Here is a 144,179-nt window from a genome sequence, read left to right as displayed (position 1 = left end):
CAGGCAATACAAGACTATTTTCCCTGGAGTATCAGAGACCAAGGGATGACCTTATAGAGGTTTATAAAATCATGAGATGCATGGATAGGGTAAATAGACAAGGTCTTTTCCTTGGGGATCCAGAACTAGAGAACAGGTTTAAGGTGAGGTGGGAAAGAATTAAACGGAACATTTTTCATGCAATGGGTGTACATGTATGGAATGAACTGCCAGAGAAAGTGGTGGAGGCTGGTACCATTACTACACGTAAAAGGCATCTGGATGGGTATATGAATAGGAAGAGTTTAGAGAGATATGGGCCAAGTGCTGGCAAATGGGTCTAGATTAATTTAGGATATCTGGTCAGCATGGACAAGTTGGACTGAAGGGTCTGTTTCTGTGCTGTACATTTCTATGACTCTATGACATCATGTTTAAAAAGTCATGTGGTATGAAAGCAATGGCCCTCTGGATCACAGCAATCATGCTATGATTGAATTTTACATTCACTTTAAAGGAGGAAGGAGTGGATCTAAATTAATATTTTAAACTTAAATAAGTTCAATTAAGAATAAATGAGAGCAGAGCTAGCTGAAGTGAACTGGCAAATCAGGTTAGGAAATGAGCCAACAGAGATGTAGTGGTAGACATTTTTAGCATAAATTTCAGAGTACTGAATACCATCCATGGTAAACTAAGAAAATTAAATAAAAACATTTTCTCTGAGTTTGATACTAATTACTACAAAGATGGATAACATCTTTTTTAAAAATCACAACAGAAGTATTAAAAAGGTAAACTTAGAATATGAGAGAAAACTGGGTAGAAATATAAAAACCAGATGCTAAAGGTCTGGATACCTAATTAAAAGGAAAAGAGTAACAAAGTGAACATTAAAGAAGTGAATATACTGAATTAATAATGAAAAATAAAGAATTGGTACATGAATTAAACAAGTATTTGGCATTGGTCTTCACTGTAGAGGATATAATATACAATACTCTTGTGAAGCAAGAATACTTGAGACATCACATTGTATTAAAGATACTATTGTAAGTTATTGTTGTAACTGGTCACAGGACTTGGCTGTGTGAAAACTGGCTGTTACATTTTCTTCATTGCAATAGTAACTACAAATTGGATAAAATATTTTGTGATGCCTGGGCATCCTCAAAGGTGTTACTTATATCCAAGTCTTTATTTTCTATTGAATGTGTCAGGATGTAAATGGATATAAAATGAACAACTATGTCTCCACCTTTTATATAAATTTGCCCAGAACCCTGAACATCTTGATATGCTTCAAAAGTGTGGTATTCAGAACTGGGCTTAATCTCCAACTGAAGCATCATCCATAACTTATAAACGTTCAGCGCAAAAAAAAAGAGCAAAATCTTCAGTAAGAATGAACAAAACAATTTCCTGGTGCAGTTATCTGATGTTAACTCAAAGTGTGGCTGACTCCTTTAGGAAACATTGCAAAATAAATTTGACAACTAGTCCGACCCAGGTCTTCAAAAGTGCAATACCTAAGCATAGAAAGGAACAGCCTAGAACACAAAGTACCAACATTTTAGGAAGTCTTTGTCATGGAAGTTGTGTAATATACTAGCATTTTTAGAATTTTGATCATTTTTAAAAAGCCACATGCTTGCGTGTTAGTGCTGCAAAGGTTTCTTGTAAAGGTCAGAAAGTCATTCTGGAAGAGTGGCGTAAAATGCATCAGACCCAAGAGGATATATAACTTCACTCAAGTGTCTGGTCTCTGTAATGTTAACTGAATGAAATATTTATACTTTTAGGTTTATGGCAGACAATGGAAAAACTTTAAACCACTAATTTTGTTGTGACTTCACAGCAAATTGTTAAGGATATTATTAAGCTCAAAAGGGTTCAGGAAAGATTTACCAGGATGTTACCGGGAATGGAGGGTTTGAGTTATAAAGAGAGGCTGGATAGACTGGGACCTTTTTCACCAGAGAGTAGGAGGTTGAGGGCTGATCTTATAGAGGTTTAAAAAATAATATCGATAAGGTGAATGGCAGGTGTCTTTTTCCTAGTGTGCGGGATTTCAAGACTAGGGGGCATACTTTTAAGGTGAGAGGAGAAAAATTTTGAAAAGACTTGAGGGCAATATTTTAATACAGAGAGTGGTTCATGTGTGTAATTAACTTCCAAGGAAGTTGCGGATGCAGGTACAGTTAAGTATATGAATAAGAACTGTTTGGAGGGATACGGGTGAAGGGCAGGCAGGTGGGATTAGTTTAGTTTGGGATTATGGTCAGCATGGACTGGTTGGACTGAAGGGTCTGTTTTCATGCTGTATGACTCTATGACTCTAAGAACTCAGCGTTCATGTGAAAAGTAAACCATTTCCATCCCAGTAGCAGTTTATATCAATGCAGTTTAGTTCAAGGGAACTAGTCTCTTTACCAAATGTGATTCCAGTTTGTGAAACACCCAAGCCAGAGTTTGGGATAGAAACATTCATGTTATTGGAATTCAAAAAGTTTAGGCCATCAAAATTGTGAAAGTCTCATGCCATCTGACTCAGTAAGGAATCATAAACCTGCTTCCACAGTTCAAGAAAAAAAAGTCTGGAAAGATTGATTAAGTAGAAGCTTAAAGAATTGGGACGGAAGTATCATTTCTCTGGGCTTAAATCTAAATAACAGAAGTGTTGGGAAGTAGGTTGAAACTTAGTTTTACTGTTTGTGTTAGGATCTCTCTAAGCTGATGTCTACATCACCTACTTTGTTTTTTTAAAGTAATAAACAAATGTTCTGTTATTAATGATATATTTATCCAGGTGTCATTCGGGAACCTTGCTTATTCAATATTACCATCAGCTGGGATTTATAATACCTTATCCATGGTACAGACTATAAAACACTTATTCATTCCAGCTTATTTTTAAAAACTTATTCATAGGATATGAGCATCATTTTCAAGATCAAATGTTATTGCATGTCCCTAACCGACCTTCAAAAGGTGAGCCACCTTTTTGAATTGCTGAGTGGAGGTACATGCACATAGGAAGTGCCAACATTTTGATCCAACAACAATGAAGGAACAATGAAGGTTAAATATTTCTATTCGGAGAGTGGGGAGGAGAGTCTGAGGTGATAGCTTCCCCATTTGCTTGCTACTTTTCTCCTAGATGGTTGACTTCACAAGTTTGGAAGATGCTATTGAAAAAGCCTTGGTATCCACCTTGTAGGTTGCTTCCACTGCAGGTGTGTGGGGGGGTGGAGTGTATGGTTAAGGTGGTTTTTGGGGTAATAATAAAGAACATTACTTTGTCTTGGATGGTATCAATCTTCTTCGATGTTATTGGAGCATGACTTATTCATCCCAGTCTCCGCCTTACTCTTGTAGGATGTGTGTTTAAATATATATTTTAATTCACTTCTGACTGGCCAGCATTCATTGCCTAGGCAAAAGTGAGGACTGCAGATGCTGGAAATCAGAGTTTAGATCAGAGTGGTGCTGGAAAAGCACAGCAGGTCAAGCAGCATCCGAGGAGCAAGAAAATCAACGTTTTGGGCAAAAGCCCTTCATCAGGAATAGAAGCAGGGTGCCTGCAGGGTGGAGAGATAAATGTTGGGGGTGGGGGAGGGGAGAGGGGGGCTGGGGAGAAGGTAGCAAAGAGTACAATAGGTGAATAGGTGTGGGAATGGAGGTGATAGGTCAGAGAGGAGGATGGGGGAAGGTATGGGGGTGGGAATGGAGTTGATAGGTAAGAGAGGAGGGTGGGGAAAGATATTAAAGAGTACAATAGGTGAATGGGGTGGGAATGGAGGTTTTAGATAAGAGACGAGAGTGGGGGAAAGTAGCAAAGAGTACAATAGGTGAATGGGGTGGGAATGGAGGTGATAGGTCAGAGAGGAGGATGGGGGAAGGTAGCAAAGAGTACAATAGGTGAATGGGGGTGGGAATGGAGGTGATAGGTCAGAGGCGAGGGTGGATTGAATAGGTGGGAAGGGAGATTGGCAGGTAGGACAGGTCATGAGGACAGTGCAGAGCTGGAGGGTTGGAACTGGGGTAAGGTGGGGAAGGGATGTCCCTTATTGCCTTTAAACTCAGTGGGTTGCCAGGCCATTCAGAGGGAAGTTGAGAGTCAACTAAATTGCTGTGGATCTGGAGTCACATGTAGGCCAGACCAGGTGAGGATGGCAGATTTCCTTTCCTGAAGAGAACCAGATGGGTATACGACAACCGACAATGGTTTCACGGTCATCAGTAGATTCTTAATTCCAGGTTATTATTGAATTCAAATTCCATCATCTGCCATGACAATACTTGAACCGAGGCCCCCAGAACATTAGTTAGTTTCTGGATTAATAGGCTTGCGATAATACTATACAATAATACTACTAGGCCATCACCTCCCCTCAGGCAGATCCAATTAAATTTCTGAACAACAGTAGCTCCCAGAATGTTGATGCCAGGGGATTCAACAATGACAAAGTCATTAAATGTTCGGTGCAAATGGTTTAATTCTCTCTTGTCTTCCTGCCTGCAGTCCTGGTCATTTGTCTATATTTAGTTTAAAATGCTGTACATGATCAAGTTCTGTAGAACAGCACATTTAAAAGTCCTCCACTATATACTGGGATATGGACTTAATTTTGGGACAGAAGTGCAAAGTGTCACTGGAGGAAGGGTCATTGTTCTGCCAGAGTACACGGAGAGACTGGAACTGCGTTAAAAATTCCACAGAATGCATGTTAACTATAGATACAACCTGCATTGTAAGGAGCGAGGCACCGTGAGTGCCATTTACCCTATTGATCTAAATTGATTTATAGTTTATTACGTGAACTGCTAAAGTTGAATTGTATTGTCATGCAACATTACAAATTTTATTAATAAACTACATTTCAGGGAAAAAAATTGTTGTTGAGCAGCTCTTTTTTTTGAAAATAAACACAGATGGGCAATTAAATGGCAGCAGAACAATTTGAATTAGGATGTTAGTCAGCACCATTGGGATGAACAGCGAGGGATCACCGTGCAGATGTCCAAGATATAAACCATCAGCACGTTAAAGATTCAGTTTATTCCTATGTGAACTCCAAAGATCAAATTCATACAACCTTCTGTCTTTTATTCTCTACCTTTTAATAAAGGCTATGAGTCACAAACATTGAACGTTTAATTTGATTTGCTTCGAAACAACTTCCAACATCCTCTCATAGTTCTACAAAAATGGATTTCAATCAGTGGAATTAACGATGCAGCCCAGAAGGAGCCGTACTAATGAGAGCCTTTTTCTCACCACGAGTTTGATACTTTAATTTTAAAGTCTCACATGGCTTCATTTCTCAAATGGTTAAATGTTCCTCATTTTAAGAAACTAAAACATTGTGAAAAGTAGCTGCCTGTTCTTTTTCCTGGGCAAACTTTCTATTCAACATCCAATACTGACCAGGGGGCACTCTTCAAAGAAAGTCACATCAGAAATCCCACAGATGAAGCCTCTTTATGAGCAAATGTACACTCTGAGCTATTTTCCAATAAAGGGATAGTTGCATAATTAGCTGGTACTGTAACTGGAATTTCATTTCAGTCAGACCATTAACCAAAGTGTCTCATTAATATCTCTTTCCTGCTTTATGCGCTTTAGACCACTCACTGTTGAAACAACCTGATGATCTGTTTCTTGACCGCTCCCTGGGCCAGTTTGAAACCACTTTCCCAGATGTGGCATATAACCCCTGTGTATGTTAGAATGCCACCGTGCTCAATTGAGGTATTAAAAGAGGCATTCAATAATTATTTGGATAAATGTAACATGCATGTGTAGGGGAAAGAAGCAGGAGATTGGCACTAGGTAATGTTGATCATTTGCTCATTGCTGGTGAGTAGCTTATGTTGCTCCTCTGTTCAAGGAGGGAAATAGGGATAATCCAGGGAACTATAGACAGGTGAATCTCACTTCGGGGGTTAGGAAGCTTTTGGAGAGAATTCTTAGGGATAGGATTGACCCAAATAGTGAAAAGCATGGATTAATTAGGAGCAGTCAGCATGGCTTTGGGCAGAGCAAGTCATTCTTAGTAACTTGATTGAATTTTTCAAGGAGCTGATGAAGAAGATCGATGAGGGTAGAGCCACGGATGTGTCTACATGGATTTTAGTAAGGCTTTTGACAAGATCCATCATGGTTGACTCATCCAGATGATCAAGATGCATGGGATCCACATTATTTGGCTGTGTGAATTCAGAACTGGCTTGCTCATAGGGGCTAAGGGTAATGGTAGAAGGGTGTTTTTCTGGCTGGACGTCTGTAATGATGGGGAGTTCCACAGGGATCCGTACTGGGATCTCTGCTGTTTGTGATATATCTCTAAATGACTTGGATGAAAATGTAGATGGATGGGTTAGTAGGTTTGCAGATGATACAAAGATCAGTAGAGTTGTTGATAGTATAGAAGGTTCTCAAAAGATACAGCGGGATATAGATCAACTGCAGAAGGTGCCAGGAGGAAAGGGTGGGTTGTTAATGGGCATGGACCTGACCAGGTACTCACGGAGGGAATGGTCTTTGCAGAAAGCAGAAAGGGGTGGGGAGGCAAATATATCCCAGGTGGTGGGATCCGTTTAGAGGTGGTGGAAATGTCGGCAGATAACACGGTTTAAGCAAAGGTTGGTAGGGTGGAAAGTAAGGACCAGGGGGGTACTGTCCTTGTTATGGTTGGAGGGATGGAGTTTGAGGGTGGAGGTGCGGGAAGTGGATGAGATGCATTGGAGGGCATCTTCAACCAAGTGGAAAGGGAAATTGCGGTCTTTAAAGAAGGAGGCCATCTGGTGTTTTCTGTGGTGGAACTGGTCCTCCTGGGACAGATACGGCGGAGGTAAAGGAACTGGGAATACGGGATAGTACTTTTGCAGGAGGTAGGTCCATGCCCCCAACAACCCACCCTCCCTTCCTGGCACCTTCCCCTACCATCACCAGAATTGCAAAACCTGCGCCCACACCTTCCCCCCTCACCTCCATCCAAGGCCTCAAAGGAGCCTTCCATATCCATCAAAGTTTCACCTGCACATCCACCAATATCATTTATTGTATCCATTGCTCCTGATGTGGTCTCCTCTGCATTGGGGAGACTGGATGTCTTCTCGCAGAGCGCTTTAGGGAACATCTCCGGGACATCCACATCAATTAACCCCACTACCACGTGGCCGAACATTTCAACTCCCCCTCCCACTCTGCTGAGGACATGCAGGTCCTGGGCCTCCTTCACCACCATTCCCTCACCACCCGACGCCTGGAGGGATAACGTCTCATCTTCCGCCTCAGAACACTTCAATCCCAGGGTATCAGTATGGACTTCACCAGTTTCCTCATTTCCCACTGCCCCACCTTACCCCAGTTCCAACCTTTCAGCTCAACACTGGTCCTACCTGCCAATCTCCCTTCCCACCTATCCGCTCCACCCTCCTTTCTGGCCTATTACCTTCATCCCCACTCCCATTCATCTACTGTACTCTTTGCTACCTTCACCCCAGTCCCACCCCCTCCTATTTATCTCTCCACCCTGGAGGCTCCCTCCCTTCAGTCCTGATGAAGGACTTTTGCCCGAAACATCGATTTCCCTGTTCCTGTGCTGTACTGGTCTGTGTTCTATGTTCTCTGTTCTATTTTGAAGAGCCAATGTAGGAATAATGGATTGAACAGCCTACTTCTGCATCAGCTCCTGTGGCGATCAAATGTATTCACTGAGCTGACAACAAACATTTATGTTGTTTATTCCATGAATATTTTACATGGTAAATGACACGGCTGCATTAATACCATAACAGAATATTCATGACACAGAAATTACAACATGAAACAGGTGGTTCAGCCAAACAAAGTTCATGCTGGTATTTATTCACACCTTCAGAAATATTGCCAACAGCTTTGATTTCCATTATTTATTAAGCCACAATTATTTAATCCCCAATGCAAAAGCAATAGGATGATAAATTATGCATATCCGATATCAATATGTAAATATGTTTTCTTAAAAGCATTAGTAAAATGCACTTCAAATATTACCATTTTATATTATGGTTACCCTGTGTAATTATAATTTACATGAGAGCAGCTCTGATTACCGATTTCAAGTGAGTTCTCCAACCAAGAAACACAAGGACCACTCAACTCGGAACAGGAAAAAAAAGCATATTGAGCATGTGAATGGTGACATAAAGGCAGGTCGAGGAAAAGGTGTGTTATGGAAGCGGCAAAGCTGCAGAAGAACTTGGGTAGGCTTGGAGAGTGGAAAAAGAAGAAACAGATGGAATACAATATGTGAAAGTGTAAGCTTATGCATTTTCTTAGGAAGAATTGAGGCAGAGGCTATTTTCTAAGTAGGGAAAGGCTTTGGAAATCTGTAACCCATGGGCATTTAGGAGTCCTAGTTCAGGGTTCCCTCAGGCTAAAGTACAGGTTCCATTGACAGTTAGGAATGTAAATGCAATGTTAGCATTCATTTCAAGAGGACCAGAATATAAGAACAGGGATGTACTGCTGATGCTGTATAAAGCTCTGGTCAGACTGCATTTGGAATATTGTGAGCAGTTTTGGGCCCTGAATCTAAGGAAGGATGTCCTGTCATTGGAGGGGTCCAGAGAACGTTTACAAGAATGATCCCAGGGATGAAGGGCCTGTCATATGAAGAACAGTTGAGGATTCTACATCTGTACTTTTTGAGTTCAGAAGGATAAAAGGGGAATCTCATTGAAACTTACAGAATTAGATTAATCAAAAAGCCCAATCAAACCCAAACTAAAATATTGGAACAAACTAATCTAAGCAACCAAAAACAGACCCTGAAGGTCTAATATTCCACAAAGAATGGACTTCTAATATTCTGCCAATATGGATGGAAATGCCTGGGTTTAACTTACAAAAAAAACTTGGTTGCGTCCAAAGAGTACCATCTGAATCTACATTTGGGATATATAAAAATGCTGAAATCTAAATATTAAAGAATTCAAGTACAATTCAGACACACAAACTCAAAACAGAAAATTATTTTTTTCTGCATGGTTTAACGCAAAGAGAGTTCTTCTATAAAATTGTTCCAAGGCCAAATAATTTAACGAATACAACTACAAAACTGATCAATTACATTCAAGTAGAAGAATTCAACACTAGGCAATTTGTAATTCTGCTTGAAAAATCTGAACCCCACCTTACAAGTGGTCTTCCAATGCAATTTGGCTTAGTTTGAGTAAAGCATTAGTAAGTGTGAGTATTAAGGATGGCGACTGGTGTTTTTAAAAATGAAAGATAATGATTCAGATTTTCCACATTTGATCAAAATGGATTGGCTTTCTCATTTTAAATTTACTATTGATATTGTGGGCAGCTGAATTTAAAACTGGTGTTTTGCTTATAATTTGTATTTCATTAATTTATCACCAAACTTAATCCTTTTCTGTTGTGAAATAAAAATCAAGCCCTTCAGTCAACTTCCTATTTTACAATGGATTGCACTTTGCAATAAAAAATAGTGAAAATGTTTGTTATCACAAGTTGACTTGCAAACTGACTCTTCTGGTCAATTTGAGGATTTTAGAATTATAGAATTAGAATTTTCTGTGATATGCTCATTATTCACATTTAATGTTGGCTGTACTCAGTGCGACCCCTAACTGAAGTTCATTACTTAAGGAATAAGAGCAGGAAAACAAGATTCAGCTCCTCAACAATGCCCCCACATTCTGTGGCTAATCTGCCCTCAGCTTCAGCTCTTCTTTCATGCCAGCTCCTCATAGCCCTCAGCTTGATATTTCACAAATTTAGCAACCTACCCTTTAAATACTTATAGTAATCTTGATTTGGAGGTACTAGTGTTGGACTTGCTCTGCTCCTTCATCAGGTTGTTGTGGAGTATAAGACAGTAGGACACAGAATTTATAGCAAATGTTTACAATGTAAGGTAACTGAAATTATATTAGATCTGGATTGCTAAGTCTCTCATCTTTTAGAAAGGGCATGGTGGTTTCAGTTCTTTCATATGTAAATGCTAGAACTTTCTTAAAGTTACATTCTCAAGTGAACTTTAACAATAGGTGCCATGTTGACCCAGTTAATGCACTGAAGGTGTGAGGTGCCCTGTGTGAGGCTGACTGTGCCACAATGATCAGACTGATTTTCAACTTAAAACAGATTTACAGAATCTTACATGGATTCATGCTGTTTTTAAGCAAAATAAAATGTAACTCTGCAAGCACAAATTCATCCCACAAACATACATGTGTGTGTATGCATGTGGGTGTGTGTGTGAGAGAGTGTGTATATGTGTATGTGTGTGAGTGTGAGTGTAAAGGGGTATAAGTCTGTGAGAGGTTGCTTGTGTGAGTGTGGGATTGTATGTGCGAGTGTATGAGAGAGAGTTTGTGTATGTGTGAGGGTGTGCATGTGTTTATGTGTGTGTTTAGTGCAGTGGAATCACCTGTAGAGTGACATGAACCCAAGGGCCCAGTTGTAGCTATTCACAGGGGTACTGCACTTGGCTATCAGCCACTCTGCTCAGCCACTCTGCACTGTTGCCTATCCCGAAGTCTGCCTTGGAGGATGGTCACCTGAAGGTCCGAGGCCGAATGTGCTGGACCGCTGAAGTGTTCCTGCACTGGCAGGGAACACTCTTGTCTATTGATATTGTCCATTCATCCGTTGCCATAACCTCTGTTTGGTCTCACCAATGCACCATGCCTCAGGGCATCCTTGCTTGCTGCATATGAGATAGATAACATTGGCTGAATCACACGAGTACCTGCCACATACATAGTGGGAGGAGTCCCCACGTGTAATGATGCTATAACACCATTCCACCTGGGGACACCTCCCACCATGTTCATGGCAGGTACTCATGTGATTCAGCCAACATTGTCATTCTTATACACTGCAGGCAAGGATCCCCTGAGGCATGGTCCATTGGTGAGACCAAAAAGAAGCTACATTAATAGATGAACGGACATCGCACAAGAACCAACAGACAGGAGTGTTCCATTCCAGTCAGAGAACACTTCAGCAGTCTGGAACATTCGACCTCCGACCTTCAGGTGACCATCCTCCAAGGCAGACTTCTGGACAGGCAAAAATGCAGAATGGCTGAGCAGAGGCTGATAGCCAAGTTCGGTACCCATGGGGTTGGCTTCAACCGGGACCTTGGGTTCATGTCACATTACAGGTGACCCCACTGCACTATACACACACACACATACACAGACACATTCACAGACATACACACACTCACACAGGCCCCCTCTCATACACAAGCTCTCTCTCATTTGCTCATACATATACTCACACTCGCACTCTCTCACAGGCTTATACCCCCCTACACTCGCACTCACACACATACACATACTCTCTCACAGACACTTATACCCACCCCTGCCCCCTGCACACACACCCATCCACATGCAAACCCACACATATAAGTTTGTGGGGTGAATTTGGACTTATAGAATTACATTTTATTTTGCTCAAAAACTGCATGAATTCATATAAGACTCTGCAAATCTCTATTTTAGATTAGAATAGTCAGAACATTGGGGCACAAACAGCCTCACACAGGCACCTCATACCTTCAATGCATTATCTGAGCTGACTTGGCACCTACTGTTAAATGCCATCCCGTATTCCCAATTCCTCCACCTCCGCCCAGGAGGACCAGTTCCACCACAGAACACACCAGATGGCCTCCTTCTTTAGAGACCGCAATTTCCCTTCCCACATGGTTAAAGATGCCCTCCAACGCATCTCATCCATATCCCGCACCTCCGTCCTCAGACCCCACCCCTCCAACCGTAACAAGGACAGAACGCCCCTGGTGCTCACCTTCCACCCTACCAACCTTCGCATAAACCAAATCATCCGTGGACATTTCCACCACTTCCAAAAAGACCCCACCACCAGGGATATATTTCCCTCCCCACCCCTTTCCACCTTCCGCAAAGACCGTTCCCTCCGTGACTACCTGGTCAGGTCCACGCCCCCCTACAACCTACCCTCCCATCCCGGCACCTTCCCCTGCCACCGCAGGAACTGCAAAACCTCCTCTCACACCTCCTCTCTCACCTCCATCCAAGGCCCTAAAGGAGATTTCCACACCCATCGAAGTTTTACCTGCACATCCACTAATATCATTTATTGTATCCATTGCTCCCGATGTGGTCTCCTCTACATTGGGGAGTCTGGACGCCTCCTAGCAGAGCGCTTTAGGTAACATCTCTGGGACACCCGCACCAACCACACCGCCCTGTGGCCCAACATTTCAACTCTCCCTCCCACTCTGCCGAGGACATGGAGGTCCTGGGCCTCCTTCACCGCCGCTCCCTCACCACCAGACGCCTGGAGGAAGAATGCCTCATCTTCCGTCTCGGAACACTTCAACCCCAGAGCATCAGTGTGGACTTCAACAGTTTCCTCATTTCCTCTTCCCCACCTCACCCTAGTTCCAAACTTCCAGCTCAACACTGTCCCCATGACTTGTCCTACCTGCCTATCTTCTTTTCCACCTATCCACTCCACCCTTGCCCCGCCCCCGACCTATCACCTTCATCCCCTCCCCCACTCACCTACTGTACTCTATGCTACTTTCTCCCCACCCCCACCCTCCTCTAGCTTATCTCTCCACGCTTCAGGCTCTCTACCTTTATTCCTGATGATGGGCTTTTGCCCGAAACGTCGATTTTACTGCTCCTCGGATGCTGCCTGAACTGCTGTGCTCTTCCAGCACCACTAATCCAGAATCTGGTTTCCAGCATCTGCAGTCATTGTTTTTACCTATTGTTAAAGTTCACTTGAGAATGTAACTTTAAGAAATCCTGGAATTTACATATGAAAGAACTGAAACCAACATGCCCATTCTAAAAGATGTCAAACTTAACAACAATGTGTCTTTTTCAATATATACTTGAAGTTACTTCACACTGTAAACTTTTGCTGTAAATTCTGTGTCCTACGATCTTATACTCCACAACAATCTGAGGAAGGAGCAGTGCTCTGAAAGCTAGTGCTTCCAAATAAACCTGTTGGACTATAACCTGATATTGTGTGATTTTTAACTTTCAGTAATCTGGTCTCCACAACTTTCTCAGGTAGAGAATCCAGACGTTCACGATTCTCTGAGAGAAGAAATATTGGCACAGCTCGGTTTTAAATGATTGTCCTCTTATTTTGTAACTATGTCCCCTAGTTTGAGACTCCCCACTAGTACAAATATCTTTTCAATATCCACCCTGTCAAACCCCCTTAAAATATTGAATGCTTCAATAAGAATACGCTTTATTCTTTGAAACTCTAATGCAGGGAGGAGGAAGTGAGGACTGCAGATACTAGAGAGTCAGAGTCAAAACATGCATTGCTGGAAAAAGCACAGCAGGTCAGGCAGCATCTGAAGAGTAGGAGAATCAATGTTTTGGCATAAGCCCTTCCTCAGGAATTCATCATCAGATAGAAACAGATAGAAGACTTAACCTGCTTAACTGTCCTGTTTTGCTCCATGAAATAGAGCCCATTTCCCCACACCAATCTTTGAGCCATACATTTATATCTCTAGTCTTATCTACCCTTTACCAATTTGTACATGTCTCAGGTAATAATTGAGAGATAATCACCTTTGTGGTTCTGTGTTTTAATTTAGCTTGAGGTACTCACAACCCATCAACAGAACCACTTTCCTACTCCTACCGATGTCATTGGTACTAAGTGGACAGTGACAGCTGGATCCCTCTCTGTTGCTACAACTTCCTCTCCAGCACAGATGATGCCTATCTAATCTAAAAACCATTGCAACATGACTTGGCAATATACCACATCCCTTCTTGGCCATCTTATCCACTTGTGTGGCCACTTTCAGGGAACTGTAGACTTGTACACCTAGATCCCTCTGCATGTTAATACTTCTAAGGGGTCTTCCATTTACTGTACAATATCCACCTCATTAGACCTTCCAAGATACATCACTTCACATTTGTCTGAATTAAATTCTACCTGCCATTTTTCAGCCCAAGTCCCCAGCCTACCTATATCTTGCTGTATCTTCTGGCAATCCTCCTCCCTATCCACAGCACACCCAAACATTGTGTCATCCACAATCTTACAAGTCAGACCACCTGCATTCTCCTTCAACACACTTTCATATATTGCAAACAGCAGAGGCCCCCAGCATAGATCCCTGCAGTCAGAGATCTCCAGTCAGAGACAAATACCCTTTCACTGCTATTCTCTGGAATTAAGAATACATGAGAGCAGAGCTGGCTGAAGTGAACTGAAGCCAATAGAAATATAATGGCAGACATTTAAACATAAGTTTCAGAATATACATCATAAGAAAGAAATGTTCCCAGGTGGAGGGCTCATCATCTGTGGTAAACCAAGAAAATAAAATAGTATCAAACTTAAAGAAAAAGCATGTAATTATTACAAAGATGGGTAGAATCAAAAACAGAAATTGCTGGAAAAGCTCAGCAAAACTGGCATAATCTGTGGAGAGAAATCAGAGTTAACGTTTCACGTCAAGTCACCATTCCTCAGCATGTTTATTTGACATTGTTCTTCACTGAAGAGGTTGCATAATAGATAATACCCTTGTGAACCACCTTGGGATATCTCATTGCCATGTAACATAAGTTGTTGTTGTAGCTTGGATATGTTTTACCCAAACAGCAGTAGTGCTTATTTCTCGCCAGCACCCATGTCATTTGAGTGTAGGTGTAGGACACAGTGAAGAAATGAGTACAGAAAACTTTATTCATATTCTACCACCAGGAAGAAAGGAAACACCATAGTGGCCAGCGACAAGCAGTGCCCTTCTCCTGGTTATCTTTTTAAATTTTATTTTAAAAGAACCATTTATTAACTTTCCAAAAACTGTGCATTTAGAAACATCTTGCATTTGTAAATAACACTCAAAATGGTATTGGAATATCAAAGAACAAATCAAACAGTTTAAGATTTTATTTACAAACCTCTTTGACTTACATCAAGATTGATACTATAACCTTGCTGTAACAGGCAGTCATTTACAAACATGACTATCCAATTTTTTTTTGGTCAGCCAGGGCTTTCCTGATTGGCCCAGGTTAACAACCCCAATCAATGACCTCATAGACAACTTGGTTCCAATCACTATCCTCTCCAAAATGGTACCAAAGCTATCCAAAAGAACAGCACTGAGAACAGACTGCCCTTACTGAATTTAATCGCCACATTTTGGATTCCACTCTTGTGGGGCTGCAACATTCAATTACAGTGGAGGTAGCTGATCACTTCAATGGCCACCTGCCTTTGGGAAGTGTTCCTAGGATTAAGGACTTCCCTCAATCCCTTTTCTGCAAAAATCATAGATGCCAGGTTAAGGGGCAAGATCTGGGATTCTCAACTTGCTCTGCCAGTTTGGCATGGCAGAGAGGATCTCTCCATGAAGCAAATAGTCAAATGCCTTGGACCTGACTTAATTTGTGTGCACAATATTACAGGTTTACCTTGCAGTAACTAGATCACACTGTATGTTCCAGTTTCAATTCATGTGTTCATGAATTTCTTTCTAATTATTCACCTTGGACAAGGAGATTGAGTGACTGTCAGGTACTGTTACAGATGTGTAAGAAGCTGTACCCCAGTGGCAAGCCATAGAATTCTATTAAATTCACAGTGGGACAATCTTAAGGCTTAACAGGGTAGTAAAGGTATTTTTAGGTACGTATCCTACCCTCCATCATTAACCCTGAATTTCCCCAATTGAAAACAAATCTTATGTTTGTATGAGCTCCTAATTCATAGCAATAATCATGGAAACATAGAAACAGTAAGTATTTGCCCCATTCAGCCTTTTTCACCATTCAATGCTGATCTGTGACATAATTCCACATAATCACATTTGCCCCATAAACCTTATTAACCTTGATTAAGAAAAACCTATCAAACTCAGATTTAAAATTTGCATTTGTGAAAGAACATTCAAGCTTGTACCATAAAAACTTGGAGTATAGAAGAGTTATAGAACTAATCCTTCATTCTCGAAAGATCTGGTTCTAATTTTTAAACTTATGTCCCCTGCTCCTGGAATCTGCAACAGATTGATGTCAATTTAAGGAATGAAGCGCAATGTTCCAAGCTGGTAAAGAGGCAGTAATCTCTTGTAAAGATTCCTTAATGTCACATTCGGTCACTGGTAAGTCTCTATGAATAAGAAGAGAGGAGAGGGACAAGCCATTCTTTGCCAGGGTTGTTTGAGATAGACAGGGAGTCATGAAGGGAAAGTGAGCTCATTACTTTATTGTGAAATCTCATATTTTTGTTACAAAGTCCACAAGAACAAAAACACATGGAAGTTTATATGCCAGCATGTCAAGTCTTACTCCTGTGATCCTTCACTCAACTCAAAGGAGCATACTTATTCCCCAGATGTGGCCTAATTTTTGCCAGCTGTGCTCCATGACTGTCCAGTGTCTTCCCCTATACAGGCACCAACTTTATTGATTCAGGGAGGCAAGCTAGTGGGTTTCTTCCTGGGATTTTTCATCCTCTCCTCTCCGAATCTTCTGTGTAGACCCTTAAGCATTCAACTGTCTAACCAGCAATGGTTGGTATCTCATGGGCTTTCACCATCTGCCAGATTCAGGCGTCAGTTAGTTTTTATTCTTATGAAATCCTACAACAGGTGGCAATTCAGCCATGATGCCTGTGACAACTCTTTGAAAAAGCTTCCTATTTAGTTCCACGCATAAGAGTAAGAGGAAGTAAAATTGGCCTGTTAAGACCATTAGATATAGGAGCAGAAGTAGGCCATTTAGCCCAAGTCATTCATTGAGATCATGACTGATCAGATTATCCTCAACTCCATTCCTGCCTTATCCCCTGTTTTCCTGCTAATTCATCAGTTCAGCCCATCAAGCCTATCCCACCTTTCAAAATGGTCATAGTTGGTTGACCATTTCAATGTCTTTTTCCCATCCCATCTACATTAACACGGCATGTCAGTGACCATAAGACATAGGAGCAGAAGAGATCATTCTTGAATCCATTTGCAATGTTGCTTCAATGTCCCCTTTCATATTGCAATGGGAAAGGGATTCTCCTCCACAATGCTATCCAATTACAGGCTCCGGCTCAGGGCCCAAACTCCTACTGTGGGCATATACAAGCCTCTGCTGTCCACATTGTAACTTGCATTGTCCAGTTCATCCATCATCCTTGTGTTCACTTACCTACAAAAGTTTCTTTCTGGCTATCCATCAATTTTAAAACTCTGATCTTTGTTTTCAAATCACCCCACAGCCAACTTTCTCATCTCTGAAATTCAGAGTACACCCAGTCACCAGCATCACTGAATTCATCACATGCTATCTCTTCTCCAAATGCAGTGATTCCTCAAATCCTCTCACCTCAGTCTCACCCTCTCATCTGTGTTTGGGACTGCCAGTCTCAGGTTGGTTCCAATTCATCCAGATTCTTTGAAAATAGACCCCAAAAAATTGAGATACAGGTGCAAGAGGTATATTTGATTGTTAGAGATACAGATATGGATAGAGAGAGAAATACAGATAGATACAAAGATAGATATAGAGCTACAAGATCAACAATGGAGATAAACTAGGTGAATAGCGAGAGAAATAATAAAGAGATCATCTCTACTCACTCCGCACACTCTCCCTCAACCAAACCTATGGAAATGCCGGCATCCAAATGGCCCCAGGGTCATTCTAGAAGCCCACACCCATACTTCTACAGACTTGACACCATCCTCTGCTCTATGGTCTCACACTCATCTACCCACACCCCTAACACAGTCAGGCCATTAACCATCACTGCCCTCTTTAGTCCTTCAAGACAGCTCAACCATTCAATATGATCATGGCTGATCATCCAACTCAGTACCCTGTTCCTCCTTTCTCCCCATACCCTTTGATCCCTATAGCCCTAAAAAGTATCTAACTTTTTGAAAATTTTCAGTGTTTCAGCCTCAACTCCTTTCGGAGGCAGAAATTTCCATGGGCTTGCATCTTTGGATGAAGAAATTTCTCCTCATTTCAGTCCTAAATGGCATACTCCTTAAGGCCCTGTTTCTGGAACCCATGGTTCCTCACGTTGAAGTGTCCCTTATTTGATGCCATAGCAATATATGAAGAACAGAAAGGATGTTTACTTCAATGACATCATTCGAAAAACAGATTATCATTATCTAATTACTGTTTGTGGGAGTTTGCTGTATGCAAATTGACAGTTGTATCTCCTACATTACAACGAAAACCTCTTTCACAAGTACTTAATTGGTTGTAAAGTGCTTTGTGATATGTGTCAGTTGTGAAAAACAACATGTGAAAATGGTTCAATAGTGTCCTCTTCCAAGCCAACTTCTCCAGCTTCAACCAAGATGTGGAGGTGCCGTGGTTGGACCAGGGTGGACAAAGTTAAAAATCACACAACACCAGGTTATAGTCCAAAGGTTTATTTGGAAGTACAAACTTTTAGAGTGCTGCTCATTTGTCTGTTAGTCAGTCACTGGTGACTGTGTGATTTTAAACCTTTGCAATCAAAACAAGGTCCCTTTTGTAGGACATATCATTTGTATGTTGGATCCCAGATTCTCAAAGCAGTTACTCCATGGTGAACTCAGTCATGGCAGAACACCCTTAGATGGATAACAGTAATACTTAAGGGATATCTTTAAAGGATCTCTGAAGATGTCAAAACATTGTCTCAATTCACAGGCAACACTGACTTGTGATCAACCAAAATGAAGGAGGCTTATTCAGAAAGTGACAAAATATATCAAGGTGCTTTACGGGATACATCCAGGGCAAAGACAAGACATCAGAAGGGGCATGCAGTCCTCCAAACTAGCCACCTTTGCCACCCTCAAGTACCACACCTACTCACATGTGGAAAAGACTGCAAATCATATGTTAGAATTATCAGTGATTTCAGAATGTATTAAACTGTGATGGAAGAAAATCATCATTTGATGCAGATAGACTGTGTAAGGTGTAAAAGGAAGTTTTTTTTGCTGTCTAAGGCATTCTTGATTTTAGACCTTCCAAAATTGCCAGCTGTGTGGGCCGTAAGCACTTAAGTTCTCTGTCTCTCTTCTCCTTTTAAGACACCCTTTAAAAACTCTTTGATCAAGCTTCTGGGAGTATGTTCTCATTTTCTTCTATTCTTTGGTGTGATGTTGGCACTGCCAACAACGTCTTGTTTCCCATTTCTAAGTGCCATTGAACTGAGGTGCTTACTATGCCACTTAAGATAGCAGTTGAGAATCAACTGTAGGTCTGGAGTCACATATTGGCCAGACAAGATAAAAATGGCAGATTTCATTCCTTAAAAGGTATTAGTGAACCAGGCAATATACGATGATTTCATGACCATCATTATTGAGACTAGCATTGAATTGCAAACTTCACAAATCAGATTTAAATTCTATTGGCTGACATAGTCAGATTTTAATCCGTGCCCTGGGCATTAAGCTGGGTCTCTGGATCAATAGTCAAGTGACATTGTCATCACACCACCATCTTCGCTTAAACACCCCTCTGATCCCCTTATATGGTTCGGTTTCATATTTTGTCTGGCACACTCCTGGAAGTGAAAATGTTAACATTTCAAGTCCAATTCAAAGGGTCTCCAGTTGTCTTCTTTTTCCCCTGCACAGATGCGGGGTTTCTCCAGTAATTTTGTTTTTTGTTTGTTTCAGATCGTCAACACTTGCACTTCTGTTTCATTACGCTCCTTGAAACATATTGCTTTAAAAAAGCTATGTATTTGCAACATATCGTTATTGATTCTGTTCATTGACATACAGTGTTACAAAAATAAGCTGGAAGAATGATGGAATTCTTTGAGGAGCAGTAGTTATTTTTAGCCTATTGATTTCTTAAATTTTCTATATTTCCCAGTGATTGTTTAGTACAGACTTCTGTTAGCAATTTTGCTGGTAGTTTGATGATTTATTTCATCTCTATTTTTAAGAAAAATTCTTGGATGATCTTTTCTCTTTCCACTAACATTACAGTGTTCTTTATTTGGAACTTTGGCTAGCCAACTGTTATCAGTTAATACATTGAAAAGCCAACTGCAGCAACACACATTTACTCACTTATGTACACACACATTTCCCAGTAGGAGCCATTGGTAAGCAATCAGCATTTGCTTTAAAGTTCTCCAATTATGCTTTTTGATTACCATTTGAAGAACAAACAAATTTGCACTCATAAAGCACCTCAGGACTTTCCAAAATGCTTCAAAGTTATAATGCATTAGTAATGCATTGACACACAGCAAGCTCCCAAACACAGTAAAAACGATAATGGGCACCTAAGCTTTTTTTAAGTGACGTTAGCAGTGGGATAAACATTGGCCATAACACTAGGGAGAATTCCCTTCCTCTCCTTCAAAGTACAATATGTGCTACTTCTATAAAGTAATTCTCAGCATTTTTATTATTTATCATCTGATTTTTGAACTTATCATTAAGGAAACTGCAGGTAATCCTATATGGTAATAATTGTTTCTTCCGCAGACTGCCAACATATTGCAACCAGCAGGTTGTTTTGTGCTGATATCTCAATCAGATATAGCAGTAGAGCGATTACGTTACTGGACATTTGAATGAGATGTTAAACCAAAATCCCAATTTGTCTTGCAGGTGGATGTAAAAGATCCTGTGTTAATATTTCAGAGAGCAGCAGGGGATTATCCCCAGGCCACAAACAGTGATACTAAATCGCTATCTCATCGTCATCACTTTGCAGTGTGTAGAAGCTAGCTTTGCACAAATTGCTCATCATGTTTTCTATGTGGGATCTGCATTCGTTCAATGGAGATGCAGGAGGGCTTGCCAAGAACAGCATCAGGCATACCAAAAAAATGAGGTGTCAGCCTGGTGGTGTCTACACAGGACTACTTGCATGCCAAACAGTATAAGTAGCAAGTGAGATACAAGCTAAGTGATTCCACAACCAATAGATAAATTGTAAGCTCTGCAGCCCTGTCACATTCTGTCAGGAATGCTGAATGACAATTAAACAACTCACTGGAGAAAGAGGCTCCACAAATATCCCCATCCTCAATGATGGAAGAACCCAACACAAAAAGATAAGACTGAAGCATTCACAGCAATCTTTAACCAGAAGTACTGAGTAGATGATCAGTCCCAGCCTCCTCTAGTGGTCCTCAGTATCTTAGGTACCAGTCCTCATCCAATTCAATTCATTCCACATGATATCAAGAAATGGTTGGAGGCACTGGGTACTGCAGAGGCCATGGACCTTGACAACATTCCTGCAATAGTACTGAAGACTTGTACTCCAGAATTTGCTGCTCCCCTAGCCAAGCTCTTCCAGTACAATAACCATCCTGGCATCTATCCAACAAGATGGAGAATTGCCCAGTTATGTCCTGAACACAAAAGACAGGACAAATCAAGTGGCCAATTACACCCCATCAGTCTGCTCTTGATTATCAGTAAAGTGATGGAAGGCATCATCAAGAGTGCTATGAAGCAGCACCAGCTCAGCAATAACAGCTCAGTGACACCCAGTCTGGGTTCGACCAGGGCCACTCACTCCTGACATTATTACAGCCTTCATTCAACATGGACAAAAGATCTGAATTCCAGAGGGAAGGTGAGAGTGACAACCCTTGGCATCAAGGCCACATTCAACTGAGTGTGGCATTAAGGAAGCCACTAGTGAAACTGGAATCAATAGATATCATAAGACAAACTCTCTGCTGGCTGGAGTCATACCTGGACATAGGAAGATGGTTGTGGGCTGTTGGAGTTCAGTCGTCTCAGCTCCAGGACATGCTGCAAAAGTTTCTCGAAATGCAAAACAAAGACACGCATGGCATTCTAACTGGAACTCCATCAACAAACACATCGATTTAGATCCTATCCACCTTCCCTTGAATAAGAGAACCAGAAATGACATCACCCACCTTAAGAAACCAAGACCTATAAATAGAGAGGTAGGACATACCACCAGCACTACACCGGAGACTCTTACTGATGATGATGTTACCTAGCATGGTGACAAAATGTCTGAAAACAAACCTTCAAGCTCAGCAAGCAAACTTACAGACTTATCATCAACCGGATGTACAAATCTTGTCAAAACTTTTTGTCGTACTGTCCTAGGTACCTTCCCTCAAACATAAGGTCAGAAGTGGGAATGTTTGCTGAGGATTGTACAATACTCAGTCACATTCACGTCGCCTCAGATAATGAAGCAGTCCATGTCCAAATGCAACAAGATCTGCACAATATCCAAGCGTGTAGAAAGTAAGCTACAAGCCTCGTTCCTGATGAAGGGCTTATGCACAAGACGCCGATTCTCCTGCTCCTCGGATGCTGCCTGACCTGCTGTGCTTTTCCAGCACCACACTCTCGACCCCAATATCCAGGCTTGGGCAAACAAGTGGCAAGTAATGACCATCTCCACTGCCCCATGAAATTCAATGGTGTTACCATCACTGAATCCCCAATACCAAAATACTTGTGTTACCACTGATCAGAAACTCAACTGGACTCACCAGATGAACACAATATCTACAACAGCAGGTGAGAGGCTGTGAATACTGTGATGATTAACCCACCTCCTGACTCTCTAAAGCCTGTCCACTAGCTACAAAGCACAAAGCTGGAGTGTGATGGAATACTCCTTACTTGCCTAGATGAGTGCAGTTCCAATGACATTGAAATAGCTTAATGCTATCCAGAGCAAAGCAGCCCACTTGACTGGCATTGCATCCACAAGCATCCACTCCACCCACCACTTATACTCAGCAGCAGCAATTGTACTATCTACAAGATTCATTGCAGAAATTCATCAATGATCCTTAAACAGCACCTTCCAAACCCACATCCACTTCCGTCTTGATGGAGAAGGGCAGCAGATACATGGGAACATTGTTATGGAGCAGGTCAGACCCCTTCAAAACATTTCAAGAAAGTGGTCCGGACCCAAACTTTTCTAGTTGTTTTAGGCAGGTGTAAAGTTTTTATTCCAGGAGTATATGCAGCTGGCCCAATCACAATTTTTAAACAAAACAGAATTTATTTGCAAGATTACAGAGTGAAACACAAACAAAAGAGAGGGTGGTGCATGTATGGAATGATTTGAGAAAGTGGTGGAGGCTAGTACAATTACATTTACAAGGCATCTGGATGGGTATATGAATAGGAAAGGTTTAGAGGGATACGAGCCAAGTGCTGGCAAAAGGGACTAGATTAGGTTGGGCTATCTGGTCGGCATGGACGAGTTGGACCGAAGGGTCTGTCTCCATGCTGTACATCTCTATGACCCTACAAAAGAATATAGAAAAGCTTACAGATTATCCCAACCTAATGATGCTGTTCCAAATACTTGCAACAACCTCATAAGCACCCCTTGGCAAAAAAGGTAAAATCAAACATAGGTCTTTCAAGAGAGATGTCAGAGAGAGAGAGATGGTGGAGAGATTCAGCATGGAACACCTTCTTCCAAGTAGCTGTTTCTCTGACCAGCAGTCTCAAAACTGACTAACTGCTTTCTCTGAACAGCCAGACTGCTAAAACCCAAATCAAACCAGAGAAAAGCTGGGAGAACTGGCCACTGCCCTTTCAGTGTACAAGTGTGCTTTTTGGAAACTTGAAAACTTCCCAACTAGGTCAACCCAGACATTTTGGAGCCTGTGTCTTTACGACCTCCTGAAACAAAAAACCAGGACAATATAACCTTGTTAAAGAAGCAGCATATTTACACCTCCCGCCTTTAAAAACAACCATAAATATTCAAAGATGGCTTCATTTTAAAACCCCTTAATCTTACACTGTTAGTGCTATACAATACCCATATACATTACAGACTATAAACATGCACTACTACATTCTGTTAAAGTCAGTTTTACTCCTGCCACTGAACGCCTCCACTTCTCATTCAAATCTCGACAGTGAATCGGCAATCACATTTTCTCATCCTGCCACATGCACAATTTTCAAACTGAATGGCTTTAACAACAAGCTCCATCTGAAGAATCTGGATTTTTTGTACTTAAGTCTCTCCACAAACTTCAATGGGTTATGATCAGTTAATATAATTGTCTCAGATACATTACTGGTAACATAAACATTGAAATGTTATATGCCAACACCAAGCTCAAAGTCTCCTTCTCAATTGTTGAATATTTCTGCTGATGAATGTTCAATTCCTTGGAGAAATACCCAATAGGTCTTTCTATTTTCTCACCGTCTTCCTGTAAGAGCACAGCACTGACACCCACATCACTCGCATAAGTGTGGCTAACACTGGGGCAGTGGTAAACACAGCCTTCAAGCTCCAAATGCTTTCTGACAGTCCACTGTCCACTTAAATATTTTGCCTTTCTTTAGCAATTCAGTAAGTGGAGCAGCGACGCTATTAAAATTTAGCACAATATTTTCGATAAAATCCACTCAATCCCAGAAATTGTAGTACTGTTCTTTTTGCCAATGGTATGGAAAGTCCACAAGTACCTTTGTTTTTGCATTCCGTTGCATTGGCCATTTGTCCATGTCCAATAACATAGCCCAGGAAGGTGACTTGAACTTTAACAAATTCACTTTTAGCCAGGTTTACCACCAAGCCTGTCTCTCAAAGTCGATCAGACAATTCGGATAAATGTTGCAAATGTTCCTTACGTGTGTGACTAAAAATCACCAGGTAATCTATATATATGACACAATTGGGTAATCTGGAAATGACCTTATTGGTTAGTCTCTGAAATGTGACTGGCACATTTTTCACATCAAACAGCATGACTTTAAACTGATACAGTCCATTTAGTGTTATTAAAGCTGAAATGGTCTTCACTCTTTCAGACAAAGGTACCTGCCAGTACACTCTGAGCAAGTCCAACTGAGAAATATAAGTTGCTTGTCCCAAATTTTCAACACAGTCTTTCAAACGCCAAATCAGATATGCAGTAATCTTTGTAACTGCATTGACTTTGCGATAATCCACACATAATTGTTGGGTGCCATCTGGTTTTGGCACTATTACTATGGGTGATCCAGTCACTTTAATTCATTTTGGTTATGTCGTCTCAGAGCATGCGTTCAATCTTCTGTGTCAACTTTAGACGGTTATGTCTATAAGGATGTTGTTTAATCGAAACAGCATCTCCTGTATCTACATCATGCATTATAAGGTTAGTACTTCCCAGATTATTTCCACTTATCTCCCCATGTGATAGTAATAACTCTTGCAAGTCATTTTGATTTTCCTCGAGAAGGTAACTCAACAATTTATTCAAATTTTTGACAACTTCCTCATTGTCCAATTTAATTCAAGGAATGTCCACTTCAGAATCCTTAACACAGTCTCCTTTGGCTCTCCTTCCCTGTCAAAATACCTTTTGAGTATATTCAAATGACACACTCTGTGAGATTTCTTTCTGTCTGGAATCCTTATCAAATAGTTCACCTCACTCAATTTCCGTTTGACTTGATAAGGTCCACTAAACCTTGCTTTTAAAGATTCACTAGTATCACTAGTTACGTAGTATCACAAGTATCCATTCACACAGATGAAGAGGGACACCAGTTTGACTCAAACCAGAACTCCATTAACAAACATATCGATTTGGACCCCATTCGTCGATCTTGGAAAAAGGAGGACATCTGGGATTTTCCAAGGTGGAATTGGTCATCCTGGGAACAGGTCATCCTTTGAAAATCCCAGATGGCTGCCTTCTTCCAAGATCACAATTTCCCTTCTCACGTGGTCGACAATGCCCTTCAGTGCATCACCTCCACTTCCCGCACCACCGCCCTTGAACCCTTGAACCCCACTCCTCCCAATGTAACAGAAATCCCTGGTCCTCACCCCCTCCCCCACCAACCTCCGCATACATCACATCATCCTCCACCACTTCCACCACCTACAAATGGACCCAATCACCAGAGATATATTTCCCTCCACACTCCTATCAGCGTTCTGGAGAGACAATTCCCTCCGCAACTCCCTCGTCACACACCTCACTCCTGACACCTTCCCCAGCCACCACAGGAAGTCCAAAAACTGCGCCACCACCACTCCCCTCACCTCCGTCCAAAGTCCCAAAGGATCCTTCCACATCTGTCAGAAATTTACCTGTACCTCTCCCAATGTCATCTACTGCATCCATTGTACCCGGTGTGGTCTCCTCTACATTGGGGAGACAGGACGCCAACTTGTAGATCGTTTCAGAGAACATCTCTGGGACATCCGTACCACCAACACCACCGTCCCTTGGCTGAACACTTCAACTCCCCCTCCCACTCCATCAAGGACATGCAGGTCCTGGGCCTCCTCCACCGCCAAACTGTTACCACCCGATGCCTGGAGGAAGAACGCCTCATAATCCGTGTAGGACCCTGCAAGCACAGTGGATAAATGTGGATTTCGACAGTTTCCTCATTTCCCCTCCTCCTATATTATCCCAGTCCCAAGCCTCCAACTTGACACCACCCTCCTGACCTGTCCATCACCTTTCCCATCTATCCACTCCACCCCCCCGCCCCCAACCTATCGCTTTCTCCCTCACCTTCATTTACCTATCGCATTCCCAGCTACCTTCCCCCCAGCCCCAACCCCTCCCATTTACCTCTCAGCCCCCCAGCCCACAAGCCTCATTCCTGATGAAGGGTTTATGCCTGATGCATCGATTCTCCTGCTCCTCAGACGCTGCCTGACCTGCTGTGCTTTTCCAACACCACACTCTCGACTATGACCAATAAAGGAAAGCATACCAAACACCTTCTTTCCTATACTATCTACCTGCGACTCCACTTCCAAGAAACAATGAATTTGCACTTCATGGTCTCTTTGTTCAGCAACACTACCCAGACCTTACCATTAAGTGTATAAGTACTGCCCTGATTTGCCTTTCCAAAATGCTGCACATCACATTTAACTAAATTAAACTCCACCTGCTATTCCATAGCCCATCGGCCCATCTGATCAAGATCCCATTGTACTCTGAGGTAACCTTCTTGGCTGTCCACTGCACATCCAATTTTGCTGTCATCTGCAAAGTTATTAACGATACCTCCGATGTTCACATTCAAATAATTTATATAAATGACAAAAATCAGTGGACTCAGCACCGATCCTGCTGGTCACAGGACTTTAGTCTGAAAAGCAATGTTCCACCACCACCCACTGTCTTCTACCTTTGAGCAGTTCTCTAAGTAGCCAGTTCTCCCTGAATTCCCTGTGATCTAACCTTGCTAACCAGTCTATTATTATTTCAGTAAGTTTGAAAACTTGATTTATCAAATATAGTTAAAGAGGTTATATAAATGAACCTTTAGATATCATGAATAAAGAAATGAATTTTGCAAACTTTATATTACTACTCTTGTTAAAGGAGAAGTAGCGCAATAAATGTTCATTTGATTGAGCAATTGTCATTACATTTTTTTTTCTATCTAGTAACACTAGCTCATGTTGCGAGTCACTTGCAAGAAACTGAAAACCCACAAAAATTTCAAAAACCTTTTTCATTTTAAGTCATGATAGGATACCTTACATTGGGAAGGATACAGTTCCTAAATACTTTTAAATAGATTGAGACAACAATCATAAATGTCATTAGGTCTAGGTTAGCTGTGGGAAAGAATTTGGAGCAAACCAGAGTAAAATAATTAATTTATGCATAAAGACTGCCCCCTGTTGTTAGATTGTACTTCATGCTGCAGTTATAGATGTTACAGCCACTGTATTCAAATCAAATTTTTGTAAAGTGGCAAAAAAAGAAGTTGAAAGTCCCTAGGTACTCACAAATTCTAGTCATAAATTGTATCTGAAACATATCCTTTTCCTCCATGAGATACCATGATTTTTTTTTCACTTCTTTCATTTTAACACAGTCTAGAGGTTCAGAAGTAAGTGAAGGGTGCCTTTTTTATTGTGGGTTGGTAACAGGGGCAGGAATGGTTATTGGATGTTCCATGGTTGAGATGTTTCAAAAGGAATGGGGATGGGAGGCAAAAGAGTGGTATTGCTAATCAGGGATGGTATCACAGCTGCAGAAAGGGAGGTCATTGAGGAGGGTTTCTCAACAGAGTCAGTATAGATGGAAGTCAGAAATAGGAAAGGAGCAGTCACTTTATTGGGACTTTTCTACAGGCCCCCCAATAGTAACAGAGACACTGAGGTGCAGATTGGGAAGCAGATTTTGGAAAGGTGCAGAAGAAAAGGGTTGTTTTCACGGGTGATTTTAACTTCCCTAAAATTGATTAGAACCTCCTTAGTTCAAATGGTTTGGACGAAGCAGTTTTTTTGTCAGGTGTGTTCAGGAAGGGCTCCTGACTCAATATGTAGATGGGCCTACAAGAGGGGATGCCATATTGGATTTGGTGCTTGGCAACAAACCATGCCAGGTGTCAGATCTCTCAGTGGGAGAGCATTTCAGTCATAGTGATTACAACTCCCTGACCTTTACTAAACTCATGGAGATGGATAGGAGCAGACAGTATGGGAAAGTATTTAATTGGAGGAGAGGAATTCCAATGCTATTAGGCAGGAACCGGGGTACCTAAATTGGGAACAGATGTTCTCATGGAAATGCACGACAGAAATGTGGAGGTTGTTTAGGAAACACTTGCTGATAGTGCTGGACAGGTTTGTCCCACTGAGGCAAGGAAGGATGGTAGGTTGGAAGAACCTTGGGTGACATGGGATGTGGAACATCTAGTCAAGAGGAAGAGAGAAGCTTACGTAAGGTTGAGGAAACGGGGCTCAGACATGGCTTTAGAGGGTTAACAGGTAGCCAGGAAAGAACTGAAGAATGAACTTAGGAGAGCCAGAAGGGGGCATGAGGAATCTTTAGCGGGTAGGTTTAAGGAAAACCCTAAGGCTTTCTACACTTATGAGAGGAACAAGAGAATGGCCAGAGCGAGAGGAGTGCTGATCAGGGATAGCGGAGGAAATTTGCACCCGGAGTCGGAGGAAGGGTGGGGGGGGGGGGGGTGAAGTCCCTTAATGAATACTTTGCTTCAGTATTCACTACTGAGAGGAACCTTGACGTTTCTGAGGACAGCATAAAACAGACTGATATGCTAGAACAGGTTGATATTAGGAAGGAGGATTTGCTGAAAATTTGAAAACATAAAGATAGGTAAAACCCCTGGGCCAGACGGGATATACCCTAGGTTACTACAGGAAGTGAGGGAAGAGTTGCTGCGCCTTTGACGATCATCTTTGTGTCCTCACTGTCCACTGGAGTAGTGCCAGATGATTGGAGGGTGGCAAATGTTCCCTTGTTCAAGAAAGGGAATAGGATAATTTTAGGAATTATAGACCAGTCAGTCTTATGTCACTGGTGGGGAAAATATTGGAGAGGATTCTGAGAGACAGGATTTATGATTACTTCAAAAACCATAGTTTGTTTAGAGATAGTCAACATGCTTTGTGAGGGACAGGTCATGCCTCACAAACCTTATTGAATTCCTTGAGGATGTGACAAAACATGTTGATGAAGGTAGAGCAGTGGATGTAGTGTACATGGAGTTTAGCAAGGCGCTTGATAAGGTTCCCCATGGTAGGCTCATTCAGAAAGTAAGGATGCATGAGATACAGAGAAACCTGGCTGTCTGGATACAGAACTGGCAGGCTCATAGAAGACAGAGGGTGGTGTTAGATGGAAAGTATTCAGCCTAGAGCTCAGTGACCAATAGTGTTCCGTAGGGATCGGTTCTAGGACATATGTTCTTTGTGACCTTTGTAAATGACACGGATGAGGAATTGGAAGGGTGGGTTATTAAGTTTGCCGATGACACAAAGGTCAGTGGAATTGTGGGTAGTGTCGAGGGCTGTTGTAGGTTGCAGTGAGACATTGGCAGGATGCGTAACTGGGCTGATAAATGGCAAATGGAGCTAATCTGGAAAAGTGTGAAATGATTCACTTTGGAAGGTTAAATTTGAATGCAGATTACAGGGTTAAAAGCAGGATTCATGGCAATGTGGAAAAACAGAGGGACCGTGGGGTCCATTCCATAGATCCCGCAAAGTTGCTACCCAAGTTGATAAGAGCCATGAGGTCATGCTGCATCTTTATAGAGTCCTGGTTAGTCATAATTTGGAATATTGTATTCAGTTCTGGTCGCCTCATTCTAGTTAGGATGTGGAAGCTGGATGTAAATTTGCTTAATGAGCTGGAAGGTTCATTTTCAGACATTTCGTTACCATACTAGGTAATATCATCAGTGAGCCTCCAGATGAATACATCCAGAACCTGAACCTGAGCTACAAATCTTCTCAAAAGATATGGAAGCTTTGGAGAGGGTGCAGAGGAGAGTTACCAGGATGCTGTCTGGACTGGAGGGTATGTCTTATGAAGAAAGGTTGAGGGAGCTCGGGCTTTTCTCATTGGAGTGAAGAAGGCTGAGAGGTGACTTGACAGAGGTATACAAGATGTTGAGAGGCATAGATAGAATGTATAGAGGAGACATTTTTCCCCATGAAGGAAATGTCGATCATGAAGGGGCATAATTTTAAGGTAATTGGAGGAAGATTTAGGGGAAATGCCAGAGGTAGGTTCTTTACACTGAGAGTGGTGGGTTTGTGGAATACACTGCTAGCAGTGGGAGTAGAGTCAGATACATTAGGGAGATTTAAGCGACTATTGGATACGCACACGAAAGATAGTACAATGAAGAGTATGTAGGTTAGCCTGATCTTAGAGTAGACTAGACGATCAGCACAACATTGCTGTAATGTTCTATGTTCAATAAAAGGATGGGATAATAACATGAGTTCAAATTTTACCATCCAAGTTCAAGAATTTGAATATAGTTTTATAGTCTGGTGACAGTAAAAGTAACCGGAAACTAAAAGTAATGTCAGCAAAGATCTTATTTAGGAATAGAAGGAAGATTTCAAGCAGCATATTTAAGGAGGAATGAGAAGTAGAGAAGCATACAGACTCAAGAAGGAAATGTTAGAACTTAAGAATCCTGACATGCCTACTTAAGGTCCAACCTCCAACAGCTTAGCAGTGAAAATTGGGAATGCCCAGAATACCAGAATTGGAGAAGCTGTGCGAAGTTAGAGGTTTGTAGGTCTGAAATCAGTCTTTGTTTGTCCTTCAAGGCAAAGATGACTCCATTCATCAGCTGAGATGTTTGGTAGGGTTCCAATGGATACATGGGTGATTGCTAAGGTGCCTGGATGTTTCTGCTGCTAACAGGAGAGGGTACCTTGATTTTGAATGAGATGTTGGCTCAGGACTTCCTCACCTTGCATTTTCTCTCTGCCTCTAACATGTACTCACTTTTAAGGAAGGCCGCTCAGTTTTCAATTTGGTTGCACCAGGTACAGCAATCCTGAGGAGAAGCATTGTCTCAGTATTTACTCATTAAGCTCATTAAGAATCATAGATGTTTCAATTATGTCACTTCTTTTCTTCTAAATTGTAGTGAGTGGAGTCCCAATTAAGTTACATCTTTCCTTCAATAACGGGCCTAAATTACTCAGTTAGACACCAATGCATAGATGTGGTGAAACATCTGACTCGGATGGGGAAAGTAGAAAACTGTTTATAATTATCAATGGAGATACCTCTCCCTTACACTCTTGTACACGTCTGAATTGCTTTGAAAACATTTGTCTCAAATGATCCTAACCATTGCAAGTTCCGATATAACCACCATGTGTAGAAAATTCTCTATAGGATAGATTTGTGACCAGTTATGAACCTTTATGACTTTCCCACAGTAGAAGCAGTGTTTACACATCTACACCGTCCAACACATTAATACTTTTAAAATTTAGCATTGTACTTAAAAGGCCCACCTTTCATGATTAGATGACTTTACAGTGTGAAAACAGTCCCTTCGGCCCAACAAGTCCACACCGACCCACCGAAGCGCAACCCATCCATACCCCTACATTTACCCCTTACCTAACACTATGGGCAATTGAGCATGGCCAACTCACCTGACCCGCACATCTTTGTGACTGTGGGAGGAAACCGGAGCACCCGGAGGAAACCCACGCAGACACGGGGAGAACGTGCAAACTCCACACAGTCAATCGCCTGAGTCTCTGGCGCTGTGAGGCAGCAGTGCTAACCACTGTGCCACCGTGCCGCCCACAAATGGGATGATAAATGGGATAACTCTCAGTTCTGATACCAACCTTGTAAAAAAGTTGTATTCTTGCCAATTCTTCCATTATTTCTGTCTGATTAATTGGGGGCCACTTCAACTTTGCTTTTGACTGGAGCACAAAGGCCAAACTCCACAAAATAACGAAACCGACATTAAATAAACAAAGATTAAAATTACTTTTAAACTATAATTTTGCATTCTTGATAATCTCAGAGTGTCCAAAGTCCATGATATTTTTAACTTTGGTGATTTGTTTTCTATTGTCTCTCTCTCCCGCCCTGTCTATTTGGGGGTTGAGGCCGTTGGTTGCTATGGTGACCGCTCCGTGGACCACGGCGCGCGCCCGTCAGGCTCATCCCCCGCCTCACCCCGCGCGCTCCCGTCAGGCTCGTCCACCCGCTCCCCGCGCGCTCCCGCCAGGCTCGTCCCCCGCTCCTGCAGCATGGCGGGCCTGGAGCTGCTGTATCACTCGGTGGCTCAGGATGTGTCTTCTCCTCAGGACGCCTTAGTCTGCTTCGTGCACTGGGAGCTGGTCAGGGCGGGATTCAAGTGCCTGGGGACCGGGGACCAGGTGAGCGAGAGGCCCGAGGCCCGATGGAGGAGTAGCAGCAGGAGCAGGCCTCGGCCTCCGGCAGCCGCCCAGTGCCGCGGAGATGGCAGGCGGAGGGAAAGTGAAAGTGCTTCCACTGGACTGAAGCAGGCCGGGCGTCAGCACTGAGACCCGACCGGAATCAGGCCCATAACACACCCCCTCCGCCCCCCATAACACACCCCTCCCCCCCCCATAACACACCCCCTCCCCCCCCCATAACACACCCCCTCCCCCCCCCATAACACACCCCCTCCCCCCCCCATAACACACCCCCCCCCCCCCCCCATAACACACCCCCTCCCCCCCCCATAACACACCCCCTCCCCCCCCCATAACACACCCCCTCCCCCCCCATAACACACCCCCTCCCCCCCATAACACACCCCCTCCCCCCCCATAACACACCCCCTCCCCCCCCATAACACACCCCCTCCCCCCCCCATAACACACCCCCTCCCCCCCATAACACACCCCTCTCCCCACCACACCCTCCTCCCCCCAGCACCCCCTCCCCCAGCACCCCCTCCCCATAACACACACCTCCCCAGCACTCTCTCCCCCATAACACCCTCCTCCCCATAACACCCTCCTCCCCATAACACCCCTCTCCCCCAGCACCCCCTCCCCATAGCACCCCCTCCCCATAGCACCCCCTCTCCCCATAACACCCCCTCTCCCCATAACACCCCTCTCCCCAGCACTCCCTCCCCCATAACACCCTCCTCCCCATAACACCCCTCTCCCCCAGCACCCCCTCCCCATAACACACACCTCCCCATAACACCCCTCCCCATAACACCCCCCCCATAACACTCCCCTCCCCCATAACACCCCCCTCCCCCATAACCCCCCCCCTCCCCATAACACCCCCCCTCCCCATAACACCCCCCCTCCCCATAACACCCCCCTCCCCCTGCACCCCCTCCCCATAACACCCTCCCCATAACACCCTCCCTCCCCCTGCACCCCCTCCCCATAACACCCTCCCCATAACACCCTCCCTCCCCCTGCACCCCCTCCCCATAACACCCTCCCTCCCCATAACACCCTCCCTCCCCATAACACCCTCCCTCCCCATAACATCCCCCCTCCCCATAACATCCCCCCTCCCCATAACATCCCCCCTCCCCATTACACCCCCTCCCCATTACACCATCTCTCCCCATAACACCCTCCCTCCCCATAACATCCCCTTCCCATAACATCCCCTCCCCATAACACCCCCACTCCCCATAACACCCCCACTCCCCATAACACCCCCACTCCCCATACACCCTCCCTTCACCATAACACCCCCTCTCCCAATAACACCCCCCATAACCCTCCCCTCCCCATAACACCCCCACTCCCCATACACCCCCCCTCCCCATAACACCCCCCCTCCCCATAACACCCCCCCTCCCCATAACACCCCCCTCCCCATAACACCCCCCCTCCCCATAACACCCCCCTCCCCATAACACCCCCACTCCCCATAACACCCCCACTCCCCATAACACCCCCACTCCCCATAACACCCCCACTCCCCATAACACCCCCACTCCCCATACACCCTCCCCTCACCATAACACCCCCTCCTCACCATAACACCCCCTCTCCCAATAACACCCCTCCCATAACACCCCCCTCCCCATAACACCCCCCTCCCCATAACACCCCCCTCCCCATAACACCCCCCTCCCCATAACACCCCCCTCCCCATAACGCCGCCTCTCCCCATAACGCCTCCCTCCGCAGCACCCTGCCCCCATAATACCCCCTCCCCATAATACCCCCTCCCCAAACACCCCCTCCCCAAAACACCCCCTCTCCCCAGCACCCCCTCCCCATAACACCCCCTCACCATTAAACCCCTCCGCATAACACCCCCTCCGCATAACACCCCCTCCGCATGACACCCCCCTCCCCTGCACCGTCTCCCCATAACACCCCCACTCCCCATAATGCCCCCACTCCCCATAATGCCCCCACTCCCCATAATGCCCCCACTCCCCATAATGCCCCCACTCCCCATAACGCCCCCTCTCCCCAAAACACTCCCTCTCCCCAAAACACCCCCTCTCCATAACACACGCCCCTCCCCATAACACCCCCTCTCCCCATAATTCCCCAGCATCCCCTCCCCATAACACCCCCCTCCCCATAACACCCCCTCTCCCTAGCAACCCCTCCCCATAACACCTCCCATAACACCCCTCCTCCCCAGCACCCTCTCCCCATAACACCCCCCTCCCCATAACACCCCACCCTTATCCCTGCACCCCCTTCCTATATCACCCCACCCTCATCCCTGTACCCCCTTCCCCTAGCACCCCCTCCCCATAACACTGCCTCCCCCCAGCACCCCCTCTCCATAACACCCCACCCCCTCCTCATAAGCCCCCTCCCCATATCACCCCACCCTCATCCTAGCACCCCAGCACCCCCTCTGCAAAACACCCCCTCCCCATAACATCCCCACCCTCATCTCAGCACCCCATGCCCCCACCACAACCTCCCCATAACACTCCACTCTCATCCCAGCACCCCCTCCCCATAGCACCCCATCAAGCACCATCTCGCCATAGCAGCCCATCTCAGCACCCCCTCCTGATAACACCTACTCGCCATAACACCCCATCCCCCAATCCCAGCACCCCCTCCCCATAACACACCATCCCCCACAACCCAGCATCCCCTCCCAATAACATCCCATCCTCACACCCACACCCCATAACACCCCCTTGTCAAAACACACCATACCCACTCCCCATAACACTCCATCCCCATCCCAGCACCACTGTCCCATAACACCCAACCGTCCCATCCCACACCCCCTCCAGTTTGCATCCTTCCACCCACACCCTGTCCTTCACACATCAACCCCTGCACACCTCCACCCACACCCTGTCCTCCTCCTCCACCCCCAACCCCCCTCCTTCTCACCACAAACCTCCCTCTCTTCCCCCAACCACAGTTCCTTCTTCCCCACTCCACCACCCCCTCCTCCTCCACCAACCCCCACTCTTCCCTCATCCCCCACCTTCGCCTCCCCCCTTTCCCCCACCTTCGCCTCCCTCTCATCCCCCACCTTCGCCTCACCCCCATCTTCTCCCCCCTCACGCCCCCATCTTCTGGTTCCCCTCTCACACCCCCACCTTTTCTCTCCCCCCACCCCCACCTTTTCCTCCCCCCCACCCTATACTACCCCCCACCCTTTCCTCCCCCCACACCCACCCTCTCCGCCCCCCCACCTTCTCCTCGCCCCCTCAGCCCCACCTTCTCGCCATTACCCACCGCTCGCCCTGGCCCCCCCTCGCCCCTTCTCCATCTCGCCCACTTTGCCCCCTCGCCCCCGCCTCCACTGTCCTCGCCCCCCCGTCCTCGCCCCCCTCGACATGCCCCCACCTCAGCCCACCTTGCCCCCACCCTCGCCCCAATCTCCCCTCGCCCCTGTCCCACCCTCGCCCCCATCCCCCCTCGCCCCCATCCCCCACTAGCAACCCCCCTTCCCCATGCCCCTCTTCCCAGCCCCCTTCTCGCCCCAGCCCCCCTCTCGCCCCCGTCCCCCGCCTCCGCCCTCGCTCCCGCCTCCGCCCTCGCTCCCGCCCCTGCCCCGGCCCCGCTCCTCTTGCCCCTACCCCTGACCCTGCTCCCACACCCCCACCCACACCCGCGCCCCGCTCTTCGCCCAACCCCCTGCCCTTCGCCCACCCCCCTTCGTCCGCCCCCCCCTTCGCACGGCCCCCCTTCGCTCGCCCCCCCCCCTTTGACCACCCCTCGCACCCCTGCATCCCCTCGCCCCCAGCATCCCCACGCACCTGCCCCCCTCGCACCCCCATCGCACCCCTCTCCCCGTCCCCCCTCGCGCCCCCTCACCCTCGCTCCTGTCGACCCCCCTCGTCCTCGCCCCTGTCCCCCTCGTCCTCGCCCCTGTCCCCCTCGCCCTCGCCCCTGTCCCCCTCGTCCTCGCCCCTGTCCCCCTCGCCCTCGCCCCTGTCCCCACCGGCCCCCGCCCCTCTCGCTCCCGTCCCCTTTGCCCCGTTGCCCTCGCCTCCCTTGCCCTCGCGCCCTTGCTCCCGCCCCCTTTGACCCCACCCCCACTCGGCCTCGCCCCTGACCGCCCTCGCCCCTGCCCCCCCCCCCGCACCCCTCTCGCCCCCGCCCACGTCTACGCCCCCCCGCCCCCGTCTCCCCCCGCCCCCGTCTCCCCACCTCGCCCTCGCCCCCGCCTCTGTCCCCCTGTTCCCCTCGCCCCCGCCCCCACACCCCTGCCCTCCTCGCCCCCGCTCCCCGCCCTCCTCGCCCTCGCTCACCTTTGCTCCCGCCATCGCCCCTGACCCCTGCCCACGCCCGCACCTCGGCCCACCTTGCCCCCGCTCTCGCTCACGGCCCCTCGCCCCTGTCCCCACCCCCCCTCGCCCCCGTCCCCCCCTCGCCCCCGTCCCCCACCAGCACCCCCCTCTTCCCCGTGCCCCCCCTTCCTTCCCCCCCCTCCCCCCCCCTCTCGCCCCCCCCCTCTCGCCCCCTCCCCCTCTCGCCCCCTCCCCCTCTCGCCCCCTCCCTCTCTCGCCCCCTCCCTCTCTCGCCCCCTCCCTCTCTCGCCCCCTCCCTCTCTCGCCCCCTCCCTCTCTCGCCCCCTCCCTCTCTCGCCCCTGTTCCCCCTCGGCCCTGCTCTCACCCCCCCCGCCCACACCTGCGCCCCGCCCTTCGCCCGCCCCCCCTCGCCCGCCCCTCCCTTCGCCCACCCCCCCTTCGCCCGTGCCCGCCTCAACCACCCCTCGCCCCTCCGCATCCCCTCGCCCCCCGCATCCCCTCGCACCCGCCCCCCTCGCACCCCCCCGTCCCCCCTCGCCCCCCCCCGTCCCCCCTCGCCCCCGTCCCCCCTCGCCCCCGTCCCCCCTCGCCTCCATCCCCCTCGCGCTCCCGTCGATCGCCCTCGCCCCTGTCCCCACCGGCCCCCGCCCCTCTCGCCCCCGCCCCCTTTGCCCCTTGCCCTCGCCTCCCTTGCCCCGCCCCCTTTGACCCCACCCCACTCGACCCCGCCCCGTCTCTCCCCACCCCCGCCTCTGTCCCCCTCGCCCCCGCCCCCACACCCCTGCCCTCCTCGCCCATGCCCCCTCGCCCCTGCCCCGCCCGCCACACTCGCCACTGGCCCCACACGCCCCACGAACTTTATAGCGCACGCTAACTCCGAACTTTATAGCGCACAGATAGGCCCAACTAATAGATTCTGGGGGTTTGTGTTCCCAAACATTCTGCCGTTTTGTTTTTGGCATCCTATCTATTTTCCTGAGATACTTCTCCAGCTTTCATTTCAAATGCAGCAAAAGACCATTTAAAATAATTCAGGGCAACTTAAGTTTTTACTGAATATAGGTATATTTTACATTGGGATTAAGACATTTTGACAGAATTTGACAATGTATCCCTACTTTGCAGGCTTTGACTGAGGAGAGGAAGAAGGAGCTGTTACCCACAGGTTGGAATGTCAATCGAGAGCTGTACACACTGCGTTATCGCTCAGATAATGATGAGAAAATACTTCTGTTAAAGGCAATCACCGTTGATTCCAGTCTGATCATTAATGTAATGGTAAGTACGTTAGTAACCCAGCATTTGAGTGAAGTTTTATTGCGTTTTGCAGCATGGAGACAGACTGAGTGTCCATTTGAAGAACCATCACTGGTCTCAAGCCAATTAGGAGTTCATTTTTGATGGTGTGAGGGTTATATTTTTAGGGACTCCATTGGAATCAAAGTGGAGCAGGTAAAGTCGCCCTTGCAGAAGATTTTCTGTTGTGTCTTATGGGATCGAGAGAGTGTAGTCCTGTTGAGCTGAACCAGTGGAGAAGAGGCTTTCTAGCAGGCTGTGGTTGAACATGTCAAAGACGGCAGAGAGATTGAGGCATTCGAGAGTGATTAGTGCACCACACTGATGGAGAATTAGTTTCTTTTACATTAGTAGTATTCTGAAAATGCAAATTGCTTTGGTATCAGGATCTTTATTATTTATAGGACAACAGCTTGGGAAAGGGGACAACTTCGATTGGGCAAGAGGTGTTGAAGGAAGGATAAGTTGGTATCTTAGGAAGGAAGGTTGTCCTGATGCACATGAGTGTGATGTCCCCTTCCTCTTCCATGTCTCCTTCGTGTATACATTTAAAAATGGGTTACCCAGTATTGTTTGACTGTCCATGCTGGTTGTGTTTTCACCATCTTATTTATTTGTATTTAGTGGGTGACCACCCTCTATAATGAGATTGAGCTTGGCTGGGAAGGCAGTGAGCTTAGCACCCAGCCTATTTTATATGCACCCTATTAACGCCTAGAGGGGCTTGTAATATGCAGTCCCTTGTATATATTAATTCTTTTGTTTTTGTTTCTGTCTTTTCAGAATTGCCAGTCTGAACAGGTTGTAGATTTGACAGTAAATTTAAATGATTACGTTAACTCTGATCACCTGCGAGAGTATGACAGGTAAATACCAAAGAGGTTTGGTTTTTCACATTAATACTGCACAGTGCATCCAGTTTGAACATTAGGATAATGGTGAACTTTAGCATCTTTATAATATTCGAGTAAAAAATGAGGTCTGCAGATGCTGGAGATCACAGCTGCAAATGTGTTGCTGGTCAAAGCACAGCAGGTTAGGCAGCATCTCAGGAATAGAGAATTCGACGTTTCGAGCATAAGCCCTTCATCTTTATAATATGGCAATTAGTGTTTTCCTTAACATTCCCCTTTTTGCTCTCCTAAATGTGGAGTACTAGGCTTTCTGCACAAAGCACTATTGGGGACCAATTCATTTTAAACTGGGTTTGACAATGGGATAATCTAATCCAGGATCCAAGTGTATTTTTGCTGATTCACACATCTTTATTGTGTTAAAATTTTCTAGGACCTCAAAGGACAGTGGTCCTTTAGTATTTCCCTCCTTCAGTCTATTGGTTTTTAACATCTAAATTGGTCCAAAACCAGCCCCATCCTTTATTCATTTGTAGGATGTGGGGAACTTAGTGATAAAGCATCTATCGTCTATTCTTGTGCTCTTGAGAAGATGGTAAAGAGCTGCCGTCTTGAATAAAATTGAGAACTCATGATATTTATGTTATTTAGAGGTTTGTTAAGAGTCAAACACATTGTTTTGGGTCTGGAATTACAGATAGGCAAACTGAATAAGTACATGTATCCTTCCCTAAAAGACGTGAATGAACAACCTAGATTTTTTGACAATTTCATGATCCTCATTATTGTGACAACCTAACATTCCAGATTTGTTTAACTGATTAAATTTAAATGCCCCAGCTGCTAAATTGGAATTTTAACTCTTATCTATTATTAGAATATGATATCATTACTGTATAACACCCTGCATATTGTCATGCAATCTTTTCAGACTCTCACAGTGATACCTTCAACATTCCCATCATGCTGTTAACATTCCCTGAGAGGAAGCTTTTTAATTTTAACTTGGATCAAAATTATTTTCAGGCCAATTACACTTCAGTGGATGAAATGGTGACTCCACTGCCATGTGTGGTACTAACCTACACAGAACATTAGACATTATGTGGTTATATTCCCATTCTGTGCTGAGTCAGCATGGCTTTGTGCATAAGAAATCATGAACTTGAATGAGTTTTTTGAAGTAACAAAGAGGCTTGATGAGGGCAGAGCGGTGAATGTGATGTATATGAACTTCAGTAAGGCGGCCAACAAGGTTCCCCATGGGAGACTGGTTAGCAAGGTTAGATCTCATAGAATACAGGGAAAACTAGCCATTTGGATACAGAACTGGCTCAAAGGTAGAAGATAGAGGGTGGTAGTGAAGGGTTACTTTTCAGACTGGAGACCTGTGACCAGCAGCGTGCCACAAGGATTGCTATTGGGTCCATTGCTTTTCGTCATTTATATAAATGATTTGAATGTGAACATAGGAGGTACAGTTAATAAGTTTGCAGATGACACCAAAATTGGAGGTGCAGTGGACAGTGAAGAAGGTTACCTCAGATTACAATGGGATCTTGATCAGATGGACCAATGGGCTGAAGACTGGCAGATGGAGTTTAATTTAGATAAATGCGAGGAGCTGCATTTTGGGAAAGCAAATCAGAGCAGGACTTATACACTTAATGGAAAGGTCCTAGGGAGTGTTGCTGAACAAAGAAACCTTGGCATGCAGGTTCATAGCTCCTTGAAAGTGGAGTTACAGGTAGATAAGATAGTGAAGACAGCATTTGGTATGCTTTCCTTGATTTGTTGGAGCATCGAGTATAGGAGGTGGGGGGTCATGTTGCGGCTGTAGTGGAAATGGTTTGGTCACTTTTGCAATATTCTGTGCAATTCTGGTCTCCTATTGCAATGATGCTGTGAAACTTGAAAGGGTTCAGAAAAGATTTACAAGGATGTTGCCAGGGTTGGAAGATTTGAGGGATAGGGAGAGGCTGAATAGGCTGGGGTTATTTTCCCTGGAGCGTCGGACAATGATATCTATTAAATCATGAGGAACATGGATAGATGAACAGACAAGGTCTTTTCCCTGAGATGGGGGAGTCCAGAACTAGAGGGCATAATTTTAGGGTGAGAGGAAAAAGGTTTCAAAAGGATCTAAGGGGCAACTTTTTCACGCAGAGGGTGGTGCATGTATGGAATGAGGTGGTGGAGACTGGTTCAGTTACAGCATTTAAAAGGCATCTGGATGGGTATATGAATAGGAAGGATTTGAAGGGATATGGGCCAGGTGCTGGCAAGTGAGGCTAGATTAGGTTGGGCTGTCTGGTTGGCATAGCCGATTTGGACCGAAGGGTCTGTTTCTGTGCTGTACATCTCTGACTCTATCTCAAATCAAATAGGTTAAGCAGGAATCTGAATTCCTCCAAAGTTCCAGTTCCCCAAAAGCTCACCTTATTTCTGTTCAGTGAAATCAGGATTGGGCTAATGTGAAATCAAACATAAAATACTGGAATTACACGGTAAGACTAGAAGCATCTGTGAAGAGAGGGACAGAGTCGAAAAGTGTGTTGCTGGAAAAGCGCAGCAGGCCAAGCAGCATCCAAGGAGCAGGAGAATCGACGTTTTGAGCATAAGCCCTTCTTCAGGGACAAGGTTTCCTATTCAGATCAATGACCTTCCATCAGAATTGGAAAAAGTTAAAATTATTAATAGATTTTAAGTTGGTCAAATGACAGAAGGTGGAGAAATGAAAATAAGGGAATGTCTGTGATGATGCAGAAGATGGCAAACATTAAATGACAGAAGCGTGTTTGGGTAGAGCCAAAGTTCTGGTGATCGGACAGTTTCGGGCATGAGGCGGTTTGAATGACAGCAAAGAGCAGCTGGCATTCAAAATTAAAACTAACAAGAAACAAGGTTAAGACAAAATCCTTAAGAGAAAAGGAAACAAAATGGATTTTGATTATTGCGCTCAATGATGAGTCTGGAAGACTTAATTGAAAGATGAAGTGTTGTAACTCAAGCTTGCATTTAGCTTCATTAGCAAGTTGCAATACTCCAAAGACAAAGATATCAGCATGAGATCAAGATGGAGAATTAAAGTATCAGGAGCTCAGGACCATGCTCACAAACTGAATGGAGATGTTCCATTAAACAGTTAGCCAATCTGCCTTTTGTCTTCCTAATGCAGAGCAAACCTCATTGTGAGCAGCATGTACAGTATATTTAAAATAATACATTTAAGTCAGTGTTTCGCCCAGAGGGGATGTTCAGGGTAGTTGATGATGAAGAGAGGCAAGGTAAAAGGGCAGGCGTTTCACCTGTTTGGAAGATGCCGTAGGAAGGGGGACAGGGTGTTTGGAATTGATGAGAGTGTCACAGTAGAAGCAGTGCCTTTGAAAAGCCTAAACGGGAGATGAAGTGTAGATGTGTTAGCTAGTACCACAATGGATTTGCGGAAATGGCACACACCTGTTAGGTCTACTTAAAACCTTTTCTCTTGATCTGTTTGTGGGATATGGGCATCACTGGCTGGACCAACATTTATTGCCCATCTCTAGTTGCCCCATTATTTCTAATGTTTCCCAATTCTGATGCAAGATCATCGATCTGAAACATTAACTCTCCTGTTTTCTTCGAAGTTCCACCAGACCTGCAATCTATTTCCAACATTTTCTGGTTTTATTTCATACTCCAGTGTACGCAGTATTTTGCTTCTGCTTCAGAATGATCTAAATTGATGACCTGTCCTCTTGATTGAAGAGACTGCTGAAATAGCCTCTGCTTATATACAAGGCGCTTATATACAGTCAACACGAGTTAGTGGGCAGGAATAGACTGGGAAAAGAATCCATCCAAAAAAACTGCAAGTGAGAACATAATAGCCCATTGTTCCAGTTCTGCATTTCTAATGCACCATTTCTGCTGTGTACCTGAACTGCATTTTCTCAATATCACTTATGGCAGGTCTTAACAGAGGGGAAAGACTGAGCCTTGATTTGATGGATGTCCATAAAAATTCCAATGAAGGGGGTGCTTTTGATTGGGTAAACATAGAGATGTTTTCCATTTTGGACAAGTGTGAAATATTTGATATGATAAGGCATTCACTAATAAATCCAATAAGGAACTCAGGAGAACCATCCTTCTCCAAAGCAATGAGAAAGTAGACAAAAACAGAAGCTGCTGGAAAAGCCCAGCAGGTCTGGCAGCATCTGTGAAGAAAAATCAAAGTTAACATTAAATGTTGGAACCATCAGTTCTAAGGAAGGGTAACTGGACCTGAAACGTGAACTTTGATTTCTCTTCACAGGTGCTGCCAGACCTGCTGAGCTTTTCCAGCAACTTCTGTTTTTGTTTCTGATTTACTGCATACACAGTTCTTTTGTTTTTAATGAGAAACTGAAGTGATAACCATATAGAGTGGTCAGGCAAGTAATATAGATGTATTTAGAAGGAAGCCAGATATGGACATGGTGAAGAAAAGAATAGAAGTATAAGCACAGAGGGTTAGGAAGTCAGGTGGAGTGTGGCTTGTGTGGATCATAAACATCAGTCTAAAGCAGTTCTGAAGGAAGGTCACTGGAACTGAAGCATTAAGTCTGCTTTCTTGCCACAGATGGTGCCAGACCTGAGTTTTCCAGCAATATCTGTTTGGTTCTGATTTCCAGCATCCGCAGTTGTTTGGATTTTTTTGTTTTATTCAACATAAATCAGTTGAGCTAAATGACCTGGTTCTGTGCTCTAAAATTCTATGTAAAATTTGATTGATTTCAACCTTGAATATTTTACTTGTCTCCCAGTCCCTTGTTTTTGTCCATTCATGGTACTTAGGCATTGCTGGCTGGGCTTGGATGTAAGGATGTTGTTGTTGTATCTGTGGGTTTATTCTAATTTGTTGCGTTTCGTTAGCAATTAACACATTATAAGAAGTCCACAACCACCCCTCTAACTGGTATAAAGTTCAACAAAGAGGAAGAGAACAACAACTGACTCCCCTTCCTAGATGTCACAGTAGAGTGAAAAGCTAATGGAGAGCTGCAGACCAATGTCTACAGGAAAACCACACAAATTGACCAGATACTCAACTACAGGAGCAATTATCCCAACACCCACAAACAGCTGCATCAATTCATAATCTAAATGAGCCACAACACACTGTAGCATCCAGGAACTATGAGAAACCAATGAAAAACACCAATACATTGTATTCCAGAACAATGGGTATCAAATAAATGCAGTCTGCCAGTTCCTTTACGACAGACATAAACAAGAAGACACAACACACCCAGAAACTCTAGCCACCTGCCATACATTAAAGACAATTCGGAGATGAAGACCAGTCTACTCCAACCCCTAGGCATCATGGTAGCCCACAAACCTATTACCAGCTCCTGATGAATTTAAAGGACCCTATATCAACAACCAACAGAACGAACATTGTATACAAAATGCTGTGCAAGGACTGCAACAAACATTACATTGGACATATGGACAGGAAACTAGCCACGAGGATATATGAGCACCAACTAGCCACCAAAAGACATGATCAACTAGTATCCATACACACAGGCGGAGAGGAACACTAGTTCGACTGGGACAATACATCCATCCTGGGACAGGCTAATCAAAAACATGCATGGGAGTTCCTAGAGGCCTAGCATTCAAACCGGAACTCCATTAACAAACATATCCATTTGGACCCCATTTACCAACCTCTCAGAAAAAGAGCCGGTAGTGATATCACCCACCACAACAGACCAAGGCGCACAAATAGCAAGCGGTACAGAACATCAGCGCTTCATCGAAGGCTCACAGATGATCTACGAACTCAGTGAGCAAACTTCCGATATGATTTTTTGTAAGTTTCTGCATCTTGTAGATAGTACACATTGCTGCTTCTGAGTGTTGGTGGTGGAGGGAGTGGAACATTGTAGATGTGCCAATCAAGTGGGCTGCTTTGTCCTGGATGATGTGAAGTTTCTTGAGTGTTGCTGGAGTTGTCCTAACTTGTGCGTTGAATTCGGTGGACAGGTTCTGGGGAGTCTTGCCTCTGGTTCTTCTAACCACTGTATTTATGTGAAAACGTCCCCAGAGATGTTGATAGTGGGGTACTCAGTGATGGTCACAGCATTGAATGTTAGAGGAGGTCATTATGTTGTCTCTTGTTGGAAATAGTCATAGCTTGGGCATTTGTATGGTGCAAATATTATTTGCCACTTATCAGCCCAAGCCTGGATATTGTCCAGATCTTGTTGCTTTTGAAAATTGACTCCTTTCATATCTGAGGAGTTGCAAATGGTGCTGAACATTGTGCAATCATCAGCAAATATCCCCACTTCTCACCTTATGTTGAAGAGAAAATTATTAATGAAGATGATTGGACCAGAGAAACTACTTCGAGATCCTCCTGCAGAGATATCCTGGAACTGAGGTGACTGACCTCCATCAACTACGACTGTCTGCCTTTGCACCAGGTATGACTCCAATCAGAGTGTTTACCCCCGATTCCAGTTTCGCTAGGGCTCTTTGATGCCACATTCAGTCAAATGCAGCCTTTTTTTAAAGGGCTGTCATTCTCAGCTCATCTCTGGAATTCAGTTTTGTTTGTTTGAACCAAGGCTGCAATATGGTCAGGAGTTGAGTGGCCCTGGTAGAGCCCAGGTTGGGTACAGCGAGCAACTTGTTGCTGAGCAGGTGCTGTTTGATAGCACTTTAGATGACACCTTCCATCAGTTCACTGATGACTGAGAGTAGACTGATGAGCCATTAATTGGCCAGATTAGATTTGTCTGGTTTTTATGTATAGGACATATCTGGCAATTTTCACATTTCGGGGTGATGCCAGTGTTGTAACTGGACCGGAATAACCTCCTGTGGAAGAATATTCCAGGTTTCTATTGTCTTTTGTATGAAAGCATGCTTCCTGATTTCCATCAAAGTACCTTGGGTCAAACTTAAGATAAGAGCTGAAAATGTGTTGCTGATCAAAGCACAGCAGGTCAGGCAGCATCCAAGGAACAGGAAATTTGACGTTTCGGGCCAGAGCCCTTCATCAGGAAGGCTCTGGCCCGAAACGTCGAATTTCCTGTTCCTTGGATGCTGCCTGACCTGCTGTGCTTTGATCAGCAACACATTTTCAGCTCTGATCTCCAGCATCTGCAGACCTCACTTTTTACTCAAACTTAAGATAATGCTGTTTGATTCTGAACACAGGAAGGAATTACCAGGACCCAGGTTCTCTTAAAATAATGTCTAGCTGTCATTTTTTGAACAGTTTCACTCTGTTCTCTCAGGTTACTTGGGCTGACATGCAGTCCTTTTGACCTTCAGTACATTTTAATTGAGCTCCAAAGTAATAGAGTTTTCAGCATGTTCTTTCTACATCATGGGGAGTAACTAAAACCGAGGAGGAAGGAAGTGTTTTATCACCTCAGCTGGCAGTCTGGACTGAAAGGATCCCATCACTTGTAAGGAAGACAGATTAGGAGCAAAACTGTTGCTCACACTAGCACAGCAGTACCTAATGTATGTAACTGTAATTTGCTGTGCTTGTCAGTTAGGGAATGGCACTGCTGTATGTCAGAATAATTCCACTCCCAGTGCAACCTGCTGACTGTTCTGCAGCTGATCTGGCTTTAACAATTTGACAAGCCTAGAATACAGTATTTCACTGGAGTGTTTGATAGGAGGCTGGATCTGGCAACAGTCCAACAATTGGACCTCGTGGTTTAACTTCCACTGAATCAGGACCTAAGAATGGGTCTGCATATGTCATACACAGCTCAAAACAATGCTAAAAAAGATAAGAGAAAGCATTAACAATTTCCACCGATAGTCTTCAAAAGCAATTCATCACCAATGGAATGCTATTAAATGTAGGAAAAGTCAGCTAGTTTAGGAACAGCAAAATCCTAACAACCAAATAATCTGCTTCAGTGATGTTGGTTGAGGGGTTAACATTAGCCCCGATGTGAGGAGAACTCCCCTTCAGACAGTGTCATTGTATACTTTAAATCCAAGAGGGTGGATGGGGGACTCGGTTCCATTCCTTACTTGAAGCACCTCTGATTGTATGCACTGGGAATGTCAGCCTTGACTTTTTTTTTTACTCATTTCTCTGGAATGGGGCCTGAGTATATGACATCTAGCTCGGATGAGAGGGCTATGCAGTGAAGTATAGTTAAACCTCTCTGGCATTATAATTAAACTGGACTTCTTTAGAAGGAGGCTCAATGGCACCGGGTCTTACTGACAGATGCCTCTGTGAACCTAGACAACCCCTGTAATGGTTTGAAATGCAATCTTGGGCACGACAACCTCTACAAACCTTACCATGATGATGTCTTCACTTGGTATTAGCTGTAAATGTGTTGCTGGTTAAAGCACAGCAGGTTAGGCAGCATCCAAGGAACAGGAAATTCGACGTTTCGGGCATAAGCCCTGATGAAGGGCTTATGCCCGAAACGTCGAATTTCCTGTTCCTTGGATGCTGCCTAACCTGCTGTGCTTTAACCAGCAACACATTTTCAGCTGTGATCTCCAGCATCTGCAGACCTAATTTTTCACTTGATGTTATGCTGGCATGCATTTTCTGGCAAGATGACAGGGGCCCCAAGCTGATTCTCCCGAGCACCACAGCCGTTTGTAAAGAAGTACTTCCCGTGGACAGTCCTAGAACAAAAAGTGAAATCCTGATCCATATCAAGTTATGTGTTTAATCACTCAGCACTGGAACTGTGCATTTCAGATCTCACTACATTATTTTCTAATAATGCTTGATGAATACATGCATGAAGGAAATACGTATTTTTTAAATTCATTCATGGAAAGGGGGTAGTGTGATCTATATGGACTTCAATAAGGCGTTCGACAAGGTTTCCCATGGGAGACTGATTAGCAAGGTTAGGTCTCATGGAATACAGGGAGAACTAGCCATTTGGATACAGAACTGGCTCAAAGGTAGAAGACAGAGGGTGGTGGTGGAGGGTTGTTTTTCAGGCTGGAGGCCTGTGACCAGTGGAGTGCCGCAAGGATCGGTGCTGGGCCCTCTACTTTTTGTCATTTACATAAATGATTTTGATGCGAACATAAGAGGTACAGTTGTAAGTTTGCAGGTGACACCAAAATTGGAGGTGTAGTGGACAGCGAAGAGGGTTACCTCGGATTACAACAGGATCTGGACCAGATGGGCCAATGGGCTGAGAAGTGGCAGATGGAGTTTAATTCAGATAAATGCGAGGTGCTGCATTTTGGGAAAGCAAATGTTAGTAGGACTAATACACTTAATGGTAAGGTCCTAGGGAGTGTTGCTGAACAAAGAGACAGGTTCATAGCTCCTTGAAGGTGGAGTTGCAGGTAGTGAAGAAGGCATTTGGTATGCTTTCCTTTATTGGTCAGAGTATTGAGTACAGGAGTTGGGAGGTCATGTTGTGGCTGTACAGGACATTGGTTAGGCCACTATTGGAATATTGCGTGCAGTTCTGATCTCCTTTCTATCAGAAAGATGTTGTGAAACTTGAAAGGGTTCAGAAAAGATTTGCAAGGATGTTGCCTGGGTTGGAGGATCTGAGCTACAGGGAGAGGCTGAACAGGCTGGGGCTGTTTTCCCTGGAGCGTCGGAGGCTGAGGGGTGACCTTTATAGAGGTTTACAAAATTATGAGGGGCATGGATAGGATAAATAGGCAAAGACTTTTCCCTGGGTTCGTGGAGTCCAGAACTAGAGGGCATAGGTTTAGGGTGAGGGGGAAATATATAAAAGAGACCTAAGGGGTAATGTTTTTCATGCAGAGGGTGGTATCTGTATGGAATGAGCTGCTAGAGGAAGTGGTGGAGGCTGGTACAATTGCAACATTTAAGAGGCATTTGATGGGTATATGAATAGGAAGGGTTTGAAGGGATATGGGCTGGATGCTGGCAGGTGGGACTAGATTGGGTTGGGATATCTGATCGGCATGGACAGGTTGGACCGAAGGGTCTGTTTCCATGTTGTACATCTCTATGACTCGATAATAATCCAGAACCCCAGGTTAATATGGTGATACATAAGTTCAAATCTCACTGTGGAAATGGTGAAATTTAAATTCCTTTGATTCTAGACCTGCAGCAATGTCTTTGACTCTCAACTGCCCTTTGGGTAATTAGAGATGGGAAATAAATACTGAATTAGGCATCAGTGCTCACATCCCACGGACAGTTACAACAAGGTATCACTAACAAGGCCAGCATTTATTACCAGTTCCTAGCTATAGCTCTTAGTCACCTGCCCTAATGTCTCAAGCTTTGCCTTGGTGTCAGATTTCCTGGTTCTGACATTGGTCCTGTGAAACATCTTGGCATTCTTTACTATGCTAGAAAAGCTATATAAATGCAACTTGTGATTGTTGACTTGTCTGACATCCTCAATAAGCAGGGGAAGTTGTTCAACAGGTCAAAGAACCTCTGCAAATGACAAGGGGAATAAAACAGCTGAGGAGAGAAAGGGAGAAAACAAGCATTAAGAGAAAGGAGATTTTTTTTGTCAACACAGACAAGAAATTGATCTTTTCTCATGGAACTCAGAAAGAATTCTCCAATGTGAGGAAACAAGTAACTTGAGTATTCCCAAGAGCTCTTCAAATGCATTAGAGGCCTTGAACGCAGTAGATAATTTTGCACCTTTTACTATTTCCCTATCATGTTTAGAGAACTCACATTTCAGTTTCCATCACAATGGGGGCTGTAGAGAATTTGTGCTTAATTTGCAAGCAAAGGCTTATGATCAATGGGAACGTCCACTGTTGTTTCCTGAGGCACCATATCAGACTCTCTACTGTTCGTGGTGTATATCATTGATTTAGCTTTAAATGTATGAGACAAGTTGGAGCCTCTTTGCTCACTGGATTATCAGTTGATACAGTAGAATTGAACTGCCAACAGAATAGTCCTGATCTATAATCAGCGTGCAGCCAAAGGAATCAATGTGAGAGTCTGTATTGTTTTCAGTAACTGCAGTTTGATAGAAGCTTACAGCAGAGAAAGAGCCCTTCAAACCTGTCCCCACTACATGAACAAAATGAGAGCTCTGTAGTGAATCTCTTTTTTCCCCCTGTATTGGCCTACAAGTGCTTTCGTTTTAAATATAGAACTAATTATCTTTTGAATTTTACCATGGAACAATTGCCACCATCATTTAACAAGATTCCATATCATCATCATTTGCTGTGTAAGCAAAATGTTCCTTTCGTCTATCTTCTAGTTATTATTACCAATTGTCTTAAATTTCTGTTCTCTGGTAACTGACCCTTTTGAGAATTTCACAGTTGCAGCAAGGATTACAAATCAAAAACTTTATGATTAGACTTCTCTTTAAAGTGGAAGGAAACTTGAGAAACCTGCATAATAAGACAGTCTGTGGATTCATTTAAGAAAGAGTTGGATAGAATTCTCAAGGATAATGGAATCAAGGGTTATGGAGATAAGGCAGGAACAGGATACTGATTAAGGATGATCAGCCATGATCATATTGAATAGTGGTGCGGGCTCGAGGGGCAGAGTGGCCTACTCCTGCACCTATTGTCTATTGAGCAATTGGCAATTAGCAACACTTAGATTTTCAAAGAGGACACTTGTACTACATTACCCTATCAATAAGGACAAAGGCATGGAAGTCATGCTCAGCTTTGATCAACTAGACTACTATGGTCATTTCTGGGAACAATGCTTTGGAAGGTTTTGGAGAGGATGCAGAAAAGCTTTGAGAATAGTCCACTTCTTAGGCATTTCTTTGAGATTAATAATGACATCTTTCCACTTGAAAGTTGTGGGTCCTTTGATTACTAAACTGTTCAATATTGAGTCCACAGGCAATGTTTTAACAGGGGTGCTTTCCTTTATTGGACAGAGCATTGAGTATAGCAGTTAGCAGGTCGTGTTACAGCTAGACAGGACATTGGCTAGGCCACTTGTGGAATATTGTAGGCAATTCTGATCTCCCTCCTATAGGAAAGATGTTGTGAAACTTGAAAGGGTTCAGAAAAGATTTACAAGGATGTTAACCAAAGTTGGAGGATTTGCACTATAGTGAGAGGCTGAATAGGCTGGGGCTGTTTTCCCTGGAGCGTTGGAGACTGAGGGGTGACCTTATAGAGGTTTATAAAATCATTAGGGGCATGGATAGGATAAATAGACAAGGTCTTTTCAGTGGGGTGGGAGAAGTCCAGAACTAGAGGGCCTAAGTTTAGGATGAGAGGGGAAAGCTATAAAAGGGACCTTTTTCACGCAGAGGATGGTGCGTGTATGAAATGAGCTGCCAGAGGAAGTGATGGAGGCTAGTACAATTTAAACATTTAAAAAGCATTTGGATGGGTGTATGAATAGGAAAGGTTTGGAGAGACCTGGGACAAATGCTGACAAATTGGACTAGATTAATTTTGGGTATCCGGTCAGCATGAACAAATTAGACCTCAAAGGTGTGTTTCCGTGCTGTACATTTCTATGATTCTGACTGCATGCCATGATGGAGTTCAGGGCAGAAAATTGGGTTTGGAAGTCTTGTGTCATGTCTGTGAATGATGTGTCATACCCAAGGCATGTTAATCGTAACCTCTATGCTGGGAAAGTTTGTAGAGAGGACGTTGACAGATTTGCCATGCCATTGGATTTGCCGTCAAGAGTCTGGTGTCGGAAAAGCACAGCAGGTCAGGCAGCCCTCAAGGCACAGGAGAATCAATGTTTTGGGCATAAGCCGTTCATCAGGAATGAGGCTGTGGATTTGCAGCACTCCACATATTTCTCTGGAGATTTGGATGTCTGTTGTACATTGTTCATGTCTTTGATGTATACAGAAGGGCTGGTAACACTGTAGAACAGGAGCTTTGAGTTAAGTTTGAGGTTTTTGTTACCAAAGTCTGTGTTTGTTAGATGGCCAAATCTGAGCTGGTATATCAGAGATTATGTTGAATTTCATCGACAGTTGTCTGTACTTTTTAAAAGGAGTCTCCTAAGGAATGGGCTGTAAAGACAGATCTTTCTGGGAAAGGTTGGATAGAGACAAAAAATACTGCAGATGCTGGAATCTAAAGTAGACAGACAGGAGGCTGGAAGAACACAGCAAGCCAGGTAGCGTCAGGAGGTGGAGAAGTTGACGTTTTGGGTGATGAAGGGTCTTGACCCAAAATGTCAACTTTTCCACTTCCTGATGCTGCCTGGCTTGCTGTGTTCTTCCAGCTTCCTGTCTGTCTACTTTCTGGGAAACATTAGCCAGTCTGGCAGCATCTGTGCAGAGAAAGCAGAATTAACGTTTTGGGTCCAATGGCCCTTTTTCAGAACTGAACCCAAAACATTAACACTATTTTCTCTCCGCAGGTGCTGCACATTTGCTGAGTTTTCCCAGCAATTTCTGTTTTTGTTTCTGATTTCCAGAATCTGCAGTTCTTTGGGATTTTTTTCCCCCAAGGTATGGGAATTGATCCTTGTTGCTCAGGGGCTTGCTTAAGAGCCGGAGACTGTGCTACATCATGGGAGCAGGCTGGTCGAAGATCTGTGTCTTTTGGGCTTAGCCCTAAAGCTTTGCGAATGTGTTGGCAGCTATTTGGAGCTCAGCTTCTGAGTGTGTGCGCATACGAACATCGTCTGCACATTGCAACATGATAACTGGGAGAAACTTTTCAGGCAGTGCCAACCATAGATAATGTCTTCTATGGGGGCGTGATGTTATTCTCATCAGGGAAGTGATGGTTAAGCAGAATTTTAATAGAGACTTTAAAAGTCATGAATAGTTTTCAGTGGCAGGAGGATTGGTAACTAGAGAGTCCAGATTTAAAATAATGGAGTGGAAAGGAGGAAGCAGTTTTTTTTTTCAAACCAGTATCCAAGTTAAATGCACATCCTGAAAGGGTGGTGAAAGCAGGTTCAATGCTACATTCAAAAATAAATTTGCAGGGCTAACGGGACTAACTGGATAGCATAGCTAAAGAGCCAGCACAGGTATTAAAGGTCAAATGGACTCCATATCTGCTGTATCAATCTGCAAAGATATGCAAGTCACATTCCTCCGTTATATTAGAAATACCCTGCACAATTGTCACTTTGTTCATTTATTCAGAAACATTTTTGTTGTTTTAATGCAAATGTTTTTCTACCCCTTCTACAGAGTTTTCAAGAAGAAAGAGGAGTTGCGGCATCATATTGAATCAGCAATTGTTTCTCCTTTAGTTGGCACAAAGCAGAGAGATGGAGGAGGGCAACAGAAAGGAAAGAAATCAATTCGGTCTGGTACAGCTGCTCAACCACATGCGGGCACGAACCCACTCTTCATCCCACCTAATGCACCACAAAGGCAACCCTCCTGGTGAGTATGGTATCTCATTGCTGTTCAAAAAGATGGCTCAGTGGGTACATGACATAGGGATGGGGCAACTTTTGATTTAACTTTTGAACACAAGGTTAGTTAGGAGATGAGGAACGTGCCAACCTGGCTTGACATCAAGATGTTTCAAAGCCCCGCAGAGGCAATGAAGTACTTTGGAGTGTAGTCATTGTTATACTGTTGGAAAACACTGACCAACTTATGCATTACACTTCTACTCTTCAAGTAGTAGCATGAGTACTTTTAAGTCCAGCTAATAGTGCAGATTGGACCTCAACTTTGTCTATTCTGAAAGACAAGACTTTTGATAGTGTAGCACACTCCCAGTATTGTGCTGAGGTGTCAGCCTAGATTGTATGAACATGATTTTAAAGTTTGATTTAAGCTGTGACCCTCAGGATTCAAAATAAAAGTTTCAGCACAACAAACATTATTGGATTTTTTTAAAAACCCTGTCCTTTAGTACCTTCCACATCTTCCCAAAGTCTTTAAACTTTCATGAAGGAGGTGCTGATTCCTGCAGGGTCCCTGCTTCATACGTATCTCAGGAATATAATACATGGGTGTAAACAGGTGTTGGCCTATAATTGAGTTCCTAGATCTGCATACGTACCATGGCAATTTCTTAGTATAAAGAAAAAGAATACTCAGAGTTATACCATGCTTAAACAAGGCCATTCAGTCTATTGTATTTCTGCTAGCTGTTTTGAAAGAGATAAATCGTTCTTTTTTAGGGTGGCTATCACTGCTGCCTTATAACACCAAGGACCTGGATTCAATTCTAGCCTTGGATGACTGTCTCTGTGGAGTTTGCACATTTTCCTGATGTCTGCATGGGTTTTTTCTGGGTGTTTCGGTTTCCTCCCACAGTCCAAAGACGTGCAGGTTAAGTGGATTGGCCATGCTAAATTACCCCGTAGTGTCCAGGGATGGACAACCGAGGGGGATTAGCCATGGTGAATGTGGGGTTATAGGGACAGGGTGGCATGGGATGCTGTTTAGTGGGTTGGTGCAGGCTTGGTGAGCTGAATAGCCTCTATCTGCACTGCAGGGGTTCTGTGGTTCTATGATATGATTGTTATGTGATGACATAACTTGCTCTGTGGGACTGCTGTTTGTTTCCATGCTGTACACGTATACTCCTGCCAGCAAGAATTTCATTGCTTCTTGTCGGGTTCACCAGTCAACAGAAGAGGGAATTTCGGTCAGTATTTTGTTTGTAGTGACATTAATGAGGCAACCCTATGCCAGAGGGACTTCACCGGGTGCCTCTATAGGATAGAATGGTCCAACTTGAGGTGAAGGAAAGACTGGCGAAGGCTGTGATACTGTTTCTCTGAACAATGAAAGGTAAAGATAAGTATGTTCATTAGCATTAAACACCAAGGACAGGAATGTCAAAACATCAAGCGCAATTTGAAATGAAAAGTGACCAGGTAAGATGCTGTAACAAATAGTGCATTGGAACGAACTGCCTGTTCTGGGTGACTTGATGTCTTTAGAAAGATATTGAATCAATATCTATCGAGGAACTCAGCTCCTGGTTGTAGAGATTTAACAGCTCTATTGGATTCACATGGGAGTTAAGGAAATGAGTGTCTTTGGTGCGGAGGAGTCTTTATTTGGCATTGTCATAGATACACTGTGGAAAGAGTGTTTTGATTGGCATGTGGCCTTTTCTGGTATTGTACACAGGAGTGTTAATGGAGTACAGTAAGCATAGTGAACCTTTCTTGGCATAACTCCTGAATATATTATACTACAGTTTTGATGTTAAAAATTATAGTTGTAGAAAGAGAGGCTAACATTCTTGTCGTATTTTCATGGTTTCATGGTACCACAAAGCACATCACAGCCTTTAAAATACTTTTGAAGTGTAGTCAGTACTGTAATATAAACTGCCTAGCTGCTAATTTGTGGATGGCAAGTTCCCACAGTCAGCATCGTTATAATAATCAGCTAATCTGTTTTATTTATACTGATTAAGGGATAAATATTGAATTGGAAACCAGGGAGAGCTAATTGATTAAACATCAAAATAATGCTAAGGGATCTCTTGCATTCACCCAAGGGGGCAGGCAGGATGTTAGTTTAATGTCCCCTTCTGGCAGTGGAGCATTCACTGGGAGTTTCAACCTGTGCCTTGTGCTCAAGTCTCCAGAGTGAGCTTTGGCTCCATGAACTTCTGTCTCAAGGACGGCCCATTGAAGCTAGGTTTTGTACCTTAAGATCAATAGAATAAGACATAGCATGTAATTGTAAAAGTTGAGTTTCAAGATGAGTCAGGTTGAAATTTGTAGAAGGTAAGTTTGTGACTGACATCAGCAAAGACTAAGCAAATGAGCAAAGGATGGTGGTAGAAGTTAAGTCTGATTTAAAACGTTGATAGCTAAGTTTGCTGATAAAATCAAATGGCATGGAATAGCAAACTGACAGACAGAATGCAGCTGGGCATAATCTGGATAGGGAATCGTGCCAATAGGTGGCAGTTGCAGATTAATGCAAACTCTGAATTGAGTTTCCAGTGCGGTAACAAATAAACATCGTCTAGTTGGAGGTGCCATTTCTCAGATATGTTAAATTGAGGCCTCGGTCTGCCCTCTTGGGAAGACATAAAGGATTCCGGGGCATGAATCTCAAGAAGGAAGATTCCCTGCAACTGTCCTGATCACCATGTCCTCAACAACAATGGGAAACCATCTTATCTGGGCTTTATACCTAATAGTATTTATGGATGTTTATTGTGTGTAACTGGCCAATATATTTCATTTTGACTGCAAAGTGATTTGGATATTCTGTCTGAAGCCAAGAAAGTTGCTATATCAATTCAAGTCTTTGTTTACTTCATACAGAAAATGATATATTTTGGATGCAAGAACAAAGCAAATGTGCATTTACCTTGCAAGACAATTTTATCTGTCTGTAGGAGTGCATGTTATTAGCATCAGAGGCAAAAACTGTAAAAATTAAAGAAAATACATTAAGCTGAGACTTTTCTGTTCAGACCAATGGTTCCTTGCGTCATTGTCAGATTTTTGACATGACATTTCTGTAAAGCACCTTGGGATATTAGGCAAACTTCTAAGTGTACTCATTAATATTTATTCAAGTGCAAATTGTATTGTTGCATGGTAAGACAGCAAGAAATGTGAGAGCATAAAAACAAATTCTGGAGGAACATTAATTTTACCCACAAGCAAGAAAGATCCATATTGCCTTGTGCCAAATCTCTGCTATTAATGATATATTTTTCTCCCTTTTGAAGTGATTAGGCTGGCATTCTGACCATAAGACATAGGAATGGAAGTAAGGCCATTCGGCCGATGAAGTCCACTCTGCTGTTCAATCATGGCTGATGGGGATTTCACCTTCACTTTTCCGCACTCTCACTGTATTCCTTAAATCCTTGCAAGATCACGAATTTATCAATCTCTGCCTTGAAGACATTTAACGTCCCAGCCTCCACTACACTCCGTGGCAATGAATTCCATAGGCCCACCACTCTCGGGCTGAAGAAATGTCTCCTCATTTCCATTCTAAATTGACCCCCTCTGATTTTAAGGTTGTGCCCACGGGCCCTAGTCTCCCCACCTAACAGTTTATATTGGATCTCCCCTCAACATTCTAAACTCTAATGAATACAATCCCAGGATCCTCAGCCATTCATCGTATGTTAGGCCTGCCATTCCAGGGATCATCCGTGTGAATCTCTGCTGGACACGCTCCGTGCCAGTAAGTCCTTCCTGAGGTGTGAGGCCCAAAATTGGACACCGTATTCTTCCTATCGGAAAGATGTTGTGAAGCTTGAAAGGGTTCCGAGAAGATTTATAAGGATATTGCCAGGGTTGGAGAATTTGAGCTATAGGAGAGGTTGAATAGGCTACGGCTGTTTCCCTGAAGTGTCTGAGGGTAAAAACAATGACTACAGATGCTGGAAACCCGATTCTGGATTAGAGTGGTGCTGGAAAAGCACAGCAGGTCAGGCAGCATCCGAGGAGCAGGGAAATCGACGTTTCAGGCAAAAGTCCTTCATCAGGAAAGAGGCAGAGTGCCTGAAAGGTGGAGAGATAAATGAGAGGAGGGTGGGGTGGGGGGAAAGTGGCATAGAATACAATAGATGAATGGGGGTGGCGATGGAGGTGATAGGTCAGGGAGGAGGGTGGGGGAAGGTAGCAAAGAGTACAATGGGTGAATGGGGATGGGATGAAGGTGATAGTTCAGAGAGGAGGGTGGAGTGGATAGGTGTAAAGAAAGATAGGCGGGTAGGACAATTCATGAGGACAGTGCTGACCTGGAAGGTTGGAACTGGGGTAAGGTGGGGGAAGGGGAAATGAGGAAACTGGTGAAGTCCACATTGATGCCCTCGGGTTGAAGTGTTCCAAGGTGGAAGATGAGGCGTTCTTCCTCCAGGCATCGGGTGGTGAGGCAGCGGCGGTGAAGGAGGCCCAGGACCTCCATGTCCTCGGCTGAGTGGGAGGGGGAGTTGAAATGTTGGGCCACAGGGCAATGTGGTTGATTGGTGCGGGTGTCCCAGACATGTTCCCTAAAGCGCTCTGCTAGGAGGTATCCAGTCTCCCCAGTGTAGAGGAGATCACATTGGGAGCAACGGATACAATAAATGATATTGGTGGATGTGCAGGTAAAACTTTGATGGATGTGGAAGGCTCCTTTGGGGCCTTGGATGAAGGTGAGGGAGGAGGTGTGGACGCAGGTTTTGCAATTCCTGCGGTGGCAGGGGAAGGTGCCAGGATGGGAGGGTGGGTTGTTTGGGGTGTGGACCTGACCAGGTAGTCACGGAGGGAACGTTCTTTGCGGAAGGCGGAAAGGAGTGGGAAGAGAAAAATATTCGTGGTGGTAGGGTCTGTTTGGAGGTGGTGGAAATGTCGGCCGATGATTTGGTTTATGTGAAGGTTGGTAGGGTGGAAGGTAAGCACCAGGGGGGTTCTGTCCTTGTTACGGTTTGAGGGGTGGGTCTGAGGGCAGAGGTGCGGGATGTGGATGAGATGCGTTGGAGGGCATCTTTAACCACGTGGAAAGGGAAATTGCGGTCTCTAAAGAAGGAAGCCATCTGGTGTGTTCTGTGGTGGAACTGGTCCTCCTGGGAGCAGATACGGCGGAGGCAGAGGAATTGGGAATATTGGATAACAGTTTTGCAGGAGGTAGGGTGGGGAGAGGTGTAATCCAGATTACTGTGGGAGTCGGTGAGTTTGTAAAAAAATGTCACTGTCAAGTCGGTCGTCATTAATGGAGATGGAGAGGTCCAGGAAGGAGAAGGAGAAGGAGGTGTCAGAGATGGTCCAGGTAAATTTAAGGTAAGGGTGGAATGTGTTGGTGAAGTTGATGAATTGCTCAACCTCTTCGGGGAGCATGAGGTGGTGCCAATGCAGTCATCAATGTAGCGGAGGAAAAGGTGCCGGTGCGACTACGGAAGATGGACTGTTCTACGTAGCTAACAAAGAGACAGGCATAGCTGGGCCCATACGGGTGCCCATGGCTATCCCTTTCGTCTGGAGAAAGTGGGAAGATTCAAAGGAGAAATTGTTGAGGGTGAGGACCAGTTCGGCCAAATGAATGAGAGTGTCGGTGGAAGGGTACTGTTGGGGACATCGGGAGAGGAAGAAACAGAGAGCTTGGAGGCCCTGGTCATGGTAAGTGGAGGTGTAGAAGGATTGGATATCCATGGTGAAGGGGAGGTGTTGGGGGCGGGGAAACGGAGGTCTTGGAGGAGATGGAGGGCATGAGTGGTGTCTTAGAACATAGAAAAATACAGCGCGGTACAGGCCCTTTGGCCCTCAATGTTGCGCTAATCCAAGCCCACCTAACCTACACTAGCCCACTATCCTCTATATGTCTATCCAATGCCCGTTTAAATGCCCATAAAGAGGGAGAGTCCACCACTGCTACTGGCAGGGCATTCCATGAACTCACGACTCGCTGAGTAAAGAATCTACCCCTAACATCTGTCCTATACCTACCACCCCTTAATTTAAAGCTATGCCCCCTCATAATAACTGACTCCATACGTGGAAATAGGTTCTCATGGTCAACCCTATCTAAACCCCTAATCATCTTGTACACCTCTATCAAGTCACCCCTAAACCTTCTTTTCTCCAATGAAAACAGCCCCAAGTGCCTCAGTCTTTCCTCATATGATCTTCCTACCATGCCAGGCAACATCCTGGTAAACTTCCTCTGCACCCGTTCCAGTGCTTCCACATCCATCATATAGTATGGCGACCAAAACTACACATAATACTCCAGTTGCGGCCACACCAGAGTCTTATACAACTGCAACATGACTTCAGGACTCCGGAACTCAATTCCTCTACCAATAAAGCCCAGTACGCCATATGCCTGCTTCACAGCACTATTTACCTGGGTGGCAACTTTCAGAGATCTGTGTACACGGACACCAAGATCCCTCTGCTCATCCACACTACCAAGTATCCGACCATTAGCCCAGTACCCCATCATCTTGTTACTCTTACCAAAAGTGAATCACTTCACACTTATCTACATTGAACTCCATTTGCCACCTTTCTGCCCAGCTCTGCAGCTTATCTATATCCCGCTGTAACCTGCCACATCCTTCCTCACTATCAACAACTCCATGACTTTCGTATCATCCGCAAATTTGCTCACCCAACCTTCTAGCCCCTCCTCCAGGTCATTTATAAAAATGACAAACAGCAATGGTCCCAAAACAGATCCTTGCGGAACACCGCTAGTAACTGCACTCCAAGATGCACCTTTACTGTCAACTACTACCCTCTGTCGTCTTCCAGCCAGCCAATTCCTAATCCAAACCTCCAACTCACCCTCAATGCCATACCTTCGTATTTTTTGCAGTAGCCTACCATGGGGAACCTTATCAAACGCCTTACTAAAATCCATATACATCACATCTAACGCTTTACCCTCGTCCACCTCCTTAGTCACCTTCTCAAAGAATTCAATAAGGTTTGTGAGGCACGACCTGCCCTTCACAAAACCATGCTGCCTATCCTTGATCACGTTATTCCTATCCAGATGTTCATAAATTCTATCCCTTACAATTCTCTCGAAGACTTTGCCCACAACAGAAGTGAGACTCACTGGCCTATAGTTACTAGGGTTATCCCTACTCCCCTTCTTGAACAAGGGAACCACATTTGCTATCCTCGAGTCTTCTGGCACTATTCCTGTAGACAACGAGGACATAAAAATCAAGGCCAATCGCTCTGCAATCTCCTCCCTTGCTTCCCAGAGAATCCTAGGATAAATGCCATCAGGCCCAGGGGACTTATCTATTTTCACCCTTTCCAGAATTTCCAACACCTCTTCCCTACATACCTCAAAGCCATTCTAATTAATTGTGACTCAATATTCACATCGGCAACAATATCCTGTTGCTGAGTGAATACTGACGAAAAGTATTCATTCAGTGTCTCCCCAATCTCTTCAGCCTCCACACGCAACTTCCCACTACTATCCTTGACTGGATACAACTATTTCCTACCCTAGTCATTCTTTTCTTCCTGACATACCTATAGAAAGCCTTTGGGTTTTCCCTAATCCTACCAACCAAGGACTTTTCATGTCCCCTTCTCGCTGCTCTTAGCTCTCTCTTTAGATCCTTCCTGGCTACCTTATAACTCTCAATCGCCGCAATTGAACCTTCACGCCTCATCTTTACATAGGCCGCCCTCTTCCCTTTAACAAGGGATTCCAATTCCTTATTAAACCACGGCTCCCTCCCTCCCTTTCCTCCCTGCCCGACAGGTACATACTTATCAAGGACACTCAGTAGTTGCTCCTTGAACAAGCTCCACATATCGATTGCACCCTTCCCTTGAAGCCTACTTTTCCAAGCCACGCATCCTAAGTCATGCCTCACCACATCATAATTTCCCTGCCCCCAGCTATAACTCTTGCCCTGTAGTGCACACGTATCCCTCTCCATCACTAGAGTAAAAGTCACCGAATTGTGACTCCTGCACCATCCCTGTAGCCACGCATTTAACTGCTCTCTGTCCCTATTCCTTGACTCTCTATCACGTGGCACGGGTAACAAACCAGAGACAACAACTCTGTTTGGTCTAACTCTGAGCTTCCAACCTAGCTCCCTGAAAGCCTGCCTAACATCCTCATCCCTCTTCCTACCTATGTCGTTGGTGCCAATGTGGACCATGACTTAGGGCTGCTCCCCCTCCCCCTTAAGGACCCAGAAAACACAATCGGAGACATCACGTACCCTTGCACCTGGGAGGCAACATACCAAACGTGAGTCTCTCTCGCCCCCACAAAACGGCCTATCTGTGCCCCGAACTATCGAGTCCCCAATAACTATTGCTTTGCTCTTCTCCACCCTTCCCTTCTGAGTAATGGGGATAGGCTCCGTGCCAGAGGCCTGAACCCCATTGCTTACCCCTGGTAAGTCGTCCCCCCCACAAGTATCCAAAACGGTATACTTGTTCTTGAGGGGAACAGCCGTAGGGGGGTCCCTGCACTGGCTGCTTCCTCCCAATTCCCCTCATTGTCACCTATCCGTCTGCGATCTTTGGAGTTACTACTTCCCTAAAGCTCCGATCTGTGACCCCCTCTGCCTCCCGAATGATCCTAAGTTCATCCAACTCCAGCTCCAGTTCCCTAACGGTCTTGGAGGAGCTGGCGATGGGTGCACTTCTTGCAAGTGTCATCAGCAGGGATGACCATGGCATCCCTCACCTCAAACAATTTACAAGAGGAACATTGCGCTGCCTTCACTGCCATCCCTCTAAAAGTAACCTTTAAAAAAAAACTAGGTCTAAACACCAGAATAAGCAAAATGCAGCACTTCTTACTACAATGGGTCTTATTATTAGGTTAGAGGAGGAGGGCGGGTGGGAGGCACTACCCCTGTAGTGCCTTGGGTTCCTCTCCTGCGCGCCTTTATAGGAAAAAACTTACCCAGGTTAGATTGCGCTACACCAGCTTCCGGGTCCGCTCTGCGCCTTTTTAAAAAAAAACTTTCAAATTTAAACCGTTAAACAAACGTCACTGAGCCTTCAAGCAGCCACTGCCAAACAGCCCTTACCTGCTCCACTGAGAGAGTGAACGTATGTAGGGAGTTCCTGAACTAGGGGGGTTAGGACAGTGTCGAGGTAGGTAGAGATGAGTTCAGTGGGGCATGCTGAGATGATGGGTTGGCTAGGGGATCAAGCTTGTGGATCCTGGGAAGGAGGTAGAACCGGGCAGTGCGGGGTTCCTGGACGATGAGGTTGGAAGCTGTGGGTGGGAGATCCCCTGAGGTAATGAGGTTCTGTATAGTCTGGGAGATGATGGTTTGGTGATGGGGGTCGAGGGGGCGGTAGGAGGAGGTGTCCTCGAGTTGGCATCTGGCTTCAGCGGTGTAGAGGTCAGTGCGCCAGACTACCACTGTGCGCCCTTTATCTGCTGGTTTGATGGTGAGGTCGGGATTGGAGCAGAGGGAATGAAGGGCAGTGCATTGTGAGGGTGAAAGGTTGGAGTGGGGGAGAGGGGTAGACAGGTTGAGGTAGTTAATGTCCTGGCAGCAGTTGGAAATGAAGAGGTCGAGGGCAGGTAATAGGCCAGCGCGGGGTGTCCAGGTGGATGTAGTGTGTTGGAGGTGGACGAAGGGCTCCTCGGATGATGGGCGGGAGTCCTGATTGTAAAAGTAAGCTCAGAGGCGGAGGCAGCAGAAGAAGCGTTCGATGTCACGGTGTGTATTAAATTCATTGATGCGTGGACGGAGGGGGATGAAGGTGAGTCCTTTGCTGAGGACTGCTCGTTCGTCCTTAGTGAGGGGGAGGTCTGGAGGGATGGTGAAAACTTGGCAGGGCTGGGAGCTAGGGCCTGGTGTGGAACTGGGACTGGGGGGCGGAGCCTGTAACTGGAGTGGGTGTGGTGGTGGGGGGAATGGAGGTGGAGTCATAAGTAGGGATGGTGTTCCCCTCAGGGTTCTGGGGAGCAGGGATGGTGACAGTGGGATCTGTGGGGGGGATGTGTTAGCAGAAAGCAGGTGAGTGGCGTTGGTGGGGGTGGAAGTGGTGGCAAACATGGGATGGGGGGGTGTGGAAGTCACTGAGCGTGTGACATCAGCGATGATGTGAGGGGCAGAAGTGATGTCACGTGTGGTGCATAAGGAATTGTGAGGGGGGCGGAAGTGGCCTTGATGGGAGCGGAAGTGACATCATCAGTCAGCATGGGGATGGTAGCTGCACCAACCCTGAAGTGTCTGAGGCTGAGGGGAGACCTTATAGATGTTTATGAAATCATGAGGGGCATGGATAGGATTAATAGACAAAGTCTTTTCCCTGGGGTGTGGGAGTCCAGTGCTAAAGGGTATAGGTTTAGGGTGAGAGGGAAAAGTTACAAAAGAGACCTAAGGGGTAACTTTTTCATGCAGAGAGTGGTGCGTCTGCAGAATGGGCTGCCAGAGGAAGTGGTGGCGGCTGGTACAGTTACATCCACCTAAATGTCTTTTCAATGGTGTATGAATTGAACGGTTTTGGAGGGATATGGGTTGGGTGCTGCCAGGTGGGACTAGATTAAGTTGGGATACCGAGAATCTCTGACTATGACTATTCTAAATGGGGCCTAACCTGAGCTTTATAAAGTCTCAGAAAGCACATCGCTGCTTTTATATTCCAACCCTTTTGAGATAAATCTGCGTTGAGATACTTGTTCAGACCAGCTGAGAATCAGTTCAATGCAATTAGTTGCAGGCTTTTCCCTAACTCTAAATACTGTGCCAGTGATGTTTCAAGTCCTTTTGGAACTGTCAACTATTGTGACTGTATACTAATTCACTTATCCAGGATTTTTTGCATTTGCTCCATTCCCTTCTGTAAAGACAGACTCAGTGTTATCTCCAGACTTTGTACTGATCTGCCTATTGCAACTAGTGTCAGTGGATTCTGTCCAGCTTCAACCATGAAGTGAGGTTTTTGAAAGTGTTGACTAGCAGTCAGAACTGATTTCATTTCAACTTCTTGTAAAGAAACTCATTAAACATTTCTAACAAAAATTGCACGCAGAAACTAAATAATTGCCACTTTTGTGGTTGTCACAGGAGAGAAAGGCTTGCTTTTAAATTTTGTAATATAGGAAAGATGGCAACAAATGTGTGCCCATCCAGATCCCACTTACAGCAATCAAATAAATGAGCAGCTCATCCACTTATTAACATAATAGTAGCAGTGCAGTTGGATCTCTTGTGCCTCTGGACTAATCAGACAGCACTTCTAATCGTGCACACTTGTATTCAGGAATTAACAATGTTACCCACTGCGCTAGGCCCGAAACACAAATACAAGAGAGCCTTTTTTGCATGTTATGATAAAATTAATTAAAACTTTTTGCAAATAGTGTTGAACCATATGATCATTTGAATATTGTGTTTCCTCTGTTCCCTGTATGTGTGTCTCCTTCACCAAGGAGATCCGTTATAATTAACATCCTGGAATATCAGATGTGATTAAAAGTCTGTTTAATAGGGTGAGATATTTGCTGCTGTGTAAACATACCTTTTGTGAACAAGGAGACAGTAAAGACTGCAGATGCTGGAAGTCAGAGTCAATAGATGTGAAGCTGGAAGATCACAGCAGGTCAGACAGCATCCGAGGAGCAGAAAAGTCAACATTCCCTTTTGAGAACAGACTCTTTATTTTCAGGTTTTCATGTCCTGGTCCTCCAAAAGTCAAGTATATTTAAAATTTGTTTGCACAGTAATTTGAATCAGGAGCTGTGGGGAATTAGTTTTAAACTGAGTTATTGTGAACGGAATGCATCATTTCAGGAGATGGTGAAGGCAGATTTAGAACTAAAGTTTAAAAGAGCATTAGATATGAGAGTAAAAAGTGAGGTCTGCAGATGTTGGAGATCAGAGCTGAAAATGTGTTGCTGGTTAAAGCGCAGCAGGTTAGGCAGCATCCAAGGAACAGGAAATTCGACATTTCGGGCACAAGCCCTTCATCAGGAATGAGGAAAGTGTGTCCAGCAAGCTAAGATAAAAGGTAGGGAGGAGGGACTTGGGGGAGGGGCGATGGAGATGTGATAGGTGGAAGGAGGTCAAGGTGGGGGTGATAGGCCGGAGTGTGGTGGGGGCGGAGAGGTCAGGAAGAAAATTGCAAGTTAAGAGGGCGGTGCTGAGTTCGAGGGAATCGACTGAGACAAGGTGGGGGGAGGGGAAATGAGGAAACTGGAGAAATCTGAGTTCATCCCTTGTGGTTGGAGGGTTCCCAGGCGGAAGATGAGGCGCTCTTCCTCCAACCGTCGTGTTATGATGTTCTGGCGATGGAGGAGTCCAAGGACCTGCATGTCCTCAGTGGAGTGGGAGGGAGAGTTAAAGTGTTGAGCCACGGGGTGGTTGGGTTGGTTGGTCCAGGCGTCCCAGAGGTGTTCCCTGAAGTGTTCCGCAAGTAGGCGGCCCGTCTCCCCAATATAGAGGAGGCCACATCGGGTGCAGCGGATGCAATAGATGATGTGTGTGGAGGTGCAGGTGAATTTGTGGCGGATATGGAAGGATCCCTTGGGGCCTTGGAGAGAGGTAAGGGAGGAGGTGTGGGTGCAAGTTTTGCATTTCCTGCAGTTGCAGGGGAAGGTGCCGGGAGTGGAGGTTGGGTTGGTGGGGGGGTGTGGACCTGACGAGGGAGTCACGAAGGGAGTGGTCTTTGCAGAACGCTGATAGGGGAGGGGAGGGAAATATATCCCTGGTGGTGGGGTCTGTTTGGAGGTGGTGGAAATGAGGGCAGATGATACGTTGTATACGGAGGTTGGTGGGGTGGTAGGTGAGAACCAGTGGGGTTCTGTCCTGGTGGCGGTTGGAGGGGCGGGGCTCAAGGGCGGAGGAGCGTGAAGTGGAGGAGATGTGGTGGAGGGCATCGTCGATCACATCTGGGGGGTATCTGCGGTCTTTGAAGAAGGAGGCCATCTGGGCTGTACGGTATTGGAACTGGTCCTCCTGGGAGCAGATGCGGCAGAGACGAAGGAATTCCCAACCCAACTACCCCGTGGCTCAACACTTTAACTCTCCCTCCCACTCCACCAAGGACATGCAGGTCCTTGGACTCCTCCATCGCCAGAACATAACAACACGACGGTTGGAGGAAGAGCGCCTCATCTTCCGCCTGGGAACCCTCCAACCACAAGGGATGAACTCAGATTTCTCCAGTTTCCTCATTTCCCCTCCCCCCACCTTGTCTCAGTCGATTCCATCGAACTCAGCACTGCCTTCCTAACCTGCAATCTTCTTCCTGACCTCTCTGCCCCCACCCCACTCCAGCCTATCACCCTCACCTTGACCTCCTTCCACCTATCACATCTCCATCGCCCCTCCCCCAAGTCCCTCCTCCCTACCTTTTATCTTAGCCTGCTGGACACACTTTCCTCATTCCTGATGAAGGGCTTGTGCCCGAAACGTCGAATTTCCTGTTCCTTGGATGCTGCCTGACCTGCTGCGCTTTAACCCGCAACACATTTTCAGCATTAGATATGAGAAAAAGTTGGGAAGTGGAAAGAAGTACAGGACATAGCTCTTGCACAGAGATATAGTGGGCTGAATGGCATCCTGTTTTGTCAGGTAGTGTTTTAGATATACAGTGAGTTCTTCATGAGCACACATTAGAAACTTAAATGACTGCTGTTAATGCAATAAAATTATGAGCTAAAGTGGAAGCATATGGAACTGAAGGTATATTATTGACCTGGTTAGAAAATTAGCTGAGTGGGAAAAGACAGAGAATAGGGATAATGGGAAGGTACTCTAATTGACAGAATGTAATTAGTGGTGTCTCTCAAAGATCTATGTTGGAGCTCAAATAAGTAATATTCATCAGCAATTCAGATGGTGAATGTGAAAGGCACAGATCCAAGTTTACCAATGGCACAAAGATAGATGGCATTATAAACATTGCCATTGGTGGCACGGTGGCTTAGTGGTTAGCCTCGCAGTGCATGGGACCCAGGTTCAATTCCATGCTTGGGTAACTGTCTGCGCGGAGTTTGTATATTCTCCCTGCATTTGTGTGGGTTTCCTCCAGGTGTTCCGGTTTCCTCCCTCAATCCAAGCTGAATTGCCGATCGTGTTCAGGGATGTGTAGGCTAGGTGCATTAATTAGGTGTAAATGTCAAGTAATTTGGTAAGGGTGGGTTACTCTTCGGAGGGTCGGTGTGGACTGTTGGGCCGAAGGGTCTGTTTCCACATTGCAGGGATTCTGTGATTCATTGTAGAATGCAGCAAATTTATTTCAATCTGGACAGGTGAGACATCATTCATTTCAGAATTAGAAAATATATATTTGGGGTACTTTCTAAATAGTGAAAAATTAGGAACCGTGCAAGTCCCAAATGACTTGAGTGTCAATATAGATCATTAAAAGGTTGTGACTAGGTACTGAAAATAAACAAAACACAAATAGAATGATGGACTTCATTGCAAGAGGACCAGAATATAATATGGTTGAAGTTATGAACATCCTGATTAAATCACATCAGAAATAGTGTCAGCATTTCTGGACACCATGCCTTAGGAAGGATATATTGACCTTGTAAATAATGCAACGTGTAATACCAGAATGATACTTGTACCACAAGGGTTTAAATTATAAAGAAAGTTTAAAAAAAACTAGAGTTGATATTCTTGTAATTTAAGAAATTAAGGAGTGATTTATTAAAGTTTTCATACATTAAGCAACACTGGAATGGTAGATAGAAATTATTTCCAAGATTGGGGAAGTGATTAGTATTCATCAGGACCAGTCTTAAAATTAGAGTCTTTCAAGAATGAAGTTAGAAACAACGTATGCACAAAGCATTAGACATTTAGAACTCTCTTTGATAAGCGACATTTGATGCTAGGTTTTTTTGTTAATTATAAATGTGAGATTAGTACATTTTTGGAAGATGTTAATGGTTCCTTAAGCAGCAGTGTCGAATTCCGCAATTACTTCTAGAAGTAAAAATGTAGCAGAGACATGCAAACACCACCACCTGCAAGTTCCCCACCAAACCACTCCCCGTCCTGATTGGAAATATATTGTTATTCCTTCACTGTTGCTGAGTCAAAATCCTGGAATTCTCTCACTACTGGCATTGTGGGTCTACCTACAGTATATGGACTGCAACAGTTCAAGAAGACCAGTCACCAATGTCACTTTCTCAAGGCCACCTAGGGGCAGAAAATAAATGCCACCCCAGTCAGCAATTCCCATGAGTGAATAAAAAATATGTAAGAAAAAGGTAGGTGTGTGAAGTTAGCCATGATGTCATTGAATATTAGAATAGGCCCTGAGCTAAATGACTTCCTCCTGTTCTTGAGTAACATTGCGAAAGTGAGGAGTGCAGATGCTGGAGATTAGAGTCGAGAGTGTAGTGCTGTAAAAGTACAGCAGGTCAGGCAGCATCCATCGATTTTCCTGCTCCTCACCTTTTGTGCTTTTCCAGCACCACACTCTTGACTCTGATCTCCAGCATCTGCAATCCTCACTTTTGCAATGTTACTTAAGAACAGGAGGAAGCCATTTGATGCAGTACAGACACTGATTATAGAAGATCGATATACCTACATGCCTCCAAAAGGACAGACCTTTTACTGCCCTTGTAATGCCAGCTCACAAGTGTATTCTTTGTTGTTTAATTTCAAACAAAGAGGTGCATTTTCTTGCTCATATCAGCTGTGGCTTACTGCTCTCACCTCTAACTGTGAAGGTCATGGATTCAAGTCCTACTCCTGAGACTTTGGTGCATAATCTAGGCTCCCACTTGAATGCAGTATTATTGAATGAGCACACTTTCAAATGAGATATTAAACTGAGGCATTGACTGCCCAGCATGCTCATTTAGAAAACCAACTGGTATTGTTTAAAGATGTACAGGGGAGTTCTGACCGATATTTATATTTAACTAACAATTGTGAAGTTAGATTTGGTGATCATTCATCCTGCTGGCCGCGAATGGCCATAGACCCTACCTAGAATAGTGAATGCAGGGCACTAAGCTTTTTGACATTAAAATCGACATTAATCCTCTCTCTGCCAAATATCTTTTATTACATTTAGGGGATGTGTGTTTTGCTGGTTGGGCCAACATTTACTGCCCATCATTAATTGCCCTTGAGAAGTTGGTGGTAGGCTATTCTTGAACCACAGCAATCCATTTGATGTAGGTGCATCCAAAATAGTTCCAGGATTTTGAGCCAATGTTGGTGAAGGAACAGACATCTATTTCCACGTGTGGATTGTGATGGGTTTGGAGAGAAACAAAGCAATGAGTAAAATGATGATAAATCAAATCCATGTTGGTTTATGGATTTTGCGCAGGATTTAAGCAGAAAGGATAATATTTACAAATTAAAGACAACAGAATAAAATAGTGGAGGATCTCTTTTACAACAAAGTATAGTCTGGATGTGGAACAGCTCACCACTATGGGTGGTCAAGCAAGAAACCTCAGCGGGGTTTCATGACCAAACTAAACTAGTTCTGGTCGACAAATGGGATTCTAGGTTATGAGAGATTGCACCAAGGGAATGTTGGATAGGTGGGCTGGTTGGGCTGGATGCCTTCTGCCTAAATCTGTTGGTATGTAGTCAGTTGTTAAGTAGAGAGGCACAGCAGCCAAACTTTGCACAGCACGTTCCTAAAAAAACCAGCATGATAAATGACTAGTTTCTGTTTTCGATGGGACTAGATTAAAGGACAGATATTGCCAAGAACATGGATAGAGTGCCTCTTTCTCTTCTTTGATGTACCCACCCCTAGGCCTTAGATCAATATTTCATCTAAAAGATGGCACCTCCAACAGTGCAGCACTTTCTGGGTACTGTAGTGGAATGTCATATGTAATGAAGTGCACGTATCCTGCCATGTGTGGCCTTCTAACGGTGATACGTTATCCACTGAAGCAAACCTGAAGCTTGAAAACAACAGACACTTGGTGTCATTACCAGAGTGCTGCTCGTCAAACTAGACCCAGTAAAAATCTGAGAGGAAGAGGTGCTTAAAACTAATAACCATTCTAGCTTTAAGATCCATCCAGCATAGAGATCTACAAGGTGAAAGTGAGGACTGCAGATGCTACAGATCAGAGTTGGATGTGTGGTGCTGGAAAAGCACAGCAGGTCAGGCAGCTTCTGAGGAGCAGAAGAATCTACATTTCAGGAAGGGTTTATGCCCGAAGCATCGAGTCTCCTGCTCCTCAGATGCTGTCTGACCTGCTGTGCTTTTCCAGCACCACATTCTCAACTCATAGAGGTCTACAACACAGAAAAGGCCCTTCTGTCCCTTGAGTATGTGTAGGTCAAAAACAAGCACCTGAATATTCTAATCCCATTTTCCAACATTTGACCCATAGCAAAGTGCACATCTAAATGCTTCTTAAATGTTATGAGGATTTCTGCCTCTTCCACCCTTTTTGGTAGTGAGTTCCAGATTCTCACCACCCTCGGAGTGAAAATTAATTTCCCCGCAATCCCTCTAAACTTTTCCCTTAAATCTATGTCCCTAGTCATTGATCCCTGTACCAAGGAAATATATTCCTTTCTGTCTATTCTATTTGTGCCCCTCAAAGTTTAATACATCCCAATCATGTGTGTCCTCACTCCCCCAGCTCCAAAGAAAATAGCCCAATCTAACAAATCTCTTTTCATAACTGAAACTCTTCAGGTCCAGTTAATATCCTGGTGAATCTCTTATGCACTATCTCCAATGCAATGGCATCCTTCCTATAATGGCAATTCCAGAACTGTGCGCAATACTCTAGTTGTGACCTAACCAATGTTTTACACAGTTCCATCATAACCTCCCTGCTCTGAAATTCTATGCTTCAGCACATAAAGGTAAATATCCACGTGCCACCTTATTTTAATACCTATCCCAATACTATCTCAGTGGGCATGCACACCAGTGTCCCTCCAATCCTCATTATTTTCTAGAGTTCTACAATGCATGATGTATTTCCTCATCTTGTTTGTTCTGTCCAACCCCACACTTATCTGGATTGAATTCCATTTGCCACTGATCAGCCCATCTGATCAGCCAATCTATAACCTTCTGTAATGTAAGGCTATGTTTCTTACTATTTACTACCCACCAATTTTCATTTCATCTGCAAACTTACTGATCAACCTTCCTACAAGTATAAGTCATTTATATATAAACTGCTTCAACAATGATCCCTGCAGAAACCATGGACACAAGCTTCCAGTCACAATGATACCCCTTGACCATCATCCTCTGTGTCCTGCAATTCAGCCAAACCTGGATTTAATTAGCCAAAATTTCCTTGGCGCTCATAGGCTCTTATCTTCCCATGCAGGACCTTATCAAAAGCCTCACTGAAATCCAAGCAGAAAATGTCAAATGCATTGCCCTCAAATGCATATCTAGTCACTTCATAAAAATAATTCAATCAAATTGGTCAGACATGACCTCCCTTATCAGAATCAGGCTGACTGTTCTTGATGAACCCCTGCCTCTCCAAATGTAGATTAATTCTGTTCCTCAGAATTATTCCCAATAGTTGCCCTACCTCTGAGGTTAGACTGACTGCTTGCAATTTCGTGATTTTCCCTCCTGTATATCCCTTGATATTCAGAGTTTGCTGAATTTGCTGGTCCCATCTTTTTTGTACTCCCTGTAGGGACAGTAAGGTGCACCGGGGCCCCAGGTTCAATTCCAGCCTCGGGCGACTGTCTGTGTGGAGTTTGCACATTCTCCCCGTGTCTGCATGGGTTTCCTCCGGGAGCTCCAGTTTCTTCCCACATTCCAAAGATGTACAGGTCAGATGAATTGACCATGCTAAACTGCCCAGAGTGTTAGTTGCATTAGTCAGAGGGAAATGGGTCTGGGTGGGTTTGTCTTCAGAGGGTCACTGTGGATTTGTTGGGCCGAAGGGCAAGTTTCCATACTGTAGGGAATCTAATCTATTTGCTTCTTGAATGCATCCCATTGTTGTGACATAGATTTGCCTAAAAAGATCTGCTCTTAGTCCACATTCACCAAGTCATGACTGATTTTAGTAAGATTGACCTTCCTCCCAGTTTCATACTTGGATTTCAGGCTTATTCTTGTCCTTTTCGATAACAAACTTAAACCTAATGGATGAAGGGCTTATGCTCGAAACGTCGAATTCCCTATTCCTGAGATGCTGCCTAACCTGCTGTGCTTTGACCAGCAACACATTTGCAGCTGTGATCTCCAGCATCTGCAGACCTCATTTTTTACTTAAACCTAATGGAGTCTGCCCTCAATCAACTTTGTGGCTATGTAACAGAAACTTAGTGTCTGATCTTTAGTTTTAAGATAAAGTTAACTTTGGACTTGTAGCATAGTGGCAGTGTATAACTCATGTTTGCATAGTATTGCATTCAGTTGGCTCACTGTTTAACTCAGTTCTACAGGGATTAAATAAACCAATTTTCAGTTTTATCGGGATTGATGTGATCTAAATTCCACAGACAGTGCTTCAATGAATTGATTTATTTTTAATGGGCTTCTATAACATTCCTATGGCAATGCAGCCTCTGCTGTTTAATAAAGGTAAGTTTATGCGCTGCTGTAATTAATTAGATTCATTGAGTAAGCTCAGATGTATTTAGTGCATGGCCTTTGCTGTGATGGATTGTACACACCACTGCCCTTGGGCTGTGACTTGAAAATTATCATCAGCATCATTATTTAAATCTGTTTCCATGTTTAGCATTTAAGATGCACAATTTTAAAATATTCCCATGCTTCATTTTCAGTTCAATGGTATGATTAAGACCTGTGCAATCTCTGAATACTCTCCTTAAATGGAATTGGAAAGTGAAATGACTGATGAAGTGTCAGCTGCGGCTCAATGGGTTACACACTGAGGTGAGGTGAGGGTTTCAAGTCCCTCTCCAGAGGCCTTGAGTAAAAAGCTAGGCTGATGTACCCAGTGTACTCCCTGAGAAGCACTGTTCCATCATGTGTTTTTCAGATGAAACATTAAACCAAAGCCCCAACTGCACTCTTAATGAGACACAAAATATCCACTAGTGCTGACCAATATTAATCCTTCATCCAACATTAGTGAAAAGGATGACCAGGGCATTACATCTTTGCTGTTGATTAGACTCTACTGTGTTCAAAGTGCATGCAATAGTTCTGACATTACGGCTGTGAAAACATTTCAAAACTATTTCTTCACTTTGGAACGTAATGAGGTCTTAAGAGAATTGTAGAAATATGTTTACTGTCTCTTTCTTACTGTGGCTCATCCAAAGGATCTTGCACTGATAAGTCACTGAGACTAGGTGAGATGCATTTAAGTATGAGATGATGCAAGTAAGGGTGGAAATTCTGGAGACACTGGCCATAATCTTCCATTTATCCTTAGATACAGAAGTGGTGCCAGAGGACTGCAGAATTGCAAATGTTACACGCTTGGTAGGTGTTGAAAGGTGTTAAGAGTAAGCCCATCAACTATAGACCACTCATTTTAATCTCGCTGATGAGAGGGTTTTTCAAAATAATAATATGGGACAAAAGTTAATAGTTACTAAATAGATGTGGAATAATTAATTATGTTTAACTTACGTAATTTGAGTTTTTGGTGAGGTAACAGAGAGAATTAATGAGGTATCTGAACTTCCAAAAAAAATTCTATAAAAATTCTACAGAACAAGCTTGTCAGAAAAGCTAGATCCCATGGAATACAAGGAGCAGTGACAGCATTGATAGAAAGTTGACTGAGTGACAGGAAACAGTTGTTTATCATTGAACAGTGGGGTTTCCCATAGATCATTATTAGGTCCACTGCTTTTCTTAATCTATATCAATAATGTGGACTTGAGTTTCCAGGGCACAGTTTCAACTTTTGTTGCATAAAATATTGGTTTATTGTGAACTGTGGAGAGGTTAATGATAGACTTCAGAGAAAACAGAACATTGATGGAATTGACAGAAGTGTGCTGGCTGAAATTTAATTCAGACAAGCGTGAGGTGATACCTTTCATATGAAATACAAGAACAGATTGTGTAAAATATAAGAACTGCAGAACAGAGGGGCCTGGAGTGTATAAAAGCAATTTGTTGAAAATGACAGGGCAGGCTGAGAAAGTGATTAGATTCGATTAGATTCCCTACAATGTGGAAACAGGCCCTTTGGCCCAACAAGTCCATGCCGATCCTCCAAAGAGTAACCCACCCAGACCCATTTCCCTCTGACTAATGCACCTAACACTATGGGCAATTTAGCATGGGCAATTCACCTAACCTGCACATCTTTGGACTGAGGGAGGAAACCAGAGCACCCGGAGGAAACCCATGCACACACGGGGAGAATGTGCAAACTCCACGCAGGCAGTTGCTCGAGTGGTTAAAAGGTATGGGGATTCTGGCCTTAATAAATAAAGGCAGAGAATACAAAAGCAGAGAAGTTTTGCTGAATCTTTATAAAACACTGTTTAAACATCAACTGGAGTACTTTGTCCAATTTTGTTGCCATCACCCTTTGAAGATGTTCATAAGGCTAGTTCCTGAGGGACTTCAGTCACGTAGACAGATTGGCAAACATTGCTCTTCTTGGAGATTAGAGCATTGAGAGGAGGTTTGATAGAGGTATTTAAAATTATGTTGAACCTGGAGAGAGTAGACAGGTGGGAACTGCTGTTATTGGTTGAAGAATCAAGTACCAGAGGACACCAATTTAAAGTGTACAGCAAAAGAACCAAAGGTATCCTGAGGAAAAATCTATTTACAAAGCGAGAGGTTAGAATCTGGATTGCTGTGCTTGGTAGAGTCTGATTTGGTCAAAAGGGATTTAAATAGTTATCTGAAGAGGAATATTTGCAGATCTAAGGGCAAAAGGCAAGGCAACGGATTAATTAGTTTGCTGTTGCAGACAGCTGACACAAAGGGCTGAATACTTCTTTTGGTGTTCTAACCAATCTTTATATTCCAGATGCCATTTTAAATAGGTCTTAAACCCTCTGAAATAAATTTAGTCAAATCTGACTGGCAATTAGAACGCCTATAAATCCAATCACTGGAGCTGTACCTGGAAGTAGCAAGTTGCTAATTTCTCTACTGTTTGTCATTAAGTTATCACTTTAAAGGAATATTCAATGACAGTATCCATTTTGTACACATTAAGATCCCAGAAACAAAAATGAGATAAGTAATCAATGTGTTTTTGGTTTGAGCCATGAGCACTGGTCAGGAGACAGATGGTGGTTGGGAAACAACTGGCTTTTGGAATAGCATAAAATCTTTGATATCGTCATGAGCATTAATTTAGTCACAACACCTGTAACATTGCGTCCTCCCGCAAAGATGTATTGAGCTCACTCCTACCACCTTCTGAACATCTTGTTCTCCCAAACAAGTTCATACTACTGGCTGATTGCTAAATACAGACGTAATTGTGTGGTTTATTATTTCTGTTGTCGGAATGTTGCTTTGCTATGTCCCCTGCTCCCATCATTATCTCTGAGGGTTTGTTTTGCTAAAAACCATTTATTTCCTTTAGTGAATTCATGTTCTGTGAAAGCTGGATACAGTAACTTGTATAATTGGTTTGAGGTGTCACAGATAACGGTTGGACAGTTTATCATTTTAATAGTTGCTGTTCTGGAGATTGCAGCTGTTTATTTAATGGCTGCTTGTATTAGTTCAATCCTGTGTTGGTTGCATACATGATGTGAGCACTGCATTCAGTCCAGTACTGAGGAATGTGGTGTACTATCAGACTTGATATCTTTCAGACTTGACATTAAATAGAGGCTCCTGTCTACCTTCTCAGGTAGACATAAAAATAAAACTTGTCACTGTTTCAAAAAAGTGAGCAGGAAGGTTTTTCCCACTGTCCTGGGCAATATCTATCTTTTAACTAAATTATCTAGGCATGATCTTTTTGCTATTTGTGGATCCTTGCTGTGTACAAATTGCTGCAATGTTTCCTAAATTGCAACAGCAACTTCATTTCAAAACCTGCTTAATTGGCAGTAAAGTGCTTTGGGATATGCTGAGGTTATGAAAAGTGCGATGTTAATGCAAGTTCTCCTTTATTTTTTGTTGAGTCATTTCTTCAGAAGTAATCAAAGACCGTGTCAGGAAAGGATGTGCCAGGATATGAACACCAACTCTGAGCACTCTGCCTAGAATCTCTGAATGGAAGTAAAAGGATTAATAACAAACCGAAACAAGTACTTGTTTCAAGTTAGTCATATTACCAAAATACTTCACATACTTTGCATGCTTTGTTTTTTTGGCCAATAATTAGGGGTTTCCACTGACTGTAGGCAGCCATAGGCTTTTCATGAATTGAAGCAAGAGTCAGTTAGTGATGAGCGTTCTGAATTTATTGCAGCCTGATTTTCCGATCACATTCCAGAATGATCCCCTGGGAAAACACTTGAAAGGCTTTCGGAAAGGAACGGAGGAAGTGGGCGCTAAGATGATACAATGGTTAGCACTGCTGCATCACAGCACCATGGACTCAAGTTCAATTCCAGTCTTGGGTGACTGTCTGGAGTTTGCACATTCTCCCAGTGTTTCCATGGGTTTCTGCCAGGTGCTTTGGTTTCCTTGCACAGTCCAAAGATGTGCAGGTTAGGTGAATTGGCCATCCTAAATGCAGGCTTACAGGGATAGGTGGGGAAGATGGGTCTGGGTAAAGTGCTATTTTGAGAGTCAATGCAGACTCAATGGGCAAAATGGCCTCTTTCTGCACTGGAGAGATTCAGGAAGTGGGCTTAATTTGATGTCTCTCAGAGAGCTGGAACCGGTCTGAATGGCTGTATCATTCTGTGACCCTAGAGTAGTCACGTTGATTTTCCCCATACTGATCAAGAATTGAAAGAAAATTTCTAAAATGGGTAATATGCTGTTGTTAAAAAAGGAAGAAAAAAGCATTTATACTAGAAATCATGAATTAGAAAGCATTTTGCATTTAGAGATAATCAGAATATAGGTGTAGGGGTAAGCATTTTCCCCCTCAAACCTATCAGTCAGTAAGACAATGGATGATCTAATGTAGTCTTAACTGTACTTACTTGCCTGACTCTCATAACTTCTGACTCAATTGTCAGTCAAAAATCTATCTAACTTACCAATGACCATATTTAATGACTCAGCTCACACTGCCTTCTGTGCAAGAGAATTCCAAAAATTAGTAGAATCATGGAATTTTACAGTATAGAAGGAGGCCATTCAACCCATCCTGTCTGTACTGTCTCTCAAAAGAGTTAACAAGCTCATCTCCATAGGCCTCTAACATCATTATATTCTCTAAATGATCCACTGAGCAGAAATTCTTCCTCTTTTTCATGTTAAAAAGGAGACTCCTTAAATTGAAAGTGTTTCTCCTATTTCTAAATTGCCCCACAGGGAAGATAATTTTTCAGTATCCATCCTGTCAAGTCCCCCGTAACATCTTGTATGTTTCAATAAGATCACCCAGGTGAGATCCTGGAAGACTGGAGGTAGCAAATGTGCCATTATTCAAGAAGAGCTGCAAAGAAAAGCCTATAGACCAGTAAGCCTAACGTCTGTGGTGGGTAAGGTACTTGAAAAGATTCTGAGGGATAAGATGTACATGCATTTGGAAAGACAAGGTTTAAGGTTTGTATAAAGATGGTGCTGGTTGTCGTGGTTGTGGGTGTGTTCGCTGAGCTGAGAAGCTGATTTGTAGACGTTTCATCCCCTGTCTAGGTGACATCTTCAGTGCTTTGGATCTTCCTATGCAGTGCTGCTGTAATATGTCTTCTGGAATTTATTTGATTCTGTTCCTGCTGCTTTCGGTTGCCAGTTCTGGTTGTTCTCTAGTGACTGGTATATTGGGTATAAGTCAATGTGCTTGTTGATGGAGTCCGTGGATGAGTCCCATGTTTCCAGAAATTCTCTGGTTGTCCTATGTTGAGTTTGCCCTATTATCGTTGTGTTATTCCAGTCAAATTTGTGATCCTTGTCATCTGTGCATGTGACTACTAGGGATAGTTAGTCGTGGTGTTTTGTGGCTAGTTGGTGTTTGTGGATGCGGATTGCTATTTATCTGCCTATTTACCCTGAGAGGTCGGTGATATCTGGCTGCCAGTTCCGAAACGTTATTTATGGAAGGTAGTGTGGCCAGTTTTTTGCTACTTTCTCCCCAACCCCACACCGCCAAACCCCCATTTTTCTCTCCACCCTGTAGGCACCCTGCCTCCATTCCTGATGAAGGGGTTTACCCCGAAACGTTGATTTTCCTACTCCTCGGATGTTGCCTGACCTGCTGTGCTTTTCCAGCACCACTCTAACCTAGACCCCGGACAGTGAATTACGTCATGTCCTTGTCATGTTTGTTTGTTAGGCATCTGCGGATGAAGTTGCAGGGATATCCATTCTTAGAACATAGAACATTACAGCGCAGTACAAGCCCTTTGACTCTCAATGTTGCGCCAACCTGCGAAATTAACCTGATGCCCAGCTAATCTACACCGTTCCATTGTTATCCATATGTATGTCCAATGCCCGTTTAAATGCCCTTAACATTGGCGAGTCTATTTACTGTTGCAGGCAGGCCATTCCATGCCCCTACTACTCTCTGAGTGAAGACACTCCCCTGATATCAGTCCTAAATCTATCATCCCTCAATTTAAAGCTATGTCCTCTTAACCTTCACCATCTGAGGAAAAAGGCTCTCACTGTCCACTCTATCTAACCCTCTATTTACCTTAAACATCTCGATTAAGTCGCCTCTCAACCTTCTTCTCTCCAGCGAAAACAGCCTCAGTTCTCTCAGCCTTTCCTTGGAAGACCTTCCTTCCACACCAGGCAGCATCCTCGTAAGTCTCCTCTGAACCCTTTGCAAAGCCTCCACATCTTTCCTATAATGCAGTGACCAAAACTGCACGCAATACTCCAGGTGCGGCCTTATCAGTGTCTTGTAAAGCTGAAGTATGACCTTGTGGCTCTGACACTCAAACCTCCTACAAATAAACACCAACACACCATATGCCTTCTTAACAACCCTATCAACCTGGGTGGCAACTTTCAGGCATTTATGCACCGGCACACTGAGATCTCTCTGTTTATCTACACTGCAATGAACCTTACGATTAGCCTAGTACTCTGCATTCCTGTTACTACTTCTGAAGTGAACTACCTCACACTTTTCTGCATTAAACTCCATTTGCCACTTCTCAGCCCAGCTCTGCATCTTATCTATGTCCCTCTGTAACCCACAACATCCTTTGGCACTATCCACAACTCTGCCTACCTTAGTGTCATATGCAATTTTGCTAACTCATCCTTCTGCACCCACCTCCAAATCATTTATAAAAATTACCGAATACCCATCATGTGCAAGACTAATATAACTTTTAGGATTCCATGCAAAGACTGCACAAAACACTGTGTAGGCAAACTAGTAGTCCACCGCCACGAAATACCACGACTAACGTCCTTAGTAGCCACACATACAAATGACAAGGACCACAAATTTGACTGGGACGACTCAACGATCATAGGACAAACTCAACATCGGACAACTAGAGAATTTCTGGAAGCATGGCACTCATCCACTGTCTCCATCAACCAGCACATTGACTTAGACCCAATATACCAGCCCCTAGAGAACAACCAGAACTGGCAACTGGAAGCAGCAGTAACAGAACCAGCTAAATTCCAGAAGACATAGTACAGCAACGCTTCACAGGAGGCTCCAAAGCATTGAAGATATCAGAGGGTAAATTATGTTAGTCTTACACATCATGGGGATAGTGTCACCTAGACAGGGGACAAAATATCGCAAATCATCTTCGCAGCTCGGCGAACATTCCCACAACCGCAACAACAGGGTTTGATTAGAAATAGACAACATGGCTTTGTGAGTGGGAGATCATCGCAATTTTGTTTGAGTTCTTTATTGAAGTGACCAGTAAGGTTGATGAGCGAAGGATGGTAGGTGTAGTCCATATGGATTTCAGTAAGGCCTTTGATAAGGTTCCACATGATAGGCTGCTCTGAACAGTTAGATCACATGAAACTGGGAGAGCTGGCAAATTGGATACACAATTGGCTTGATGGTAGGAAACGGAGGGTAATAGTGGAAGGATGCTTGTCAGACAAGAGGCCTGTGACTAATGGAGTGCCTCAGGGGTCGGTGCTGGGCCATTGCTGTTTGTTATCTGTAGCAATGATGTTGATGAGAACATACAAGGCCTGATCAGTATGTTTGTAAAGGACAGTAAAATAGGTATCATGGACAGTGAGGAAGGTTATCATAAATTGCAGCAGGACCTTGATCAGCTGGGGAAGTGGTTCTGAGAAATGGCAAATGGAGTTTAATACAGACAAATGTGAGGTCTTGCATTTTGGAATGTCCAATCAAGGTACAAGTTTCAGGGTGAATGGTAGGGCCTTAAGGACTGTGCTAGAACAGAGGGACCTTGGAGTTCAGGTTCATAGTTCTCTGCAAGTAGAGTCACAGGTAGACAGGTCAGTGAAGAAAGGTTTTTGACATACTGGCTTTCATCAGTCAAGGCATTGAGTATCAAAGTTGGGAAGTTACGTTGCATTTAAAAAGGACGTTGGTGAGGCCGCACTTGGTGTATTGTGATCAGTTTTAGTCACCTTACTATAGAAAGGATGTTATTAAACTGAATAGAAATTTACAAGGATGTGGCCAGGACTCCATGGTCTGAGATATAGGGAGAGGTTGAATAAGCTAGGACTTTTTTCTTTAGAGGGTAGGACACTGAGGAGGGATTTTATAGAAGTTTATATGATCATGAGAGGCATGGATAAGGTGAATGCACTAAGTCTTTTTCCCGGGGTTGGGGAATCGAGGACTAGAGGGCATCAGTTGAAGGTTAAAGGGGAAAGAATAAAAGGGAACCTGAGGGGCAACATTTTTGCACAGAGGGTGGTACATATTTGGAATGAGCTGCCAGTGGAAGTGGTTAAGGCAAGTACATTAACAACATTTTAAAGACATTTGGACAAATACATATTTGTAAAGGATTAGAAGTATACGGGCCAAATGCAGCGAAATGTGGTTAGTGTGGATGGGTGTTCTGGTCAGCATGGACCAGTTTGGGCCAAAGGGCCTGTCTTGGTGCTATAGGACTCTATGACCACTTATCCTTCTAAACTCAATGGGTTTAGTCCAACTTGCTCAACCTTACCTCAAGATAGGAGCTTTGCTAACTTCAGGAAGTCCTAAATCACCTGCCAGGCAGCAAAATACTTTTGAAGCATTGCCACTGTTGTGATATAGAAGACAAAGAGTGCAATTTTCATAGAGCAAGACTCCACAAATAGATTAAGACGAATAGCCAGGTAGTCGATCTCAGTGACAGTGGTTAGATAGGATAAATATTGTCCAGCACTAGGAACAGCACCCTGCTGTTCTTCAAAATTGTGCCATGGAATAATTTCCATCCATCCTGGAGGGAAGGTAGAACCTTGCCTTCCTGCCCCAGTCAAATGAGGGTACCTCTGACAATGCACCATTCTCTGTGCTGCAGTGGAGTGTCATCCTAGATCAGCTACAGAGGACCATCTTCCAGCTTTTATCACCAGCCGCTTCTTCCAGAGGGGAATATGTGCTTAGATATGCTGGGAAGAACCTGAATACTTAAATAGTTAGTCACTTGCCTGAACAGAACTGGTGTACGAATGGAAAAAGAGGGATGCTGTGAAATGTTCTTCTCTTGCATTCATCATGTGATTATTAGTTGATCTTGTAATAGGGCTCACTTATGCTGACTAGAAGCTACATTTATTCATACACAAGGACCTGTCCTCTGCAGGAAAGAGAAACATGTTCAGACATTATTTATTTTTTGAAGTAGACAAAAACGTGGGGGGACAATATTTCCCTTCTACATTTTTCATGGCAAACCCTTAACTAATCAGAATTATTAGTGCAATCATTCAAAAATTGTCTTATGCAGAACTTGTTCATTCTTATATGCCTTCCATGATGATTGCAAGATGATAAGTTTCTAGAATGTGTCTTTTTTTCCTCAGCAATACTTAGTGAGTTCTTTATGTTGGAGTTTACCCAGAAAGAGGAATCTGACAAAGCAGCAGAGACGGTGGAAGTAATGGATATTGTGAAAATTTATGGGAAGAAGGTCCAATAAAGGCTGGTTGTGCTTTTGGATAAATAAGTCACATGGTCAAGATGCTTTTGCAACCCAGGTTTTGTTAATAGTTGAGGGCAGATATTGCAGAAGAGCTTGTTTTAATGTTTTAAATTTATGTGGATGTGTGGGGATGTACAAAAGTAGGAGAGTAGCAAATTTGACACCCTTATTCAAGAAAAGTATAAGGTCCCAATAGTTCCAAGCACCATCGGCATTAATTTAACTTCAGTGCTGAGTAATGTTTTGAAATTAATCAGGAAACAAAATTAACAAGCACTTGGAGAAATTTGAGTTAATTAAGGAAAGTTACTGCAGCTTTGTAAAAGACAGATTATGCTTGACCAACCAAATCAAATTTTTCAATAAAGTGAGACCAAGGACTGAGGAAAGAAATTTGATGAGTATTGTCTATATGGACTCAGTAAGTAGTAATTTGCAGTAGATGGTAATTCTTCACACTGGAGGGTGGAAAACAGTGGTGTTCCCCAGGAGTCAGTCCTAACAGCACTTTTTTTGATATATATAAATTACTTAGATTTTGGAATATGAAGTAAATTTTCAAAACTTGCTCTAATATCAAACTTGAAGGAGTGGTAAACAGTGAGGATTATACAAATTGCCTGTAACTGGTCCTAGCTAAGCTAGCAAAATGGTGACAGATGGAATTTAGTATAGAAAAGTGTGGGGTGATGAATTTTGGCAGAAAGGGCAGAGAGAGACAATATGGACTTACAGGCAGTTTCAGGGTGTGCAGTGACAGAGGGACCTGTGTTTCATGTGCAACACTGTTTGAAAATAGTAGAACATATTGAGTGAGTCATTAGCAAAACCTATGTGATCTTGGGCTCCATAAATAGAGGCCCTGAGGCCAAACATAGAGAGGTTAAATCTTTATAAAACCCTGATTAGTCCATGAACAGAGCACTGTGCATCCACTTCTGGTCACAGGAGATTTGTGTTGCTTGTTATATTGAGAATGCATGCTCAATTGCAGGCAGTCATTTTTGAACTAACTTTATTTACAACTGCCTCAACTTTTCTTTGCCCTTCTAAAACAGAGATGAATATGTTTTTCTGTGCGTCATTAGAAATTATCTTTCTCATGAGATAGTAGAGTCTAGATCGTTAAATTTATCAAGCTGAGTGACATAGATTTTTGATAGATAAGGGCTATGGGGGACAGACACTAGAGATAAGACCACGTCAGACTTGCCATGACCTTATTGCATGATCAATGGCCAATGCCTGGTTCTAAATTTGATGTTCTTAACACAGGTACTCAAGGAAAAAGTGCTCAGTTATGTTTAAAATTCACTAGAGAAATAAGTTACTAGAGAAATTCTAGATGCAATGATTTACTATGGTGAAATCTCAAATGCCTTTGATACAAATGTTATCTGAATTTATTTAATTTTTAAGTTGTGCATCAGTGTAGAAACCATTCAGCCAATCATGACTGTTTAATGAAAGAGCTCTACCTGTAGTCCCACTGCCAAGCTGTCTCCTCCACCCCCCACAGCACTGTAATTTTATCTCCTTCAAGTATGTATCCAATTCTCTTTGTAGAATAAAATAAACAGAAAATGCTGGAAATACTCAAAATTATCAGCATTAGTGGAGAGAGAGACACAGAGTTAATATTTCACACGTGTGAGCTTTTCCCAAGGTTCTGATGAAAACCTTGACTTATACATTCATGCTTTTTTCTTTCCACAGATGCAGCCATACACCACTGTGCCTTTGTTCTGTTTTTAAAGTTACTGTTATTTCCACTTCCATCTTCCTTTCAACATATGCATTTCAGGTCACAACAACTCAAAAAACGTCCCGTGATCTCTGTTTCTTTTGCTGGCCATCTTACATTTGGACCTTCTGAATAGCAAATCGTCTGCCTTCGGGAACAGTCTCTCCTTATTCGCACCAGCAAAACCCTTTATGTTTATGTAGTGAAAAGTGAAAATCGCCATAATCCCAAAGGACCATAGTTCGCTCTCCAATCGGAGAGCGCGATGACCAGGGGTGAGTTTAACCTACAGGTCACCACATCTCAGTTGAGAAGCAAAGTTGAGATGGTGCAACCTTCAATATGGCTTCAGACAGAAATTGACCCCCACCCTTGACATAATTCTGTATCAAATCTCTGTGACTATCTTTACCCCAAAAAGAACAATCCCAAAATTTCTAGCATTGGGATATTTACTTCCCAGTTTTATTTTACCAAGTACCTTAATGTGTGCCTTTGGATACCACCGCTGTTGCCTATTGAAACAAATTCACTTATTCTATTCCATCAAAGCTCCTCACAATATTTAAAATTTATAAGACATCTTTTATTCAAGCTTTCTTTAAAATCTTGATATGTTAATTAGTGGTTTTGGAGAGATTGTAACACTTTGACAGATGTTGTGATTACCAGTGTTGAAGGTTGGCATTGAAGATTAAAACATATATCAGCCAATCTCATCAACTGAGCTTCTAAATTGATGTTTTAATTAGTTTTTAAAAAATTATTTTGCTTTGAAGCTGCAAGATGTTATTCACCTTTGAGACTGCACAAAATGTCAGCTGTATTTGTGATGAGTAACAGCTCCCTGTAGATTGCCATAATGCAGGTACCAAAAATGAAACAGGCAGTCGTTATCCTGCATTTGCTGGGGCCATGGTTGAGTGCAGTAGAAGATATCCTTGAAACCTGCATTGTGTGCTAGTCAATCTATTTTATTCTGTCCCAATTCTATTTTCTGTCCAACTGATAGAAAAGCTGTTGGCATCTGTGTATCTGATTTTATCAAATAAATACTGTTGTTAGTGTGTTTGTTCATTATCTTGCATTCCCTGAGCCAAAGTAAGATATTATGTGGGTGCAATCATAGAATGATGCAGTACAGGAGGCCAATCAGCCGCTTGTGCCTGTGCCAGCTCTCTGAACGAATCATCTAAAACTCATTCAGAACCTGTCCTTTCTCTGTAATTCTAAAATTGTTTAACTTTCAGTTCCTTGTTCGAATCTACTATTTCTACCTTTTCAGGCATTGCATCCTAGATCACAGTGATCCCATTTTTTAAAACAAAATTCTCATCTGTTTCTTTTGCTAGCTGTCTTATATCTGCAACTTCTAAAAAGTAAATCTTCTGCCTTTGAGAACAATCTCTCCTTATTTATACCATCAAAATCCTTTATAGTGAAAAATAAAAATAACCATTTTCATGGAGGCAGCAGCCTAGTAGTATTATTGCAAGACTATCAATCCAGAGACCCAGTAATGGGCGGCACAGTGGTTAGCACTGCTATCTCACAGCGCCTGAGACCCGGGTTCAATTCCCGACTCAGGCGACTGACTGTGTGGAGTTTGCACGTTCTCCCCGTGTCTGCGTGGGTTTCCTCCGGGTGCTCCGGTTTCCTCCCACAGTCCAAAGATGTGCGGGTCAGGTGAATTGGCCATGCTAAATTGCCCGTAGTGTTAGGTATGGGGTAAATGTAGGGGTATGGGTGGGTTGCGCTTCGGCGGGTCGGTGTGGACTTGTTGGCCCGAAGGGCCTGTTTCCACACTGTAAGTAATCTAATCTAATGTTCTGGGGGTCCAGTTCAATTCAGCCATGACAGATGGTGGAATTTGAATTCAATAAAAACAATCTGGAATTATGAGTCAAATGATGACATTGAATTCATTATCAATTGTCGGAGAAACCTGGTCTTCCCTGGTCCTTCCCTGGTCTAGCCTGCATATGTGACTCCAGACCCACAGCAATGTAGTTGATTGTTAACTGCCTTTGGGCAAGTGGAAGGACAATAAATGCTGGCTAGCTAGTGACGCCTTAATCCCATGAATAACTAAAAACCAACATAATCTCAGAGGTCCTTTCCCATTGGGGAGGGGGGAGAGAGAGAACTGGCAGTGAGTTTAACCTGCAGGTCACCACACCTCAGATGAGAGGCCAACTTGAGAAGGTGCAGCCTTCATTGTGATCTCAGCCATTACAGAAATTAAACCTTGCTCTTGATGTCACTATGTATCAAATTTCTCTGTGACCATCTTTGTTCCAAAGAGAGCAATCTCAAATTTTTTAGTAATGGAATATTTACTTACAAGTTTTCTTCTCTCAAGTGCCCAAATTGCTATCTACTTGTATCTCGCTAGGTACCCTCACTGAGCATCATTTTACAGAGAACTAGCAGCAATATTTGTGTGTGTCAAAGATAAGTGGACCACTTGATTGGAGACACTTTTTGAGATAGATTGTAACACTTGAGTTTGAGTATATTAGTGGTCATTAATGTAACTGATCATAGAATAATAAAGAAGCAATACTAAGCACATGGAAAAAGAGATATAGGACTGATGAGGACCAAATGATTGGTCAAAGAGATAAGTATTAAGAGGTGTCTTAAAGGAGGATAGAGAGATTTTTGGTGGAGATATGATTGAAGTCCAGTAGGTGGGGGCCAGGCAGTTGAAAGCATGACCATATGTGTTACAGTCATCAACATTGGGAAAGTTCAAGCAGACAGATTTGGAAGAGTACCGAGTTATCAGAGGGCTGACAGGACACCAGCTGGGAGGTTACAAGCTGATCTCTCTATCTTTGTGATGCTAAATCTGAAGCTTGGCAGATTCCATTAATTGCTTTGGCTGGTATTTACAGACTGCACAATGGGAGATGGGCAGGACCAGTTGAACAATTGCTTGTACATTTTTAGAATTTTGGAAGAAGCTAATACTTGTTTATTCTTTATTTCGTTTCATTCATAAATGTTTGCCAAGCCAATACATTTTATAATCCTTGAGAAGGTGGTGGTGTTCCACCTTGTTGAAGTGGTGAAGGGGCTTCCACAGATGTTATTGGGGAAGGAGTTCAAGGCATAAGAGTGAACAACGCTATACTATGAAGTCATGGCATTGTGTAACATGGAGGGAAGCGTGCAGATATAAATGTTCTCATGCATTTGCTGCTCGTTTCCATTCAGGTGATGGAGGTTGTTAATTTGGAAGGCCCTGTTAATGTCTAATAGCTGCAGGTCAACGAGTGAATGGTATTCACTGCTGCATCAGTGGTGCAAGGAATGAATATTTAAAGGGTTGGTTGGTGCTAATTAAGTGAACTTTTGTGGTCTGGATGGTGTCAAGTTTCTTAGAATCATTAACAGGAGCAGTACTCATCCAGGAGGAGAAAGTGAGGTCTGCAGATGCTGGAGATCAGAGCTGAAAATGTGTTGCTGGAAAAGCACAGCAGGTCAGGCAGCATCCAAGGAACAGGAGAATCGACGTTTTGGGCATAAGCCCTTCTTCAGGATTCCTGAAGGGCTTATGCCCGAAACGTCGATTCTCCTGTTCCTTGGATGCTGCCTGACCTGCTGCGCTTTTCCAGCAACACATTTTCAGCATTTATATGACTGGTCCAGTTAAGTTTCTGGTCATTTGTGACCCTGAAATGTCATTGTTCGGGATTCAGTGATGGTAATGTATCATAGGAAGAGCTTTAGAGCAACTGAACTACTTTCAGACATTCACCGTAATGAGCATGGCATTTTGAATTTTTAAAGTATTTTAAATGTCTTAATTATTTCAATGCTGCTTAGATAAGAAAAGCACTTTCTTCTCCCATTCCAGGTCTGATCCGATGGCACCGTTTGCATCAGGAGGAGATGATCTCGACCCATTTGGGTATGAACGCTTTTATTGTAGAAATGCATTGATGACATCTTGTCCTTTCTCTAACCTTTTCAATCATAATTATTCCAATATCAAGAACCTGTGCAAGATTTGTTCAGTAGTGAAGATTTCACAAGCACATTCTTATGCTGCAATTGCTTATTGCAAACACAAAATGAAAACTGAAATAGATCTTTGCTGAATTGGAAGCAGACTTGACTTTTGGTCTTGTGGTTATGTCATTCTGTATTGCTCATTGTGTATGTAACACTGATCTATGCCAAGAGCTATCAGGTGTGATCTTAAATTTTCAAACCATTCACAGCATCACCCCCACCTCTATTAGCCACACAAGATTTCTGAACTGTTTGAATTCTGACTGCTTCAGCATACGCAATTTTAATCACCACATCACTGACATCCCTGCCTTCAGCTAACGAGACTGTAAGCTCTTGAATTATTTAGACATCTGTGTCTCTCTTTCTGTCCTTTAAGACACTTTTTAGAACTGCCACTTTGAATAAGCTTATGGTGACCTTTGCTCATGAAGCCCTTATAATTTGGTGTCAGTTCATCAACACTTGTTCTGTTGTGTCTTTAAGAGAGGTAGTTGTCCTTTCAAAAATCACATGAGCTCTGTCTCATCCTGTGCCATTGTCACAAGCATACTGCCTTGTCCCATCCTCATATAGTTTGGGGGAGCAGAAGGTTGAATGAGCACAGTTTTTGTAAATGAATAGAAAAACCTTTAAAGTTATTTCATTTGTTGTTTTCCTGAGATCCCAGGTTCAAGTTTAGGCTCTGCTTTGATCCACAAATTCAGCTGTACTGAACCAGCCTGAATCCTGATATCTGTCCTCTCCTGTTCCTTGACATTGTTTTCAAATACTGTATTGATTATTTGGCACCCACCATAACAAATTAAAATGTGCATAGAGTTCTTCTCAAAGTATTTACGCATCTAATTGTGAAACTGCATTGCCTTATAGAAATTGTCATTATCTTCACAGCAGTTCAAGTCAGTAAGGTCTTGTTTTGTTCTTTGTCATTCTTTAGTACCCTATTTAGTTTACACATATTCAAGATTTTATGGAGGTTAATCTCCAAGGGCAGTAATTAACTACACAAGCCATTTACTTCTGGGATTAATTTGTGTATGAACCTGGCCTGAAAGAAGGATTGGCAATGTGTAGAAAGTGTTTTCATCTTTAGCATTCAAAGAAAACTTATAATGAGATAATATTTCCATCTATGTTTCTTCCTCCATTTCTGTTTTAATTGCTTCCTATAATTAATAGCAATCTAAGCTTCATCCCTACACTTCAAAATAAAATGGGTCTTTTTGAAAGAGCCAATTACTGAGTGCCTTTCTTTTTTTTTAGATTAGATTACTTACAGTGTGGAAACAGGCCCTTCGGCCCAACAAGTCCACACCGACCCGCCGAAGCGCAACCCACCCAGACCCCTACATTTACCCCTTACCTAACACTACGGGCAATTTAGCATGGCCAATTCACCTGACCCGCACATCTTTGGACTGTGGGAGGAAACCGGAGCACCCGGAGGAAACCCACGCAGACACGGGGAGAACGTGCAAACTCCACACAGTCAGTCGCCTGAGTCGGGAATTGAACCCGGGTCTCAGGCGCTGTGAGACAGCAGTGCTAACCACTGTGCCACCGTGCTTTCTAAGCCTCCAACTTGTAAAACCTGTAACTGTTTTTGATGGAGTAGTAGGGATTTATTCCATGTTAGTCGGTTCACTGGCTTGTTTAATTTTCTCTTTATTTGTTTGTTCATGGATGTGAACATCGATTGTCCATCTCGAGAAGGTGGCAATGAGCTGCCTTATTGAACCACTGCAGTCTGAGGGGTGTGGATCCATATGTTATGTTAAGAAAGGAGTTCCAGGATTTTGATGCAGAGACAGTGAAGGAGTTAAAGCAGTAAAGCTCATAAAACAAGTAGTTTAAATAATCAATGCCACCAGTGTTGGTAAAAACATGCCAGATTCTTCCCAGAATTCCTCTTGACTGTGACTCATTGACTTAACAGAGTTGAGCACAGCAGTTTAGGTCCTTGCCTGTCCTTGGCATTTCTCCATCTCATGTTGAATTTTAAATGTGTTCACCCATGTTTTACAATGTTCATTTCTGGATGCAAATGTTCTCTGATTAAACTGCAATTAAGTATCAGTGTCCAGCTTGTGGTTGAACAGCGTTTTTTTAATTGAGGATGTACTGACTGATATAAGATCTCGATCTGACTGCCCTTTATCAGTCAATCTGCATTGTATTACAGTATGCTCAAGTATACTCCTGAGTTCCAATTATTATTCTGTGATTTATGAAGGTCAAGGGCAATAAATCACCTCCCTTTTTAATCAAACCAACACTGACTGGATTCTCCAGTTGTAACCTGCAGAGCATTCTTTTTCATTTAAGTTAAGTAGGTGATTATGTTTTAGCAGACGTGGTAATGTGTTTGTAGCTCTCTATTAACTGTATGCAATTTTTTTCTGAGTATATTATAGTTTGACCTGCCCTCACAGTTTGAAATCTCAATCCATGATTTTCAGTGCATTTCAATGCACTTGCTTCTTTCAGCTTCTACCCAGTCAGTGACTCTTTCTGATTCTCAAGGTTAAACCTTTGAAGCATTTGCTTTTAAGAGGAATGCTTGCATTTGTATAGTGCCTTTCTCACACAATCATTTTAGACCACTTTACGTGCATGGATTACTGATTTGAAGTACGATGAAGCTGGACAATTCATTGTGCATTGTCATAGGAACTGAGATGGAATAGTTAAATTGTATTTTCTTTCTGTGGCAGCTTCTAATTGAGTATGCCATTTCTAAATCTTTTCCTCAAATAAGGAGGAGATAGGTAATTGTACAGGAGACGATAGGTGATTGTGCAGGAGACTGTCCTTATCCAAGTTGGTTGAGAGATGGACAGGGGAAGAAATATGCCCCAACAGAGAGAATGTAGAGGTCGAGATTGGAGAAAGAAGTGTAGAGGCAGGGAGAAAATTATCTACCAGCTGGTGACAATGCGATTTTGTCTCAATTGAGAAATAACCAAGCCCATGACTTATTAGGTGGGGATGGGATTTCCTGTCCACCATTTTTCTGTCTTTTGGTTATTGCATTTTTCTGCTCTGTTATCATATTCCTTAATGCTTTGTGTTCAAAAACCAGTGATGGATATGCCCAATGTCTGAACATCCACAGACCTCTGGAGTAGAAAGTTATACCCTTTTATCCCTGGATTTCTGAACAAAACAGTCGTACTGGACCCGAAACGTGAAGTCTTTTTCACTTTCCACAAATGCTACAAGACCTACTGAGTTTCCCCAGCATTCTGTGTACTTGTTTTAAGTTATCCAGTTTTTCAGCTACAGCACCAATTGATTGGTTAATAAGCAGATGAATTAATAATTGCCCAAGGAAGGTTTAATCTGTTATATAATTAAACCAGCCTGATTTAATCTATCCATGCTGGTAAAGTTCCTAATTATAAACCCCCTCTGGCATTTCTACAGACATTCTCTGCTGAATTCAAATGTTTTCAAACTAACCTTACTTTGAAATATAAATATATAAATATTAAATATTGCCAGGCAAGATAGTGTTAAGTTGCATATTGATTTCTTTCCACTTCTCATGTCATTCAGTAGACTTTGCAGTCTTGAATTCAATATCCCTCATGTATGTGTTCCTGCCCCAAAATGCTGCTCATATATATCTGAAAATTCATGCAGCACATTTGGAAAAATAAAATTATGTTCCCAGCATATTATGATATGTAGCAGAAGTAAGCCATTTAGCCCATTGCCTCCACTCCACTATTCAGTGATATTATTGCTGATATGATTATCCTCATTCTCCCTCCTATTGCCCAGGATCAAGCTAATAAGCCTTCTCTGGACTGTCTCCATCACCAGTATATTTTTTTATTCAGGTAAGAGACCAAAACTATCTCCGTATTCTAGCTGTGGTCTAAATGGTGCCTTATATATTTTTAGCAAGAGTTATCTATTTTTATACTCCACTCCTTCTAAAATAAAGGCCAGCATTCCATTTGCCCTTCCCAGTTAGTGAGTCATGCAAAAGACCTCCTCTGATCCACCCTCCCTCCAAAATCCCTTTGTGCTGCAGCTTTCTACAGTCTTTATCCATTTAAATAATTTTCAACTCTTCCTGCCAAAATGCACAACCTCACATTTCCCCAAACAATATCCCATCTGCCAAGATTTTTACCAATTCGCTTCACCAGTCTCTATCCCACTGTAGACTCCTTGTATTATCCTCACTACTTGCCTTCCCACCTATTTTTGTATCATATGCAAACTTGCCAGTAGTATATTTTGTCCATCATCCAAACCATGAATATATTTTGTAAATAATTGTGGGCATAGCACTGATCCCTGTGGCACTCTACTAGTTTCAGGTTGCCCTCCTGAAAATGCCCTTTATTTTTAACCCCAAGTTTCTGCCTTCTATTAGTTAGCCAATCCTCTATCCGTCCCCAACACAATGAGCTCTTATTTTGAGTAGTCCTATATGTGGTACTTTATAGAATGTCTTTTGGTAATTTAAATATGTCACATCATCTGGCTCCTCTTTATCCTGCCTATTACCACCTCAAACTTAGTCCCTCATTGTTTACTTTCTCCAATTTTATTATTTCTGGACATCTTTTGTTGACTTTTGAAGCTTTCCCAACTCTGATTGACCATTAATCTTTGCCAAATTCTATGGTTTTATTTCAATGAGATGTTATCCATAACCTCCCTAGTTAACCATGGTTGGTTTATCCCCTTCTTCCTCATCAGGATATATCTTCATTGTGAAGCATGAACTATTTGCTTAAATGTCTGCCATCGTTCATAACTGTCTTTTCTGCTAAGCACCTTTCCCAATCCACTTCAACTAATTCTGACCTCATTCCCATGTAACCACTTCAATTTTAGTACAGTGTGTTTATAAACCAAGTTTCTCCCTTTCAAACTGAATACTGAAATCTACCATGTTATCATCAGTGTTCCACAGAGGATCCTTTAGCCTGAGATTATTTACTAAGCTGCTTGCTTGTACATTACCAGGTCCAAAATAGCCTGATGCCAGGCTGGATGTACATCATGTTATTCTCGGAAACTATATTGATTCACTCCATGAATTCTTCCTCATGGCTATCTCTGCCAATTTGTTTTTGCCAATCTGCATAAAGATTGAAGTCCCCCCAAAATTAATGTATTGCCGTTTTTATTTGCTCTCATTATCTCCTGATTTCGTCACTGAAGTACAAAACAGCTATTGTTAGGTGCCTTTACACTACTCCCACCAGTACCTTCTTCCCCTTTGTTGTTTCTTACCTGCATCTATATAGATCCTGTATATCTGATCCAAGATCATTTCTTGCTGAGATACTTATTCAATTTTGTCCTAACAAAACTACCCCACCACCCTACCCTCCTGTTTGACATTCCAAAAGGTCATATACCCTTAAATATTTAAATCCCAGCTTCAAGCTCCTTGTAACCAGTTGTGTAATGGCTTTAACATGCTGTTGTTTAAATTCTCTTGAGATTGTAACAGAAAACCCAGAAATCAATGAAAGCATGGATAGACCAGTTCCCAACCAGCACCATGAGTTCTTGAATCGTAAACAGTGATAGCCCATCTCAAAGAAAAAAAAGTGTATTTCTCGTAAGATTATAAAAGATTGAAGCATGAGTTGGCCATTCAGCCTACTGCATCCAGCTGAGGGGATAGATAGGTCTCTTTGGTGATCTGATTATTACAAGTGCACTTCCCTGCCATCTCAATAACACTTATGGCTCTGGTATGTATATGTTGAATTGGGCATTTTTCAATGATTTACAATTGTTAATTGTAAATCTATCATTTAACACCCACACATGCCAGTTTCTACCTTTTCCTTCTGGATCCTTTCCCTGTCCAGAATCCAACCCCTCTGGAGCAGATGGGACTTGAACCTGGGCCTCCTGCTGTATAGGACACTAGGAGAAAGTGAGGACTGCAGATGCTGGAGATCAGAGCTGAAAAATGTGTTGCTGGAAAAGCGCAGCAGGTCAGGCAGCATCCAAGGAGCAGGAGAATCGACGTTTCGGGCATAAGCCCTTCTTCAGGAATGAGTCCTGAAGAAGGGCTTATGCCTGAAACGTCGATTCTCCTCCTTGGATGCTGCCTGACCTGCTGCGCTTTTCCAGCAATGCATTTTTCAGTTAGGGACACTACCACTGCACCACAAAAGTCCCTCTTTTACAAAGATTTGCCAGTAAATACTTTTTCAATCAACCTGTTCAGGCAAGTTATAACACGTCTGGGGTAAGTGGGACTTCAGCTTGGACCTCCTGTCCCAAAGGTAGGGACACTAACACTGCACTACAAGAATCCTAAGAACCCAAATCTCTTTTTTCAGTTCAATAAGATTATTGTGTACTTAATGATTTAGACGTTCACTGATTCCAATCAACGTCAGGTCTTCAGGTAGTTTCAATTGAATTGAATCAGCCTGAAGACTTCATTGTTGTCAGTCCAAACAGCTGGCTGAGGTTGCCTGCAGTCTGCCTCAGCTGTTCACATTATTAACAATTGTGTGTATAAAATTACACCACGTTTCACATTTCTCTTTATCAGCAATTGGAAAGTAGGAGATTTGAGGCAGCTTCAAAGATCATAGTTATTTTAATTAACCTGTTCAGATGTGTTGTGCCACACTTTCAGGTTAGGGGATTTTCTGTCCTGAGGTAAGGGACACTACCACTGCACTACAAGAGCCCATCTCTTCTTTTTCTGTTTTTGTTTTTCCCTTTTATCTGTTCAGAAATGCTATTATGCAAGAACCCAACATTTTTCTTTTTGAAGAGATTCATGAGCCAGCGTGTTGACCTACTTTATCCCCCGTATCTTCATGCTGCACCTAGGCCAGTGTGTCCTTTCTGTAGTATGGGGCCAAAAGTTGAATGCAAACTTTCAGAGGCAGTTTGAGAACAGCATTGTACAGTATTTGTTTTTTTTTGTAATCAATCTGTTCTGAAATGTGATGACACACGCGTTTGGAGCAGATCTTCGGGTTCAGAGGGAGGGACAACTGTCACAATGTTATAAGAGCCCTAAGAATCCAGCTCATTTTTATTTTTTTTTGTCTCTATTCAGCAATATTACTTCAAAAGAACCCAGCACTATTTTTCAATACTACAATTTTATCCAAAGAATTCTGTGCAGTTGTAATGCACTAGGGTCAAATTGATAATGTTATAGGGATGCTTTGATGAGAAACCCTGCTTTTCCTTTTTTTTCTTTTATCCAGCTGTTACACCCCTCTGAATGTTTTATCACCCTCAAATTAAGAGCCCACCCCACTTTCTAATCATCCTGTCCAGAGATGACACACCTCTGGAGCTGAGCGGACTTGAACCCAGGCTTAGAGATAGAGGCACTGTACCACAAGAGTCTGAACCCAGCGTTTAAAAGCCCAATGACCATCCACTGCTTTCAACCAACTCCGGAGTTGTTCTGGATGACGCTTCAAGCGAACTGCATTTCAATCGCTCACGTGCAACTCTCTCTTAATCGATCAAAAATCTCTCCAACCCTACATTTCATGGTCTCAGGATGTTCCACTTTACGAAGCGTGAAGCACTTTTTCGAAACGTAGTTACAATCACAATATTTAAAAGCAATAGTTATGTATATAGCAAGCTGCATCAATGACAAGAAGATTAATGAGGAGACAAAGGCATTGTGGTTATTGGCACTGAGCTAGTAAAATCGTTTCATGCTAATGATCTGTGGGCAAGTGTTCAAATTCAGCCACAACAGCAGCTGGTGGAATTTAAAACAATTAAAATCTACACTTAACAGCTCGTTTCAGTATTGGTGACCATGAAATGGTTATCGATTGCTATAAAAGCCCATATCATTCACTTATATTCTTCAGGGAAGGAAATTGCCATTCTTACTTGGTCTGACCAACATATGACTCCAAACTCCTGTAAATGTGGTTGATTTTTAATTGCTCTCTGAAATGGCTGAACAAACCTTGCAATTCAAGAGCAATTAGGGATGGGTGCCAAATGCAGGCCTTGCCACTGATGCCCACATCTCATGAATGAATAAACATTAAAAAAAGACCAAATAATCTGCTTTTTGGTTTTCAACAATAAATAAATATTGACTAGAATACCCTCGCTGTTCTACAAAATCATGCCAAGGAATCTGTTGCCTCTACCTGAGGGGGCAGATCAGCGCTCGGTTTAATGTCTTACCCAAACGACCACCTCTGACAGTGCAGCACTGTCTATATAAAGGCATTTAGTCATTTAGAATATAGAAACTGAATATTGCTGAAAAAGGATGTATTTTGTTCAAGCTTTCGGCTTGCACTTATCAGGACAGTTTGCAAGAAATAACAAAGTCAAAGAAAAGCAATGTGTATGAGAGGAGAGTGCTACTCGATTACCAAAGGGAGTTTAATTATACAAGCACTCTACTTGTGTCAACACTACAAAATAGTTGATAGCCTTTATTTCTTTTATTTACCAGTGAACGAAGGGGTGGAATGATTGTTGATCCTTTAAGGTCAGGGTTACCACGTTCTGGCTTTGACCCATCATCGGGGATACCGGGACAGCTTCCTCCTGGTTCAGTCCCACCTGGAGCCAGATTTGATCCTTTTGGACCAGTTGGACCGGGCCGTTCTGGGTAATGTGAACTTTTTTTAATTAATAGAAATTCATAGGAATTTTTGTAAATGAAATGAGCTTGTTTCATTGTATTTGTGGATGTGCACTGTGGGAATAATCACTTCTAACCCAACATTCTTCACTGTCGTATAAATGTTTTGCTCTCCAAAGTTCCATTGCTCCTAGCAATATTACCATGTACACCTCAATGTTTTCTCCAAATACAGCAGGATTTTGAAAGAGTATTCTCTCTAATTGCTTCGCTGAGTATTTCCATAATGCAGGAGAACACAGCAGCAATATTCAGGTCGGAAATAAAAGACAGGGTGAAATTGAGTTTCGGTTGGGGGAAGTGAGGAGGGTTGAGTCAAGTAGGAGTGAGAGTGAGAAGTGGAGATGAGTGATGAGATAGGTGAGAGTTAGAGGGACAAATGATACAAATGGAGGAGAGACAATGGGGGAGAACAAGCACCAAGAGAAATTGGTGAAAAGATAGAGCAGAAGAAGTGAAAAGACACAACCAAGATTACAGGACCAAGAGAGCATTAAAAAATGAAATACATCAGAGACAGTGTGATAGAGTGAAGGGACAAAACTGGGTAGAAGCAACATAGTAATGAAGAAGAATAGGAGAAAGTTTGGAATAAAGAGAGAGAAGTGGTCATAAGATCCAAGGGTCATAAAAAATGCAAAATAGATTTTGATTTGTAAATAACATTCCATAGAATGAGAATAGTTGCAGTATAGGAGATGGCCACAGAGCAGTGTTCTCTGCTTTCATGTGCGGAAGCAGGCTATTCAGCCCATTGAGTCCACATCAACGCTCCAAACAGTATCCCACCCAGCCCCATCCCTGTTTCTCTGCATCCCTGCAACCCACCTAGCCTGCACACCCCTGGACAAAATGGGCAATTTTGCATGCTCAATCCAGCTAACCCTCAAGACTTTGGACTGTAGGAGGAAACCAGAGCACTCGGTGGAAACCCACGCAAACATGGATGTGCAAATTCCATGACTGGAATTGAACATGAGTCCCTGATGCTGTGAGGCAACAATGCTAACCACTTGTCATTGTGTTAATTGGTTCCACCTTTCTTTTTACTACTTATTATTTGTTTGCCTTTGGAAGGCCCTAGGATTCCCTTTTATTATTGGCTACCCATACTTTCTCATTGCTTTTATTTTCTTCATACTTTCCTTCAGAACTTCCTCTATTCAGCCTGATCCTTATCATCTGTACCCTTTTGCTGCTTTATCTTGTTCACTATCTCTTGCATCATCTAGGAAGCTCTGGCTTTGTTGGTTTCTCCTTTTCCTTTTGATTTTTCACAACTGTGCTGAAACTATCTATTCTGTATAGGCAGCCCTGTGTCAATTACCGTTACGCCTGCCAGTCTCTGATTGAACTTTGCATTGAGGGAATCCATTCTCACCACATTGAAGTTGATAGTCCCCTGTTTAGTTACATTTACCCTGGAATGTGTCTTGTCCTTTTCCATATCTAATCCAAACCTTTTGGTGCTCTGATCACTGTTCCTTAAATGTTCCCCTTCTGGCACTTGTTTCAGCTCCTTCCCCAGATCCAAAACAAGCCACGCCTTTTCTTGGACACTTATCCATCTAATTCCCCTGAATTCATTTCAGAAACATTGCCCTCTCTCTGCCCTTAACATTATTACTTTCCAAGTCCATACTATGAAAACAAAGCATCAGCCGAACACCTACTCTCATTAACTCCATTTTGTGGTTTTTGTACAATGCTGTGCATGCTTTGCAAATGCGTCCCTTTGTATCTTGCCCACTTGATAGTAGCCTCTTGACCAGTATATTTTATTGGTACCTAACAGTGCTTTTATTTTTATTAAACTCTAATCAAATAGATTCTGATCTTGATTCCTTGAGACATCCTTGCTTTCCAGCATTGTAAAACTCAATTTAAACAATACTGCCCTCCCTCTCATTTATTTCCCTATCTTTCATGAAACCCATGTATTCAGGATTATGTGGCACTAGTCTTGCCTATTCTGATCCCTGTTTCAATCTTCTTTTAATTCATTCAGATTTAGATGAGGTTGTCACTGGCTGGGCCAGCATTTATTGTCCATCCTTAGTTGCCCAGAGGACAGTTAAAAGTCAACCACTTTGCTATAGGTCTGGAGTTACATGTAGGCAGGACCAGTTAAGGCTGGCAGTTTCCCTTCCTGAAGGGCATTAATGAACCATGATGAGGTTGAACTTGGTGTTGTCCGTAGTTGTAGGAAAGTTCCATCTCACTGCTCTCTAGCACGCTCACTCTGCCATTAAACAGGCTGTGCTGCACTGGTTACCTGTCCGTCACCTAATAGAATAATGAAATTATTTGGAGAGTCTTGAGCTGTTTTCTTCATTCCTGGAACGTGAGCATCACTGACTGCATCAGTGTTAATTACCCATTCCTAATTGCCACCCTGGTGAGCTACCTTCTTGAACTGACATAATCCCTGTGGTGTACATACACTGGCGGTGGGACAGAGGGAGTTTGAGAATGTTGATCTCCGTGACATGAAGGAACAGTGATAGATTTCTAAGTCAGGGTGGTGTGGGGCTTGGAGGGGAACTTGCGGGTAGTGGTGTTCACAAATATCTGCTGCCCTGCCCTGTCCTTCCAGCTGGCAGAAGGTCACAGGTTTGGAAGACAATGTCAAAAAGCCTTGATGCGTTATTGAAGTGCATCTTGCAGACATTGCACGCTGTTGCCTCCGTAGTGAAAAGAGTGAATGTTGAAGATGGTGGATAGGATGCCAACCAGGAGGGCTAGTTTTCCCTGGATGCTGTAGAGGTTCCTTAATGCTATTGGAGTTGCACCCCTCCAGGCAAGAGGTGTGTTTTCTTTTTACAAAAAGTTCTGCAGAATACGCTAAATGTTTTCATGTGTGACCCACTGGCTACCAGTATTTGTTGAGTTAAAAATTTACATTAATGTTAGTGAGCTGAGTGCATCATGAATTTTTCACTTTATTAATTGAAATCATTGAGCCAATGAGCTAAAACCTCTTAAAGGAACAGGAGAATGAGTATTGTGGGTCAAACATCAAGTGCCAGTGTTCCTATTGACACTCTCTAATTTCCATAACAGCCACATTTTTCAATCTCTGGAAATTGTTATTGTGCACATATATAGTTTTAGCAACAATCAGAATGGAAATCTCTGTTGTGTTTTGCATGGGGCTTGGTCTTTTGCTGCGGCTCTCTAAATCCCCAGGTATTTCACCGTATGTTGACAGAAGTTCCTTTGATGCCTGCTGCTGTTCACCTTATGCTGTGCAACTCAGCATGGAAGTTAGTAACTACAAATACACTGAAAGCTGAGTCCATTGTTGTGGTGTTCATCCCAATACAAACTTAACATCGTAAAACATAGGAGCAGAACCAGGCCATTCAGCTGATCAAGTCTGCTCTACTTCTCAGTATAAAAAATGAGGTCTGCAGATGCTGGAGATCACAGCTGCAAATGTGTTGCTGGTCAAAGCACAGCAGGTTAGGCAGCATCTCAGGAATAGAGAATTCGACGTTTCGAGCATAAGCCCTTCATCAGGAATGATGAAGGGCTTATGCTCAAAACGTCGAATTCTCTATTCCTGAGATGCTGCCTAACCTGCTGTGCTTTGACCAGCAACACATTTGCAGCTGCTCTACTTCTCAGTGAGATCTGGTAATCCTCAACTTCACTTGCCTGCTTTTTCCCCATAATCTTGATTCTGTTACTAAATAAAAATCTTGTCTGCTCAGTCTTGAATATACACGATGACCTAGCCTTCGCAGTCCTCTGTGGTAAAAAAAAATCCACAGATTCACTAGACTTTGAGAAAAAAGATTTCTTCTCATCTCTGTCTTAAATGTGCAACCCCTTATTCTGAGATTGTGCCGTCTTGACGTAGTCTCTCCCACAAGAGGAAACAATATTATTTCCACAACTACCTTGTCAAGTCCTCTAAGATACTTGAATGTCTCGCTAAGATTGCTGCTCATATTTCTATTTTCCATTGGTACAGGCGCTATCTACTAAATCTCTGCTCGTATGATAGTCTCTCGATACCTGGTATGACCCTAATGAAACTCTTTTGGTCTGCCTCCAATGCCAGTGGGCGATAGATAAGGCAGCTAAAACTGTTCATAGTGTTCCACCTGTGGTCTGACTCATGCTCTGAAAAGTTTGAGCAAACCTTCATGATTTTTATATTCCATTCCCTTTGAAATAAAGGCAAACGTTCCATTTGTCTTCCCAACTATTGGCTGAACTTGGATGCTCACTTTTTATGATTCTTGGATGAGGGGTCCCAAGTCCCTCTGTTCCGCAACTTCCAGCACTCTTTCTCCATTTAAACAACATTCAGTTCCTCTATTCTCTGTGACAAAGTGCATACCCTCTAATTTCCTCACATTTTATTCCATCTGCCATTTTGTTTGCCCACTCACTCATCCTGACTTATCCCTCTGTAGACGGTTTGGATCATCCTAATCATTGCCTTCCAACCTATTTTTCTGTCAGTCACAAACTTGACTATAGTACATTCACTTTCCTCATCCGGTTGTTAACATCTGTTGTAAATAATTTTGGCCACAGCATTGATCCCTGTGGCTCTCTAATCCTGAAAATGCTCCTTGTCCCAACTCACCCATTCTTTTGTTTGTCAATCCCCTATCCATGCTAATATACAGCCTTCAACACCATGGACTCTTAAGCACCTATGTTGTACCATATCAAATGCCTTCTGAAAATCCAAATATTTTATATCCACTGGTTCCCATTTATTGCCTCCTAGTTACCTCCTCAAACAATTCTGTTATTATCTTTTCAACTTCACCCCAGTGCTTTACCTATGGAAGTGAACTCACTTAGTTGCCATTTCTGATGGTGTTGTGTTTAACACATGTCCATCTACTCCACCAGGTCAAATAGTTCTTGCCCTCGTGACTCGGCAATCCTGGAAGGATAGCACTCTCAAACATGACCCATGTGGTTTGGTGGGAAGGATAAGTGTCTGTGCTTAATGTTTGATTTCTGAATGTTCACGAAATATTTCTGTTTTCCAGCCCTGATCCAGACCATCTTCCTCCGCCTGGATATGATGACTTGTTCATGTGATCTTCTTTTTCTTCCTCTCACCTCCCTCCTCTCAAAGCAAGTTGGGTTGTAAGGAAAACCCCGGATGTAAACCACAACTTGTGGAATTCTGTGGCCTTCACTACTTTTGGTTAAATAAATATTCTATGAACAGTGTAGCTTAGCCATTTGATCTGCTGCGTTCCTGTTTGATGATCAGCAGCTTCAGCTAAGCCAATCTCCCTTTTGGTGGTGGCGCATACGTGCTCAACTGAACCGGTGAAACTCTTAAGAGCAGCCAAGTGCTTTGTTGTCTTACATCTGACACATGCTTCCAGTATGGACTTGTAACCAATCTCCTGCACATTGTCACAGAGTTGTCACTATGCTATGTCTTTGAGATAGGCATTAAGAGTGTTTGAGTTCAATGATCCTGTTAATAAACTGATGTGTAAATGAAAAAAATAGTTTGATTGCACTTTGTCATGTTGATACACTCATCTTCTTGCTCTGTTTATAGATTTTTATGAAGAGTTGTTCATGAATTAATAGAATCTTACAGATCAGAAGACTATTTGGCCCATCATATTTGTGCCACTTCTCAAAATATTGATTCATTTAGTTCCATGTCTCCTGCTTTTACCCATTCACTCTGCACATCTTTACCCTTCAAGTAATGTCCTGGAAGAATTTTTTTTTAAAACCAATGCACTGTATGCACCTTGTGCTATGGAGCCAGATTCCATTTTGATGAACAGTTAACCAACTTTTTAAAAACGAGTCTGATCATTCATTGTTCCCAATTCCTTCCAACTGTTATTCATAATTCAGACACAGAGCACTGAATATCGCAATCTCACTTCGAACTTGAACAATTGTTTTCATTTTCACTTAAAGCTGAAATAAAATATTTTAGAATTGTGTTTGTGAAGTGAGTTACAAGCAAATCCAAACTTCTTTTTAAGAGAGAAACATGTTGCAGGGACCAGGAACAAAATAATTCCCAGCATACAGATTGGGAGAAGGGTATAAGCAATTCTGCCGTTCAGGCTTGCTCTGACATTTTGATAAACTTTTGTCTGTTCTTGTTGTGTTCTCAGCTTTAGTTTCCTGTCTAACCCTAACTTTGCCAATAAAGAATCTATCAAACAGCCAAAAAACATTCAATTCCTCTACCTCTACTGTTCTTTTCAGAATGAGAATTCCACAGATCTCTGACAAAAGAAAGTGTTTCTCATCTCTATTTTGATAGGGAGGCTTTATTATAATAAAATAACACCAGTGTGTGTGTGACAGGATGTCTATAAATACAGTCTGCCTTTAGTGCTTTCTCTACTTTCTCTCAATGTATATCCCATATTTAAACAAATAATTTGCTCCACACGTCAACTCACACCTTGCAGTTATGTGCAAAGACTAGCAAGCTGGGGTTGTTGACCAGAGTACTTAAGAAAAATAAGGGAAGATCTAATGGAGCTATATAAATACTGAAGGGTTTGTCAGAATGACTAGAGATAAATTGTTTCACTGCAAGAGGGGAAGTAATCAGAAGACAAAGATTTAAAATAATTGGCAAAAGAATGGCGTGGGTTGAATTTGAGAGGTTTTTTAATGCAGTGTGTTGTAATCTGAAACTCAGTCCAAACGCATGGTGAAAAGGGATTCAGTAGTAATTTAAATGGAATTGGATAAATGTTTGAAGAAGTAAATTTGCAGAGCTATGAGAAAAGAGGAGCAGGATTGGGACTAATTGGGTAATTTTTCAGGACCAGCACAGACTTGATAGTTGGAAAGGCCAACTTCTGCACTGTATGATTCTATGTAAGGATATTATTTTAACCTGACATTCAGGAATGTGATGACTGCTTTATTTATTTTGTAAAAATATTGCAATTTATTGTCTGTGAAATTTTCAGTCATTGACATTTTAGGGCATCAAGCGAAAGCAGTTAGACACCACACAATATCAAGAGACGCTAGGACTTGTATCTTAACTGATGTTAAATCTCAGATGCTCTCAGCAACGTGCCCATTTCCAGCCCTGCTACAGTAACACTTCTCTGGAACTGTGTAAATATGTAGCTGAATGAATACAGAGCAGGAAAATTTTCTTATAAAATAATTAATCGGAAGTAAACACTTTTAGTCAAGCCTGGTTATGTTTTTGGAATATTTGATTTAGTCTTTTGGAGAAGGCTTTCTCAAATATAAAAGTATCTAAAAACAAATTTATTAGTAATTTTCAAAAAGGAACTGGATATGAACATAAAAAGGAACAATGTGCAGGGCTGTGGGACAGGAGCGGGGAGTGTTTAACCCTTGCAGAGAGGATGCACAGGAACAATGTGATGCACTCAATGTTCTCCTGTGCTCTGTCACTGTGTGTGTACGTGCATTTTAGCTGTAAATAAAGTTTGTAATTTTGTTCTCCAGATGTCGCAGAAGAAAGTCTTTTTCTCAGATATCATGTTTGTACAGTTCCTGTTATTATGGACCAGATCAAATCCCCTCAAAATATATTCAGACATTACACATTCTCCTTTTGCTTTCCTTCTCTATCAATATACCTTTTGAGCATATTCACGCTTTGAGATTTCTTTCTAACTGGTGTTCTTATCAAATAATTCACCTTGCTCAATCTCCTTTCAGTTTGATAAGGCCCACTAAACATTGCTTTTAAATGGTTACCTATAACTGGAATTAACAACAGCACTTATCTCCACTAGCAAAAATGCAAATTTTTGAGTTCTTAACTGCTTTCTGTTTCATCACATGCTGTGTTACTTTCAAATGCTGTCTAGTCAACTCATCAACTCCCTAAAATTTGATACACAGTCCAAATGTGGACCTCTGAATTCTGATTCACCAATTACCCCCTAATTAATTTGAATGGTTCTCTTACCTCATACCCAAAAATAATTTCAAGTGGACTGAATTTAGTGATTCATTTGGTGCATCCCTAATTGCAAAGAGTACAAATGGAATTCCTTTAGCCCAATCCTCCTGGCAAACATGAGTAAACCTTACCCGTGCAAGTAAATTCTTTAATGACATCTGACACTTTCTTCTCAACCAATCCTTGATCAGGTTGTACATTCTTTTGTAGCTTTTTAGCTTCCACAGTGCTTTTATTTACCACTACAACAAAAATCAGTGGCTTATCTTGTTTCCATATCCATCTTCACAGTGCTTTTCCTAAACCACCAACACTACGACTTCATGTGGATTACTTTATTACAGTGAAAACATCTGAGCTTTTTTTTACTTCTCTTTCTGCCTCATGGGTTTCCTTTTTATTCTGTGGTAAGCTATCTTCAACGAAATCGCCTTCTACCTTCCAGCTGAGGATTTATCTTTTCCCCAATTTCTATCCCTCACAGATTGAAATTGATGTCAGACGCCAAACTTTGATGTATGAACCAACTCAGAAACACCTGACATTTCTGCTGCCAATCTTAACAGTCTTACTATCTGGAAAAGCGTAGCAGGTCAGGCAGCATCCAAGGTGCAGGAGAATCAACGTTTTGGGCATAAGCCCTTCTTCAGGAATCCCGAAACATCGATTCTCCTGCTCCTTGGATGCTGCCCGACCTGCTCACCTTTCCAGCAACACATTTTTCAGCTCTGATCTCCAGCATCTGCAGTCCTCACTTTCTCCTAGTCTAACTCTCTGCTCTTCAACATGAGCTCTCACTACTTAAGGAAGTAAATTTTTGAACTCCAAAATAATCGTGTCTCTAAGATTGTCATATGTTTGATATATTTTCAATGCCCTAATCCATTGATTAAAAGTTACTTTGTTCAGTTCTTTTAAACTCGATGCATATTTGACCAGGTTCCCTCCTTAGACTCCTGAAACATTGTAGGCTTCTAGTACCAGCTTGTGTGTACTTAAAATATTTTTTTTCACCTCATCATACTCGCCAGATACCCTCTTGTGATAGTGATGCAAATATCTCACTAGCTCTACCTGCCAACTTTGAATCAGCAATGCCCACATGGTCACCAGCCATTTCATTTGTTTAGCTACTTTCTCAAATAAAATGAGAAAAGCTTCTATGTCCTTCTCATCGAATCTGGATATACTTGGATATTTTTCAATGATCCCCACCAGGTTTTTTTTTACAATGAGATTACCCTCCATCACTGTACTCATCACCACTCCTACTTTTCTCCTTTACCTCAACCATTTTAAGTCGACTTTGAGTTTTCAGTACCAGCCTCTGAAGTTGGAAACACTCTCCCTTCTGCTTTTAATCGTAATTCAACCTGTTTCATATGCTTTTCATTGTCATGGACTAGGCTAGACCACTCAAAACATTCTTAAGCAGGCAGTCCAGACCAGAACTTTGCAATTTGTTTCGGTAAGCGTACAATGAAAATTACCCGGGATAAGTTAGCTAGGTTGATTACCAGGTTTTTTTAAAACAGACAAATGTGTTCACAAAACTATACAATGAAACCCAAAGAACAGAATAGAGAACCCCTACAGTCTATCCAAACGTGACTTTTTAATTATGCTGTTCCGAATGTACACAACAGTCTCCAATAAGCAAACCCCCTTAAAAACAGTAAATATGCAACAAAGGCTTACAGGTTGTAGTTAGAAGGGCAGAAGGAAAGAGTTTTGCAACCTTTTCTCGCACAGCTGAACTCCCAACTAGTTCTGGACTGAACTGCCCAGCTGGAGAGCTGACCACTCCCCTTTCATTATACAGGTCTCTTCTAAAACATGACCACTTTGGCCTGAAGTCTCACTTGTTTACGTATAAACAAAAAGGCCCGTCAATACCCTTTATTCTGTGTATCAAACCAGTCTAATCAGAACCGGGAGCTGTTTACAACCCCTCTGACAAAAACCAAGGACACAGTAGCCTTGAGAAAAGAAACAGCTTTTAGAAAAGAAAGGACCAGCTTTATGACATCATGTTCAAGCTGCTTCATTTGCTGTTGAATTTTAGCCATTTACAAAGATTCTGAGGACATTCCTGGCAATTGTAAATGCTGCGCTATTGCCACAATTACTTCCCGTTTCCTCACAGACACAGGCAGCCCCAACTCCAGTTTGTATACCAATTCCAAAATCTTTGCCTTCCTCACCTTCTGTAAAACCCTCACTTGTACCATCAGGAAACTCATATTGCTTGAAAGAGCCATTATAACACAAGGTCCTGTTTAAACCAACCAAATGCAACACCTGAAATAAAAAAAATCAACTTTCACCACTCTCTGCCTTTGGGTCAACAATGCTGGATCTGCTTTTGATTTGAGAAGAGACCCCAATTACTTATAGACCTGACCAAACCACCTCAAATTATTTTAAGAAGATAATTTCTTGGCAAGTATCAGGCGTTGTGTTCCAGATGCAATTCGACGAGGTCAATTCCTGGAATGGCGGGATTACCTTACACTGAAAGACTAGAGTGACTGGGCTTGTATACCCTTGAGATTAGAAGACAGAGGGGATCTGATTGAGACATATAAGATTATTAAAGGATTGGACACTCTGGAGGCAGGAAACATGTTTCCATTGATGGGTGCGTGCCGAACCAGAGGACACAGCTTAAAAATACCATTTAAGACAGAGATGCGGATAAACTTCTTCACCCAGAGAGTGGTGGGTGTGTGGACTGCACTGCCCCAGAGGGCAGTGGAGGCCCAGTCTCTGGATCCATTTAAGAAAGAGTTGGATAGAGCTCTCAAGGATTGTGGAATCAAGGGTTATGGAGATAAGGAAGGAACAGGATACTGATTAAGGATGATCAGCCATGATCATATTGAATGGTGGTGTAGGCTCGAAGGGCAGAATGGCCTACTCCTGCACCTATTGACTGGTCAAGTTACCAATCTTGAAGCAAAACACACTTTATTCGTACAGTATTATTAAAAGACAATAAAAGAAAGAAGAATCAGAATAACTGTGTTATTGGGAAACTTAACAGAATAATAAATTATTCAATTACTCATCAGTAACTGCTCCAATTTAGTAACATCTCATAAACATGTCCTTAGTGAAGGCAAATTCAGTAAAATAGATTATCTCACTTGCAATTCAGCAGCAGGAAGAGAATTCCAGCTTTTAGCTGTGACAGAGAGAGGAAAACCAGTTTCCACGTCCAGCTTCAAGACCCCTGAAGCAACTGCTATTCAAAACTAAAAGTCCTGGTTCTATGGCAGCTTGACCCCACTTTTTCAGGCTGCTTCTGTTGTTCTGAATTTAGAAAGAGAAACCCAAGGCCTTACAATGTTTGCTTTATGGACTTTCAAGCAGACTGTTCAAGACCTATGTCTCAACCTTTATTCATAAAGAAAACCTCTCAAAGCCATTAGATCATCACACTGTTTCTTGAGACCCAGTTGTTTAGATCAGCCAAAATATGTTAATCATTTTGTATTGCAGTTTATTGCAAAGTTGCCTCTCACAGTAAATTATATGCTGTATGTTTTCAGTAGCAGGTATTTAGTCAATACTTGACTGCTTCAATAAATAAGCGGCTTAAATAAACACTCCAAATCAATTAAGTGTTGACTTATGATGAATAATGCTATTTGATTTTATCCAGTTATTGTTCTCTGAGTGTTCAGTCACTGTCTTCTTTGATCTTTTTATCTTCCTAACGCTAATCCCTCTTGGCTGGTCCACTGTCCCACAGCTCTCCCAGAACAGGGCTTCCTCTCCTGGAAGGATGTATTATAGCTACAACACTGGCATAGACATGACAATATGCAAGTTACTAAATACATCCTGTAGGCAAAAAGCAGGACAAATCCAACCCGGCCATTACTGCCCCATCAGTCCATTCCTGATCATCAGTAAAGTGATGTAAGGTGTCGTCAGCAGTGCTATCATGCAGCACTTGCTCAGCAATAACTGACGCTCAGTTTGGATTCCACCAAGGCCATTCAGTTCCTGACCTCATTACAGCCTTGGTTCAAACGTGGGGACAAAAGAGCTAAATTCCAGAGGTGAGGTGAGAGTGACAGCCTTTGACGTCAAGGCCATATTTGACTGAGTGTGGCTTCAGGTCGTTCTAGCAAAGCTGACATCAGTGAGTATCAGGGTGCATACTCTGCACTTTTTATTTCAATATGCTCATGGGATATGGACTTTGTTGGTGGGACCAGTATTTATTGTTGGTTTTGAGGAAGTGATGGTGAGCTGCCTTCTTGAATAGCAATAGTTCATGTGCTGTAGGTAGACCTACAATGCCCTTAGGGAGGGAATTCAAACAGAGACACGAGAATTCCTAGAAGCATGGCATTCCAACCGGAATTCTATCAACAAACATATTGACTTTGACCCAATCTACCATCCCCTGAGAAAAATAACAGGAAATGGCATCACCAATCCAAAGAAACCCAAACATGTAAACAGATAGCAGGAATTATCAGCAGTGCTTCATCCAGAGGCTCATTGAAGATGTTACCTAGTATGGTGATGAAATGTCTGAAAATGAACCTTGCAGCTCAGCGAGCAAACCTACATCCAGAATTCAAGGATTTTGACCCAATGTCGGTGAAGGAATGGATGGTAATTGGCTTGGAGGGGAATTTGAAGATGGTGGTGTTCCATGTATATACTGACCTTGGAAGGTGCTGTCTCAGGATATTGGGTGAAGTTCTGCAGTGCATCTTGTATATATACACATTGCTGTTTCTTAAGTGTTGTTGGACCGGCACCCATCCAAGCATGTGGGAGTACTCCATCAGACCCCTGACTTGTGCCTTGTAGATGATTGCCAGGCTTTGGGAAGTCAGAAGTGAGTTACTTGCTGTAGTATTCCTAGCCTCTGAATTGCTTTTGAAGCCACTGTGTTTATGTGGTAAGTGCAGTTGAATTTCAGTGCTAACCCCAAGGATTAGTGGGGTTTCAGTGATGGTAACATCATTTAATGTAAAGGGGTGGTGGTTGGATGATCATTGCCTGACATTTGTGTAGTGCGAATGTTACTTACCACTTGTCAGCCTAAACCTGAATATTGTCTAGATCTTGTTGCATTTGACTATCAACTGCTTCAGTACCCGAGGAGTCGCGATTGATGATGAACATTGTACAATCATTAGTGAACATCTCCACTTGTGACTTTATGATGGACAGAGAGTCAATGATGAAACAGCTGAAAATGGTTGGGCCTTGGATACTACCCTGAGGAACTCTTGCAGAAATGTACTGGAACTGATATGGCCGATCTGCAAAACCACAACCATCTTCCTATGCATCAGGTGTAACTCCAACCAGCGGAGGGTTTGCCCCCAATGCCCATTTATTCCAGTTTCTTTATGCCACACTCGATTAAATGCAGCCTTGATGTCAAGGGCTGTCACTCTCACCTCCCCTCTGGAATTCAGCTCTTTTGTCTATATTTGAACCAAGGCTGTAATGAGGTCAGGAGCTGAGTCCTCCCTGGCAGTACCTTAACTGGATATCATTGAGCAGGTTACTACTTCGCAGTACTTTGACAATGTCAGGTCGATGCCAGTGTTGTAACTGGACTGAAAGGTTTTGGCTAGGGGAACAGCAAGTTCTGGAGCACCGGTGTTTAGTACTGTTGTCAGAATTCATTGCTTTTGTGGTGTGCAGTGCCTCCTCTTGACATTACATGGAGTGAATGGAATTGGCTGAAGACTAGTATCTGATTCTGGGCACCATTGGATGAAGTCGAGTTGGATCACCCATGTAACACTCTGGCTGAAGGTTGCTGTGAACACTACAGCCTTATTTTACGCTGATGTCTGAAATGTTTCTTCGTTCTTTGAGAATTGAGATTTTTGTGGAGACTCCTCCTGCAGTAAAATGCTTAATTATCCACCACCTTCATGACCTGCTCCTCGGATGCTGCCTGACCTGCTGTGCTTTTCCAGCACCACTCTAATCTAGACTCTGGTTTCCAGCATCTGCAGTCCTTGTTTATAGCTACCTGCTATGGGAGGACTGCAGAGCTTAGATCTAATCTGTTAGTTGTGGAATTCCTTAGCTCTATCTACTACTTACTGCTTATGCTCTATGGCATGCCAGTAGTCTTGCTTGATAGCTTCACCAGGTTGAGACCTCATTTTTTGCTCCTGCCCCGGAATGCCAAACAACACTCTATTGAACCAAGGTTGACCCCAGCTTAATGCTAATGGTTGAGTGGGGGATATGCCAGACCATGAGGTGACAGATTGTGCTGGAGTACAATTCTGCTGTTGATGGCCCACAGTGCCTCATGGATGCCCAGTCTTGATTGCTAGATCTGTTTGAAGTCTGTCCCATTTAGCACAGTGATACTGCCACACAACACTATGAAGGTTATTTTCCATGTGATGGCAGGACTTGGTCTCCACAAGGACTGTGAAGTGGTCACTCTTACCGATATTGTCATGAACAGATGCATCTGCAGCCGGCAGATTGGTAAGGATGGGGTCAATTGTGGTGTTTTTCCCTCACCACCTGCCAGTCTAACAGTTATTTCCATTAGGATCCAACCAGCTCAATCAGTAGTACTGCTACCGAGCAGCTGTTTGTAGTCGACATTGAAATCGCCCATCCAGAGTTCATTTTGCACCCTTGCCACTCTCAGTGCTTCCTCTAAGTATTGTTCAACATGGAGGAGTACCAATTCATCAGCCATGGGAGGGCAGTGTGCGTTGATCAGCAGCAGGTTTCCTTGTCCATGTTTAACCTGAAGCCATGAGACTTCATGGGGTCCGGAGCCAATGTTGAGGACTCCCAAGGCAACTCCCACCTGAGTGTATCCCACTGTGCTGCCATCTCTGCTGGGTGTGTCCTATCAGTGGGACAGGGTATATCCAGAGATGGCGATAGTAGTAGGAGAAAGTGAGGACTGCAGATGCTGGAGATCAGAGCTGAAAATGTGTTGCTGGAAAAGCGCAGCAGATCAGGTAGCATCCAAGGAGCAGGAGAATCGACGTTTTGGGATGAGCCCTTCTTCAGGAATGAGGAAAGTGTGCCAAGCAGGCTAAGATAAAAGGTAGGGAGGAGGGACTTGGGGGAGGAGCGTTGGAAATGCGATGGGTGGAAGGAGGTTAAGGTGAGGGTGATATGGTGAGGGTGATAGGCCGGAGTGGGGGTGGGGCTGGAGGCGGAGAGGTCAGGAAGAAGATTGCAGGTTAAGAAGGTGGTGTTGAGTTCGAGGGTTGGGACTGAGACAAGGTGGGGGAAGGGGAAATGAGGAATCTGGAGAAATCTGAGTTCATCCCTTCTAGTTGGAGGGTTCCTAGGCAGAAGATGAGGTGCTCTTCCTCCAGCCGTCATGTTCCTATGGTCGGGCGATGCAGGAGTCCAAGGACCTGCATATCCTTGGTGGAATGGGAGGGGGAGTTGAAGTGTTGAGCCACAGGGTGGTTGAGTTGGTTGGTCCGGGTGTCCCAGAGGTGTTCTCTGAAACGTTCCGCAAGTAGGCGGCCTGTCTCCCCAATATAGAGGAGGCCACATCGGGTGCAGCGGATGCAGTAAATGATGTGTGTGGAGGTGCAGGTGAATTTGTGGCGGATATGGAAGGATCCCTTGGGGCCTTGGAGGGAAGTTGGGGGGAGGTGTGGGCGCAAGTTTTGCATTTCTTGCGGTTGCAGGGGAAGGTGCCGGGAGTGGATGTTGGGTTGGTGGGCGGTGTGGACTTGATGAGGGAGTCACGGAGGGATTGGTCTTTTCGGAATGCTGAAAAATGTCATCCCATATTCCCAATTCTTTTGTCTCCGCCACATCTGCTCCAAGGAGGACCAGTTCCAATACCGAACAACCCAGATGGCCTCCTTCTTCAAAGACCGCAATTTCCCCCCAGACATGATCGACGATGCTCTCCACCGCATCTCCTCCACTTCCTGCTCCTCCGCCTTTGAGCCCCGCCCCTCCAATCGCCACCAGGACAGAACACCACTGGTCCTCACCTACTACCCCACCAACCTCCATATGCATCGTACCATCCGTCGTCATTTCCGCCACCTTCAAATGGACCCCACCGCCAGGGATATATTTCCCTCACCTCCCCTATCAGCGTTCCGTAAAGACCACTCCCTCTGTGACTCCCTCGTCAGGTCCACACGCCCCACTAACCCATCCTCCACTCCCGGCACCTTCCCCAACTCAACCACCCTGTGGCTCAACATTTCAACTCCCCCTCCCACTCCACCAAGGACATGCAGGTCCTTGGACTCCTGCATCGCCAGACCATAGCAACATGACGGCTGGAGGAAGAGCACCTCATCTTCTGCCTAGGAACCCTCCAACCAGAAGGGATGAACTCAGATTTCTTCAGTTTCCTCATTTCCCCTCCCCCCACCTTGTCTCTGTCCCAATCCTCGAACTCAGCACCACCTTCCTAACCTGCAATCTTCTTCCTGACCTCTCCGCCCCCACCCCCACTCCGGCCTATCACCCTCACCTTAACCTCCTTCCACCTATCACATTTCCAACGCTCCTCCCCCAAATCCCTCCTCCCTACCTTTTATCTCAGCCTGCTTGGCACACTTTCCTCATTCCTGAAGAAGGGCTCATCCCCGAAACGTCGAATTTCCTGTTCCTTGGCTGCTGCCTGACATGGTGATAATAGTGTCTATGTCAGGTTATTGCTTGACTGGTCAGTGAAACAGCTCTCCCAATTTTGGCACTAGTCCCCAGTGTTAGTAAGGAAGACTTTGCAGGGTCGTCAAGGCTGTTTCTGTCGTTGTCTTTTCTAGTGCTTATGACAATGCCTGATGAGACTTTGGAACGATTAATACAACTGAATCGCTTGTTAGGCCATTTCAGAGGACAGTTGAGAATCAACCAAATTGCTGTGGGTCTGGAGTCACATGTAGGCTAGATGAGGGTGGCAGATTTCTTTCCCTGATGGACATTAGTGAGCCAGTTGGATTTTCCTGACAATCAACAATGGTTTCATGGTCAACAGTACATTCTTATTCCAGATATTTTGTACTGAATTCAAGTTCGAATCCAGGTCCCCAGAATATTACCCAAGTTTGTGGATTAATAGATTTTCAGTAATACCACTAAGGCATCGCCTCCTCATATCTGGAGTAATACCTGGTGCATAGGAAGATAGTTGTTGTTGGAGGTCAACCATCTCAGCTCCAGAACATGTCTGCAGGAGTTCCTCAGGGTAGTGTCTTGGGCCCAACCATCTTCAGCTGCTTCATCATCGACTCTCCCTCCATCATAAAGCCAGAAGTGGAGATATTTGCTGAAAGTCACATAACATTTAGCATCATGCACAACTCCTCAGATACTGAAGCAGTCCATATTCAAATGCAACAAGATCTCACAAACTGATTCCCCAAAGCTTGTCCACCATCTACAAGGCACAAGTCAGGAGTGTGATGGAATACTCCCCACTTGCCTGAGTGGATACAGTTCCAACGACACACAAGTTTGACACCATCCAGGACAAAGCAGTCTGCTTGATTGGCACCATATCCAAAAATATCCAGTCCCTCCATCACCGATGCTCAGTGTGCACTAGCTACAAGATGCACTGCAGCAATTCACCAAAGATCCACCTAATGCCATGTGGATCTGCCTACAGCATGTGGACTGCAGCAGTTCAAGAAGACAGCTCACCATCACCTTCTGAAGGGCAACTAGGGACGAGCAATAAATGCTGGCCAGCCAGTGACACCAATGTAACATGAGTGAAGAAAATAAAAAATATCGATATGTTGAGATAGTGAAGGCAAAGGGCAGAGCCTTTTTGGACCAGATATAATGATATGGATCTGAGGGACTGAATGGGCTCTTCACTCCTCTAAATAAAATGTCAGATTTCGTAAAACGGGCAGAGTAGGTCACCCCTAACTCCAATCATTTAAGGGGATATGATTAGATTCTTTTTTGTTGATAATATTGGAAGACAGCAGCTGAAAATAGTTACATTGAGGTTGCTGTCCTGAATAACTTCCACAGTCTGGTCTATTTCCAGATTCCTATTCGTGGGATCTTGCTGTGCACTGATTAAATGCTGGCTTTCCTAAATTATGACAATGACTTTGCTCCAAAGCTAGTTCATTGGTTTTAAAATGCTTGGGAAAACTCAAGATTGTGAAGGGCACTGCCTTCGCTGTCATGCCATGAGGTCTTTCCTTCTCATGTATGGGGCCACTCAAAGCTTTGGTTGCCATCTCGTCAGAAAGATGACGTCTCCAACAGTACAGAATTTCCTCAGATGCCTAAATTACACAGTCAAGTCACAGGAGTTAATTCAGCCTTCTGACTCAGAGATGAGAGCCCTACCCACTGAGACACAGCTGATAATTGTGCATTTTCTGGTTTAACAATAACCTGATGTTACTGCATTTCTCTGCTTCTTACAAGTTCCTTGGTAAAAATTTCAGTCCCTGGTTTTACAAAAAAAGTAAGAAAAACTGGACAGTGTGGGTTTTGAAAAGGTTTGCCATGTTGTTTTAGGCTTATCATTTATTAAAATTTGAACATTGTTCTATTGGGATTTATCTCCATGGTGATTGTAACTCAGTTGTTACCCAGATGCTTGATTTGCTAGCTTGTTGACTTAACCAGCAGCCATTAACCAGTTGGCCTATGAGAACAGAAGATTTGAATGTTGTAAATTGCTGCATCACAATCGATGACTCTATAATTAGGATTTCAAACTTGACTTATTACTAGGGAGGTGTCTGCTTTGCATTCAAATTCTTCAATTGAGTACATGTTAATTCTAGACAATTTAAGAACACTTCCTCTCTCTCTTACCTCCCCCCATCCCACCAAATCTCTAATCCCTTTTGGCACTGACGTAAAGACCTAATATTCTTTAATTAATGCAATGTTTTTTAAATACGTATTTCTTCATTCACATTCAGTTCACAAAATGGATAGTAATTGCCACTAAAGATTATTTTATGAATTCCATGCACACTTAGGCATCAGAGTAATCACCCTTGGCTCCTTTTGATAATTTATGAAGCATCCACTACTTGTTTAAATATATTTAATACTGCCATGTAGACAGTGCAATTTTTTATTGTTAGATCTCATTAGTAATGTCTTTCTGTAGTATTGATAGTTTAACAATAACTCTGTGACTGAAAAAAAACCTGTCTGGCTAGGTAGGTCTATCTTTAGATCTCTGTGTTAATTAGCTGAGTGGTAACACTCGCCTCTGAGTATTAAGCCTTACACTAAAGACTTGAACCTAGCGCGGAGGGAGAGGACTGTCTTGTTACTTTTGGGCTCTCACTGTATGCAAATCTGCTACAGGGTCTGATTACCTACGTGTAATGACTGAATATTAAAGTCACTGTAGTCCCAGAGGATCGTTATCTCATTAGAGAGAGAGACGACTGGTGGTAGTTTAATCTGAGGGTCCACCACACCTCAGGTGAGGAGAGTAATTGAGGAGACACATAGAACATAGAACAATATAATGCAGAACAGGCCCTTCAGCCCTCGATGTTGCGCCGACCTGAGAACTAATCTAATCCCACCCCCCCTACACTATCCCATCATCATCCATATCTTGTCCAAGGACTGTTTAAATGCCCCTAATGTGGCTGAGTTAACTACATTGGCAGCAGGGCATTCCACACCCTTATCACTCAGTAAAGAACCTGCCTCTGACATCTGTCTTAAATCTATCACCCCTCAATTTGCAGCTATGCCCCCTCATACAAGCAGACATCATCATCCTAGGAAAAAGACTCTCACTGTCCACCCTATCTAATCCTCTGATCATCTTGTGTGTCTCTATTAAATCTCCTCTTAGCCTTCTCTCCAATGAGAACAGACCCAAGTCCCTCAGCCTTTCCTCATAAGATCTTTCCTCCAGACCAGGCAACATCCTGGTAAATTTCCTCTACACCTTTTCCAATGCTTCCACATTCCTCCTGTAATGGGGAGACCAGAACTGTACACAATATTCCAAGTGAGGCCGCACTAGCATTTTGTATAGTTGCAGAATGACATCACAACTCTGGAACTCAATCCCTCTGCCAATAAAACCTAACACACCGTGTGCCTTCTTAACAGCACTATCAACCCGGATGGCAACTTTCAGGGATCTATGTACATGGACACCAAGTTCCCTCTGCACATCCACACTACCAAGAATCTTTCCATTGACTCAGTATTTTGCCTTCCTGATATTCTTCCCAAAGTGAATCACCTCACAATTATCTGCATTGAACTCCATTTGCCACTTCTCAGTCCAATTCTGCAGTTTATCCAAGTCCCCCTGCAACCTGCAACATTCTTCCACACTATCCACCACTCCACCAACTTTAATGTTGTCTGCAAATTTGCTAATCCATCCACCTATGCCTCCATCTAAGTCATTTATAACAATGACTAACAGCAGTGGTCCCAAAACAGATCCTTCTGGCGCACTACTAGTAACTGGACTCCAGGCTGAATATTTTTCATCAACCACCACTCGCTGCCTTCTTACAGAAAGCCAGTTTCTAATCCAAACTGCTAAATCACCCTCAATTCCATGCCTCCACATTTTCTCCAAAAGCCTACCATATGGAACCTTATCAAAGGCTTCACTGAAGTCAATGTACACCACGCCAATTGCCCTACTCCTGGGCATGAAGAAAGCTGAGTAACTGTTAGAAGGGGGAAAAACAGTCTGTGACGGGATCCCCTGTGGTTGATCCCCTAAAAAACAAGTATACCATTTTGGATACTGTTGAGGGGGATAACGTACCAGTGGCATGCATTGCGGTACAGGTCTCCCATACCGAGTCTGTTCTTGTTGCACAGAAGGGAAGGGGGGAAAGGAAGAGAGTGTTAGTCACTGGAGACTCAATAGTTAGAGAGTCAGCTAGAAGGCTTGTTGGGAATGAAAGAGACTCATGATTGGTGATTTGCCTCCCAGGTGCCAGGGTCCATGATGTCTCGGATCGTGACCTTGGGGTCCTGAAGGGAGAGGGTGACCAGCCTCAAGTCACGGTCCACTTAGGTACCAACGACATAGGTAGAAAGAGGGATAGGGATGTAAGGCAGGATTTCAGGGAGTTAAGGTGGAAACTGAGAGAACAAACAGAAGTGTTACCTTTGGTTTGTTACCCGTGTCATGTGATAGCGAGACAAGGAATATGGAGAGATATCAGCTGAACACGTGACTGCAGGAATGGTGCAGGAGGGAGGGTTTCAGTTATATGGATAATTGGGGCTCATTCTGGATAAAGTATGGCCTCTACAAACAGAACAGTCTTCACTTGAACAAGAGGGGTACTAATACTAAGAAGGGAAATTTGCTAGTGCTATTCAGGTGGGTTTAAACTATCTCAGCAGGGGGATGGAACCTGTGGTGTAGTTCCAGTGCACAGGAGGATGTGAGTATGAAGGACATGGACAGAATTTCACAGTCACAGGAATGTGCTGGCAGACAGCAAACTGGTTTGAAGTGTGTTTACTTCAGCACCAGAAGTATCTGGAATAGGGTAGGTCAGCTTGGTAGGGGTGGCACGGTGGCTCAGTGGTTAGCACTGCTGCCTCACTGCACCAGGGACCCGGGTTTGATTCCAGCCTCGGGCAACTGCGTGGAGTTTACACACGCTCCCTGTGTCTGTGTGGGTTACCTCCGGGTGCTCCGGTTTCCTCCCACAGTCCAAAGATGTATAGGTCAGGTGAATTGGCCATGCTCAATTGCCCATAATGTCAGGTGCGTTAGTCAGAGGTGGATTAGAGTGGTGCTGGTTCAGAGTGTTAGTGTAGACATGTTGGGCTGAAGGGCCTGTTTCCATACTGTAGGGTATCTAATCTGATCAAAAGCTTGCAGCGTGGATAGGTACCTGGGACTTTGATGTTGTGGCCATTTCAGAGACATGAATAGAGCAGGGTCAGGAATGGATGTTGCAGGTTCCAGGATTTAGATCTTTCATTAAAATCAGGGAAGGTGGTAAAACAGGGGGAGGTGTGGCTTTGTTAGTCAAGGACTGTATAACAGTGGCTAAAAGAACTTTTAGCAAGGACTTGTCTACTGAGGTAGTATGGGCTGAGGTTAGAAACTGGAGAGGAGAGGTCACACTGCTGGGAGTTTTTTCTAGGCTTCTGTTAAGTTCCAGGGATGTGGAGGAGAAGATTGGCAAAACGATTCTGGATAGGAGTGAAAGAAACAGAGTGGTCATTATGGGGGACTTTAACTTCCTCAACATTGACTGAAAATGCTATAAGGCAAAAGTGAGGACTGCAGATGCTAGAGATTAGAGTTAAGAGTAACACTTTTGCCCGGAACATCGACTTTCCTGCTCCTTGGATGTTGCCTGACCTGCTGTGGTTTTCCAGCGCCACACTCTCGACTGGTAATTGCTATAACTTTAGTATGTTGGATGGATCAATTTTTGTTCAATGTGTGCAGGAAGGTTTCCTGACAGGATATGACGAAGGGCCAACAAAAGGGGAGGCCACACTGGATCTAGTGATCTAGTACTTGGTAATGAACCAGGCCAGGTGATTGGAATTGTCTCTGAGAATAGATTAGATTCCCTAGTGTGGAAATAGGCCCTTCAGCCCAACAAGTCCACAGCTGCCAAAGAGTAACCCACCCAGATCCATTTCCCTCTGACTAATGCACCTAACCCAATGGGCAATTTAGCATAGCCAATTCACCTAACCTGCACATCTTTAGACTGTGGGAGGAAACCGGAACACCCGGAGGAAACCCACGCAAACACGGGAAAATGTACAAACTCCACACAGACAGTCGCCCGAGGCTGAAATCAAACCTGGGGTCCCTGACACTTTGAGGCAGCAGTGCTAACCACTGAGCTACTGTACCACCCCAAAGCTGTTTGAGTTAGTGGTAGGTTCGCACTTTGGAGAGAACAACCATAATTCGGTTACGTTTAGTTTAGCAATGGAAAGGGATAGGTACATGCCACAGGGCAAGAGTTATAGATGGGGGAAGGGCAATTATAATGCGATTAGGCAAGACTTAGGAGCCATAGAACGGGATAGCAAAATGCAGGGGATGGGGATTATCGAAATGTGGAACTGGTTTAAGGAACTGATATTGCATGTCTTTGCTAGGTATGTCCCTGTCAGGCAGGGAGGAAGTGAAAAGGCAAGGGAACGATGGTTTACTAAAGAAATTGTATCTCTTGTTAAGCGGAAGAAGGAGACTTATGTGACGTTGAGACGGGATGGTTCAGATGACGCGATGGAGAGTTACAGATCAGCTAGGAAGGATTTAAAGAGAGAGTTAAGAAGAGCAAGGAGGGGACATGAGCAGTCTTTAGCAGGTAGAATAAAGGAGAACCCTAAAGCTTTCTATAGGTCTGTGAAGAATAAAAGGATGACTAGGGTAGGAATAAGGCCAGTCAAAGTCAGAAGTGGGAAGTTGGGTGTGGACACTTGTGGAGATTGGAGAGGTGTTAAACAAATATTTCCAGTCTGTTTTCACTCAGGGAAAGAATAATATTGCAGAGGAGAAGACTGAGATACGTGCTATTAGACTAGAAAGGATTGAGGTTAGTAAGGAGGAGGTATTATCAATTCTAGAAGGTGTGAAAGTAGATAAGTCCTTTGGGCCAGATGGGATTTATCCAAGGATTCTCTGGGGAGCTAGGGAGGAGATGGCGGGGCCTTTGGCCTTTAGATTAGATTAGATTTACAGTGTGGAAACAGGCCCTTCGGCCCAACAAGTCCACACCGATCCGCCGAAGCGCAACCCACCCATACCCCTACATTTACCCCTTACCTAACACTACGGGCAATTTAGCATGGCCAATTCACCTGACCCGCACATCTTTGGACTGTGGGAAGAAACCGGAGCACCCGGAGGAAACCCACGCAGACACGGGGCTGTATGCAGGAGAGTTGGTTGGTTTGACAGAGGTTTCTATTTTACTATTTACAAATGTGCTGCATTTTAGTATTGACAGACTATGTATCAAGATACTTTTCCAGAATTTACAACTTTGATTAATTTTCTTCATCCCTCCATCTCTGTCTTCCCAGCCACTTTTGTCAAACTGCACTTTGCGCAACCTCCAACATTTCCCAATAATTTAGATTTCTTTTCTGAGTGCTATAAAATGCTGGGGTTTTCATGCATAGTGCTGCAATATTAAAAAATAGTAACTCCTTTGTAATGCTGATCTTTTACAATTTATAAACTGATGGTTTTCCTGTAACTTAATCCTTGGTCCTTGGAACACACTAAGTTGGAAGTCAAATTATGTATGTGATTTTATTTCAAAAAATATTGTATAAGGATGTTGCCAGGGTTGGAGGATTTGCGCTATAGGTAAAGGTTGAATAGGCTAGGACTATTTTCCCTGGAGTGTCAGAGGCTGAGGGGTGACCTTATAGAGATTTATGAAATCATGAGGGGCATGGATAGGATAAATAGACAAGGTCTTTCCCCTGGGGTGGGGGAGTCCAGAGCTAGAGGTGAGAGGGGAAAGATATAAAAGAGATCTAAGGGGCAACTTTTTCATGCAGAGAGTAGTACATGTATGGAATGAGTTGCTAGAGGAAGTGGTGAAGGCTGGTACAATTGCAACATTTAAAAGGCATCTGGATGGGTATATGAATAGGAAGGGTTTGTGGGGATATGGGCCGGGTGCTGGCAGGTGGAACTAGATTGGGTTGGGATATCTGGTCGGCGTGGACAAGTTGGACCAAAAGGTCTGTTTCCATGCTGTACATCTTTATGACTCCTTGATCTTTGAGTCGCCATTGTCTACAGATTTAATACCAGAGGACTAGAGGATTGCAAATGTTGTGCCCTTATTCAAGAAGAGCAGTAGAGATGACCCAGGTAATAATAGACCAGTGAGCCTTACATCTGTTGTAGGAAAAGTTTTGGAAAGGATTATAAGAGATAAGATTTATAATCATCTGGCAAGCAACCATTTGACTGGAGGTAGTCACCATGGTTTTGTCAAGGATAATTCGTGTCTGACAAACCTCACTGAGTTTTTTGGGAAGGTGACCAAGCAAATGGATGAGCGTAGGGATACCTAGACCTGTCATGGTAACCTCAGTCGGTGTGGGAATTAAGGCCACACTGTTGATGTTACTCTGCATTGCAAACCAGCCACCCAGCAGTCTGAACTAACCAAAACCCAGATGAGCTCACTTGCCATAAAGCATGTGTCTGGATGGGATGCTCTTCAGAGATTGGAGCTGATTCGATGGGCTGAGTGGCCTCTTTCTGCACTGTAGGGATTTTATGATTCTAAATACATGGAAATTTCCTGGTCACTGTTACCAGGAAATGTGACAACTATTTTATAAACCAAAATCTCCCACAAATAGAAATGAAATAATGGCCAGATCATCAGTTTTTAATTCCAAAGATGTCATATATTGGGCTTGTAACTGTAACGGTGTTTCTGTCTCCAAGGATGCTGCCAGACCTACTGAGATTTTCTTTCACTTTTTGTTTTTAATTCAGATCACCAGCATCAGCTGTATTTTATTCTTATTTCTATTTAAGTGATGTTGAGGGATGTTGATGTTAAAAGTATTGTCCAAGACTCAACTGTAGCAGTTCATTCTCTGCAAAGCCTTCTTCCTGTAAGCTCTCTTAAACAGGATATAGTTGGCTGACAGTCAAAAGTTTTCCATCTCCAAGCTCTAACCTCTCATTCTTCAGCTTATCTCTATGATTTTCACCTTGTTCCTTAAAACCCTGATGCCTCATGTCAGTCGTAGGAGTGATGGGTGAATGGGACTTGCTGCGAGAAAGGATTGGTGTGAATGAGAAGTGTTCAGAGCAAGCAGTTAATTTCCTAAATCTTCCAAAATCAGAATGATTTATCATTATAAACCCCCTACAGTGCAGAAAGAGGTCATTTGGCCCATCAAGTCTGCACTGACCCTCCAAAGACCATCCCACCCAGAGTCATCCCCATCCCCATCCCCTACCCTATTCCTGTAACCCTGCATTTCCAAAGCCTACGCATCCCTGGACACTATGGGCAATTTAACATGGTCAATCCACCTAACCTGCACATCTTTGGACTGTGGGAGGAAACTGGAGCACCCAGAGGAAACTCATGCAGACACGGGGAGAACATGCAAATGCCAACCTAGCCTGGAGCCCCCCGGAGAGTAAGGAATGGGTCATGAGCTGACTCACCCAGCCTCAACTTGCAGGCTGGAGCAAGGCTCCAGTTCCATGGCTAGGCCCAGGCTACTGAAGGAGGTGAAAGGCAGTCCTGGCCTGATGTGGCAATCTCGGTCCCATCTGAAGAGCTTCTTCATCTTCAGCGTCCAGGTATTCCAACAGCCCAGCAGGTACTCTCGTCCAGGAGTTGCAGTCTTGGCTCAGCCTGGCAGTCTTCTTTGGTGGAGGCATCTGGCCTGGTATCCAGCATTGGGCATGGCAGACCTGTCCCAGCTGCACCTTCAGGGTATTCCATCATCCCTAAATTGGCTTTGTCCAAGGCCAGGAACCATTAACTAAACTGTGAAGAACTTTGTCTTAATTCTACTTTTTAAAAATTATTATGTATGACGTCTGTCATTGATGCCACAGTGGGATGGCTTATAAAACTTTTCACTGTATTATTCATATAAAAGTAAATTTCTATTCAATTCCACACAGATAGTCACCCAAGGCTGGAATTGAATGTGGGTCCCTGGTACTGCGAGGCAATAGTGCTAACCACTGAACCGCCGTGCTGCTGATGTGGACCAAAGGTACTCCTGTTAGGGGTGCTGTGAGGGAGAGAACTCCAAGATTTTAAGCCAGTGACGGTAAAGGAATGGTAATTATTTTCCGTGTTACACTTGGAGGGATCTTTCAATGGATCGAGTTCCCATGTACCTAATGCCCCTTCAGGGTAGCAGATGTTTTGGGTTTGATAAAGACTGTCAAAGGAGCCTTGGGGGATTATTACCGCGAATTGTGAAGGGTTGACGCAGAAACCTCTGCCCTAGAATGAACAAATTGGTCTGCAGTGGTTTTGAGGCCAGAAAGAGACGTAAAGGATTGCTAATGCCCTCTTCCCTCTCTCGATGCCGCAGCTATTTACTACAAAGTTTCATTAAAAAATGCAACATCACCTTAGCTCCTCCAACAACAATCTTCTGTGTTCAATATCTTTCCCTTGATTTTTTTTTGCTCCGTTCATGACAATTTGAAATGAATGCAGTCTTGTTGGTGCAGAGAAAAAATGCCTTTTCCTATTTATGCACTGATGCAGAGCCTGCTGCCTAGATTTAAGGCAGAGGTGAATTGTGCTGTATTATTTTAACTATTAAGTTCAAATTTACTGCTTCAACCTTGTTAAATATTCATAATTTTAATGAGAGTTTGGAGCATTGCCTGACATTTCATTATGTGAAGGAACCTGCAGTGCAGTCCCTCCTGATTTACTGCTGCTCTGACTGTCTCTTTTATCGCATGACATTCTTGTTAGTAATTTATGAGGTGCCAGAGCTGAACCAGGTTGTCTCAACCAGCTGAGTATCGTCAGGCTCTGAAGAGGTGAGAAACTGCATGACATTTTTTCATCCTTGGCACCTGGCCTGTACTATTGTAAAATATTTTACAGAAAAGCATTACACAATCAAATCAAGATTACAAGCATGGCTGCTTAATTACAATTCAGCCTTGCAAAATAAAAACTGGATTACAAGTCATTCAAGATTGGCAGAATGTCCAAAACCTTTTACAAATGGTGCTGTTTTTGTGCATCATTCATATTAATATAAACCACAGTCTACCGTTTGATCAGACAGATATTGGCAGGGTCAAATATCTTACATTGGAAGAAAATGAGTGCTTCCAAGCCTGTTGACGTATTTATGATGAGGTGATGATTTTAAAATTCTATCTTCACTTCTGTAACCCTCAGATGGAAGCCTGACATATCTGATTCTGGCTCTCTGGAACTCATAGGAAATTCACAGAAAATTTTAATGAGAGCGCAGGGGCAGAGGGACTTAGGTGTATATGCCCATAAATTATTGAAGGTGCAGGGCAAGTTGTGAGTGTGGTTACTAAAGCTTCCTTAGTTTTGGCAATCAAGATACATGGTGTAGAAGATGGAAGATGTCATCAACAGTGCTATCAAGCAGCGCCTGCTCATCGATGATATCCCCAGTGACGCCCAGTTTGGGTTCTGCCAGGGCCACGCAACCCCTGACCTCATTACAGCCATAGTTCAAATATGGACAAAAGAGCTGAATTCCAGAGGGGAGGTGAGAGTGACAGACCATAATGTCAAAGCTGCATTCAACCAAGTGTGGCATCAAGGAGCCTGAGCAAAACTGCGGTCAAAGGGAATTAGAGGGAATCTCTATGCTAGTTGGAGTCATAGCTGTTTTACAAATGACCTTCCCTCCATCATAAGATCAGAAGTTCAGGATGTTTGCTGATGATGTTTAGCACCATTCATGTGCTCAGATACTGAAGCAGTCTATGTTCAAAAGCAACAACCTGAACATTATCCAGACTTGGGCTTGCCACCAGTGTTTCCGACATGTGTAATTTAACTTCCTTGTTTTTCTTCATTCACTTATGGGTGTGGACATTGCTTGCTAGAATATCTGGACAATGTAGATTCCTTGAAGTTCCTTGAAGGTAGAGTCACAGGTAGACAGAATATTGAATAAGGTGTTTGGTACGCTTGCCTTTGTTGCTCAGTACATTCGATATAGGAGTTAGGATGAGTTTGGTGCTGGAAAAGCACAGCCAGTCAGGCAGCATCCGAGGAGCAGAAGAGTCTTGTAGGAGTTGGGATGTCGTGTTGCAGCTGTGAACCTTTGCAATACTGCATTCAATTCTGGTCTCCTTGTTATAGGAAAGATGTTGTTAAACTTGAAAAGTATCAGAAAAGATTTACAAGGATATTACCAGAGTTGGAGAGTTTGAGATATAGGGAGAGGCTTAATAGGCTGGGGCTATTTTCTCTGGAGCGTTGGGAACTGAGGGATGACTTTATAGAGGTTAATAGGGGCATGGACAGGATGAAGAGCCGAAGAGCTGTCAGATGAAGTGGTGGAGGCTGGTACAATTAGAAAATTTAAAAGGTATCTGGATGGATACATGAATAGGAAGGGTTTAAATGGATTTGGGCTAAATTCTGGCAAGTGGGAAAAGATTAATTTATGATATCTAGTCGGCGGAATGCATCTGGGAAAATGAACAAACAGTGAAATTCACAACCAATCTTGGAGGAACCTGTATGGGAGAGGTCACAGTACAGAGACAGAAAAGTGAATAGTGTTATGTGTGGCCTTGGGGAGTCTGCAGTAATGAATAGAGTGGGTTCTTTCTTGATTGTATGTTTTATTGAGATATGTCTCTTGACTAAACTTAAAAATATAATCCGTAAGTATTAAGTTAGCCTGGAGCAGTGTTTTGTAGAGGAATAAGATGGGGCTATTTTCTGGGTCTGTAGATTGGGAGAAACAAAAACAGCCCTTAGTAGCTCTCCTTGTCAGATGTGGGAGTTTAGGGAGAGTTTACGAGTTACTGAGGATTATATCTGTGATAAATGTTGGTCATGAATCCTGATCAAATCGAATGGAATGGTTGGAATGACAGATAGAGGCAATGAGGAATTTACAAGAGCAGGGGGTGTGATGGATGGCAGTTATAGGAAGGGAGGAAAGTTGCAGATACAGTCAGGTAGATGGGTTAGCTCCAGGAAGGGTAAGAGAGGTAGGCGGATAGTGCAAGAGTCTCCTGTGGCTATTGCCATTTCAAACAAGTATGCTGTTTTGCAAAAGGTAGGGAGTGATGGATTCTCAGGGAAATGTAGCACGAACAGCCAAGTTTCTGGTATTGAGACTGGCTCTAATGCAATGAGGGGTACGTTAGATTCCAAGAGATCCATCGTGTTAGGGGACTCTCTAGTCCGAGGCACAGACAGACATTTCTGTGGCCAGCAGTGGAAAATCTGAATGGTGTGTTGCTTCCCTGGTGCCAGGATCAAGGATGTCTCAGAGGGTGCAGACTGTTCTCAAGGGGGAGAGGGGCCAGCAGGAGGTCATTTATACATAGGAAAGGGAAAGGTTGAGATTCTGAAGGGAGAACATAGAGAGTTACACAGGAATTTAAAGAGGAGGTCCTCGAGTGTAGTAATATCTGGATTACTTTTGGTGCTGCGACATAGTGAAAGTAGGAATAGGAGAATAGAGCAAATGAATGCATGTCTGAGGAGCTGGTGTACGGGAGAAGGATTCACATTTTTGGATCATTGGAAGCTGTTTTGGGGTAGAAGTGACCTGTACAAGAAGGATGGGTTGCACCTGAATTGGAAGGAGACTAATATACTGGCAGGGAGATTTGCTAGAGCTGCCCGGGAGGATTTAAACTAGTAAGGTGGGGAGGAGTAGGACCCAGGGAGATAGCAAGGAAAGAGATCAATCTGAGACTGGTACAGTTGAGAACAAAGGCGAGTTAAACAGTCAGGGCAGGCAGGGACAAAGCAGAGAACAAGGTAGGACTGATAAATTAAACTGCATTTATTTCAATGCAAGAGGCCTAACAGGAATGGCAGATGAACTCAGGGCATGGTTAGGAACATGGGACTGGGATATCATAGCAATTACAGAAACATGGCTCAAAGATGGATAGGACTGGCTGCGTAATGTTCCAGGATATAAAGGGACAGAAGGGGAGGCAAGAGAGGAGGGGACTGGCATTTTTGACAAGGGATAGCATGACAGCTGTGCTGAGGGAGGATATTCCCAGAAATACATCCAGGGAAGTTATTTGGGTGGAACTGACAAAAAAGAAAGGGATGATCAACTTATTGCGATTGTATTATAGACCCCCAATAGTCAGAGGGAAATTGAGAAACAAACTTGTAAGGAGATCTCAATTATCTGTAAGGATAATAGGGTGGTTATGATAGGGGATTTTAACTTTCTAAACATAGACTGGGACTGCCCCAGTGTTAATGGTTTAGATGGAGAGGCATTTGTTAGTGTAAACAAGAATATTTTCTGATTCAGTATGTGGATGTACCTACTCGAGAACATCTCCTGGGAAATAAGGCAGGGCAGATGACTGAGGTGTCAGTTGGGGAGCACTTTGGGGCCAGCAACTATAATTCTATTAGTTTTAAGATAGTGATGGAAAAAGCTGGATCAGATCGAAAAGTTGAAGTTCCAAGTTGGAGAAAGGCCAATTTTGATGGTATAAGGCAAGAACTCTCAAAAGCTGATTGGAGATAGATGTTCGCAGGTAAAGGGATGGCTAGAAAATGGGAAGACTTCAGAAATGAAATAACGAGAATCCAGAGACAGTATAATCCTGTTAAGGTGAAAGGAAAGGCTGATAGGTATATGGATGACTAAATAAATTGAGGGTTTGGTTAAGAAAAAGAAGGAAGCATATGTGTCAGGTATAGACAGGATAGATCAAGTGAATCCTTAGAAGAGTATTAAGGCAGTAGGAGTATATTTAAGAGGGAAATCTTAAGAGGCAAAAAAGGGACATGAGATAGCTTTGGCAAATAGAGTTAAGGAGAATCCAAAGGGTTTTTACAAATACATTCAGGATAAAAGGCTAACTAGGGAGAGAATAGGGCCTCTCAAAGATCAGCAAGGCGGCCTTTGTATGAAGCTGCAGGAGATAGGGGAGATACTAAATGAATATTTTGCATCAGTGTTTACCACGGAAAAGGACATGGAAGATATAGAATGTAGGGAAATAGATGGTGACATCTTGAAAAATGTCCATATTACAGAGAAGGAAGTGCTGGATGTCTTGAAACACATAAAAGTGGATAAATCCCCAGAACCTGATCAGATGTACCCTCGAACTCTGTGGGAAGCTAGAGAAGTGATTGCTGGGCCTCTTGCTGAAATATTTATATCGTCGATAGTCGCAGGTGAGGTGCCGGAAGACTGGAGGTTAGCAAACGTGGTGCCACTGTTTAAGAAGGGTGGTAAGGACAAGCCAGGGAACTATAGACCAGTGAGCCTGACATCGGTGGTGGGCAAGTTGTTGGAGGGAATCCTGAGGGACAGGATGTACATGTATTTGGAAAGGCAAGAACTGATTAGGGATAGTCAACACGTGGAAAATCATGTCTCACACACTTGATTGAGTTTTTTGAAGAAGTAACAAAGAGGATTGATGAGGGCAGAGTGGTAGACATGATCTATATGGACTTCAGTAAGGCATTTGACAAGGTTCCCCACGGGAGACACGTTAGCAAGGTTAGATGTCATGGAATACAGGGAAAACTAGCCATTTGGATACAGAACTGATTCAAAGGTAGAAGACAGAGGGTGGTGGTGAAGAGTTGTTTTTTTAGATTGGAGGCCTGTGACCAGTGGAGTGCCACAAGGATCGGTGCTGGGTCCACTAGTTTTTGTACAAATTATATCAATGATTTGATGTGAGCTTAAGAGGTCTAGTTAGTAAGTTTGCAGATCACACTAAAATTGGAGGTGCAGTAGACAGTGAAGAAGGTTACCTTGGATTACAACAGAATCTTGATCAGATGGGCCAATGGGCTGAGAAGTGACAGTTGGAGTTTAATTTCGATAAATGTGAGGTGCTGCATTTTGGGAAAGAAAATCTTAGCCGGACTTATACTTAATGGTAAGGTCCTAGGGAGTGTTGCTGAACAAAGAGACCTTGCAGTGCAGGTGCACAGCTCCTTGGAAGTAGAGTCGCAGGTAGATAGGATAGTGAAGAAGGCGTTTGGTATGCTTTCCTTTATTGGTCCGAATATTGAGTACAGGATTTGGGAGGACATACAGGACATTGGTTAGGCCACTTTTGGAATATTGCATGCAATTCTGGTCTCCTTCCTATCTGAAGGATGTTGTGAAACTTGAAAGGGTTCAGAACAGATTTACATGGATGTTGCCAGGGTTGGAGGATCTGAGCTACAGGGAGAGGTTAAATAGACTGGGGCTGTTTTCCCTGGAGCATAAGGGTGACCTTATAGAGGTTTATAAAATCATGAGGGGCATGGATAGGGGATATAGCCAAAGTCTTTTCCCTGGGGTAGGATATTCCAGAACTAGAGAGCATACATTTAGGATGAGAGAGGAAAGATATAAAAGAGATAAAAGGGGCAAAGTTTTCAGGCAGAGGGTGGTGTGTGTGTGGAATGGGCTGCCAGAGGAAGTGGTAGAGGCTGGTGCAATTGCAACCTTTAAAAGGCATCTGGATGGGTATATGAATAGGAAGGGTTTGGAGGGATACAGAGACAGTGAGGTCTACAGATGTTGGAAATCAGAGTTGAGAGTGTGTTGCTTTCTGTCTTATCAACTACTTCAATCATTTCAAGTCAGATTGCTGCCTTATCTTCCACCTACAGCCTACAGCTCAGAGGACTCAACACTGAGTTCTCCAATTTCAAATAACCTTTGCATCCATCCCCCAACTCCTGCTCCAGTCCCGCTTCCTCCCTTCCATCCCTCTGACCGATCCCTCCTTCCAGCTACTAATCGGATTCATTCCTCCTGTCAATCTAACAGATTCTACCTCCCACCTGCATTCATCTATCATCACCTCATCACTCCACCCCTGTCCCCACCAATAACCTTCCCCACTCCTCATCTTTATCTGCAACTCCCGCTGCCCTCACCTTCCATGCTGAAGAAGGGTTCTACCCGAAACGCCGGACTTCTCCACCTCCTGATGCTGCCTGGCTTGTTGTGTTCTTCCAGACTCCTGCTTGTCTACTTTGGATTCCAGCATCTGTAATTCTTTTGTCTCAAACTAAGCTTTATCTTCAATAGCTCAAGGGGATGCAGTGGTCTATGCAGTCTGTGATTATAATGTATCCCTTCTGACACTCGTGTCATTCTGATGAACCTGCAGTGTAGCTCCTCCAAGATCCTACTATCTTTAAATCTTGCAACAACCTCTTAAAAACTTATTATTTGTGGGCGAGGTTGTCGGGCATTTATTGCCCATTGCTAATTGCCCAGATTGAACCTGGTTTGCTGGGAGAGTTGGTGGGGTTAGAGTGACATTTTGCCCAGTTTAGGGAATCCAAGTGGACTGGTTGGACACAAGTCACTATCACTGATTGTGGTCACTTTCACTGATACCAGTCTTTAAATTTAACCTGTGTTTTCTAACTCAATTCAAATGATCAAGCTGCTCAGATTCGAACTTGTATTTCCTGCAGTATTAGTCCTGTAAGATAATTAGTACACCAGTATCTTACCCAATCCTTTCATTCCTCTCCTAAATGCCACGTTCTTTTGTCTTTTGTATGTCATCCCTCTTTCTTCACCTTTGAAAGGTCTCTGACACATTTCTCATTATCTGACAAATACCTAGAAATTGTAAGCTTTTTTATTTGACACCATAGCTCAGTTGCTAGCAACCTGACCTTTGAGTCAAAAAAAGATTATGCATTTAAATCTCAGTAAAAGAGATCAGCAAATAATCCAGGCTAATAAGTACAGCTTAAATCTATGCAATATCAAAGAAACCCTGTACCATCAGAAGCACTGTGTTTTGGACAATATATGAAACTGAAGCCAGTATTCCACCATACTTGTGAAAGAGTGGCAAAAATTTGTGGGCAACATCTTTCCCCTTAAACAGCACCATCAAAAATGGATTGGGTTCTCAATGCCTTTTGACATTTGGATCAACTTATGTTTAATCAAACAACATCTGATGCCAGCATGTTGCTGGAAAAGCACAACAGGTCAGGCAGCATCCGCGGAGTAGGAAAATTGACATTTCAGGCCTCATTCCTGATGAAGGGCTCCGGCCCGAAACGTCGATTTTCCTGCTCCTCAGATGCTGCCTGACCTGCTGTGCTTTTCCAGCACTACACGTGGGCGGCACGGTGGCATTGTGGGCGGCACGGTGGCTTAGTGGGCGGCACGGTGGCACAGTGGTTAGCACTGCTGCCTCACAGCGCCTGAGACCCGGGTTCAATTCCCGACTCAGGCGACTGACTGTGTGGAGTTCTCCATGTGTCTGCGTGGGTTTCCTCCGGGTGCTCCGGTTTCCTCCCACAGTCCAAAGATGTGCAGGTCAGGTGAATTGGCCGTGCTAAATTGCCCGTAGTGTTAGGTAAGGGGTAAATGTAGGGGTATGGGTGGGTTTCGCTTCGGCGGGTTGGTGTGGACTTGTTGGGCCGAAGGGCCTGTTTCCACACTGTAAGTAATCTAATCTACACTCTTGACTCTGATCTCCAGCATCTGCAGATCTCACTTTCCCCTAACATCTGATGCCAAGCCACTTAAAGAGATAGGATGAGGTGACCACATGATTAGGGGTCACAGTCTAAGAATAAGGGATAAGACATTCAGGACTGATATGAAGATTCACTCAGACAGTAATAAACCTGTGAAATTCTCTCCCTCAGGAAGCTGTTGGGACCAGTCGTTAGATACACTTAAGAGGGAGCTGGATTTGGCCCTTCCAGTTAAAGAGATCAAGGGGTATGGAGAGAAAGTGGGAATGGAATACTGACATTGCATGATAGGCCATGATCGTATTGAATGGTGGTGCAGGCCTATTGTCCATGTTTCGGTTCAGTTGAAGAGCTCAATTTGGGGGAGGTACTTAAAACAGGAGTGAAGTGGAGAGATTTGGGAAAGAAAATCAAGGGCTTGGAGTTCCAGGTGGCTCAAGATGGAGTGACAAGATGAATGAAGGAAATTTGTAATGCAGAAGAAACAAGAATTGAAAGAGTGAAGAAATTGTGGAGGTTTTCATTATAATGTGATAGGATGTTCAGTGCTGACACTATGTTATATTCTGGCGTCTGGGTTTCAACTATTGGTGGCCTGTGGTTGGGATAGAGTACAATCACCAACTGTCCTTCCAATGCTAGTTTAAGGCTGTTCCGTTGTCCATGGTGGAGGATAGATCATGAATATATCTCAACAGGTGAAGTATGCCTTGATAACATGATACAGTTTTTTTTTACATAACAGTAGCTAATTACAGGTTTCATTAACTGTTAGGCACATTAACTATTATCACCAAGAGGTAATGAAGACACACCAGGAGACTGCTAGAGTCCATCTACATGTAAATGATGTCATCAGAGTGAGTAGAGCACAGTATAGCTCAAATGTTAACTCTTTCAAAACCATTAACTTATATAACAATTATTAGAGCTGAAGAGTGGCACGGTGGCACAGCGCCAGAGACCCGGGTTCAATTCCTGCCTCAGGCAACTGTCTGTGTGGAGTTTGCACATTCTCCCCGTGTGTGTGTGGGTTTCCTCCGGGTGCTCCGGTTTCCTCCTTCAGTCCAAAAATGTGCAGGTGGGTGAATTGGCCATGCTAAATTGCCCGTAGTGTTAGGTGAAGGAGGTAAATGTAGGGGTATGGGTGGGTTGCTCTTTGGAGGGTTGGTGTGGACTTGCTGAGCGCAAGGGCCTGTTTTCACACTGTAAGTAATCTGTAAGTAATCTAAAGAGGTTGCAGAGATTGAATGAAATGAGGTCATGGAAGGACTTGAAAACAAATATGAAAATTGGGTGTAGTTCATCTGGAAGCTGATGAAGACCAGCAAGGAAGAGTTTGATGGATGTGTATTGAGACATACAGTAAAACTTGCTGCTTGCCATATGGCTCCTGCATTCATCAACATAGCAATACTCCGTGACTATGTTACAAAATAACTCTATGGGAAGTGCTTTGAGAAATGGATAAAGTTGTGATAAATGAATTCTATAATCTGTTGACATGAAAGACAATGTGAAGCTGTTTCTCCCCCTCCCCCACCCTCATAGAACAGAGATTTAGTGAAAATTATGAGGCGTTTTTATGGAGCAAATCAGGAGAATTGTTCCCACTGCTGAGAGATTCCGGATCCCGAGGACACTGTCTTAGATCATTGGCAAAGGAACAAGCAGCAGTTGTGTTTTTGTATTCTGTTGTTTAGAATTCATGGTCTGAAATTCAATGGTATCTTTTGAAAGTGAATTGGGTAAATACTTGAAAAAGACTCCAGGTTATAGAGCAAGAACACTGGGGGAAGGAGTGTGATGGAACACTTCCTTCAAAGAGCCACAACAAGCATAATGAACCAACTTACAATCTACATGTTAAACCAGGCTTTGACAGCAATTGCATTAAATTTTGGATTTAACCAAAATTGGAGGTGTTGTGGACAGCGAAGAAGGTTACCTCAGAGTACAACAGGATCTTGATCAGATGGACTAATGGGCTGAGGAGTGGCAGATAGAGTTTAATTTAGATAAATGTGCGATGCTGCATTTTGGAAAGGCAAATCAGGACAGGACTTATACACTTAATGGTAAGGTCCTGCGGAGTGTTGCTGAACAAAGAGACCTTGGAGCACAGATTCATAGCTCCTTGAAAATGGAGTCATAGGTAGATAAGACAGTGAAGAGGGCATTTCATATGCTTTCCTTTATTGGACAGGACATTGAGCATAGTATTTGGGAGGTCATGTTGCAGCTGTACAGGATATTGGTTAGGCCACTTTTGGAATATTGCGTGCAATTCTGGTATTCTTCCTATAGGAAAGATGTTGTTTTCCTGGAACGTCAGAGGCTGAGGGGTGACCTTATAGAGGTTTATAAAATCATGAGGGCCATGGCTAGGATAAATAGACAAAGTCTTTTCTCTGGGGTGGGGGAGTCCAGAATTGGAGGTCATAGATTGAGGGTGAGAGGCGAAAAATTTAAAAGGGACCCAAAGGGCAACTTTTTCATGTAGAAGATAGTGCATGTATGGAATGAGCTGCCAGAGGAAGTGGGGGAGGCTGATACAATTACAACATTTAAAAGGCATCTGGATGCGTGTGTGAATAGGAAGGGTTTAGAGGGATGTGGGACTGGCAAATGGGACTGGATTAGGTTAGGAGATCTGGTCAGCATGGACGAGTTGGACTGAAGGGCCTGTTTCTGTGCTGTACATCTTTATGACTCTAAGTAGACTATTCAGCTATCAAGTCTGCCCTGCCAATAAGAGAGATCATGGCTGACCTGTTAATCCTCAACTCCAGTTTCCTGCCCTTTCCCCATTATCCTTGATTCTCTTACTGAAATTCCTCCTCAACTCTGCCTTAAAATGTGTGACCCCCTTATTCTGAGATTATGTCCTTTGGACCTAAACTCTCCCACAAAGGAAAACAACCCTTCCGCATCTACCCTTGTTAATTGCTCTAAGAATCTGTCTCTATCCATCTCTTCATAAACTGTCTGTAACCATTGAACTCCTCTTCAGTGACACCCCCCCCCCCCCCCCATTCCCAAAGCTGACCTGAGTGATCTATTTATTGCCAGGCACAGTAGAATATTTCAGGCTCTCTGCCTGTATTCCTGATAAAGGGCTTTTGCCCGAAACTTCAATTTTACTGCTCCTCGGATGCTGCCTGAACTGCTGTGCTTTTCCAGCACCACTAATCCAGAATCTGGTTTCCAGCATCTGCAGTCATTGTGTTTACCTTTTACAGAGTAGAATATTGCCGCCTAACAATTTTTGGAATTCAATGTAGGCCCAATCCGTTGAAGATGTTGCCACCAATAAGAATCAGGAATATGCAAGAGAAGTGCAGAGGGCTGTAGAGGCTGGGCTGATATGCATGTTCAAGGCTAAGGTAAACAGATTTCTAACCATTAATAAATAAGGCGAAGAGGCAGGCAGGTGGAGTTGATGATTATAGGATCAGTCATGATCTTGTTGAATGGTGGAGCAGGCATGATGGGCTGATTGGCCTACTGCTATTTCTCTATAGTATGGTCTTAAGAGCAGAATTCAAAGGCATGCAGAAATTGTGCTGAAAGAGCTGAGCAATCCATATTCTGTCTGTAGATTACAGTAAAATCAAATAAAAGGTGTTTCAGTCTGATTATGATGCAAAGAGAAAGGGAAGGTAAAGTCTTGCTTCCAAATCAGTGAGATTCTCAGAATAAAATTTCCTGAACACTCTAATTATTATGGTGTTATTATCAATGATTGAATTTTATTAGCTCATGAGGATGAGAGGTTCTAATCGTAATTTGTATTTGCCCTTGTGTAAAACTGACAGGTGTTGAAGGTGTGTGAAGTGTAGAAGTTTCATTAATCTTAGGCAGACAAACAATTAATGGCACTTCATTATTTTCTCGATTGTTCGTGTGAATGTCTTATGTGTAAAACTAGTTGAGACACATTTAATTTAGGAATTCAGGGCTCTTGCCAGCTGATGAATATGGCCTTATATCAACTCCAGTTTGCTGCAAATGTCATTTGAATGATTTTTTTTGCATTGTTCATTCAAAGCCCTGTCACTGATCCTTTCACAAACGGGAATCAGGTGCTGAACGTGCATTGAATTCACCCAGAGTATTCTTTTCCATGGCACGTCTTAGCTCAAATGATATTGGCAATCTGAACTCTCTGCCCTCAAAAACTATTAAATTTGGAGATCAACTGAAAATTCAAAATATAGACAAGTAGGTTTTTGTTAGACAATGGTACTTAGAGTTGTAGAGCCTGTCTTGTACAAATTGAGCTAAATTAGCAATGATCAGATTGAATGGTGGAACAGGAACAAGGGGCTTATTTTCAATACTAACAGCTGAAATTCTTAAGCCAATTTGAGGGATGAGGAAATTCAATGCTTTCATGTGGTCTTCCTCATGGTTTTCTTACTTTCAGTATTTTTTCCAGGTAGTCTGTTACCAAGGCTAAAGATACATGTCCCCCACCTCCCCCAGTATCTTGGTGAACAACAACTCATCCTTCAGAGTCAGTCCTCTGGTCTCCTGCTGCCCCAGTCTTTCTCTACTAGGGGAAAGTGAGAACTGCAGATGCTGAAGAATCAGAGTTGAAAAGTGTGGCACTGGAAAAGCACAGCAAGTCAGGCAGCATCCGAGGAGCGGGAGAAGCAACATTTCGGCATTAGCCCTTCATCAGGAATGTCAATCCTGATGAAGGGCTAATGCCTGGAACCTCAATTCTCCTGTTTCTCGGATGCTGCCTGAACTGTATCTACTCGGGCTCAAATACAATAATTAAATCTCAGAAGCAGGAACACATTTGAACATGGCCTGTTTCAAGAACCAAGTATATCAGGAGACTTATTAATAGCTCTTGTTTTTATTTATTAGATTAGATTCCCTACAATGTGGAAACAGGCCTCCGGCCCAAAAGTCCATACCGACTCTCCAAAGAGCAACCCACCCAGACCCATTCCTCTGCATTTATCCCTGACTAATTGCACTATGGGCAATTTAGCATGGCCAATTCACCTAACCTGCACATCTTTGGACTGTGGGAGGAAACCAAAGCACCCAGAGGAAACCCACTCAGACAGTTGGGGTAGAATGTGTAAACGCCACACTGACAGTTGCCTGAGGTGAGAATTGAACCCAGGTCCCTGGCACTGTGAGGCAGCAGTGCTAACCACTGAGCCATCGTGTCTTACTGATTCATCCCAACTTCTTTTATAAAGGTTTATAAAATCATGGGGGGCATCGATAAGATGAATAGCAAAGGTATTTTCCCTGGAGTTCAAAACTAGAGGGTATATATTTAAGGTGAGAAGAGAAAGATTTAAAAGGCACCTGCGAGGCAATGTTTTCACACAGAGGGTCGTTCATCTGTGGAATGAGCTGCCAGAGGAAGTGATGGTTGAGGGTACACTTATAGCATTGACAAGACATTTGGGTTGGTACATGAATAGGAAAGGTGTAGAGGGATATGGGCCAAATGCAAGGAAGTGGGACTAGATTCCACTTCCCGCCTCAGGCGACTGACTGTGTGGAGTTTGCACGTTCTCCCTGTGTCTGCGTGGGTTTCCTCCGGGTGCTCCGGTTTCCTCCCACCAGTCCAAAGATGTGCGGGTCAGGTGAATTGGCCATGTAAATTGCCCATAGTGTCAGTTGAAGGGGTAAATGTAGGGGATTGGGTCTGGGTGGGTTGCGCTTTGGCGGGTCGGTGTGGACTTGTTGGGCCGAAGGGCTTGCTTCCACTCTGTAAGTAATCTAATCTAATTAGTTTGGAAACTTGTTTGGCAAGGACGAGTTGGACCAAAAGGTCTGTTACCATGCTGTATGACTTGAACACTCTTTCAACCCACACAGCAGCTTTATAAAAGCTGCTTCTGGAATTAATTGTATTTGGTTCAATTACATTGCTCATTCATGATTGACACTGGGATGAATCAATGTGACATTTACAGTTCCCATACTGACATGCCCTTCCCTCTGTAGAAATATCGGGAACTCCTCCTACAGACACATGATCACATACATCCCATACAGGTCAATGCTCACAGCAAATACATAACCCCATGTCACATGGCTTTATGTTTATTAATCATACAGGTAACAGGCATTGGAGCATAGATATTGCTGGGAATAAAAGGCAAGGTCTACTTAGTTCTATGGTCCACCTTCCTAGTAATCATGAGACTCAATAATAGTAGGAGATGCTGGAGATCAGAGTCAAGAGTGTGGTGCTGGAAAATCTACATTATGAATTGAAAATAATAAAAATGTATTTGTGATGTGGGTGTAGATACTCTACAATGACTTCCTTCAAGGAATAGACACTGTCCAATTCCCATTCAGTTTTTCTAATAATCACTAAACAGAGAACAAAGCAGCCTCCATGTTATGAACGAGTCCTTACTAAAATGCTCAAATTTGGTGACAAGTTTCTTGCTAAACCCAAGCTATGATCTTACAACATAAACAAAATCAGACCTTCAAAACTCAAAAAATATGCTTCCGCTTCCATAACAACAGGCCAAGCCAGACAGATTAATTATAAATTTCACACAGGCTAATGATCAGCCTTCGCTGCTTTGTGTGAACCTGGAGAATTGGACACCGTACCCTCGGACATCTTGACCACAGATGTGGTGTCCAGTCACCAGAAGCCAGACCCTGAGGTAATTGTGCCCTGCGTAGCATTCAGGAAAGAGATCAGAAGCACAGGAAATATGTCATCCAGGTTGTTTATGGACTTCATTTGAAAATACTGATGGGATGCACTGTGGAGTGCACTTAGACTCATTTCATTGACTTTTTGTCAAGGAAGTTTTTGTTTAAGTGTGTTGAGCAGAACCTGAAAGTAATATTTTGGTTGCGATGTTCTACCCCAAAATCTATAGGACAATTGAAAAGGGCAGCTTCTCTTTTACTCTTTGATGAGATGTGATTGTTACCAGCAAGGTTAGCATTTGTGGCCTACCATGAAGTAGCCTTGAAGTAAGTGGCTTGCTAGGTAATTTTGTACGGCAGTTTAGAGTCAATCATTTTGTTGTCGACTTGGAGTCATGTAGAATGGCAACTTTCCTTCCTTAAAGGTCATTAATGAACTGGATTTTTCTAACAGTCAATGAAATGAAAAGACTGAAGGATGAATTGAAAGAAATCTATAACATGGAATTCCCTCCCTAGGGGCATTGAGGCTTGACCTACAGCACATGGACTGCACCAGTTCAGAAAGGCAGCTCAACCCCCCCTTCTCAAGGGAAAACCAGGGACAGGTAATAAATGCTGGCCCAGCCAGTGATGCCCACATCCCATGAGTGAAGTTTTAAAAACATTAGAGGATTGATAGGGTAGATTTAGGAAGTCTTGTGGTGAGGTATATAACACTGCCAAAACACTGCCTATCATGTAAATCTTTCCAATACAACCAATGATAGGATTGTAAAAGTGGAAGAGACGCCTGGTCAGTCACATAGACTCAGAGAGATGTTCAGCACAGAAATAGACCCTTCGGTCAACTTGTCCATGCCGACCAATGTTCCTATATCAGTCCAGTCCCATTTGCCAGCATTTGGCCATATCCCTCTAACCCCTTCCTATTCATATACCCATCCAGATGCCTTTTAAATGTTGTAATTGTACCAGCCTCCACCACTTCCTCTAGCAACCCACTCCATACATACACCACCATTTGCATGGAAAAGTTGCCCCTTAGGTCCCCTTTAAATGTTTCCCCTCACAAATTAAGCCTATGCCCTCTAGTTCTGGACTCCCCAACCATGGGGAGAAAACCTTGCCTAGTTACCCTATCCATGCCACTCATGATGTTATAAACCTCTAAGAAGCTCACCCCTCAGCGTGCAATGCTCCAGAGAAAATAGCTCCAGCTTATTCAGCCTCTCGCTCAAATCCTCCAACCCTGGCAACTTCCTTGTCAATGTTTTCTGAACCCTTTAAAGGTTCACAACATCCTTCCTGTCAGATGAGACCAGAATTGCACACAATATTCCAAAAGTGGCCTAATCAATATCCTGTACAGTCGTAACATGCTCTCCCAACACCTAAACTCAAAGTACTGACTACTAAAAGCAAGCATACCAAATGCTTTCTTCACTATCGTATCCACCTGCGACCCCACTTTCAAGGAACTATGAACCTGCACTCCCAATTCTCTTTGTTCAGTAACACTCACCAGAACCTTACCATTCAGTGTATAAGTCCTGCCCTGGTTTGCCTTTCCAAAATGCAACACCTCGCATTTATCTAAATTATATTCCATCTGCCACTCCTCGCCCATTGGCCCATCTGATCAAGATCCCATTGTACTCTGAGGTAACCTTCTTCGCTGTCCACTACACCTCCAATTTTAATGTCATTTGTAAACTTACTAACTATACCTCCTATGTTTGCATCCAAGTCATTTATATAAATAATGAAAAGCAGTGGACCCAGCACCCAGTGGCACACCACTGGTCACAGGCCTCCAGTCTGAAAGGCAACCCTCCATCATAATCCTCTGTCTTCTACCTTTGAGCCAGTTCTGTATCCAAATAGCTAGTTCTGCCTGTATTCCAAATGATCTAACCTTGCTAACCAATTTACCGTGGGGGACCTTGTTGAACACCTTACTGAAGTCCATATAGATCACATCAACCTCTGTGCCCTCATTAATCCTCTTCATTACTTCTTCAAAAAACTCAAGTTTGTGAGACATGATTTCTCAAGCACAAAGCTATGTTGACTATTCCTAATCAGTCCTTGCCTTTCCAAATATGTGTAAATCCTGCCCCTCAGGATTCCCTGCAACAACTTGCCCACCACTGATGTCAGGCTCACTGGTCCACAGTTCCCTGGCATGTCCTTACCACCTTAAATAGTGGTACCACGTTAGCCAACCTTCAGTTTTCTTGCGCTTCACCTGTGACTATCGATGAGACAAATATCTCAGCAAGGGCTCCAGTAATCACTTTCCTAGCTTCCCTGAGTGTTGTTGGGTACATCTGATCAGGTCCCGAGAATTTATCACTTTTATACATTTCAAGCAGTCCAGCACTTCCTCCTCTGTAAAATAGACATTTTTCATATTATCGCTATTTATTTCCCCATATTCTATATCTTCCTTCACAGTTAACACTGATGCAAAATACTCGTTTGATGCCTCAGCCATCTCCTATGGTTCCATATGTAGGCAGCCTTGCTGATCTTTAAGAGGCCCTATCCCTAGTAGCCACACACGCAGACAACAAGCAACATGAATTTGACTGGGACAACACTACTATCATAGGGCAAGCCAGACAGAAAACAGCCAGGGAATTCCTAGAGGCATGGCATTCATCCACAAACTCCAGCAACAAACACATCGACCTGGACCCAATATACCAACCACTACAGCGGATAGCTGAAACTGACAACCGAAAGCGGCAAGGACAGACCACTATAAATACCGGAAGAAACATCAAAGAAGCGCTTCGCAGGAGGCTCCAAAGCACTGATGATGTCGCCTAGCCAGGGGACGAAACGTTTGCAACAAAAACTTCCAGCTCGGCGAACAGAACCACAACAACGAGCACCCGAGCTACAAATCTTCGCACAAACTTTGAAGAGGCCCTATTCTCTCCTTTTTGTCCGTAATGCATTTGTAGAATCCCTTTGGATTCTCCTTAACCCTACTTACCAAAGCTATCTCATGTCCCCTTTTTGCCCTCCTGATTTCCCTCTTAAGTATACTCCCACTGCCTTTATACTGTTATAGGGACTCACTTGGTCTCTGCTGTCCAGACCTAACACATATTCCTTCTTTTTCTTGACAAAAACCTCAATTTCTCTAGGCATCCAGCAGTCCTTACACTGACCAGCCTTACCCTTCACCCTATCAGGAATGTACTATCTCATTATCTCAGTTTTGAAGGTTTCCAATTTTCCAGCCCTCCCTTTACCTGTGAACATCCACAGCCAATCAACCTTTGAAAGTTCTTGCCTGATACCGTCAAAATTGGCCTTCCTCCAGTTTAGAGCTTTAACTTTTAGATCTGGTCTATCCTTTACCATCACCATTTTAAAACTGATAGAATTGTGGTCGCTGGACAGAAGTTGGAAAGTAAATTGAAGCATCCATCATCAATATGCAGAGCCTCAGCCAGTGTATGTTGCTGCAGCAACGTAGATTCCTTGGGAGGGAGGATGGTTATTCTAGTTGGCTGGATATCGAGTGTGAATCAGATCAAAGACCAAAGGCAATCCTCCATCATACTCCTCTGTCTTCTACCTTCAAGCCAGTTCCTATTGGGATTGGTTCAGGACCTGACTGCTTACCTGATCAGTGGCAGAGGTCTTGTAGGCCCATAAATGTTTACAATACTGTGGAGAAGGAAGCCATTTGGCCCATCAATTTTATGCTTTCAATGAAAATCTAACTAAACTGACCCCATTTTCTAGCTTTTAGTCCATCTAAATGTTGCAATAGTTTCTGACTCACCACCCTAGCAGGCACTGAGTTCCAGACCCCAGGGTCATGCCATTTTGAATCTAACCTGCGTTCATCCAGAAAACTGAAGAAGGGTGGACTTTGAGAAGATGTACCCACTTACAGAGGAGATGAGAACAAGTAGCCAATAAATCAATAACCCACAGAATGGTTACAATATGCCAATTACATGGAGTAGTTGAAGCATTGATGTATTAAAGGAGAAGCTAGATAAATAGGAGGGAGAAAAGACTAAAAGGATGCAGTTAAAAACCACACAACACTAGGTAGCTACCTGGTGAAGGAGCAGTACTCCAAAAGCTAGTAATTCCAAATAAACTTGTTGGACTATAACCTGGTGTTGTGTGATTTTTAACACTATCTACCCCAGTCCAACACCGGCACTTCCACCCATCATAAAAGGATACGCTGAGAGAGTGAGATGAGAGGATAGCAGGAGACTCACAGACCAGTTGGGCCAAATGGGCTAAAGCTGTAAATCGTATGTAATTTCACATATTTAAGAAATTATATCACATCTTCCTAATACTTTCATTACAAGTAAGCCTAGAAGGAATTACAATAAAATTATACCATTTTATGTTGGAATTGCCAGCTTACCAGGAGTAATCTTCAATCTTCAGGAACTAATCTCCTGGACACTGCCACAAGCAAGGTCCAAGAGAAATGTCATAGGATTATTAAAAAAGTAGATTTATTTCCCATTTTCTTTGAGCTGTCTGATAGTAATTATGAAACTGTTGAAATTGGGGACAACAATTATTGGATTGAATATTTAAAGTGAGGAGTGAATTGAACTGACAAAATATTATCAGTCAAATTTGAAAACTTATCTGACAGAATGTGTACACACTTGGACTGTAGTTATACTGTAACACATTGCTTGCTGATCGAAAAAGTAATTGAGTCAATTATAATACATAAGGCCAACTTTATTTTAATGTCTTTAGATCCCTGCAAATTTTTCCATGATATTTTATTTCAAATCTTGCAGTTATAATTAGAATAACACCAAACATTGGAAATACCACAAAAACATGTCAAACAAATTTTCTGGGAGGAGAAATGATGTTATAGTGTAATCTTGCCCTCTTCCCATCTATTCCATAAGGATATCTCATATCTCCTGATCCCATCTTCATCCTGAAACTCTGTCATTCTGCTAATGCAAGCAAAGCAGCTGTAGAATTATAAAATCATACAACAAAGCAGAAGACCAGTTGGCCCATCGTTTCTGTCCCTGCCCCTGGGGAGAGGTAGCCAATTTGTCCCACGTCTCAGCTCTTCTGCCTCTTCTTTCAGTTTCTGCTCCTTTACCTGGGGTCACCACATCACTGATTAAGACCCACTTCTTGTCAGTCATTCGTTCCTCCTCCACTCCCATCAGGTTACAGCCCCTTCCGTCCAGTCTTGGGTCTTCCTCTTCTTCCTGTCAGTCACATCACCATGGTTTCCTTTCTGAACAACAGATGCCAATGCACAGCCTTCCGAAAGAGAGATGTCCAGAATTGGACACAGTCCAGCAACTGGGTCTGAGTCAGGATTTTAAAAATGTTCACCATACAAAATTGCTTTTGTCCTTTATCTCTCTTAATTAGGCCAAATCCCACACATGTTTGTTTAACAACCTTCTCAACAAGTCTTGCCCACCTT

General features: G+C 43.4%; 1 protein-coding gene across 2 annotated transcripts; it reads left to right on the top strand.

Annotated features, from left to right (window-relative positions):
• The first annotated feature begins 32,507 nt into the window (after window positions 1-32,507).
• Window positions 32,508-104,430, top strand: psmf1 (proteasome inhibitor subunit 1). Of its 2 annotated transcripts, XM_060836173.1 has the most exons (7): window positions 32,510-32,670; window positions 38,113-38,265; window positions 39,067-39,149; window positions 53,258-53,455; window positions 88,160-88,213; window positions 96,776-96,934; window positions 101,989-104,430. In XM_060836173.1, exons 1-7 carry the CDS (start codon window positions 32,542-32,544, stop codon window positions 102,038-102,040), a joined length of 828 nt encoding a protein of 275 aa, XP_060692156.1. In that variant the 5' UTR covers window positions 32,510-32,541; the 3' UTR covers window positions 102,041-104,430. The 2 variants fall into 2 exon arrangements, with proteins under 2 accessions (XP_060692158.1, XP_060692156.1); XM_060836175.1 differs by lacking the exon at window positions 88,160-88,213 and having other exon boundaries at window positions 32,508-32,670.
• Window positions 104,431-144,179: the final 39,749 nt, after the last annotated feature.

This window comes from Hemiscyllium ocellatum, chromosome 15 (genome assembly GCF_020745735.1).
Source record: "Hemiscyllium ocellatum isolate sHemOce1 chromosome 15, sHemOce1.pat.X.cur, whole genome shotgun sequence".
NCBI classification, from domain to species: domain Eukaryota; kingdom Metazoa; phylum Chordata; class Chondrichthyes; order Orectolobiformes; family Hemiscylliidae; genus Hemiscyllium; species Hemiscyllium ocellatum.
The sequence above is the reverse complement of the archived record's forward strand: the minus strand, read 5'-3'. Positions and strand labels throughout refer to the sequence as shown.

Coding starts and splice junctions, on each gene's coding strand:
- psmf1 (XM_060836173.1), top strand. CDS start 32,542: ATGGCGGGCCTGGAGCTGCTGTATCACTCGGTGGCTCAGGATGTGTCT. Junction 39,150..53,257: donor CACCTGCGAGAGTATGACAG/GTAAATACCAAA, acceptor CCCCTTCTACAG/AGTTTTCAAGAAGAAAGAGG. Junction 88,214..96,775: donor GATGATCTCGACCCATTTGG/GTATGAACGCTT, acceptor TTTATTTACCAG/TGAACGAAGGGGTGGAATGA.